The sequence below is a fragment of the Tursiops truncatus genome, chromosome 1 (genome assembly GCF_011762595.2).
Source record: "Tursiops truncatus isolate mTurTru1 chromosome 1, mTurTru1.mat.Y, whole genome shotgun sequence".
In the NCBI taxonomy this organism is placed as follows: Eukaryota; Metazoa; Chordata; class Mammalia; order Artiodactyla; family Delphinidae; genus Tursiops; species Tursiops truncatus.
The window spans coordinates 133,279,063-133,400,958 of NC_047034.1; the positions used below are offsets into that span (position 1 = coordinate 133,279,063).

At 38.1% G+C, this 121,896-nt stretch overlaps 2 protein-coding genes and 1 pseudogene across 7 annotated transcripts; 2 read left to right on the top strand and 1 right to left on the bottom strand.

Annotated features, from left to right (window-relative positions):
• The first annotated feature begins 3,505 nt into the window (after positions 1–3,505).
• CYP2J2 (cytochrome P450 family 2 subfamily J member 2) lies at positions 3,506–34,894 on the top strand. 5 transcript variants are annotated; one of them, XM_033865696.2, is made up of 9 exons: positions 3,507–3,775; positions 14,037–14,199; positions 17,184–17,333; positions 17,933–18,093; positions 20,683–20,859; positions 22,797–22,938; positions 25,902–26,089; positions 29,126–29,264; positions 34,504–34,894. In XM_033865696.2, exons 1-9 carry the CDS (start codon positions 3,566–3,568, stop codon positions 34,524–34,526), a joined length of 1,353 nt encoding a protein of 450 aa, XP_033721587.1. In that variant the 5' UTR covers positions 3,507–3,565; the 3' UTR covers positions 34,527–34,894. The 5 variants fall into 5 exon arrangements, with proteins under 5 accessions (XP_073645239.1, XP_033721584.1, XP_033721587.1 ...); XM_033865690.2 differs by having other exon boundaries at positions 3,508–3,775; positions 34,419–34,894; XM_073789138.1 differs by lacking the exon at positions 29,126–29,264 and having other exon boundaries at positions 3,506–3,775; positions 34,419–34,894.
• Positions 34,895–53,695: 18,801 nt separating this feature from the next.
• HOOK1 (hook microtubule tethering protein 1) lies at positions 53,696–121,229 on the bottom strand. 2 transcript variants are annotated; one of them, XM_019942365.3, is made up of 23 exons: positions 121,005–121,228; positions 114,078–114,124; positions 113,797–113,882; positions 106,832–106,904; positions 103,691–103,741; positions 102,233–102,365; positions 94,706–94,773; positions 93,473–93,535; positions 92,457–92,540; positions 87,088–87,254; positions 80,669–80,809; positions 79,330–79,531; positions 78,407–78,517; positions 72,775–72,862; positions 72,627–72,687; positions 70,838–70,978; positions 68,932–69,025; positions 65,840–65,874; positions 65,208–65,290; positions 64,420–64,520; positions 61,251–61,352; positions 59,235–59,303; positions 53,696–57,440 (listed from the first exon to the last, which is right to left on the bottom strand). In XM_019942365.3, exons 3-23 carry the CDS (start codon positions 113,817–113,819, stop codon positions 57,270–57,272), a joined length of 2,061 nt encoding a protein of 686 aa, XP_019797924.1. In that variant the 5' UTR covers positions 113,820–113,882; positions 114,078–114,124; positions 121,005–121,228; the 3' UTR covers positions 53,696–57,269. The 2 variants fall into 2 exon arrangements, with proteins under 2 accessions (XP_019797924.1, XP_004313737.1); XM_004313689.3 differs by lacking the exon at positions 114,078–114,124 and having other exon boundaries at positions 121,005–121,229.
• On the top strand, positions 78,636–78,953 carry LOC109551061 (large ribosomal subunit protein eL43-like; annotated as a pseudogene).
• Positions 121,230–121,896: the final 667 nt, after the last annotated feature.

Below are 121,896 nucleotides of genomic sequence, written 5' to 3' on the forward strand. Positions count from 1 at the left end.
GATCCCACATGCTGCAGAGCAACTAAGCCTGTGTACCACAACTACTGAGCCCATGTGCCACAACTACTGAAGCCTGTGCACCATGACGAAGAGTAGCTCCTGCTTGCAACAACTAGAGAGAAAGCCTGTGCACAGCAACGAAGACCCAGCGCACCCAAAAATAAATAAAGTTAAATAAATAAAATAAAATAAATACTTAAAAACATTCAGAAAACATTTGTCTTTTAATTGTCAAACAATGTATTTATGTGGTGGAAGAAGATATAAAAGACAACTAATAGAATTTTAAAATTTCAAAATAAGAAATTTTCAAATTAATAATTTATTATTGTCGTTTAGGAAATATGCCTTACTTTTAAACTCAAATTCACTTCAAGTACTTGACATATAATTTAATACCAATTTAATACCAAAAAGTACTTCTTAATATTTATACAGTGTAACTTCTCTGGATAGACAGGTTTCATATAACAGTTTTCAATTAATGCTGAAAAAAATCACTTTATAGTAGTAATCACAATTCACTCATAATGAATTACTAATTCATCTAGGAATTCATGTGGCATAAGAACCAATGAAGGGACTAATCTGATAATTTCCCAGTATACGATTAATATTCCACTTAGTTGCTTTACATGCTTTCATGTGTGTGACTTGATCGACAAAAAATATGTACACAATATTAACATTTTTCTTTTTCTTTCTTTCTTTTTTTAAGAGCAACTCAGTGATTTGGGGGATTAGTTGGTACAAGACAGAGAACATAAAAGGAAAAGTATAAAGTACAAAATAACACTGAACACCAATACCAGTAATCACCTCATTATTGTTATAACTAAGGATATTATTAATTTTGTGTTATTCACTTTTCTTTAGAACATAAAGTCAGTAACTTGAACCTGAGGTATAGACAGAGTACATACACAACCTTATACAAAATACTTTTTAAAGTCATACTACATTTTAAAATATTAGGAACCAAATACCTGTGCTGACTTGTATTTTCACTTAATGGAAAAAGAAGAGAACAATATTCAACCAGGGAAAGTCATACTGATCATGGTAAAAGCTCTTAAGGTGGAAAATGTCTTTTTTTCCCTTTGTACTTACCACAGGCTATACAATGTCCTAAGAGTATTCATTATATGAAAAAATATTAATCACAGCTTTGAGACCTTACTTCAGAAGGAACCAAGGAGAAAGCAAATTAGGTGAAGCTTCATCTTTGTTTTCAAAGAAGTGTTCTTAATTTTTCTTCTTGTAGAAGAAGTTTAAATCAGTTTATTATAAATATATCGAAACCATTACCATTTTAGGTGAAGTCCAGCACTTGATTTATACAAAGTCCATGAAAAGAAGTCAATAGAGATCATCTAATCTTAAATGTTACATCATCCATTCCAGCCCATGGCACAATCTCTCACTTGCAGCATTGTTTAAATGCAAACAAAAGAAAACAAGACAAACAACCCCGCCAAAAAAAAACCCACAGAAGACAAAAACAAACAAACAAAAAAGGGATGGAGGGAGATAACAAACCTAAATGTTCATTGATATGGAAATGGGTAAATAAATTGTGGTGTAAAAATAGAACTAGCATGTGATCCAGGAATTCCACTTCTGGGTATTTATCTGAATAAAATGAAAACACAGAAGTTGATGGCATCCCCATATTGCTTGCAGCATTATTTACAATATCTGAAATATGGAAACAATCTAACACCCATCAATGGTTGAATGAATAAGAAAAATGTGAGATCTATATATATTTTTAAGGAAATCTTACCATTTGCAACAATGTGGTTGGACCTCAAGGGTATTATGCTATGTGAAATGTCAGACAGAGAAAGACAAATATTATATGACCTCACTTGTATGTAGAATCTGAAAACAGAGACAAAAACAGAGCTCATAGATACAGACTGGTGGTTGCCAAAGGCCAGGAGAAGGGGATGGGTGAAATGGATGAAGGGGGTCAAAAGGTACAAACTTCCAGGAATAAAATAATCATCTGTATGTAAAGTACCGCCCGGTGACTGTAGTTAATACCGTATTGCAAATTTGAAAGTCGCTAAGAGAGTATATCTCAAAAGCGCTCATCACAAGAAAAAAATATTGTAACTGTGTATAGTATTGGTTGTTAGCTAGACCTTTTGGGTGATCATTTTGCTCAGATGAATCATTGTGCTGTACACCCAAAACTAATACAATGTTATATGTCAATTATACTCCCCCAAAAAATTGTGGGGTAGTGATAGAACTACATAGCTGTTAAAGTGAATAAAGCCATGTGTATCAACCCAGATAGATCTCAAACACAAAGTACTGAGAAAAAAAATCTATTGTAGAATTATTTTAAAAACAGCATTTCTATAAATATTAGAAACACTGCATGGACGCATAACAACTATAGTGAAACAGGAAGATGTGGACAGGAAGGATAAAAACTTAAAAACTAAGCTCTGACTAGTATCTCCCTATAGACTTTGGAAGATAGAAAAGAGACTTGAATGCTCTTTTCTTTTTAAAGAAAGATTTTAATCAGGTTGTCTATATATATGTTGAGAATCTGAGTGTGTGCTATACTATTCCAGTACTACGCTTCACGTTTTGAGTACCTCACAAATGGTGAGACACAGGTAGGCACACAGGATAGCACAGAAGATTGGAACCTGGGCTCCTACACCATCTTGAGGCTTCAGAGGAAGAATCTCACTAAGCAAACCAAAAAAGACAAGGACTAAGACACCTACCTTCAATGTTCATTAAGCACCTATTAAAGACTAGCCTCAGTGCTAGAGCTTTGATGTAATGCTTCTTAAACTTCGAAACAGTTACAAATACAGGGCCTCCTTTAAATGTGCTGCAGACCGGTGGATTCATTTATTTACCACGTATTTGATATTAACCTCTGTCTCAGTTTCTGCAACTGCAAGATGGAACGAAGTGTATCTGCATAAATTTGTCAGAATTAAGCAATTCATCTAAGGAAGTCTGGCATATAGTAAGCGCCCAGGAAATATCAGGTGCTGCTGTCTTCCTATTTTATTACCAGGCGCGGTTCCAGTCCTTTGGTGAGACGGTGATGATAGAAAAACACAGAGCTCAAGTGTCCGCGGCCCTCTCTGAGATGCGATGACATAAACCCAAGAGCCCCGATGGTCTCACAGAGAGACAGGCTCTCTAACTAGCTAATAAAAACGCTGTAGCCAGGCCTTTTCCGAGACCCTTGCTGTTCTCCCAGGAATCCGGCCACAGGCATCTGGTGGGCGGCAGGCGGGCTGGGAGAAGGCAGAGGGGAGTAGAGGACCGGGTGGAGGCGGGTTGGGGGCGCGGCAGGAGGCGCGGCCTGAGGAAGAGCCCAGACGGGTCAAGCAGACCAGGCTTCGCGGGAGCCTAGCGGGCCAGGGTAGGGGCGCGGCGGAGTGAGGGTTGGAGGGGGGGGCGGGGCGGGGCGGGGCCGGGGGCAGGCGGGGAAGGAGGGCAGTGCTGGCAGCTTAGAGGCTGAGAGCCTCCGGGACCTTCGCTGGATCAGACCGCGGAAGAGCGAGCCGAGGTCGCCGCCATGCTCGCGGCGGTGGGCTCCCTGGCGGCTGCTTTCTGGACCGTTCTCCGTCCCCGCACTGTCCTGTTGGGGGCCGTCGCCTTTCTCTTCTTTGCTGATTTCCTCAAAAGGCGGCGCCCGAAGAACTACCCGCCGGGACCCCCGCGCCTGCCCTTCGTAGGCAACTTCTTCCATCTGGACTTTGAGAAGGGGCACCTGTCGCTTCAGAGGGTAGGAGTGGGCGAAGGTGCCAGGGCCGCGTCCTGACCCTGATCTGCAGGACAAGGGCCATTCCGGGTACCGAGGGCGGGAGGCTGGGGCGGGGGCTGTGGGCTCTGAGGCTAAAGCGGGCACCCGGCTAACTTTGAGCCTCGCTCTCCTCACCAGCAACCAGCATGATTCCACTTCTAGGGATGAAATTTTGTTAACTGTTTACTATTTAAGTGTACCAGACACGATATGTTCTTTAAGTCATTTAACTGTGTGTCTTGTTACATATTATTGGGACATTGTATTTATACTATAATCACTTTGTATTTTTAATATTATTATCCTTGGTGGGGGGGGGAAATCCGGTACTTTTCCTCTCGGAGGCTCCGTTTCCCATGTGTGAAATGGTGATACTTCTACCTAAATCCTCACCACTTTTCAAATGAATTGCTCCCATCCCCACAAGGACTGAGCCCCTCACATTCAGCCTCCTCGCCCTGCAATCCACTCTCACTAAAGTAATCATTTTAAAATGTCATTCCTCTGCTTAGGCTTTCTCAAGGCTTCTTGCTGCTTCCCAGCTTTCAGACTCCTTAGGGAGCCTCTTGGAAATCTTGCTGTAGCCTCTTTCCACTTCTTTATAATCATCTTCCATCAGGGCTGCCTAACTGTGGCCACTCTGAATTCCTTAGAATTCCCTTCAACATCCAGCACTTTCTCAAGCATTTTCAGCTGCTTCCCTGCCTCTCAGCACAGGTACCTTGCTGACAGACAACACTGTGATAGGTGGGTGTGAACATTAAATAAAACAGTGAATGGTCAATGTTAATACAGCTTATTGTAGGTGCCCAACAAATAATAGTTCCCGTTTCCCTAGAAATGCCTGGAGCACTTTAAACACAAGCCTATAATACAAACTCAGATTCAGATGGAGAAGGTTTTTATCACTTTCTGGGAGAAACACACATTTGGTACAGGATTAGTCTACAGAGTTTTAAAATTAGGCTCCTAAATTGTACCCTTCTTTAATGAATGTGTTGTTTAATTTCCAATATTGGGAGATTTTCCTGTTTTCTTTCTGTTAGTGATTTCCAGTTGGAGTCCATTATGGTTAGAGGTCATATTTTGCATAATTTCAATTTTTAAAAAATGTTATGGTTGGTTTTATGACCCAAGATACAGCACCATGCATACTTGAAAAAAATGTGAATTCTGCCGTTGTTGGGTGGAGTGTTCTATATTGTATGTCAATTAGATATAATTAAATGACTGCGTTCTTTAGTTCTTCTGAACCCTTGTTGACTTCTTGTCTACTGATTCTATCAGTTACTAGGAGAGGGTTGTCGAAGTCTTCAACTATAATTACTTGTTTTTCTATGTCTCTAGTCAGTTCCGGTAGTTTTCATTTGTGTATTTTGCAGCTCTTTTAGATGGTGTATGCACATTAAAATTGTTATGTCATCTTGGTGAATTGGCTCTTTATTATGTAATGTCCCTCTTTATCTCTGGTAATTTTCTTTGCCTGAATTTTACTTCATCTGATATGATATAGCCACACCAGTTCTCTTCTGATTAGTATTTGCATAATATATGCTTCTCTATTCTTTTACTTTTTATCTACTTATACCATTTTATTTGAAATGAATTTCTTGTAGACAACATATAGGTGGGTAATTTTTTTCATTCTGCCAATATCAGACATTTGATTGGTGAATTTAGATCATTTATATTTAATGTAATTATTGATTTGTTAAAACAAAAATCTGCCAATTTATTATTTGTTTCCTATTTTTCACTTTGTTTTTTACTCCTCTGTTTCTCCTTTCCTGTCTTCCTGTGGGTCACTTGAACATTTTTTGAGAATTCCATTTTAATTTATAGTGTTTTTGAGTATATCTCTTTGTATTGTTTTTAAGTGCTTGCTGTAAAGATTACATGCTGTGCGTACATAACTTATTGCAATAAGTATCAACAGTTTACCACTTTAGGTGGAATACAGACACCTTAAAACTCTTTAGGTCCTTTTACTTTCCCCTACTTTATAATATATAATTTGTCTTAAATATTACCTCTACAGACATTGAGAACCGCCTCAGACAGTATTATAATTTTTCTTTTAACTGTCAAACATGATTTGTTAAATTCAAGAAGAGAAGATTAGTCTACAGTATTTACCCATTTATTTACCCTTTCTGTTGCTCTTTCTTTCCTAACTGAAGAACTTTCTGTAGCTATTCTTTTAGAACTGGTCTGCTGGCAAAAAAATTCTCTTAGCTTTCCTTCATCTAAGAATGTTTTATTTCACCTTCTTTTCTGAAGTATATTATCACTGGATATAGAATTCTAGGTTGACAGTTTCTTTTATTAAACCCTTGAAAATGTTGTGCTACTTCTTTCTGGCCTTTCTAGTTCCTGCTGAGAAATCTGCTGTAATTTGAATTGTTGTTCCCCATGAGTAATGAGTTGTTTTCCTCTGCATGCTTTCAAGAAGTTGTCTTTGTTTTTATTGGTTTCAGAGATTTGATTGTATGTCTTGGTGTTGAATTCTTTGGATTTATTGGGTTCACTCACAACTTCTTGAATCTGTACGTTTTTCTAGTACCAAATTTGAGAATTTTTCAGCCATTATTTCTTCAAATATTTTTTCAAGTCCATGTTTTTTTCCTTTCCTTCTGGTACTCTTTGGCACTGATTGCACAACTGACAGATCTTTTGTTATTCTAATATCAGTCCCTGAAGCTCAGTTGTTTTATCTTTTCTCAATCTATTTTCTCTGTGTTGTTCAGATTGGATACTTTCTATTGATGTCTTCAATTTCACTGATTATCCTGTCATTACCACTCTGCTACTGAGTTGCTCTATTGAGTTTTTTGTTTACATTATTGTATTTTTCAGTTCTAAAATTTCTTTGGTTCTTATGTATATTTTCTAGTTCTTTGTTAACATTTTCTATTTAAAATTTTTTTTGAGAGTATAATTGTTTATCGAAACATTTTCAATAGCTGTTTTAAAATCTTTATCCTATAATTCCAACATCTTTATCATCTCAGTATCAGTTTCAACTCATTCAATTTGAGATTTCTCTGGTTCTTGGTAACATGAGTAATTTTGGACTATATTCTGGACATTTGGTGTATTTTGTTATGTGACTCTGGACTCTATGTAAATCTTTTATTTTAGCAGATAGTCAATCTGTTGATATTCAGAATGTTCACTTTTGTGGATTGTGGTTCAAATGTCAATTTAGGTTATAAAGTCTTTGCAATACTATACTGGTCTACCCCACTTATGTGTTGTCCACTCCCATAGGACTCCAACCCACATTCTCATCAGTGCAGGCTGGAGAGAATGAGGATGGGGACAAAAGATTGGGGCCCCTCTGAGTAGGGTAGCCTCTTTCTTACTGGGAGTGGGGGGAAGTCAGTAATCTAACCATATCATCTCCATGGGATACAGGTGCCTCCTTATTTTTGTGGAATGGTAGAAATCAGAATTTTGCCCACTGACTACTTCAAGGAGTCTCTTTACTGCAGTTCAGGGGTGATAGTCACAATTCAGCTCATAGAGTCAGCAGGGAAGGGGCACCGCCTTATTGCAAAGGTAGGATGAAGGCAAGTTTCCATGCATCTTCACTGCTGTAGCCCCTCATTAGGATGTGGGAGGGTCACATCTCTTATGGTATTTGTCTCCAGAAAAGGAAGGTAGAAAGGTTGAAATGTTCTGTCCTGGTGGACCACCCTTTATCTGGTCCTTTCACTACAGAGAACAGGGTTTTATTGGTGTTACTTTTTGTATGTGTCAGTATCATGATGATGAGGAGGAGTAAAATGAGATCCTTTTACTCACTCTTGTCTGGAATCAGAAACTTTGTCTGTGCCCTTGTTTTACCATTAAGATAGATATGACTAAAGAGGTTACATGATTTGCCTCATGTCATAAAACTGGCCAGGGATGAAACTGAGGCTAGGGTCTTATCTCTGGCCCAAAGATTTTTCACCAGAAGTGTTAAATTTTATTTTATATAGGTTTGCAATGAAATATTTTTGGCTGTAAAAAAAATGGAGTTAAATGGTATGATTTAGTTGTAATTAAATTTACATTCCAGCAATTTGGAAACATTAAGTACCTATCATTAACTACCTATCATTGCCTATTTATCTATCTTTACTTACGTATCATTACCTATCAGCTATAACATTAAACAAGGACTTGGACGCAGGACTATTTGACTCATAAACCTATTCTCTGACTTATGCTACCTGACTTTTCAAGATGTAGTTAGAGGATAATTGACTTATCCAGGGGTTCATTTATCCAACAGACATTTATGAAGTGCTTATCATATGACAGGCACAGTACAAGACAGTGTATGATGAAATGTGTGTATAAACTTTTGGTAACCAAATGAGATATCATGAGGTGGGATCACTGTGAATGGGAAGCCCTGGGGATAACCTCTGTAGAATGTTGAAATAAATTTGGCTGAACTGGAAAGAAATGTTAGGCAAATGGTTATATGGAGTAAAGTGGACAGGAGATTTTTAAATGGGAGGAAGTGACATGAGCTAAAACAAAGTGAGAGGGCCGTGAAGAAACTGGCCTATTTGTATGGCATGACGGGAACCATGAACCATTCTTGTTTTTCCCCTTTTTTTCTAAACTTCCTCTACCACAGCTATATGTGCATGTATTTAAATAAGAGAAAATCTTATTGGACTAAAGTGGGAGAATGGTAGATAAGGTGGATAAATGTATTATGAGGATATACATTAAGCTGCTTGTAATAAAAAGGCCCCAAAATACAGTGGTGTAAAAAAAGAGTGAAATTTATTTCTGTCTCAGAAGTGAGTTCAGATGTAGGCAGGAAGACCAGGGTAGGAAGGCGGCTTTGTAACACAAGGTCATCCAGAAACCCCAGTTCCTTCTATCATGTTGCTCTCGTCCTACAACATCTTCATGTATGAGTTCCAGTCCATGGAAAGGGGAAAGGAGCAGGTGGTGAGAAGCAACTTTCCTTTAAGGACATGACCCAGAAGATGCAGACATCACCACTACTTACGTCCCATTGGCCACACCTGGAGAAACTGAGAAATGTGGTTTTGATTGGAAAGTCATGTGGCCAGCTAATATTTAGGGAGCTTCATCACTCAGAAGGAGAGAGAGAGAATATCTTCATGCTTTCAGTTAAGGATGAGACATACAGAGAGAGTTAGGAAGAGCCCAAATTTATGACCACCAGCTAGGCACTAAATCTCTGTGCTTCTTTTTCTGAAAACAAAGAATACATTGTAGGGTTATTATAAGAATCAAACAAGTTCATGAATATCAGTTTACTGGCAGGGTGCCTAGCACATAGTTGATGCTTCTTTCTATATCTACCACCCTCCTCCTTTCTTCAAAAATTTATAGTAACAAACTCAAGGAAAAGCCAGTTGAGGTTGCATACCTTGTCTGGCCTGATTGCTGCATTAATGGGCTGCATTAATCCACTCTCTGGCCACTTCCCCTCCATTCCTTTGTCCAGATCTAACCAGAGTCCTTTTGCTAAAATATACTCCCAAATATATCAATAACAATAAATAATTTTATTATTTATTTTAGTATTATGGTTACTTATCACCACCATCCCAACGATGGGAATTAGTAATATCCCCCATTTTATAGATTTGGAAACTGGGACACAGAGAAGTTAAATAACTTGACCAAAAATCACATAGAAAGTGAAAGCAGAAGCTGGATATAAATGGATTTGTATGACTTCAAAAATCCAAGTTCTTAAGCACTCACTGCCCTTACCTCTCCTATTCAGTTTTCTAGTTGCAAACAAAACAAGATCCAAAATATTTCACTTGACATTTGTATATCCTTGGTCTAGCTCACATTACCTTGCCAGGCTTGTTTCCCCTCTCTGTACACAAATGAGAAGGTATTTTTTTCCCAGAAACCTATCCTAGCCTTTGGTGTCCTTATGTGCTTCCTGCTTTCCCCCATTTAATAATTTATTGTACAGAATGGTAATAATAAGAACTGGTTACTTATCTGTATGCTCCGTTAGATTGGGGGCATCTTAAGATTAAGGACCTGTACCTCCAGCACCCAGCCTTGACCAACCACAGGGTTAGTGCTCTCTAATGAACCTGTACTGCCGTCAGAAAAGAGAGCTCACTTGTTCCTGAAAGCCCACATTTTCCTGTCTTTGCATTGGTGTATGCTATTCCCACAGCCTAAAATCTTTGCCTTCACAACACATATCCTTTTGCAGGTACCCACACCTTCATTTACAATCTGGCCCAAATATCAGCTCCTCTTAGAAGCTTTCTCCCGTACCTGGAGTGGAATTCTTCTCTTCTTTCAATAGTGTCATGCCCCTTGCTTCAGCATTATAACATATATCATCTTCCACTGTGCGTTAGTTTTTTTCTGTAGTCAGCCTTCCCCGAGAGGCTTTGACACTTCAGGAAAACACCATAGCATATTGATCTCTGTATTGCCCTCACATATAACATAGCAATGTCAGAAGGTGCCTGACAACTGAATTTGATTTCCACAGGCTGTTCCCAGAAACCTAGCATAACCCCAAGAACTACCAGTGAGAGCAGTATTCTTAGCAGGAGTTCAGAGACCCCAGGGGACTGGTGAACTGCATCTATGCATAAATGTATTCATGTGTACAGGGTTTTGCTTTACCAGATCCATGACATACTAGATTTTTGAAGGATTTTATGACTTAAAAAGTGTAAGAAGTGTTATGAAACTTTATTCCCTATGTCCTTAGGTTTCTTTTTGGTGCTTTATTGGATAGAAACGCTTTGTAACTATAAAAGCAATACAAATGCATTGAGTGACACATTTTAAAATACAGTTTAGCAAGTGAGAGAGAATCTTAGCTCCTTGAGCACAGAGCTCAGTGCTGGTGAGTGTTCAGAGGAACAGACCCTCTCACCTACTGCTAGTGGGAATAAGAATTGATACACTCTTCCTTTTTTCCGTTTTATTTTTTCCTGTCTTTGTTCTGTTGGCTTTTGAGTTTAAGAACTTAAATTAAGTAGAATCTTCCTCAACTTTATATCTCATGGTTCAGTCTCTTGTCTCACTAACTCACCACTTCTAATTTTTTTTATTCTAAACATTTATTTTGCTCTACTTTATTATTTAAGTGCTTCATCTTACATTTGGAATACTTATCGTTCATATGAAATTTCCTGTAACCTATTACTTTTATTTGCCTTTTATAGCTACTGTGCTATTCCTTTTCTCTTGATCTTTCTATTTTCATTTCTGATTTTAAGCCTGTTTTAGCCTCCTGAACCACCTTTTTTTTAATTGAAGCATAGTTGATTTACAATGCTATGTTAATTTCTACTGTACAGCAAAGTGATTCAGTTATACATATATACAGATTCTTTGTTATATTATTTTCCATTATGGTTTATCACAGGATATTGAATATTGTTCCCTGTGCTATACAGTAGGACCTTGTTGTTTATCCATCCTATTCATAATAGTTTGCATCTGCTAACCCCAAACTCCCATACCATCCCTCTCCCACACCCTGCCTTAGCAACATGTCTGTTCTCTATGTCTGTGAGTCTGTTTCTGTTTCGTAGATAAGTTCGTTGTGTCAGTAATGTCATATTTTAGATTCCGCAAGTAATATCATATGGTATTTTTCATTCTCTTTCTGACTTACTTCACTTAGTACGATAATCTCTAGTTCCATCCATGGTGCTACAAATGGCATTATTTCATTCTTTTTGTGGCTGAGTAGCATTCCATCGTACATATGCACCACATCTTCTTTATCCATTCATCTGTCGGTGGACATTTAGGTTGTTTCCATGTCTTGGCAATTGTGAATAGAGCTGCTATGAACATAGGGGTACGTGCATCTTTCTGAATTATAGTTTCGTCCAGGTATTTGCCCAGGAGTGCGATTGTTGGGTCATATGGCAACACTATTTTTAGTTTTTTTGAGGAACCTCCATACTGTTTTCCATAGTGGCTGTACCTTCTTACATCCCCACCAATAGTGTAGGAGGCTGAACAACCTTATTTTTAACCTCTTTTTTTTTCCCTTACACTGTCTTTTTCTTAAGAACTTGTTTGTTTTTGTACATCGAAATGTATTCTCTACCTTACTTCTCAGATGACACTGGGACTTACATTTACCTCCAAGTAAAGCCATTGGCACATGGCACATGACTGGCATGGTTACTTAAGAATTGGTAGATATCACCACTGTTGGTACCAGGGCTGCAGGAGGTCCTTTGATGTATCCATGTTTACGCAGTTGATCATGCCATAAAAACGTTTGATGTAGCTCTGTCGGACTAGAAATATACGTGGGCAGAGAGTTGGTAAGAGGTGAAACTCTGTAGAAGTTCATTTCAGTAAACACTACTGGAGCGCCAAGTCCCCTCCAAGAACAAGCTGAGATTCCAGGTTGCATACATTGTCAGTTAGGAGTCCTTTAGCTTAACCTGAGATTTTCAGCCATTCCAAAAGTATTTTTACTGTATATTCTGAAATAGTCAAGAAATCCTTTCTGTAAAACCTAAGAAGTTCATCCAGGCATTCAGCGTGATGGAATAAAAATTCTTGATTTATATAGACCCATTCCTGCCATTTGTTAGAACAGGACGTGCACTTTTAGAGGCAGACCAGACTAAGATGGAATCTTGGCTCTGCTCTTTCTAGCAAGACAGACTTACTGTGCTAGTGATGAACAAACATGGATGGAAGACTGTAGACCAACAAGACAATGGAAGGATGGAGTTCAGGCTTGGTCTTTCATATGGGAGCAGGGTGGTGGAATGAGACTAAATCAATAGTATTTGCTCTGAAGGGGTGACACAGTCCAGGGAGCTTGAGGCAACATGGGCGAGCATAAGTGCATGGCAGCTGGGGAGGTGGGGCCACAGATACCTGGAGGAAATGAGCACTTCTGTTTGATACCACAGCCTTAGTAAGACACAGCCCTGCAGTCTGCAGGAATGGGCAGGTCTACTTAGATTCCTCTCTTGAGTAAGCATGTCAGGGAAGACTTTGATTTATGACCCTTGACTGCGGTCCAAGCCGTATTTGCACATACCTGAACATTTGTGTACACTCCTGACACACCCACACACTCTTCCATTCTCTCTGTCTCACTCTTCCTCTCCCAGCTCCCTCACCCTCATTCTCACATTCATTCTGTCACAACCACTAAACTCTAAAGTCCAAGCACCATCTCGGGTTCATGGCTTTGTTCTTAAATCTTACATAATGCTTGGCAAATTTCACCAACACCCAATAGCTTTGTCACCTTGGCTAAGTTACTTCTGCTAGGACTCATTTTTCTTACTGAAAGACAAGGGAAATCATTACTACCATAGGGTAGTTGTGAGGTCAATGAAATAAAATGTGAAAGGTGCTTATCATGGCACCCAGTAGACGTGGTTGTCTGTGACCACCAGCTCCTGTCTCTCGCACATCATCCCTGTGCTCTTGTCCTGTCTGTCACATGAGCAAGTGCTTCCATATCCCTTTGCACACAGAGCCCATTCATTCCCCAGAGGCTCGAGTGGCTGTCTGCCAGGTACCAGGGAACAAAGTGCCTTTCACATCACTGCTCTCATTCTTCTTCACAGAACCCTTTGAGGGAAGAATAATTTTCTCCTTTTATAGCTGAGGCTCCAAACAAGTGAGGCGACTTTCCCTGGAGCTCACAGCTAGTCAACCATAGAGTTAAGATTTGCACATGGCTCCAGAACTAGTGTGCTCTTCTCCATACCCGGTCCCAGCCCTATAATGAATTTTCTGTCACCTAGAACATGTTGAGGAAGGGGACATTCTCTCCTGGTTAAACAGATATGATTTACTAAGAAGTCCACGTTCACTAAACATATCCCAGCCTTCTCTGGTGAGCCACATGTATGAATTCTCTCCCTTCACTAGATTTTAAGATGCTTGCAGCTAAAGACCTTGTTTATTTTGTTAAATCTTTAGGCCTTATTCTCAGGACTAAGGGTGGATACTCACTCAATTCGAGGAAGTTGAACATATGAATGAATGTTTATAAGGAATGTCTATGTCCTGTAGTGGATTCAGCCCAAGTCTAATGGAGAGGAGGAGAAATGGAAACAGGTAGAAACATCCCCATCAGACCATCAGACCTAAGTGCACACACAGGTGTGCACACAGGCACCCCCTCCCCCCATCCAAGCTCCCACAGCTACACAAACCCTCTATACCTGGACACACAGACATGTGCATATTCTGTGACTATTTTACTATCTTTCAGTTTGTGAAGAAATATGGGAACCTTTTTAGCCTGGAATTCGGTGACTTGCCTTCAGTTGTTATAACTGGATTGCCCTTAATCAAAGAAGTCCTTGTCCACCAGGAGCAAAAGTTTGTGAACCGCCCTATAACCCCTATTCGAGAACGTGTTTTTAAGAAAAATGGTAAGTTTCTTGACTAAGATGTGTGCGTTTGATATTCTTGTAATCTGTGAAAGGTACCTTTGTGACTGTAATTCTCCAACACTCCCAGGGACCAGGCCCATCATAAAATTCCTGCCCCTAAAGGAAGCTGAGTGGGGCTTCCCTGGTGGCGTAGTGGTTGAGAGTCCGCCTGCCGATGCAGGGGACGCGGGTTCGTGCCCCGGTCCGGGAGGATCCCGCGTGCTGCGGAGCATCTGGGCCCGTGGGCCGTGGCCGCTGGGCCTGCGCGTCCGGAGCCTGTGCTCCGCGGCGGGAGAGGCCACGTCAGTGAGAGGCCCGCGTACCGCAAAAAAAAAAAAAAAAAGTATTTAAAAGAAGCTGAGTGGCCACATTTCCCTGTTACAGACACCTGGCAGGGTTAGCGCTAATGTCAGGGATTTGAGAGAAGCTGCATCACCTGCATGAACCCACTCTAGCAGCTCTAATTAGTAAGTATTCACATCACTCAGTGATGTGATGTGTTTTTTGAGAAAGGCAATGCGTTCTCGCTCTCTTTCTGCTGTCCCATTCAGGTCTCTTCCCTAGGAAAATGGACGTGGATCTGCTTCCTCCTGCTGATGATGTAATCCCTTCTTGCCTCTAGTTCCTTATGCTCTATTATTAAGGCTGTGCCCCACAAGGTATCTTAACCCTTCCATCTATATTAGAAGAGTTTGGCATGAACACTTAAAATGATCATTAAATAAACGAACACATTTAAAAATCTAAATGAAAAACTCAGATTTATTCTTCTACCAAAGCACCATATTTTTCAGGTGCTTCTCAATTCCTCTTTGAAATATTTCATCCATTAACTCTACATCCATTCACTCTATTTATTATCAGCCATGTGAAGCCCAGTGCTAGGCACCAGTGCCAGAGCAGTGAGGAGAATGACAAAATCCTGTTCTTCTGTAACTTACATTCCATTCATGAAAACAATATCAATTACTCTAATAATTTCAGGCCTTAACTGTTATGAAGATAAGAGCAGGGTGCACTTCTTAGGTCTATCTAATCTAATTCAGAGACTCAGGAAAAGCTAATGTAAGTAAATGACAAGTGTGAAGAAGCAATCAGTCAGAGGGAATAGAGTATGAAAAGTCTCTGAGGTGGGAGGAACGACAGTGAACTGAGGAATTGAAAGGTGGCCAGTGTGGGAAGCACAGGGATTAAACGGAGATAATTAAAGGGAGATGAAGGTGCTGAGTTTGGCCAGGAGTAGTTCATGCATCTCCTTGTTAAGGATGTTGCTTTTTATTCCTAATAATAATGAAAGCTCTTGAACGGTTTCAGTAGAGAAAGGAATCATCGTACTTACGTGGTACATTTTAAAGACTTCTTTAGGCTGCAATGTCAAGAATGGAATAAAGGGAGCAAGAGACTGTTGCAGCATTTTAGGTTAGAGAAGGTGGTGGCTTGAACTAGGGAGATGGCAAGAAATGACAGTACAGTAGGTTAGGCCAGGAGAGTGGCCATGAAGATATATGGATTTAAGATATTCAGGAGGCAAATCCAATAAGACATGATGACCTAGACAGAGAGAGAATGAGGTATTGAGGTAGACACCCAAATGGGTAGGTAAAGGAAAGGAGGAATATTTGGAGGAGGGCAAGGTGTTGGCTGGCCTGGGTGGGGTGTTGTATATGGAGCAATCATGAATTCAGTCATAGAAATGCTGAGTTTGAAATGCCTTTAAATCAGCAGAGTCAAACAGACACTTGTATGTATGTCTGGAGCTGAGGGACAGAAAGAGCTAATGAGATCTTCCCAAAAATGGAGCACAGATAAGGGGAGAAGAGGCTTGCAGAACTTGAATGGAGAACTAGATCATTTTGAAATATAATAGAAGATGAATTAACAAAAGATATGGTAAGTTTTCTGCAGTCAGAGAATTAGGAGGAAAATTGGAGAGTGTCACGTCCTGGGAAAAGAGAGAAGAAAAAAGTGTCTCATGCTGCTGACACATCAAGATGACGTTGAAAAGGATCCTGAACTGGACAGCAGGGAAGGGCATGTCCTTGAGGTGGTAGAGGCCAAAGGCAGATATTAGAAGGAGTTGAAGAGTGCTCTGGAAGTGAAGAAATGAAGGAAGTGTGGCCTCACCTGTGTTGTGAAATAAATGATCATCTATTGAACGCACCAAGATGTTTTTTTTTTTCCTTTGCCTGTGTTGTTCTTTCTGCATAGATTTTTCACTCTTCCATGCTCTTGAATGATTCATTTATTTATTTATTTTTGTGGTACGCAGGCCTCTCACTGTTGCAGCCTCTCCCGTTGCGGAGCACAGGCTCCGGACGCGCAGGCTCAGCGGCCATGGCTCACGGGCCTAGCCGCTCCGCGGCATGTGGGATCTTCCCGGACTGGGGCACGAACCCGCGTCCCCTGTATCGGCAGGCGGACTCTCAACCACTGCGCCACCAGGGAAGCCCCTGATTCATTTATTTTTTAAGGTCCAGCTTAGACAGGACGTCTCCTAAAGGCCTTGCCTCCTTATGAGTATGGATTTTTGTCTAATCCCTAAGTGCATTCTTAGTATGTTGCATAACATAAATACTTACAGTTACTTATGTGACAAGTAATCACAACATGGGCTTTGGAGTTAGGCAGAACTGAATTTGAATGCCTGTTCAGCTGCTTACTAACTCTGAGACCTTGCGGAGTTTCCTTTTATCCCTTGTGCTCAGTTTCCTTATCAACAAAATTGTTGGGAGGGTTGGCAGTTATGATAGGACCTACCTCAGAGAGGTTCTGTGAGTGCTAAATTACACAATGCATTAAAAATGTTTAAGTGTCCGGCATTAGAAGCAGTCAGTAAATGCTAGCCACTATATCTATTGCTTTGGGATTATTTCTCTGAATAGTTTTCAAGCGCCTTAATGCCCTTCTCCTTCCTTCCATCTGATGCATTACCCCCATGGCTCTTGTTGGCTTTCTTTTCATAATGTTGGCTTTCTTTTTCCCAGGCTTGATCATGTCCATAGGCCAGGTGTGGAAGGAACAAAGAAGGTTTGCCCTGACAACACTGAAGAGCTTTGGTTTAGGAAGGAAGAGCTTAGAGGAGCGCATTCAGGAAGAGACCCACTTCCTCATCCAGGCAATAGGAGAGGAGGACGGTGAGTGTATCATAGGACAGGTGCAGGGAACTGTGGCTCATGATTAATAAGAGTCTACGTGCCTGTCCTGCACCCAGCACTATGTAGGGCACTGAGGGGATAACAGTGAACAGCTAACCATGACCTGCCCTCATGGAGCTCAAGAATTAAGAATAAGATGGGTATTAAACTTATTATTGTTTTTTTTGTTTGTTTTTTTTTGCGGTACGCGGGCCTCTCACCATTGTGGCCTCTCCTATTGTGGAGCACAGGCTCCAGACGCGCAGGCTCAGCGGCCACGGCTCACGGGCCCAGCCCCTCCGCGGCATGTGGGATCTTCCCGGACCGGGGCACGAACCCGCGTCCCCCGCATCAGCAGGCAGACTCTCAACCACTGCGCCACCAGGGAAGCCCTTATTATTGGATTTAAATCCTGGTCATCAGTTTGACTTCCCAGGCATTGACTGAATGCTTGCTGTATGTTAGACCCTGTGTAGGTTTCTGGGGCCACAGTCTCAGAGGTGGTTCTGTAGTCAGTATGTCATATGTCATGTAGAGTAGACTCTCAGGGAAAGAGAAGGAAACCAATCTGAAGGATCCATCGCTTCTTCTGCCTCTAGGACAGCCTTTCGACCCTCACTTCAAAATCAACAATGCAGTTTCCAATATTATTTGCTCCATCACATTTGGGGAGCGCTTTGACTACGAGGACACTCAGTTCCAGGAGCTGCTGAGGCTGCTGGATGAGGTCACATATCTCGAGACATCAATGTGGTGCCAGGTGAGGCAGTCCTCACTTCCTATCTTGGATAAGGATATTGGGCTGATGTCGGACACAGATGAGCTCTTCCTTTTTTTTTTTTAAGCTAACATATAACCTTTTAAAATTTACTTTAACACAAACATGTTTGTAGTCAATCTGTTGAATTTAGTATTTTACATCATATTGTTAAATATTGACTATAGCCAAAGAACGTTTCTAACATTTGTGTAAGGTGAAAAACTACATGAAGTGCACCTAGGACCTATGTTCTTTTCTTTAAAAAGCACAATATTGCCATCACCTTTGTGTCTCTCCTCTCCATGTCCCTCCCTAGCCCTCCGTGTCCATCCTCCCTCAGAAGTACTGTTCTTTGCCTGACTCTCCCTTGGCACATTGTTTTCAGATTCCTATGTTAGTTGCACTTTTAAAAAAATATCTGCTTACTTTTCTATTTTATGAATATGCCCATTTGTTATTCTGTTCCCTATTAATAAACACTTGGGGGACTTCCAGTTTGGGGATCTGGAATGAACATTCTTGTCAATCCTTCATGTGGACACATCCACTCCTTTCTCTTGCATTCACACCTGTAAACAATACTTAAAGTTTTCCCAGGTGGTTGCACTATTTACATGTCCATCCACACTTGATATTATCAGTCTTTTAACTTTGTAGGGTATAGATTTAGAGGGGTCAAACTCACCCCTTCCTTGGTGGGCCCTGCTCTCCACTTTTGTCCTGCCCGTGCTGTGAGTCTGTCAAAACCTCTACTCAGCTTCTTGGCCTCTCGGCCACATTTCTGGATTTGGAAGACACTTCTAGGGAAAATCAGCCCCAAGGGTTTTATTTATTCTTAACAAGTATCCTTAGCTGGAGACTTGTGGATCCATCACACCAATCCTGATAACGTAGTTAGCGTGATTCCTGGCACATTAAAGGGGCATAATGAATGTGAGCTATTATGATTTATTGTCAGTGTTATTTTTGAATAATGTTCCTTGTTCTCACTTCTAACCGTGGTAGCTGCCCATCCAGTTATTCCAGTTTCTTCCCTCCTGTTAAGACAGAACCTAGGAAGTCATGGGAGTTCAGTGGGTACCCGGCTGACTGTTCCCAGGAAACAGAAATCCTGGGAGGGTAGGATGGGGCAGTAGGGCAGGGGTAAGAAGCATTTCTTAGAGACCCAAAGTAGACCAGGCACTTTGATGGACAACTCTTCATACTTTATCTCAAATAAGGTTTTACAGCAGTCCTTTAAAGATGAAATGGATCATCCTGATGTGTGCAAGCAGATATGGGAATATGTAAGCACATCCCATAGTAGTCTACTGCCTCTGTGTCAAATGCAGTATAGATCTCATGATATTTAGTCATGAAAATAACCATCAGGCCCCACTGGCAGCTACAGTAGCCACAAATCACATCATTACTACTATTATTATTATTATTACTATTATTACCAAAGTATTATAGCTAGAAAGAAACAGAGCTAATTGTCAAACCCATGCCTATTTCACTTAAAATCTAGGCAACTTTCTATTACCTTACGCTATCTATTTTCTACTATGTATTATTAGAGAAAATATATTCAAAGACCACTTTATTTCAGTAAAAAATATCTTAGCCACATGGAGATTACATCATAGTGGGAGCAGACAAATAAATACACGTGCATATTTAACATACATACATACATAAGTATGTAGATATATAGATAAATACATAGATTATACATAGATACATACATAGATAGACATTTTGCACACACACACACACACACACACACACACATACACACCCAAATATATATACATACACATACTAATGATAATTGTCACAGAAAAAAATAAAACAAAATAAAGGAATGGAAAGAGAGTACCAGAAGTGCTACTAACTGTAAGATTATCAGGTAAGACAGGTCCAAGTAGGTGACATTTGAGCAGCACATTAATGAATTAAAGGAACTGGGGTTATACAGATTTCAGAGGAAAACCATTCTAGATGGAAGGAACAGCAAATGCAGTGTCCTAAACAAGAATATTTTTTATGTTTTCACAGAGGCCAATGGGGCTGGACTTGAAAGAGTAAAAGAGAGTAAGATGGCAGGGAGTGATAGCAGAGGAGGTGGCAAGAGGGTGAGGGGCCAGCTCATGTAGAGCTCCAGGCTAGGAGAATGGTGTAGAATTTTGTCTAAATGTCATGGAAAGTCATTGGAAGAGCCAAAAAGTGAAATAATCAACTTAACAGCTAAATGGTCCCTCTGGCAGCTCAGTGGAAAATAGACTGGGAATGGGGTTAAGGATAGAATCAGGAAACCTGTTGGAGGCTTTACAGCATCCAGGTAAGTAATGTTGGTGGTTTGTACAAGGAAGACAAAGCAGATGGAGTGGTGCGAAGTGGCCCGAGACTGGTTATATTTTGGATGGAGAGCTGAAATGCTTTGCCCGAGGGGAAAGAAGAGGGTTGAGAGAGAGAAGAGTCAGGGGTGACTCCAAGCGTTAAATTTAAGTAAATAAAAGAGATGGAAAGAGAATGTGGTTTCATTGTCTTCAAAAGTAGAAAACTGGCACTCCCTTGTCTCCATGACTGTTTTGTTTTCTCCATCAGCTCTACAATGTCTTTCCAAGGATAATGAATTTCCTTCCTGGACCCCACCAAATGCTCTTCAGGAACTGGGAGAAACTGAAAATGTTTGTTGCCCGTGTGATTGAAAACCACAAGAGAGGTTGGAATCCTGCTGAAGCAAGAGACTTCATTGATGCTTACCTCAAGGAAATAGAAAAGGTGAGGAAACCAGAGCTGTTACCTGAGTTTTACTCTTAAAGAGCAAATGAGGGGATTCTGGTTTCTTATTGCTGCTGTACCAAATCACCACAAACATGGGGCTTAAACGGGTTCATGCCCCGGTCTGGGAAGATCCCACATGCCGCGGAGCGGCTGGGCCCGTGAGCCATGGCCGCTGGGCCTGCGCATCCGGAGCCTGTGCTCCGCAACAGGGGAGGCCACAGCAGTGAGAGGCCCGCGTATCGCAAAAAAACAAACAAACAAACAAACACACATTTGTTCCCTTACAGTTCTAGAGGTCAGAAGGCTGAAACCAGTTTCACTGGGCTGAAGTCAAGTTGCGGGAGGGACTGGCTCCTACTTGAGGCTTTAGGACAGAATCCACTGATTGACTTTTCCAGTATCTAGAGGCTGCCTGTACTCCCTGCCGCAGGGCCCCTTCCTCCGACTTCAAAGCCATCAATGTAGCATCTTTTCTGCCACCATCCTCACATCTTCTCTTTATGACTTTCTTGCCTCCCTCTTATAAAGACTCTTGTGATTATATTGGGCCCACTGGGATAATCCAGGATAATCTTCCCATATCAGTATCGTTAATTCACTATATCTACGAAGTCCCTTCTGCCGTGTAACATTCACGGGTTCTAGAGATTAAGACATGGACATCTTTGTGGGTCATTATTCAGCCTACCACAGGGGAGGAAAATAGAGGCAATACTTCATAGAGTGTAGGAATAACATTAACTCAGAATTGATTTATGAGTTAATTGATGAGACAATTAGAAATAAAGATAGAGGTTTAACAGTATTTGGGTTAAGGGCTTTGGAAAGCCCAAATACTGCCTTCTCATGATCTAGTCTCTGTCCTCGGCATATATCTGAGGGAGATACACACAAAAGGAAGAATAAGTGCTGTTTCATCATTAGTCAGACTGGTGCCCAGTTACCTACCCCTTCCCCCAGCTCCCAGTGCAGAGCACAAATGAATCTGTGTCAGTTGCCAGAGATTAGTCTCAAATGGGACGGACATTCGCCTTCCTCCCTCATCGCCATGTCATCCGCTTTTTAATATTACTACAGGAAAAAAGCAAAATGGGATGTATATCCTTTACCATAGTAACACCTCTGGTTAGCACACGTCACTGCGTCTGTGTCATTATCTTTGACTCATCAGATTACTCATTCGTTCTCCTAGAGTTGGCAGAAATGTGGATTTCTTTCCAACTCCACTCTTGTTTCACCTGATTGGCATAACATTAATAGAAGCATTGATTACTCCCCAGAGGGGGAGACATCACTTGGTATATGGTGTGCAGGTGTGGGACCACAGAGGGAGGAATGTTGATGCATTGAAGCTTCTGGAGGAATGTGGCAAAGCTGCTGGAGTGCCATGAGGAATGGCTGTTGGAACCAGAGAAGTTTAACCTAAAAAGGAAAAGATTAACAGGGAGATATGAGAATTATTCTACTTTAGAGAAATTCAGTTATTCTTTCTGGTATCAGTACAAACATTTGTTGAGAATTTGCTATGTGTCCTTTCCATCTCGCGTAATTCAGAATGCCATCTTAAGGGGTGAGTATTGTTATTTCTATTTTGTGAAATAGGATATAAGCACAGAAAGGTTTATTCACTTGCTCAAGTCATACAGATAGTGAATGGTGTGGCTAATATTGGAACCCAAGGCTGTTTTTCCAGTGTAATGCTAGATTCTCCAAAATTATGGGTGTAAAAATAATAAAAATAATAAAAGCTTCCAGCACTTGGGGCAGGAGGACTCTAGTGATGTTGCAGGAATAAGCCTCTGCCTCCTGAGATGACCAAAGGGAAAGTCATTTCTGCTGGGCTCTCTCCTTCCACGTTTTCTCTAGGATGAGGGCCCCTGTGTTGTGGCAACTAAGAACTATCTGAATAATCCAATAATCATTGTGCTTTCTAGCATAAGGGCAGTGCTACTTCAAGTTTCCACGAAGAAAACCTCATCTACAGCACCCTGGACCTCTTCTTTGCTGGAACGGAGACAACTTCGACCACCCTGCGCTGGGGTCTGCTCTACATGGCCCTCTACCCCGAAATCCAAGGTGAGCACGTCAGTGGATGGGCCTGGGCCAGGTCAGAATGGCGCCCCCTGGAACACACTGTCCCAAGGTGGGACCAGAAGGTAGCATGGTAGGATGGAGAGATAGGTAGGACAGTTACCGGGCCAGGTGGACTTGAGAACGGGAACCTTCTTCTGTTTTTCTGTGAGGATTGTGATGGGTCCATGTAACACAACTATAACAGAGAGTCCCAGCCCTCAGGAAACTCCCAGTCCAGTGGGGAAAACAGTGAAGTCCACTGACATTGTGGTGAGTTCCAGGAAAGAGTTCCATTCCACTCACATATGAAATCTGGTCGCAGCCCTCCCTCCTTCGAAGTAGTGTCTTCCATTGCCCTGTTGACAATGCTCATACTCCCCAATTTGGTATATCATGCCCTCTGCTGGGCCTCTTTCTGCCCATCCAGCCTCGACTCTACCCACCCTGCATGGGGGCGTCATTAAGTCATATGTCACTTAATTTCACTGTCCTTATTTGTACCTCTGGGCCGTAACACCTGCTCTTCCCTAGAAGAATAATACCAAAATGTATTTCCCTAATTTCTCTGCACGGTAAACTCCTAGCTATGCTTGAAGAGTTTACTCAACCACAGCCCCTCTAAGATGTTTCCCCACACTTCTGGGAAAATACTAGCATTTCCTTCCTTTAGAGGTTGCCTAACTGCACCTCCATTACTTTGCTTACCACACATTATTTATATACCTTCCCCACAGACTAACCCTTTCGACGACAGTGACTGTTACAATCATTTTTCCTTTTCTAGGCCCCAAAACAGTTTAAGCACATGAAGGATAAAAACTGTTGGGATACAGTTCTGCAAACTGTGGGTAAAAGTTTATTAACAGGACATAAAGTCAATTTAGTGGATCGAGACTAACTTTTTTCCCTAAATTAAAAAAAATAGATTAGGGAAATCAGAGTGCTTTCTGTGTATTAAGGATAACGCTTTTTCGTGAAACTTTCTTTCCTTATACATATGAATAAATGTTTGTTTTATATGTGTGTATATTTATGCTTATGTGTCCTGAGTCATGCACTTAAAAAATGCACTTGTAACTGTGAATTACAGGGTTTTATTTAAATTTATTTATAAATTCTCTGTGTTTTTATTTATCAGATACTTTTATTCATAAATTTTATTTATTTATTTATTTTTGGCTGCATTGGGTCTTCTTTGCTGTGCGCGGGCTTTCTCTAGTTGCGGCGAGCGGGGGCTACTCTTCGTTGCGGTGCTCAGGCTTCTTGTTGCGGTGGCTTCTGTTGTTGCGGAGCACGGGCTCTAGGCACGCGGGGTTCAGTAGTTGTGGTGCGTGGGCTCAATAGTTGTGGCTTGCGGGCTCTAGAGCACAGGCTCAGTAGTTGTGGTGCACAGGCTTAGTTGCTCCGTGGCATGTGGGATCTTCCCGGATCAGGGATTGAACCCGTGTCTCCTGCATTGGCAGGTGGATTCTTAACCACTGCACCACCAAGGAAGTCCTTTTTAAATTTAAAAGCCACCTAGTTAGCGTATTGATACAGTTTCCCTATTAGAGGCTCCAAAATAACAGTGGCTTAAAATGGCATAAAAAAGTAGATGCAACCCAAGTTACTATCGATGGATGAATGGATAAGCAAAATGTGGAATGCAATGGAATATTAATCAGCCTTAAAAAGAAAACATTCTGGGCTGCCCTGGTGGCGCAGTGGTTGAGAGTCCGCCTGCCGATGCAGGGGACGCGGGTTCGTGCCCCAGTCCGGGAGATCCCACATGCTGTGGAGTGGCTGGGCCCGTGAGCCATGGCCACTGAGCCTGCGCGTCTGGAGCCTGTGCTCCGCAACGGGAGAGGCCACAACAGTGAGAGGCCCGCGTACCAAAAAAAAAAAAAAAAAAAAGAAAGAAAAGAAAACATTCTTACACATGCTACGACATGGATGAACCTTAAAGACATTATGCTAAACTAAGTAATCCAGTCAAAAAAGGCATATTCTGTGTGATTCTATTCATATAATGTATCTAGAGTGGTTGAATTCATAGAAAGCAAACGTAAAATGGTGGTTGTCAGAGCCTGGGGAAAGTGCAAAATGGCATCCTCTTCAATGGATGTAGAGTTTCAGTTTTGCAAGATAAAAATTTCTGGAGATTGGTAGCACAATAATGTGAATAAACTGCACACCTAAAATGATTAAGATAGTAAATTATATATTATGTTTATTTTACCACAATTTTTAAAGTTTTTAAATATTCAGTTAAAAAAAAGGAGTTTTATTTTTCTTTCAAATGAGAAACTCTAAGCTGGACTCTGCAGAACACTTTTGGGGTCCAAGCTCTTTCCATTGTGTTGCTCTGCTGTATCTAGAATGGTGCCCTTGTTGGCACTCTCAAAGATGGCTCACCTCTAAGGTTGCCTTTCCACCAGTAGGAAGGGAAGAAGGAGGAGGAAGCACACACCCTTCCTTTAAGGGCCTCTTCCAAGTATTAAACATCCCCTCTACTTACATTCTATTGGTCAGAACTTAGTCACAGGGGAATCTGGGAAATGTAGTCTTTAGCTGTGCAACCAGGTATCCAGCTAAAATATCTATTTTTGTAGAAAAAGAAGAAAACAGATATTGGGCACAATTAATGGGATTTTTTTTCATTTGTTGATTGCTTCCCTAAATCAGTTCGTGTATATCTCAAAACATCCTAAAGCGGAAGTGGATTTATTCTAACGAATAAGAAGAGCAAACTGAGGCTCAAATGATTTCAGTAAAGTGCAGCAGGAATGTTGTAGAGCAAGAGTTTGTCACCAGATTTGTCTCACACCAGGGCCCACTTTCCACTCACATACCTCCCTGAGGAGCTAGTCTAGAGAGCCTACGATAACTTTAGCCATTTTGATCCTGGTTATTCCATTCCTTAACTTAACGAGGCTCAAGGAAAGTTATGGAATAATAGAATAATAGAACCTCCTCTGCTTTTCCAGAAAAAGTCCAAGCTGAGATCGACAGGGTGCTTGGCCAATCACAGCAGCCGAGCACGGCAGCTCGAGAGTCCATGCCCTACACCAATGCTGTCATCCACGAGGTGCAGAGAATGGGAAACATCATCCCCATGAATGTGCCCAGAGAGGTGACAGTGGACACCACCTTGAGTGGATACCACCTGCCCAAGGTAATTAGGGGCTCATTCGCAGCCTGAGATCTCCAAGTTCATATTTGTAAATGGTGGGAATCTCAACTGGAAAAGTAACATGTGTTCTTGTCCTAGAGAATCACTTCAATAGGGAGAGAGATATATTATGCCAGATGAAATACTAGTTTTGTTCCCTGGGTATGATCTTAGAAAATTAGTTCAACTGGTTGTTAATAGGAGTTATGGAGGGGAAGGGGGATTCCTAGGTTAGCTGTGTTTAGGCAAAGCCTGGCTTTTCTTTGCTGTGAGATTTCTTACTACGTGACATGCATTGTGAATATTTCTGGGGATAGAGCAAGAAGCAATTCTCAGTCAGACTTTGCCACGAGGTCCATTTCTTTGCCTTGGGAGAGCTTCTTACAGGATAGGGACCTGCCAGACTTACTTTAGAAAATTCTGCTTCATAATCCTGGGTTATAGAATGTTGAAATATGAAGGGACATTTGAGACCTCCTGGGCCAACATCACATTGATGCTGGTGTTTCTAACATAATATCCCCACTGGTATTTTTCCAGCTTTGACTTACAGCCCCTTAATGGGACTGTCTCACAAGGGAAAGCAATACAATTGTGTGCAGTATTAAATATCAGAAAAGGAGAGAAAGGAACCAATGCTTTTTAAATAGGATTATGTTCCATGGACTATATAGGTTATTTAAAATGTCTTAGTCCTCAGAATAATTCTGTTATCCTCATTTTATGAATTTGGAAGCTGAGGCTCAGAGAGTAATTAATCTTGCATAAGATCTCTCAGCTACAATGACAAGAGTTGGGCTCCAGGAACGGAACTGTTCTGATTCCCAGGCTCATCTTTTTTGTACTACACCATGTTCTCTCCACAGGAGTTGCTTTACTTTGACTTTAAAAGAGTCTCCCTGAAATATTCCTCAGTGGGTCCCTGTTAAATTCCCGGTCCTCACAAAGGAAATTCTGCTCTCACTCTGCACACCACTCTTAGGATCTCAGCAGGCAGCTCTCCTATGCCCCCTAGTGTCCTCTCTGCACACTGCACATTTACAGTTCTTTCCTTTCTCCACCTTGGTGGGCCTCTGTGGATTCATTAGATCCAGTTTGTCTAAGTTGCTCTGTTTGTTGTACCTGGGGATGATCTCAAGGCAAAGACAGAGGAGCTTCCGCATTGGATACCCCTTCGTCACCATCCTTGCAGAGCCAGGAAAAGCAGCTATTCCTGCAGCAATTGCTTTTACTATTTTCTTGCTGATGGATCATCTTGTGGGTGAAGGTTGAGGTAAATTATCTCACAGGTGATCTTTGCATTTTTATAGCAATTCAGTTAGCCCCAGGGAATCATCCCAGCTCAACAGACTTGTTCTAACATTGATCTTTAATATTGACTGGAATTATCATCCTAGGAACTGTGAGATCCCATTGACTATACATTGTAGAGGCTAGGAGCCATAACTCTGATGTCAAACGTCCTAATTCAAATCATTGTTCTACTTCCTCCCACCCTGTGACTTTGGGCATCTTATTCAACCTCTCAGAGCTTCAAATTCTTTATCCATAAAAGTGCATTTAAATCCACCTCACAGGTGAACGTGTCATGAGATCATGCATGTATACTATTTAACCTTGTGCCGACTATAGAAAGTGCTCAAAATAGCAGTTATTATTCTTTATTAATTCATCAGATGTTCATTAAGCACCTAAAACGTTTAGGGCTCAGAAAACAACTCAGAGGAAAATAATCATGCAAGTTTATAAGTACAAACCATGGTAACCGCCCAAAGGAAAAAACTCACTGGCTTTTAGAAAGACACAAGCTAGCTGCAATGAGGAATGGGAGCAAGCGCAGGCAGAGAAGACTTCCCAAAGGAAGTGAGGTTTGAGCTGAGGATTAAAGGATAATTAAGAGGACTTCCCTGGTGGTGCAGTGGTTGAGAGTCCACCTGCCGATGCAGGGGACACGGGTTCGTGCCCCGGTCCGGGAAGATCCCACATGCCGGGGAGCGGCTGGGCCCATGAGCCATGGCCTCTGAGCCTGCGCGTCCGGAGCCTGTTGCTCCGCAACGGGAGAGGCCACAACAGTGAGAGGCCTGCGTACTGCAAAAAAAAAAAAGGATGATTAAGAGTCAACTCGATGACAGAGTGGGGAGGAAGGACATTTCAGGCAATGTGAACAGCATGTAAAAAGGCACAGAAATGAGTGGGAACATGTGGCATGTTTGAGAAACTGAAGGAAGCTTGGTATAGTGGGAGTGCAGGCAGAAGGAGGGTCGCTCAGACAGGGAGCAGGTGATGTGTCCTTAATCTAAGAGTGATGGGAGCTATTGAAGAGTATCTATCAGGTTCCAGGTGTGGTGGGTGGACGGGTGTGGAACGATTAAATCATGTTCAAAGCTAGTGTGGAGCACATTGAAGGGGAAGAGAGGAAATGGACATAGTTAGGGCTATTATAGGAGTATAACCAAGCAAGGTGATAGCCTGGACCAGAGGGCAGTGGTGGACATAAAATGGAGGGGACAGAATCAAGAGAAATTTCAAGTACAGTTGACCAGCCTAGCTTAAGGACTGGATGAGGGCAGAATGAGGGAAAGGGAGGCACTAAGGAGGACTCCTGGGTTTCTTGTTATGTATCTGGAAGGATAGTGGTTCCTTTCACTGGGTGACCTCATTCTATTATGAAACTCTCTGTAGAACGGACTAGACACTGGAGGGAAGAGAGTGGGAGATGTCACATTTTTCTCTTCTTGACGCATACGTGTTCCCTCCCAAATTATACACTGACAAGTCCCTGCAGAGATCCATTCTGCAGTCGAGTAGTCACACTTCCCCAGGTAAAATTCCCAGCAGACAGTTCCAGTCCATCATGGTAAGCTGTCCCATGGCAAAGAGCAGGGTCCTAGGGGTTGGGCTCAGAGGGAGCGGACTGGGGAGGCTGAGGGAGTTCAGGGTGCTATCAGCCTTGCTGTGGGAGCCGGGGGGACTGCCACCCCTCTGCATATGTGTGTTGTGTGGGTCAAGTCTTACCTGAGTCCTTGCTGCCTTCTCCAGGGGACCATGGTCCTGACTAACCTGACTGCACTGCACAGGGACCCCGCAGAGTGGGCCACCCCCGACGTTTTCAATCCGGAGCATTTTCTGGAGAATGGACAGTTTAAGAAAAGGGAAGCCTTTCTGCCTTTCTCAGTAGGTGAGTAGCAAGAAATAAGACTGTGGGAACCCAGACTCTCAGGCCTTCCCTACTTTTCTCCCTGGTGTGCTTTGCTTTAGTTGGAATGTCTCCAGGTCCAACAGGAAGAAATAACTCACAACCTAAAAGTTGAGAATGTTTTATTCGGGGCATTACTGAGGACTCTACCCTGGGAAGGCAGCCTCTCAGATAGCTCTTCGGGACTGTTCCCAAAAGATAAGGAAAGAATGAGGATATATAGGAGTTTTTGATGGAAAAAAACCATGTAGTCAAACATCAAAAGATTACTGCTAGTCACAAAAAAAAAAAAAGACATCTCAAATTTATGATTTTAGTGCCTTTCTTTTTATGGGAAGATGCAAGAGTTTGGGCTCATTGAAATTATTCCTTTATATGCATACTAACACTCTAGGGCCAGTATCCTCTTTTTCTCCAGCCTGAATTCCACTCAGAGCACACCACTGGGGTCAGCTGCAGTGACTGACGGCTCATGGAGGGCAGCCTTCACTGTTTAACCGGAATGGCAAGCAGCAGTGTTCAGTCCACACCAGATAGTCCACTCCAGCATGACTCACTCTTTATTTTTCTTAAAGCATGTTTTTTTTGTTTGTTTGTTTATTTATTTATTTATTTTTGGCTGCACTGGGTCTTTGTTGCTGCACATGGGCTTTCTCTAGTTGCAGAGAGCGGGGGCTACTCTTCCTTGCGGTGCGCGGGCTTCTCATTGCAGTGTCTTCTCTTGCTGCGGAGCACGGGCTCTAGGCACACGGGCTTCAGTAGTTGTGGCATGTGGGCTCAGTACTTGCGGCTCGCAGGCTCTAGAGCACAGGCTCAGCAGTTGTGGCGCACAGGCTTAGTTGCTCTGTGGCATGTGGGATCTTCCCAGACCAGGGCTCGAACCCGAGTCCCCTGCATTGGCAGGCGGATTCTTAACCACTGTGCCACCAGGGAAGGCCCAGCATGACTCACTCTTGCCGTTGGTTGCAACTCAGGATTCCCTGGGTGGAGCATCACCAGGACGCATGCCCTTAATTCCCAAGTCCTGGCTTGGTCTGATGGAGATTTCAGCTTCACGTTGTGCTGTCCCCCAGAACACTGGAACAAGAGCTCAGACCCTGCCTGTCTCCCAGAGAGAAGGTTGAACAGTTGCCTTCTTTACAGAGTTTTAAATGTTCCAAGATCTTTTTAGGGCAACCCATTCACACAGAACTAGAGCCAATTGCTAAGAAGAGGCTGGGGGAGGGGCAAGGAAAAGGACTACTTGCTTCTCATTATGGGCATCACAAGTGACTCTAAGTGCCACAGGCTTAACTAGATGAGATTCTACTCTATAACAGGTCCCTGAAGAGGTCCTTTTGCTGTTTCAAATTCTAATGACCCTTTAAAAACCTAATTAATACATTTACATGGTATACAACTTGAAATGTACAAAAGCAGATGCAGTGAAAACTCTCATGTTTCCAAGCCAGCCAGTTCCCAAAGGGTGTTTTAATTTATAACAATGTAAAATTAGTAAGAAAAAATTTAGTATATTCCATGTATTGAGTTAGGTATGTTGCAGAGATCAATTCAACTAATTTCCCAATTTCTTAATTTTATAAATATTTCCTGAACATCTATCATGTGTCAGGCATTCAGCCCTGAGGATATGACAATGAATGAAGTAGAAAAAAATATCTCTTAAGGAGCATGTGTTCTAGTGTAAACTTACAAGTTTCAAATTCCTATTATCACCACATTGGAGATAAGCCCTGAGGCTTGGCAGGGCCGTTTATAGCATCTAAAAAGCTATAAAGCTCACAAGGCAGAGCTAGAACTCAGTGTTAACCAGGTTTATCAAACACTAAAGCCTGTGCTCTTCCTAGCAGTGTCTCCTAAAAAAGGTAACTATGCTACAGAGTTGACACTCAGAAATTCATGATAGGTTTCTTATCATTAAATTAAATATAGATTGATTTGCTGAGACAGTATCATTTTGTTGATCATGCCACCAAAGTACAGAAAGGGAGGCCCTTGAATTTGAATCCATGTATGCGTGATCCGGAGCCCAGATTTTCCTGCTATACGACACTGTCCTGAGTGTATCTGGACTGATTCTGATTAGATCTTCTGTGTCTTTCTTCCTCTGGTTCTATGCCACTTTTCCTCACGTTGGCCAAGTCACTTCCTAACATGAAAGCAGACATGAGATATGGGAATACCTTCCAGTCTTCCTGTCTACAAGAGCTTCAGATTTCCTATTATAATGCAAAGTTTCACCTGTGTATTTTAAGTATTATAATTATTCTTGACTCACTGTTGTTTTTGCTATTGAGAGTTATAACACACCCTTTTAATTACAGGTTTCATTTGCAAGCAAATTATCTCATTTAATCCTTACAGCAACCCAGTTATTAATAGTTAGACAGGCAATCGATCAGTATGCCGTTTCTTAATGTAAGGAAACTAAGAATAAGAGAGAATTGTTTCTTATTCAAGATCACATGCCCAAAGAATTGGCTGAACAGGGCCTAAGACTCAAGTTCCCTCATTCTCATCTAGTGCTCCTTCCTGCATAATTACAATGTAACTCATTTCCCCACTTAAAGGCCCTTCCATTTTAAGATTCAGCAAGTTCATATCATATGTATCCATTATTACATTGCTGCATAACAAAGGTGGAAAACTCAGTGACTTAAAACCATAAGTGTGTATTATTGCTCAGGAGTCTGTAGTTGAGCTGGGAGCTCAACTGATCTTAGCTGGCCTCTCTGGCCTTTTTGGGAGGTCAGCAGGCTGAAGGCGGATCTAGGATGACCTCAGCTGGGACAATGGGGCTCTTTTCCAAGTTTCATCCTCCAGCAAGCTAGCCGGGCTGGTGTTCATGTGGAAGATAAAGACCCCAAGAGGGAGAACAGGAAGCACACAATGCCTCCTAAGGGCCAGGCTGGGAACTGGCAACCATCACTCCCCCCTGCATTCTGTTGCCAGTACAAGTCATAAGGTGAGACCCGGTGCAAGGGGAAGGGAAAATAGCACAATTGTTATGGGAAGAGCTATGAAATCACATTGCAAATGATGGGGATACAGGGCGAGAGGGGAAATTGGAGCCATTTTTGCAAGCAGTTGGTCTCACTATCTGTCTTTCTGCCTGAGAAGAATGAAATTCTTAGAAGGCAAGCAATTTGGGGATTCCCTCAGCTGTGACAGAATGAGGCCTAGCTAAACAGTTTTCAAGAGATAGAAACCTGAAAGATGCACTGACTTAAGAAGTCAACACCACCGTCTGGCTTTCCCCCGCCACACTCCCGGCTTTCGTGCACAGCTGCTTTGCCTCATTCTTGATCCAGCACTTTCTAAAAACAGCCTCCCTGAAGGGATGGGGTGTGGACAGCTCCTGCCCTTCTCTTGCAAAAGATGATCAGGTGTGGAATTAGGATACGTACACAATCAGGGCAAATGGCAAAGCTATTACTGCAAATTTATATTTTCTTTTCCTCATTTAAGTTTTTCCCACTTGATCCAACAAAGCAGCAGACAGCTTCATGAAAGGCAAGAGGCTGAGTCCTCATTTTTCAAACAAATGTTTAAAAAGTCACTGGATCGTGGGAGATAAGGTTAGGAAGAACTTTTCCCAAAAACCCTGGGTCAGTGTTCTCATTTTACTAATGAGGTAATTGACCTGGTTAGTTAGTGGAAGCGTCAAGGAGAAGGTCCATGTTTCCCGTGGTCAAGGATGAAGCTTTGAAATCAAGTAGCCCTTGTTTTCATAATTTTAAAAGCAAATTCATATCTCCTGTCTTACTGGTATCCTTGCCCATCCACATAATGTAGTTAGGAGAGAGATTATCTCATATGTTTGACAAGTTTGACATTTTTAGGTCTGTAAGAATAAAGGGTTTACTCATAGCTCAGAGCTGGTTACTGGCAGAACCTGTACTTTAACCCTGGTTCCTGACTCCCTAGGTCCAGTTTTGTCACAATATCTGGATTCTTCTAGGAAAATCTTGGGTATTTACAATACATCTGATCTGGTACTATTTTAACAGATTTCCTCATTGTACTATTTGTGATGGGTAAAGAGATAAGGATGAGGGGAACAGAGATAAATAGGCACACGCTGGTGGGAAACAGGCACAAAACAATATAAGTATGATATAATTCTGAAGCATATTTCAATTTACTAAACACTTTTGCAGATACTCTCTAATTTTATTTCCTCAACAGCTCATTACAGGCAAGAACAAAATAGAGGCATGTGTATATAAACTGTTTCCAGGAAAGTTTCATGACATGGGGAAACACAAAGTAGTAAAAGCAGCACACAGAATTAGCTACAGAGAGTAATCCCAGTGATGGTGTGCTGGAGCATCCTTACAAGGACCATGAGGAAATATGTCAAAACGTTAACAAGGGTTCTGTCTGGATTATGAGATCTTCTATTGTGTTTATACTTTTCACAATTTTTTTTCTTTTTGTAGTGAATATATATTACTTAGGGAGAAAGTAAGTTATTAAAACACCCACAAGAGGGCTGGTGGTAGAGACCAGCGTGGGGTGCTGTTACACAAGTCAGGCGAGCAGCGCGTTCATGAGGGGGAGGGCGTGGTGGAAACCCAGAAGACGTGAAGCACAGGTGGGATGAGATGGCGTCTGCCCTGCGCAGGTAGCCATGGCAGAGAGGTTTCCAGTCATTAAGGAGGGAAACGTGATAAAGAGAAAAGATGCCTCATTCTTGAGAAACCTTGCTCTGATGTTTACTTGCTTATACTTTTCAACAATTTTCTTTTAACAATTGAGAAAAATTACCTAGAATTTTGTTCTTTGTCTGCTTTTGTCATTATTGTTTGCTAATGGATTTTTGAAAGGCCTTAGGCTAGACTTCACTTGCTCGATCAACCCAGGCCTCTGACTTCTTTCATCTACACCCTGTGCCTCACCTGTGCCTCATCTGCCTGATTCCTGAAGGCATCGGAGTGTGTGATTGTGGATTTAGCTCGCTGGGCTTTGGTTAACTCAGGTGGCTGCGATCAAATAAGCCGAGTACATAAAGCCCCAGGGCCTAGCAGGCCCTCCGTTTGCTCAGGTTTCACAAGACGTGGTAGAAGGTTTCAGTCCTTGCTGGGCACAGACGCCGCCCGAACAGGTAACTCACCTTATATTTTTGTCTTTCAGGTAAGCGGATGTGCCTTGGAGAACAGTTGGCGAGAACTGAGTTGTTTATTTTCTTTACTTCCCTTGTGCAAAAATTTACCTTCAGGCCTCCAAACAATGAGAAGCTGAGTCTGAACTTCAGAATGAGCCTGACCATCTCTCCAGTCAGCCACCGCCTCTGTGCCGTTCCTCGGGCATGACGTTGTCAGGGAGGGAGAGGGGAAGGAAAGCAGGAAGAATGGCCGTGTCCCCCCAAGGCAGGAGGGAACAGCATGCAGTGCCTCTGAGGACAGGCCATAGGAACTGGACTCAGAGGAAACAGGATCCAAACCCCAGCTTTGCCATCTCCCGTGGAGCCTTGAGCAAATCAGGTATGTTGTGAGTGATTTGCCTCTCCAGCCAGGAAATGAAAAGAGAATAGTGATTCCTTCTCTAAAGGAAGAATTGCTGTAAAAACCAGAGTGATTTGGAAACCATAAAGCACATCATGAAAGTCATAGCTGTGATCTGCCTCCTTCCTGCTTCCTTCCTTAAACGGGGACTTGCTTCTGGCCTGTTGAGATGGCCCGGGTCAGAGTGGTGCGAAATGGTGGATAGGAGAAGTCGGGCCCTGGGGCAGCCACAGAGGTCAGCTAGAAAGGCCCTCACACTTGGTAGCACTGGGCAAGCTCATCCTGTCTCTGCCTCCGAATGGCCCCTGGGAAGTCAGTAGGGCAGGTAGGATTCCTGATTTATAGGCAGGTTTCTATGGAGAAGAAATTTCTCTGATTTACCTAAGGATACACTCCTTGGCCTTGGACCCCAGGACCAAGAAGAATGTGACCACTTTAACCAAACCTGGAAAGCAGGTTTGGGGGGAAAAATGTGGAAATATTTTCTGCTTTCAAGGTGCCTCCTCACCTTAAATCCCTTCTCAGGCATTATTTATTCCCAAGCCATTTCATACTGGATTTGACAATGTGGTGGGTGTGATCATTTCTCACAAATTGATGTTGGCTTTTGGTTGGCAAGTATTCCCTGCCTAAACACAACAGCTGAGCCTTGGTAGACTATTTGGTAGCAGGAACTAGAAATGTCAGAATCCTGCTCAACCCTCCTCCATGTAGTCACTGAGGGGAGAAAATGGCATCAACTGGAAGGCCAGGTACCCCTGATAGTCCATGGGGTTTTGATGCCAACCCCCATGCAGACCAACACAAACAAACCTGGTAAACAGGCCTAACCCATACAGAAGGTCTTTTTTTCCAAGGTGGTTAGACTTAAGTAATTAGGTCAGAACAAAATGGGCCATGAGGATCTGGGGCTTTTCATTCCTGTTGCTTGGGATTCAGAGAAAAGCCAATTCAGTGAAGACCATTAGGAAAGGGAAACAGGGAGGGAGGGAGGAGAGAGAGAATTAGAATGAGGTGGGGTGGGGGAGGGAGGGAGGAGAGAGAGAATTAGAATGAGGTGGGGTGGGGGAGGGAAGAAGCAAGAGAGAGAAAATTGGTGGTCGGAGGGTGGCAGGCAAGAGAGAGACAGAGACTGAGTCTAGCTGGTGCTCGCCTGAGTCTGTCTGAGAGAGCCGAGAATATGTTTGGATGCAGTGGTAACCTTTCCTAATATGTAGGAGTTAGATTTGATCTTTCCTGGCTGCTAGAAGAACAGAAAGGGAGAACCAAAGCCACCCACCAGAGGGAGGGAGGCCATTTCTTTGTAACCTCCTGGAAAGTTGCATCTCTAGAAAACAACCCAAATGCTCTTTCTAGAATAAAACCAATCAAACAGAACACCTGAGATCTTGCCTTCCACTTCTTTTTTTCCCTCAGTCAGATCATCCACGTAGAAGACTGAGAAACTGGCCAAAAGACTTTCCATTATGTGCTCAGTCTCCTCAGCTGTTAAATGAAGGGCTTTGTTGAGTGATCTCTGAATTCCATTCCTGCGCTGCTGTTCATTTTCCATGATTCTAAGTGGGCAGGCGTTTACCTACTCCCTGTGGAGTCAACAGAAAACCCCTGGACACTCATCCTGACCTAATAGATGCATGCAATGGGACCCAGAGCCAAGTAGAGTGTGACCACAATTAACCAGAAAGCTTGGGGACACATGACTGAGAGTCGTTGAATTTTCTGGCCATGTAAAATGTCTCCTTCTTTCCCCAAAGCTCATTGGAGAAACTCTAAAATATGAATTCTCTTCCTGTCCAAGCATGACACAAAGATTTTATTTTCTTCCTTTTGTAACTCTCTTGTTGCTGGTCCATTTTGGAAGCTCCTGCTCCCCTGTCCCTCTTCCTTTGTATCTGTGTCTGACACATAGGAGGCCCCCAGTCCACCAGGGCTCTCCATGTGCGTTGCCCTTGAGGGGGTCATGCTTTTCCTCTACCTAATGTCTCTCTCCCAATCCTGGGCATCTGCAAATTCACCTCCTTTTATCCCATATTACCAGTGCAGGCAGTCCTCTTGCTAGGATCCAAGATGACCCCGAGCTGGCTGTGCAACAGGGTCCACAATATGTCACACTATGACAAAGATGACATTATGTGGAGGTCCCTCCCAAAACAGCCCTCTCAAGAGAGCCACTGCAGTCGCCCTCACTGAGCCTATTGCCTATAGGAAGTTTCAAACCTCCATGTGGCACTCGTTCTTGTACTCCAGGAACTCCACACAGCACAGGTAAATCCCTCCTGGCTTGAAGCCTCCTCCCTGGTGAGGAGTAACTGTGTCCCTCTCTCCTTTGTGGGAGATGGGTTGGGAAGTAGGGAGGACCCTCCTGTTAAAGAAAACCAGAGCTGAACAGTAGTAAAGTGTCAAAACCAGATTTCATTCACGACTATTGCAATAGAAGGAGAGAGTCTTCAGTATAGAACTGGGCTCAATTCTGCATACAGCATGGACAGTGGGGCTTTACAGCCAAGGAGCAGGGTGGGGTCAGTGGATGGAAAAGGACAAGGTTAAACTGACTCCACAGGAGTCTGGCTGAAGGCAGGCCCGGGTGATCAGATATTGAGGGTAAGCGTTGCCCTCTAATCTGGCTGAGCAAGAATCTTGCTGCAACTTGCAAGCCCGACAAGGACAGTCACCAAGGTCAACACCTAGAGAGTTTAGAGGAGGCTGACTAAAGTTTACTCCAGGAGAGTCCTTTCCTCACCTTACCACCTATTATATACCCTCTTTCCAGGCAGGGGGCTACAAGGTTTCAAAGGCTGTTTCTGCGTACCCGTGGCAGGGCCCGTACAGGGAGGGTCCCAGTGCCTTACTTTAGACCTGGGGCCTCACCAGCACTTGGCAGGGCCCACTTGACTGGCAGCAACTGGGACTCCAGCTGAAACTGAGAAAGAAAGAAGCCCTTTTTCACATTCCTTTACAAATGTGCTATCCGGGCCACAATCAGACCGTGAAAAATGCTATTTCTCTTTTTATGTTGAATGAAAGTGCAGATGAATGACACAAGACTCCTCAGGACATTGCTGTCTCCCAAGGTCAGCACCGTGAATGGCAGGAACAGGCCAGGACTATAAATGTAGCAGAAATTGGACCAATGCTGTACAATCCCTTTACAAGGGATTCTTTGCCTAGTTTTAACTTTTACTCTGTCACACGTATTCCCTGGTGTTTCTGCCATTAAGTCTCTGAAAGTAAAGTTCCAAATATATTTGTAATGGAAGATGAGCCTTCATTTTATTCTGATTAGCTTTGGGTGAAAAGTCCACAATAATTCATATATATTTTTTTCCTATTCATTATGAGTCTTTTGTTCTCTGGCTGTTTTGTAGATTTTGTTCTCTTATTGTTACTCCTTAGCAGTTTGGTTATAAAGTGTCTTCGTAGAATTTTCTTTTTGTTTATCCTAATTGCAGTTCGTTGACGTTACTGCATCAATGACTTTAATATTTTGAGAACATTTGGATACATTTTGGTCTTCAAATTATTTTTCAATAAATAAATAAATAATTTCTTAAAATATTATTTATGAACTCACACCTTGCCCCCATATACATAGGATTCAATTGCACATATGTTAGACCCCTTGATATTGACTTACTGGATCCTGAAGTTATGTTAATTTTTTTCAGCCTCTTTTCCTTCTGTACTTCAGTTTGGATAAATTCCATTGCCCTATCTTTTTTTTTTAATTGAAGTATAGCTGATTTACAATGTTGTGTTAATTTCTGCTGCACAACAAAGTGATTCAGTTATATCTCTCTATATATATTCTTTTTCACATTCTCTTCCATTATGATTTATTACAGGACATTGAATATAGTTTCCCTGTGCTATACAGTAGGACCTTGTTGTTTATCCATTCTATATATAATAGATTGCACCTGCTAATCCCAAATTCCCAATCCATCCCTTCCCCACCCGCCCTCCCCCTTGGCAACCACAAGTCTGTTCTCTCTATCTGTGAGTCTGCCTCTGTTTTGTAGATAATTTCATTTGTGTCATATTTTAGATTCCATGTATAAGTGATATCCTATTTGTCTTTCTCTGACTTAAGTCACTTAATATGATAATCTCTAGGCCCATCCATGTAGCTGCAAATGGCATTATTTCACTCTTTTTTGTGGCTGGGTAGGATTCCATTGTACTTATATACACCACATCTTTTTTATCCTTCCAGCTGTTGATGAACATTTAGGTTGCTTCCATGTCTCAACTATTGTAAATAGTGCTGCTATGAACATAGGGGTGCATGTATCTTTTTGAATTATAGTTTTGCCAGGATATGTGCCCAGAAGTGGGATTGCTGGATCATTTACTTTTAGTTTTTGAGGAACCTCCATGTTGTTTTGCATAGTGGCTGCATCAATTTACTGTCCCACCGCACTGTAGGAGTGTTCCTTTTTTTCCACATCCTCTCTAGCATTTATTTGTAGACTTTTTGATGATGGCCATTCTGATGGGTGTGAGGTGACACCTCATTGTACTTTTGATTTGCATTTCTCTAATAACTAGTGGTGTTGAGCATTTTTTCATGTGCCTAGTGACCATCTGTATGTCTACTTTGGAGAAATGTCTATTTAGGTCTTCTGCACATTTTTTGATTGACTTGTTTGTTTTTTTGTTGTTGAATTGTAAGAGCTGTTTGTATATTTTGGAAATTAAGTGCTTGTTGGTGGCATCATTTGCAAATATTTTCTCCCATTCAGTACGTTGTTTGTTTTGTTTATGGTTTCCTTTGCTGTGCAAAAGCTTGTAAGTTTGATTAGGTCCTATTTGTTTAGTTTTGGTTTTATTTCTATTGCCTTGGGAGACTGGGCTAAGAAAACATTGGTGCAATTTATGTCAGAGAATGTTTTGCCTATGATCTCTTGTAGGAGTTTTTTTTGTTTGTTTTGTTTTTTGCAGTATGCGGGCCTCTCACTGTTGTGGCCTCTCCCGCTGCGGAGCACAGGCTCCGGATGCGCAGACTCAGTGGCCATGGCTCATGGGCCCAGCCGCTCCGTGGCATATGAGATCTTCCCGGACCGGGGCATGAACCCATATCCCCTGCATTGGCAGGTGGACTCTCAACCACTGCGCCACCAGGGAAGCCCTCTTGTAGGAGTTTTATGGTGTCATATCTTATATTAAAGTCTTTAAGCCATTTTGAGGTTATTTTTGTGTATGGTGTGAGGGTGTATTCTAACTTCATTGATTTACATACAGCTGTCCAACTTTCCCAGCAATAATTGCTGAAGAGACTGTCTTTTTCCCATTTTATATTCTTGCCTCCTTTGCCAAAGATTAATTGACTGTAACTGTGTGGTTTTTTTTCTGGGCTCTCTATTTTGTTCCATTGATCCATATGTCTGTTTTTGTGCCAAGACCACACTGTTTTCATCACTGTAGGTTTGTAGTATTGTCTGAAGTCTGAGAGGATTATGCCTCCTGCTTTGTTCATTTTCCTCAATATTTCTTTGGCAATACTGGGTCTTTCATGGTTCCATATAAATTTTAGGATTATTTGTTCTGGTTCTGTGAAAACATGGGTAATTTGATGGGGATCTCATTGAATCTGTAGATTGCTTTGGGTAGTATGGCCATTTTAACAATGTTAATTCTTCCAATCCAAGAGCATGGGATTTCTTTCCATTTCTTTGAATCATCTTCAATTTCCTTTATTAATGTTTTGTAGTTCTCAGCATATAAGTCTTTCACCTCCTTGGTGAGGCTTATTCCTAAGTCTTTCTTTTTTTGGATGCAATTTTAAAAGGGATTGTTTGTTTACATCCCCTTTCTGGATGCAATTTTAAAAGAGATTGTTTGTTTACATCCTCTTTCTGATACTGCCTTGTTAGTGTAAAGAAATGCCACCAATTTCTGTATGTTAATCTTTTATCCTGCTACCTTGCTGAATTCGTTTATTAGATCTAGAAGTTTTTGTGTGGAGTATTTAGGGTTTCAACATATAGTATCAATATCATGTTATCTGCATGTAATAACAGTTTTACCTCTTCCTTCTACTTTGGATACCTTTTATTTCTTTTTCTTGCCTGATTGCTGTAGCTAGGATTTCCAATACCATGTTGAATAAAAAGGGTGAGAGTGGATATCCTTGTCTTGTTCCAGATTTTAGCAGGAAGGTTTTCATCTTTTCACTGTTGAGTACTATATTGGCTCTGGGTTTGTCGTTAAATAACTTTCATTATGTTGTGATATGTTCCTTTTAATCCCACTTTGGTAAGCATTTTTATCATGAATGGATGTTGAATTTTATCAAATGCTTTTTCTGCATCTATGGAGATGATCATGTGGTTCTTGGCTTTTCTTTTGTTGACGTGCTCCATCCCATTGATTGATTTGCAAATGTTAAACCATCCTTGTGACCCTGGAATGAATCCGGCTTGGTCATGGTGCAAGATCTTCTTTATGTGTTGTTGGATTTGGTTTGCTGATATTTTGCTGAGAATTTTTGCAGCTATATTCATCAAAGATATTGGCCTGTAATTTTATTTTTTGGTAGTGTCTTTTTCTGGTTTTAGTATCAGGGTGTTGGGGGCTTCATAGAATGTCTTTGGGACTATTTCCTCCTCCTCAATCTTTTGGAAGGGTTGGAGAAGGATCAGTATAAGTTCTTCCTTTTATGTTTGGTAGAATTTACCTGTGAAGCCATCTGGTCCTGGACTTTTGTTTGTAGGGAGTTGGGTTTTTTTTTTTCTTACAGATTCTGTTTCACTTCTAGTGATTGATCTCTTCAAATAATCTATAACTTCTTGATTCAGTTTTGGTGGGCTGTGTGTTTCTAGAAAGTTGTCCATTTCTTTAAGGTTGTCCTATTTGTTGACATATAATTATTCATAGTATTCTCTTATGGTTTTTGTATTTCTGCAATATTGGTTGTAATTTCTCCTCTCTCATTTCTTATTTTGTTTATTTGGGTCCTCTCTCTTTTCTTGGTGAGCCTGGCCAGAGGTTTGTCAATTTTGTTTAACCTCTTAAAGAACCAGCTCTTGGGACTTCCCTGGTGGCACAGTGGTTAAGAATCTGCTGCCAATACAGGGGACATGGGTTCGAGCCCTGTTCCAGGAAGATCCCACATGCCGCGGAGCAACTAAGCCCGTGCGCCACAACTACTGAGCCTGCACTCTAGAGTCCGCGAGCCATAACTGCTGAAGCCTGCGCACCTAGAGCTCATGCTCCGCAACAAGAGAAGCCACCACAATGAGAAGCCCATGCACCGCAATGAAGAGCAGTGCCCGCTCGCTGCAACTAGAGGAAGCCCATGCTCAGCAACGAAGACCAAACGCAGCCAAAAATAAATAAATTTTTTTTTTTGAAAAAAGGGCTTCCCTGGTGGTACAGTGGTTGAGAGTCCGCCTGCCGATGCAGGGGACACGGGTTCGTGCCCCAGTCTGGGAAGATCCCACATGCCGCAGAGCGGCTGGACCCGTGAGCCATGGCCGCTAAGCCTGCGCGTCTGGAGCCTGTGCTCCGCAATGGGAGAGGCCACAACAGTGAGACACCCACGGACCACAAACAAAACAAACAAACAACAACAAAAAAAGAACTAGCTCTTGGTTTTACTGCTTTTTTATATTAATTTTTTAATCTCTTTTTTTATTTCCTCTCCGAATTTTATTATTTCCTTCCTTCTGCTGACTTTAGTTTTTGTTCTTTTTTTCTAATTCTCTTAGGTGGTGGGTTAGGTGGTTTAATTGAGATTTTACTTGTTTCTTAAAGAAGGCTTGTATCTCTATGAACTTCCCTCTAAGAACTGCTTTTGCTGAATCCTATAGATTATGTATGGTTGTGGTATCATTGTCATTTGTCTCAAGATTTTTTTTTTCCTCTTTGATTTCATCATTGACCCATTGGTTTTTTAGTGGCATGTTATTTAGTCTCCATGTGATTGTTTTTTTCTTGTTTCTTTTTCTGTGGTTGATTTCTAGTTTCACACAATTTTGGTCAAAAAAGATACTTGAAATAATTTCTATACTCTTAAATTTGTTGAGGCTTGTTTTGTGCCCTAGTATGTAGTTAGTCCTAGAGAATGTTCCATGTGCTCTTGAAAAGAAACGTGTATTCTGTTTTGGGGTTTTTTTTTTTTTTGGACGTAATGTCCTGAAAATGTCAATTAAGTCTAACTGTTCTATTGTATCATTTAGGATCTCTTTTGCCTTATTGATTTTCTGTCTAGAAGATCTGTTTATTGATGTAAGTGGGGTGTTAAAGTCTCCTACTATTATTGTATTCCTGTCAATTTCTCCTTTTATGTCTGTATTTGTTTTACGTATTTAGGTGCTCCTATATTGGGTGCATAATGTTGATGAGTGTAATATCCTCTTCTTGTATTGATCCTTTTATCATTATATAGTGTCCTTCTTTATCTTTCTTTAGAGCTTTTGTTTTAAACTCTATTTTGTCTGCATGAGTAATGCTACAAGTGCTTTCTTGTCACTTCTCTTTGCATGAAATATCTTTTTCCATCCCCTCACTTTCAATCTATGTGTGTCCTTTGCCCTCAAGTAGATCTCTTTTGGGCATGATATTGTAGCTTCTTTTTTTGTTTTGTTTTGTTTTTTTAATCCAATCTGCCAGTTTGTCTTTCGATTGGGGCATTTAGTCCATTGACCATTAAGGTAATTTTTGATAGGTATATATTTATTTCTGTTTTAAACCTTGTTTTCCTGTTGCTTTTCTATTTCTTATATGATCCTTTTTCTTTTTGTTTTTCCTTTTGTAGTTTGAAGATTTTCTTTTGTGTTGTGCTTGTGTTCTCTTCTTTTTGGTTTTTGTGAATCTAATGTATGTTTTTGATTTGTGGTTACCCTGTTTTTCAAGTATGTTAACCCCTTCCTATATCTACTTGCTTTAGACTAGTAGTCATATAGGCTCAAACACATTCTGAAAAAAAAAAAGTATGTTTTCTTACTCTCCTCCCCCGCATTTTATTATTTTGTTGTCCTTTTTTACATCTTCATGTTTTACCTTTTGCTGTTCATTGTGGTTATCATCACTTTCACAGAATTTTTTTAATTTTTATTTTTCTTAAATTGATGTACTGGCTTATTTAAGTGATTTACTTTCCATTTGTGATTTTTCTCTTTCCTGTAGATTCTTGCTTCTTTTCTATTTAGAGAAGACCTTTCAATATTCCTTTAGGACAGATTTAGTAGTGCTGTATTCTTTTAGTTTTTGCTTGTCTGAGAATTCTTTATCTCTCCTTCTATTCTAAATGATAATCTTGCTGGGTAGACTATCCTAGGTTGCAGATTTTTCCTTTTCAGAATTTTGAATATATCTAGGCACTCCCTTCTGGCCTGCAACATTTCTGTGTAGAAATCAACTGATAGTCTTATGGGGGTTCCCTTGTAATCAACTCTTTTCTTGCTGCCTTTAGAATCTTCTCTTTATCTTTAATTTTTGCCATTGTAATTATGATATGTCTTGGTGTAGTTCTGTTTGGGTTCATCTTGTTTGGGGCCCTCTGTGCTTCTTGTACCTGGATATCTGTTTCCTTCTTTAGGTTTGAGAAGTTTTCAACCATAATTTCTTCAAATATATTTTTGATCTCCTTTTCTCTTTCTTCTCCTTCTGGAATCCCTATTATGCAAGGGTTCCTATTATCCCATGGGTCCCTTTTATTGCTTTGATTTTTTTTCTATTTGGCTTTTTTTCTTCTGTTCTGATTTCGATTAACCTATCTTCCAGATCACTTATTCATTCTTCTGCATTATTCAATCTGCTATTTATTCCCTTAAGCTCAGCCCCAGCTACCCCCTGCCTCCGCAGAAGATCCTCCAATACTAGCAGGTAAGTCTGGCCTAGTCTTTTATGGAATCACCACTTTTTTCCCTGGGTCCTAGTGTGAACAAGACCCTGTGTGTTATAATAATTATTATTATTAAATTTAATTTTATTTATTTTTGGCTGTGTTGTGTCTTCGTTGCTGTGTGCAGGCTTTCTCTAGTTGCAGTAAGCAGGGGCTACTCTTCATTGCAGTGTGTTGGCTGCTCACTGCAGTGGCGTCTCTTGCTGTGGAGCACGGGCTCTAGGCAGGCAGCCTTCAGTAGTTGTGGCAGGTGGGCTCAGTACCTGTGGATTGTGGGCTCTAGAGCACAGGCTCAGTAGTTGTGGCGCATGGGCTTAGTTGCTCCGCGGCACATGGTATCTTCCTGGACCAGGGATTGAACCTGTGTCCCTTGCATTGGCAGATGGATTCTCAACCACTGTGCCACCAGGGAATTCCCTATAATAATTATTATAATATAATTATTATATATAATTATTCTTCAGTTTGTAGGTTGCCCACCTGGGGGTATGATATTTGATTATATCATGAGTCCACCCCTCCTACCCATCTCATTGTGGTTGCTTCTTTATGTCTTTAGTTGTAGAAGATCTTTTCTAGTAGGTTCCAGTCTTTTTCATCAGTGGTTGTTCTGCAGTTAGATTTTGGTGTGTCTGTGAGAGGAGTTGAGCTCAGGGTCCTTCTACTCTGCCATCATGGCTGCTCTCCCTGAGATCTTTTTTTTTTTTAATGTAGGCATTTATTCTGATAAATTTCCCTCTTAGTACTGCTTTGCTGAATCCCATAGTTTCATTGTGTTTTCATTTTAATTTATCTTGAGATATTTTTAAAATTCTCTTTTTATTTCCCATTTGATCCAATGGTTGTTCAATAGTATGTTGTTTAATTTCTACATATTTGTAAATTTTCCCATTTTCTTTTTTTTTTTTTTTAATAAGAAAAGAGTTTATTTGGGGTATAAATAATTGCAATTCAGAAGGCACAGATTCAGGTAACCCTGAAAGAGTGTTCTGGGGAAGAGAAATAATCAGGGGCTTATAAAAACAAAAAGCCATGAGGTTGTTAAAAGTTGCCTGGTGAGAATTGTGTTTGTCTCCCATGTGAGTCAGGAAATATTTGTCCTTAAGAATCACAAGTTATTTTAGGGTAGGGGTCTGATAAGTATTTAGGCTGTTCCAAGGTATTTTAGAGTAAGGGTCCAAAAAGTATCTTGAGTTTCTGGCAGATATTTTGGATGACATCATCAGGACAGTAAGTGGTCAAAAGGTCAGATCCATCCAGGCTGAGACATATATAAGTCACACATTATTAATGGCCTCCTGGCTCCATTTTAGAGATCCTTTTAGCAACACCAATTCCATTTTTATTTTCCTTCCACAGTCCTTTTTTATCTCTGCCCCATTTTTTATTGTCCCAGCCTAGCCTTCATGGTAAGTCGTTTCAGAGATGTCCAAAAATCAACGTAGAATCCTTTGTTCCCCTGGCATTTTGTTATACCAGCAATGATAATCCCCTGTTTTGGGTTAATCCTATGGTTTCCATCGTTCTCATACCCATGATGGTTGATTGTACTCATTTAAAATCATGCTAACTAAATTCAACCAGGCTTAAATTAGTTAGCAGTCTTTTCTTCATTATTTTCCCTAGAGCCTATTGTAAATAATTTTCACATTCCCCAAATTCCTAGTATGTCTTCTACATCAAAACCCAGAGGCTATTTCACTGAAAAGGTTTAAGTCATTAATAAGCTTGATTGACTTCCTCTCTTTTCTAATCTGAAAAGTTTACCTTATTTCCTCCTATACACTTCTTCAATTTTGTCACAAAGAAATACCCTGCTCCCATTTTCAAAACTAATCCCTTCACCTGTCCTAACAACCCCATTTTCACCTGCCTCTTCTCCCTCCTTATTTATAAGGTATCTCTTGAATCTCAAGTAAATTCTTCCCTAATGGCTTGATTCCAAGCTACGTCACTGCCCTAGTTTTACTCTGCCTGAATGGTATTCCTAGGTCTCCCTCACAGGCTTTACTCAATCATTTTGATTCTTAAATGAGGGATTTCTTAGGAGATTTCTTTTGTGTTATCATCTCTCCAAATTCCCCACCTTGGTGTCTTCACATCTAGACGCTCTATTTTATGTCCTTCTGCGTAAACTGCCATGGCATTTACATTGAGCTTTGTTAAGGAAAGCAACTCTGCTACTGTCACCAAACCAGCCTGAACTAGGAGAAATGGAGAGCCTGAAGTACCATCAACATGAGGTAGCTTCATATCTCTCAAACTGTAGGCTGGCCGCACTTTCTGCATAGCTTCAGAAAGCCTGGTTTCAGACCAATACTTTTACAACCAGAGCATAATACTTGATAAAAATCCTCAAATTCTTACTGGTTTATGGTTAACCACAGGGAAAGTCCCATCATGCAGTTAGTTGGAAAAATATTTTACAATAATTATCTAGAGAAGTTCGTTTGAAATGATAATGGCCTAGGTTAGACAATCTTGGAGTATTTTATTAAAAATTCTTGAGGCTAAGATGGTCCTTTAGCTATTCTTGCTTGAAGTTTGTTCCCAGGTGAAAATGCCTTGGGTCACTTCCCAAGAGACCTTGATTGTCCACTTGAACTGACCAACAATGAGAAGACATCTCATTCTAAAGCTAGTTCCTCAGGAGTCTTCTCTTTCTGTGGAACAAGCCAGGTTTCTGTCCTTCCCCAGTCATCCCTGAGGTCCACTCAACTTCTCATCTTCCAGGAAGCCATTCAGAACCAAGTAAGGTTTTCTCTTTGGAGAAAATTTCTTAAAAATGGAAGAGTGTGAAGTAAAGGAATAGGGCTCTAAAAGTCAAATGAAAGAACCACAGGCCTCTCTTATGGAATAAAGAATGAATATTCCATAAAAACACTAAATTATATTACAAAAAAAGTGCCATGGCTCTAAGGAAAGAATAGAACTGCCTTCTACCTCTTACTTTCAGCAAGCCTGTTTTGTGCCTTTAAGTTTTTCTTCCTTGTAATATTGTAGATGCAGTTAAACAACATGGTTTCTCAGATTTCCTCTAGAGCTAATATAATACATAAATTTACTCAGTAGTAAAATATTCTAATATTATAATGCAATATATATTTTTAAAATCTATTTATTTATTTATTTATTATTTTTGGCTGCATTGGGTCTTCATTGCTCTGCACAGGCTTTCTCTAGTTGCAGCAAGTGGGGCCTACTCTTTGTTGCGGTGCGCGGGCTTCTCATTGTGGTGGCTTCTCTTGTTGTGGAGCACGGTCTCTATGCAAGTGAGCTTCAGTAGTTCTGACAGGCGGACTCAGTAGTTGTGGCTCATGGGCTCTATAGCACAGTCTCAGTAGTTGTGGCGCACAGGCTTAGCTGTTCCACGGCATGTGGGATCTTCCCATATCAGGGCTCAAACTCATGTCCCCTGCATTGGCAGGCAGATTCGTAACCACTGATCTACCAGGGAAGTCCTGCAGCTTTGATTCCATCTGTCAGGCTCTCTTCAATTCTCTGAACCCCTTGCATTATTCCAGAAAGTCCCAGTTTCGCCATAACATGGAGATTTGATTTCTCTTATAAGCAAAAACCCTGTAGGTAGGAAAATAAGCACCAAATTCCAGCAGAGTCAACTTCACAGAGAGCAAAGGGGTTCAGAAAGCACCTTTCGCAGAAAGGAGCTCCAGAGCCCGAACCGGCCGCCGTCTCTAGAAAGTTCTCCCCCCACATCCCTCGCCACCGGCCGGCCAATTTTCCCATTTTCTTGATGTTATTGATTTCTAGTTTCATTCTGTTGTGGTAAAAAAAAAAATAGCTGGTATGACTTAGATCTTAAATTTACTAAGACTTGTTTTGTTAACTAACATGTGATCTATCTTGGAGAATGTTCCATGTGTGCTTGCTGTTGGGTGGAAAGTTCTGTGTGTATCAGTTAGGTCCATTTTGTCTATAGTATTGTTCAAGTCAGCTGTTTCTTTATTGATTTTCTTTCTGGATGTTCTATGCATTATTGAAAGTGAGACTTATTAAAGTCTCCTATTATTATTGTATTTTTATCAATTTCCCCTTTCATATCTGTCAGTATTTCCTTTATGTACTTAGGTGCCCTGTTGTGTGCATATATATATATTGCACCCAATAATTGTTCTACCTTCTTGTTGAATTGACTCTTTATCATTACATGATGACATTCTTTGTCTCTAGAGACACTTTTTGAGTTAAAGTCCATTTTGTTTGATATGTTTATAGCCACTTCTGCTTTCTTTGAATTGCTGTAAGAAAGGGATATATTACATTTCTAACATCCCTTCATTTTCCAGCCTGTCCGCTTCTTTCTTGTAGATAGCACATAGTCTTGGTTTTTCATCCATTCATCCACTCTATATCTTTTGACTGGGAAGCTTAATCAACTTACATTTAAAATAATTATTTATAGAAAAGGACTTCCTATTACCATTTTGTTAACTGATTTATTTGTCTTATTGTTCTCTTGTCCTTTTTTTTCTCTCCAACTGTCTTTGTGTTTTGTTGTTGTTGCTATTATTTGTATTGATTCCTTTCTCCTTTTCTTTTGTGTAACTTCTCTAAGTATTCTCTGTGTGGATAACTTGGGGCTTATATAAAATATAGTTGTAACAGTCTATTTAAGGTGATAACAACTCCACTTACAAACAAATCTACACTTTCATCTCTCCTTCCCCATTATATGGTCATGTCACAATATACTTCTATTTATATTGTGTATCCAATAACATGATTTAGTTTTAGTTATTTTTAATACTTTCGTCCTTCAACTTTTTACTAGAATGAAAAATGATTTATCCACCACTGAAATAGTAATATGGAATTCTGTTTTTGTCTGTATATTTACCTTTACTAATGAGTTTCATAATTTCTTAAGCTCTTATGTGGCTGTTTAATATCCTTCAACTTTTGTTTAGCTGAGAAAGTATTTTTCTCCCCTTCATTTTTGAAGGATAGGTTTATCAGGTATAGTATTCATGGTTAGCAGGGTTTGTTTGTTTGTGTTTCAGCATTTGGAATATATCATGCAACTCCCTTCTAGACAGCAAGATTTCTGATGAAAAATCTGCTTATAGTCTTACAGGGCTTCCCTTGTATGTAACAAGTCACCTTTCTCTTGCTGTTTCAAAATTCTGTCTTTAACTTTTGACAATTTGATTATAATGTGTCTTTTTCATTTTATTTGGTGTCTTTTGTGCTTCAGGGACCTTGGTGGCTATTTCTTTCCCTAGGTTTGGGAAGTTTTCAGCTATTATTTCTTTGTATAAACTTTCTTCCCCTTTCTCTCCTCTCCTCCTGGGACTCTCGTAATGAATATTCTATAAGTCCTTTAAGCTATGTTCTTTCTTTCTTTTTTTTTTTTTTTCCCCCTCTGATTGCCAATGGCCTTTTAGTTTGTCAGTGCTTTCTTCTGCTTGATCTATTCTGTTCTGAAGCCCATTTAAATTTTTTTCAGTTCAGTTATTGTATTCTTCAGCTCTGTGATTTCTGCTTGGTACTTCAAAAAATTTCCTCTTTGTTGACATTCTCACTTTGTTCATGCTTTGCTCTCCTGACCTAGGTGAGGATCTTTATGACCATTATTCTGAATTCCCTGTCAGGAAAATCACAGATCTCCATTTTATTAGGGTCAGTTTCTGGAGACTTATCTTGTTCTTTTATTCGAACGTATTTCCTTCTTTCTTCATTTCCCTTGACTCTCTATGTTGGTGACTGCACATTAGATAAAACACCCATCTCTCTCTGTCTTCCTGGACTGGCCTCATAGTATAGGAAATAAACCTCACCAATCATCCTGGCCAGAGATTCTGGGTGCCTCTGAAACCTCTGTGCTTGTCCAAACTGCCATCTTTGTTCTTAGTGTCCCCCAGGAGAATAAAGTATGCCAAGTCCTCAGTGCCTCAAGAAGGCAAGAAAGAAGCCAGTAGCTCAAATAACAGCTAGAAAAGTTGGGGCACTAGATGAGTAAACCAATTCCTTCTCTCCTTAGTGAGAAGTTGGAAGCTGGAGTTTCTCACTCACTTGCTCTGCAATGAACTTGGGAGAGGAACTGTGGCAAATTTCTACACCCTCATTCAGACCAACCACCCTTTCGAATGGCCTGCTTTGCTCTCTGTTGCCCCCAGGGTCTTAGCAAATGTTGGGTCATGTTAGGTCTCATAGACATGTGGGTTAGAAGCCAGTCGCTTGGGTAGCAGCTGGAAAGTGGGTGGCTTGATGTGAAGCCCACCTCCTTCTAGAGAGAAGCTGAGGACTTGATTTTATCACTGTAGCAGGCTGAGGGTAGGAGCTGCAGGAAGTGTCTGCACACCTGTTCAGACTCCCAAGAGACTAGTCATTGCCTGTCCTGTCAGCTCCCAGAGACAGGCAAGTTAGATGCCAGACCCTCAGGCAGCAGCTGGAAAAGTCAGAGCACTAGTTTGCAGTCTAACCTTTTCTAAAGAGATGCTGAGAGCTGGGTTTTATTGGAGTGAGCTAAGAGGAGGGGGAGGAGTCATGGGGAGAGCATGCAGGGACATTAAAAATTGTTGCTTTCTCTGTAGACCCAGGGGGAGAAGTACAGGCTGGGCCCCATCACCTCCCAGAGACAGGCAGGTTAGACCCTCCGATAGCAGCTGGAAAAATCACGACACGTGTAGTTCAACTCCTTCCAGGGAGAAGCTGGAAGCTTGTTTTTTTCACTGGAGTGAGCTAAGGGGAAAAGCCACAGGAAATGCCCACATGTCCACTTAAGCTCTGAGAGGACTAATAATTGCCTACCCCATTATCTACAAGATGCAGGCTAGTTAGAAGGCAAATCCTCAGGCAGCAGCTGGAAAAGTCACTGCCAGATGTGCAGTCAAACCCTTTCCAGGGAGCAGCTGGGGGCTGAACTTTATTGCCTGCTCACTCAGCTCCTAGCTAAGGGGAACAAGCTGGGCAAGTGCTTGTACAAGTTCAAAACTGCCTCATAGTTCCTTGAGGTCCCAGGGAACTAGCAAATGCCAGGACCTATCAGCTTCCAGAGATGGGTGAGTTAGAAGCTAGTCCTTCAGGTAGCAGCCATAAAAATTGTGATGCTAGATGTTTGTTTGGCCCAAAGCCTTCACTCCTCAGGTTGAAGGTAGTTGAGGGTTTCCTCCCATTTGCCAATTGCATGGCACATTGCTGGGGTGGGGTTTATGGTGAGAGGGTATCAGCGTTTCCTACCTTTTTCAATGTGGGTATTTTCTTAGTCACCCAGTGTGTAGGAGTCTTTCTAGTTTCTGGATTTTTCTCAGAAGTACTGATACATGTGAAGCAGTTTATTGAGTCTATGGGTGGAAGATCTTTTGCCTATTCAGATATTCCTTCCAATGCACCCCCTGATCTCTTCAGAGCATCTTGAGACTGGATTTCTAAAGAAAACATTGTGTCCATCAGCAATTCTAATGCAGCTAGTTCATATTTACTAACTGTGTAGAAGGTACTGTGCTGAGTGTTGTGAGGGAAGCAGAGATGAACCAAATAAGGCCGGTGACCTCAAGAAACAGTGTAGCAAGACAGACACATTAAAAAAAAAAAACAAAGGTAGATCACATTAAGGTTGCTAAGACAAAGACTTTGAAAGTTTTAGAAAAATGTATCTCATCTTTTTTGAGAAATCCCGGAAGAATTTATGGAAGAGGGGAATGTTTGAGTTGAAGCAAGAGGCAAGAGGTCTAACTTGCAACTTTTAACCACTTTACTGATAGCAAGTTGCTGCAGCCCAGGTGGGCAAGGGAATGGAGCACATCACCATCAAAACCATAGCCAGATTAAGGATCCAACTGTAGCTCTATCCCTCAGCATGTCCCTGTGTGCAGGGTGATGCCTGAAAGTTTCACTTCACTACATTTGTTATCCCCTATAATATGGAACTTCAGAGAGCTGTAGAATGTGTACATTTAATTTAGACATCTAGAGTAGAGCTGTCCAATAGAATTTTCTGTGATGATAGAGATGTTCTTAATCTGCACTGTCCAATAACAGAGCCACTAGCTATATGTGGCTAGAAGGAGGAAATAAAATCTAAATTTGTTTTAATAACCAGTGTGGCTAACAGCCATCACATTGGTCAGTACAGGGCTAGAACTCTGGGTTGTTCTTAGTGAACTAGTCACAAAATAATGTATGGCCAGCATTTATTGTATAGTTCAGAAAGTCAAATTAGTAGAATCATGGTCTTTTGGGATCATGTTGATCTACCTAGAGTGAGATAGGACTTCACTTCTGTCTCCATCATCTTTCCATAACTGACACATTAACTAACTTCATGTGATTAAACAAATATTTATTGAGCATCCATTAACATGAACAGAATTAAACCTTTCCAAGACACGTTCCAAGAACATGAAACACCTGCACTTTTCTAAAAACTTCACAACTCATTTTGAAAAACCTGTGTAAGATTCGGAAATGGGGTACTGGAAGAAAGAAACCTCCAAATAAAGCAGCTTTAAAAACTGCTTAACTAAGAGAAATCTGGGTTGGAAGTCCACAGCTGATATGACTAAATGGTGATTTCAGGATACAAGTGCCTTCTTCCTTATTGTTCCACTAGGGTTGCCCTCAGGCACATGGCATTCCAGATGGGGAGGGAGAAGAGCTAGGGAAAGCAGCCCATTCTTTTAACAGGCACACATCACTATTATTCACATCTCTTTGGCCAGAACTTGGTTAAATGGCCCCACCTAGTTACAAGGGAATCTGGCAAGTAGTTAATCTAACTCCCCCACCCCATGGTAAATATAACAAGCTGAAGTATGGGGTTCTATTGCTAAAGGAAGAAGGGGAGAAAGAATGGATATAGTCGTAGTCTTTGCCAAAAAAACACAAAAAAACCCCAGAAATATTCTGGATTCCATGATAATGCAAATTGGAGATATAAAAGAGCACACCAAAAATATCATTTTTACACATCATTCACCACACACACACACAAAAACAAATGAAAAAATTAGAATTATTTTTTCTTTACCAATCTAAATATTTAAGTCCTTTATTTAAAGCAACAAATGTGCACTTGTACCCACTAAAAATTCATCATATCAGACACAGAATCGGAAAGTTTATTTACTTTAAAACATTTGACAAGTATTGTTATTGGACAATCATTTATTTAAAATAATATACTAAATACAAAAATAAATCAAGTATTGCTTCTATTTTTCAAGTGTCAAAGTCTTTGCCATAGAAAATAGAAAGAACCTTTTATAAACTAAAAATTACATTTAAGCTCCATCAAGTTTAATAACTGCACACGATTTCCTTTTATGTTTGTGCTTTACAAATTTCCAAACTACTTCTTTGCAAGGTACAGGTTCACAACAAGAATGTATGCATACAACCATATACACACATTTTTACATAGGAATGTTTCTCATTAAATATACATATAGAGAACCTAAAACAGATAGTACTGTGGCCTAAAAGCCAACCCACTGGGCCACATGTGCCACTATACAGCAACAGGTGTAGATGCAGAAGCATTATTTGACATTCAAATGAGCGCTCCAGTTATCAAAGACGATGACATCTGAGTAAGGGCTACTCAGTTTAATGTTTCTAGACAAGACATTAGTTCTTAATCTATATTAAATCATTAGTTCAACAGCCTTATTCATTAAAAAAAATAGAGTGAACTTCAAATATTTCACAATACATTAAGTTAAGCTGAGGATAAACATCATTGTCATATGTATACACACTTTTATTTTAAAAAGGTAAAGGAATACTTATTAATCTTAGAGCAAATACTCAAAATTAAAGATCATTCCCAAATTGGTCTGTGGTTTTACTTTATAATCACTGGGACATTCAATTCCTTATCAATCAATCAGAGAGATAAATGCTGAATTTCTCTTCCTTGGTATATGCACTCAAGCCTCACAGCACAGACATGTATAATCATGGTTCAAGATGAATATTTATAATGCTTTACCACCCACAGGGTGTCAATCTCACTACACTAACCAGATGTGGAAAAGACTCTCACTTCTGATCAGTTCCTGAATTTCCATATGATTAATCACAATAATACAGAACTTTAAATTACATTAGTAATTTATTAGTATAAATACATATTGAGCATTTTAAATTCTACCAACTAGAAAAGTGCTAAATCACAAAATTTGCTTTTTCTCTATTTAGGAAAAAGAATCTAGCCTTACATCCTTATTCAGAAATTGCATGAATTTTTCAGAAATTCCAAATATAATGATTGAAAATTTATAAGCAATTGAACTGTGAAAATACTAATTTATTGAAATTGATGTTTTACAATAAATTTCATTAAAAGGGAGCTTGAAGAGCTTGTGAAATCTCAATTATAAGCAAGTAGTAAACACCAAAGGAGCAGATATCTTACATTGACCAAAATGTACCAAAATGCTATAATATTTAGAAAATTTTAATTAGCATGCTAAAATATTTTCAAAAGCTTATTTCATTTCACTAAAAGTCACAGGCAAGCAGAGACTACAATAATACAGGAAAATGAAATCCAACAATATAATTGTACAAGTAAAGAACACCAAAATCTAAGAGGTAGTCAAAAGAAGTAACCCTGATAAAATATCCTGACAGATGCTCCCTAATCTCAGAGACCCAAATATAGTATGAAATTCTTATATTTTCAGTGATTAGAAAACATTTACTGGTATAGAATATAAAAACCAAGTATCTAAATGAATAATACTGTAAATGGAACAATACTCATATTTGCAAAAAAAAAAAAAGCTAAGAATAAAATCTAGAACAGATGTCTACAGCCTGCAGGCCAAATCTGGCCTACTGCCAGTTTCTGCAAACAAAGTTTTACCGAAATATAACTACACCCATTTAATTTACATATTGTATATGGCTCCTGATTTTATACTTACCGCTGAGTCGAGTACTTGCGATAGATCATATGGCCCACAAAACCTAAAATACTTACTAAAACATTGACCATCTGTCCCTTTACAGAAAGTTTGCTGACCCGTGGTCTAGACATATGCTGATAGGTATGTAGTTCTGAATAGCACTGGAAAGATTATGTCACAACATAAGGTATTCAACCATAAGGAATGTAAGATACTAGTTACATCATAATTCAATTATTTTTCATATCTGAAATCGTCCTAACGTTTTTCTTTTTTTCATTTTTGTGGTCTAACATCAATGAGTGTTTCCAAGTTATTATAAAAAGATTTAGTACTACACTGTCCAAGAAGTTTCTGCAATGATGAAAGTATTTTATATCTGCACTGTCCAGTACTGTAGGCACTAGCCACATACAGCTATTGAGCATCTGAAATGTGGCTAGTGCAACCAAAGAACTGAATTTTTAATTTTAATTAAATTGCCAATGTGACTTTTGGCTACATTATTGGACAGCAGAGATTTAACTCAACTAAATTAAAATTCCAAAGTGTGACTCTTAAAAATGACCAAAAATAGCAGAGTAATGCCTTTGAAAAAAGGAGCTTTGGGCAGAAATGAACTGAATACCATAAACTCAACCCAAGACAAATTCCTTAATTAGTAAGCAAGATAAAAGTGATTCCAGGGCTTCCCTGGTGGCGCAATGGTTGAGAGTCCGCCTGCCGATGCAGGGGACACGGGTTCATGCACCCCGGTCCGGGAAGATCCCACATGCCGCAGAGCGGCTGGGCCCATGAGCCTGTGCTTCCGGAGCCTGTGCTCCGCAATGGGAAAGGCCACAACAGTGAGAGGCCCGCGTACCGCTAAAAAAAAAAAAAAAAGTGATTCCAAATTGTTCCTCTACTTCACTATCTCTTTTCAGTGAAGAGGCAAAACTACTAATGCATCTTTTTTTTTTTTAGCAGAAACCCTGATAATTTTATGCTTAAAAGTAATAATAATTGTAATCTTCATTAATTATATTAAAATAGTGTGGGCATTTCACACGAAGTATATTTTTTAGCTTGCTTCCCATCAGAAAGTCATCTCTTAAAGTCAGTTCATTTCTATACCCTTAACATTTCAACCATGCTGCACAGAAGCCTTAGTTTATAGTAGGTACATAAGAGAACTGTGACCTCTTCTAAATCTGCAAAATTGCCAAGTAGTCACTTTATGGAGAAGTCATTTTAATAGTCCAATCTTCCAAATGCTATATCTTCCATTACATGATAAAATATACCCATTCAGCGACAGAATTAGAGGACAGAGGTAACGCCTTGTGTAGGTCAAGTCAAAAAATATAACTCTTGTATAGTTCTCCACGTGCCTACCTCACAACTATTTTTTTTCACAACTATTTTTATACCAAAACACTAAAATAGATGTATTTTTAGATTATATATTACCGATTACACATTGCAAATTAGTTACTGGTCCAACCGAAAACATTAAACTAAAATATACAAAGTCAATTTGAGATAATATAATACTCTCAAAAGACAAATGTTTGAGATTTTTGCCTTATTATATCTTCCATTTATTCACACATGCTAATTTCACATTCTGTTTTCAAAATCAGCTGGCAAGACTAATTTTATGAATTTTGATTTTAAAATAGCTGATGTCCAGAATCATACACTTCTTTTCCGACCTGGTAGTTAGTTGAAAGATACAAAATATTTTAAGGGCACTTCTGTTTATGTGTTCTTTTGCAGTTTAATCAGATGTCGTAGCAGGAACTTTAACAGAGAGATTTCTTCTGGTGCTGGTGATGTGCCGCTGCTGTGCTAGGAAAGACCGGGCAGGAGCACAAGCCCCCGTGTCTCTGTAAGCACCACTGCCGCTCACGAGTCTAGATTCCATCCCTAATTTCTGGAATGCTAGACTCTGAACAAAAATAAACAAATAACATGACTATGTAGAGTTTGCAAAGTGCTTTCCACATATACAAAGTCATTTAATCCTCAAAACAATTCTATATAGCTGGTATCTTCCTCATTGTTATAGAAAAATTAAGGGTTCAGGAGCTACACTCCACGTGATAATGCCAGTAAGAAAGGGGAAAACAAAGGCATAAATCCCTGTTTCTCTATTTTGACCCATTAAATTTGAAATTGTTAAAAACAGTAGCTTAAAATAATGCTCCAGAATTAAGCTTAATTCTAACAATAGAAAAAAGTCCCAAGGCAAATTTTTGTGTTGGGGCCATTACTCCAGCCATTATGAGCAGACACAGCACAAGAGAAAAGCTTAGGATCAATGGTTCTTGAAGTGTGGTCCCTGGATTAACGTTTGCACAACTGGGAATTTAAAAGTGCAAATTATACCTGTGGATTCTACCCAGACCTACTGAATAAAAAGCTCTGCAGGTAAGTCCAATAGTTTGTGTTTTAACAAGTCTTCTGTTGAATGCTAAAGTTTGAGAATCACAGAATAGTTCAAATTTACTATGGTCTAGCTATATATCAGTACATGACAAATTACTGTAGTTGTGGCTATTGGGTTTCTTACTAAGGGAAGAAGTCACTACTCCTCTCTCACTAGATCACATAAAGCGATTTTACTGAACTTAGCTTCACTGGTAACTAGTACAATAGACAACAATATTGTAAATGCTCAAAAAATATGGGTTGAAAAATGATTAAATAATGCATTATTTGGCTCTAATATCTTTGATGATTTATGTATCAAGAGGCCACAGAACAACAAGGAAAATAATACATTGTCCCTAATCTTAACCAGGATGGCTAACCCATGAAGGAAGGTTCTGGGGACACCTCACACAATCTCCTTCAAGGTCTTGCTAAATTAAGCCAGATTTCACCAAATAGAGAAGGGAGGGAGAAAACGCAGACAAAAAGTATGATGACATGAAAGAAAAAGGCATGTTCGAGGATGGAGAACCAGTTCTTCATGGTGAAGCACAGGCTTCACATGTGGAGAGTCTATAAACTGATATTCCCTCATACTAAATAAATGGCAGCTAAGGTAGATAATGGCTGTGTTATTATCTATGCTAGCTGATTAGGATACTCAAAAGAACCATATACATCAGGAAATGCTACTCTTGAAAACATCCCACCATACTAAGGATGACAAAATAAAATATACCAAATTATTTTATACTATTTTCTCTGTTAGGACAGATAGACAATTCTTAAAGAGCAGTCTCTGGATTAAAAAAAAGAAAATACAACAAAGGATACACTGAGAGGCTTTAGGGATGTTAAAATACATGCTGAGTACTAGAAGCAATTAATTTTGCATTATACAGATATTCGTATTTCTACAGAAACACTTTATGAAGCACAAATTAAATGTTTTAGTTCAAATAAGGCGATTCTAAAAATGTTTAAGAACTGTATGAGTGCTTCATGTGCATTAACTTAAAGGTTGGTGAGTCCTGAAATCAATTTAGTGGTTTTCAAAGTCAAAATCAACTAAAAATATTAAAATATAAAGTAAATTTGGATTATGATCAACATTTAAAAAAAAACGAGAGAATATAATAGAAAACACCTGGGTGCAACACACACAGTCAAGGTAACTTTGTTCAGTTATACATAAACATGAACACATACTAATTTGTAGTATAAAGTATATTTCCTTCTGTGGTTCATGGTCAAAATGTTTGATAAACACTGTTCTAAACATCGATTCACTGGCTAAATTTCAACTCACCTTATTATACCAGGCAGAAACAATGAGTTTTTCTTCATAATCACGGAATTTTGCTACTTTACATTCACTCTGGAAAAAGATATGAGGACTATTAAAATTCCAGAAACAAACCCAAATTACTGAAAATGGAATATTTTTTTCACTATGCCCATGATCAAGAGAATGGGAAGAATGCATTGTGAGGCACAGAAAGTATACACATTGTAAAGCTGAATCATGGGAAATGCATGCCCAGCACCTTTAGGAAAGAGTAAGATTGTGACTAATAAATCTTTATTTTAGGAACTGTACTGGTAGAACAGATATTAAACAATAACAAACGAGAAACGAGTGATTCTTATGCTACTGTCTCCTATATCTAGAGAAAAAAGTAACAACTGGCTTAGGTGACAAAACAAAGCTGCACCTGCAGAGAGTCGAAACTAAGGAGAAAAAGGATGTAGGGAAAAATACCCCAGAAAATCCTTTAAAATTTCCTGTAAAGCTTAACAAGAATTGTTCTGTCTCAGTCCTTGGTGACTGTATGCTACACTGCCCAGGGCCCTATCTGCGTGCCACCCTAGAGACTGACGTTCATTTCTTAGTTACTCTAATACAGCTGATTTTGTACATGTTGTGGAGCACGCCAGATATAGCTGGCATCTAAAACATATGAATGTTCCTACAGCAAGATGCTCATGGTACGAAAAGCATACAGGAAACAAAGGAGGTAAGATGCCCATCTTCTCGCTCACATCCACTCCAGACAGACTGCCCGAGAAGGATGCAGACAGAATAACCTCTGCTATAAACATTAGTTTTCTCCTTTTTAGTGTTTGCAGTGTGTGTACAGATAACTACACATAAATTAAAGGCCCATATGCTGTGACTTAACTGAAGATTTTCCTCACAGCCCTATATTAGAGGCACCATTTTGTCATCACACTTGTAAAGGAGCTACATTTCAAGTATCAACACTGGTGCACATTCTCATTGGCTTTCACTGGGAAGTGACTATTCAAAGCAACTTAGAGTTCATAGATTATTCAGTTCAAGTCCCATTATTTTACAGATGAGGAGACTGAGGACCAGAAAGGAGTGACAACTTTAAGACAAGTTAACAGTAAAGCTGTAACCTTGGCTTCTGATTGATGTGATATTTAATGCCGTGGGGGTACAGAGATATGATACAGCCTCTGCCCTCACGACACGCTGACACATGCCATAAAGAAAAATGCTATTGTGGGATGAATTCATGAGTTCAAAGTACATGGAGTCACTATAAAGAGACAACTAACTTTGCCTAAGATATACAAGGAGAGCTTTATAAATGGGAGATACTGGAGCTGGATCCTGAAGAATGAATAGTATTTCTTCAGAGAGACACTTCTATCCAGTGATTTTTTACAACACTTGACATGGCCTGGACAAGCACTTGCAGCAAGTGCACCATAAGGCTGGTGTGTACTCTGTACATTAAAGTCTTTAAAGCTTTAAATAAATTATTTCCACCACAGTCTCTATCTACTGGCTCAGAAATAATATGAGTAAATGAATATAGTGTATTTCCCTGAAATAATATGAAGAAAATGGTAAATGAATATAGTGTATTTCCCTGAAACATAACCTTCCTAGTTGATTTACTGGGAGAAGAAAAGTAAAAGAAGAATCTGGTTAACTGAGTGTAGTACATTTTTAAAAAGGTGAGCTTTGTGTTTTGTTTTTTTTTTAAATGAACTCTCATCCACATAATATTAAAAGGAGCATGATGGCAGGACTCTACTAGAAAGAAGGGCTGTCTATATGATTGGCTGATACAGAGGGAGAGACATACAATGGAGCAAGACACATGAGCTTGTAGAGGTCCATCTTGTGGGCTTGTGAGATGCTTTGTAATAAGCATACTGAGTGCTAAAACATGACACTCCTAACTTCTAAATTCTTGTGAAATTTGATCATTAATGGCAAATACTGACAGCAGTTAATTATACATTGACAGAATAATTAAGAGGAGATATATGAATATGGAAGTTTTACCTCCAGAATCTCAATTCTTCTCTCTTTCTCTGCCAACTGCTTTCTAAGTAGCATTATTTCAGCTGATGCTGGATTTAATTTGGGGTCTAAAGTTTTTATTACCTGTTTAAAGGAAAAAAACAAATCTCTTACATTCACTTTATCTTGTCAAATACTGAAATAAGAACACAGTGTGTAAAATCTGTGTAAAGTGGAACATTATCCAGAAAGTGATCCAGGAGCTAACTATAACTTGTTTCACATTCTAATTTGAGTAACAAAAATAACATTCTACAGACTAGAAATGGTGTAAAAATTCAGTACAAAAATGGGAAGATACCCATCCCCAAATCAAATATCCTTCTCCAGGCTCAGTACTCAGAAATAGTTACTTAGCCTTATCAAGCTTTGAGCACTGAGGTCTTGAAATAACCCTTTTCTACCTTTAACTTGAATCAGATAAATTAAAACATTTTTTAATTAATTAAAATGAATTCAATAGTTATATGGGAACTTGCTAACTGTACAAAGTAGGAGTAACTAACACACAAAAAAATTCTTAGCAACAATCTTTTACTACCATTATCTAGTTAGATGTAATTCAATATATAAGATAAATGTAATAGACATTGATGATTTTGTCTGCAAATTCTAGAGTATTCAATCATATCCATGTAAATTACCAAATGTGAGCAAAAACAAAGTTTGATCAGAATGTTGTTCAGAGACTGAACTAAACTATGTAGTCAGCAGTATGGTAGCAAATCAACTCAGAAATATTAGGTATAAATACAAGCAAAACAAGTTTCCAATAATAAGGTCATCTGTATCACCTAATTACAAATCTATTTTAAAAGATTTAAAATTTAATGACAAGAAAATTTCATCTATGTTTATAGAGGTAAAGAAAAAAGAGTAGAAAGTAATATCCCTAAACATTACTGTGGTTCATTCAAAACGATTCACTGCTAAACGTGGCAGGCACTGTGGCAGATGGGGCTGCAGCAGTTTGCCAGAGTCAGGGCAACTGACTCTTACGAAGTACCTCCCCTTATGAAGTACACATTGTAAAAGCAGACACATTAGTTTTTAAATCATAATTACAAAGAACACATAAAAATTGGTTGCCTCTAAGTGATAGAAAGTATGGTTGTGACTTTTCTATATTTTCTGAGCTTTCTATCATGTACATATGTTACTATTTTAACCTCTCCCCTGAAATAGTGTAAGGGTAAAAAATGAAATCATGTTTACCAAGAAAGCAACTATTTTTTAAATGATAATATTTGATGATGGCAAGAATACAGTATTCATTGTCATTGCTTTGTCCAATTAGTTATAATACTTTTAGAATATCATGTAGAAATACATGTTAAGCATCTTAAAAATGTTCTTATCCTTTGACCCAATAACTTTGATGCATTAACCTAGGAACAAGGTTAACATAATAAACCAAAATAAGGGGAAACTTTCTGTATAAATATGTTTCCCGTAGCCTTATTTCTAGGAGCAAAAAAGACATGGAAACAAACTATTTCCAACAATAGGATGTTGACTAAGTAAACAATGATATATCTACTCAACTGAAAGAATATTATGTAGCTAACTCTTTAATTTTGCAGTCTGCTCCATACACGAGTGTATTGTTTGCTGCTGTATTCCCAGTGCTTACCATGACAGGTGCTTGATAAATATGAAGCTATATTTATATAACATGAGGACATTAAGTTTAAAAATACAAATCACACGATCAAAATCATACGTGATACGATCATACAAATTGGGTGTGTGGGTGTGTTATGGTAAACAATCACAGAGATAATAGGCACTGAAAAAAATGCACTGTTAACAGCAGTTGTCTCTGGGAACCTTTCAATAAATTTTCTACTGAAAGCATTTACACATTTGTAACAGAGACACTGAACTGTGGCAGACTGCCCGGATGTTTAGTAAGTCGGCCTCCTGAAGTTGGGTGCAGCCACCTGCCTGAGTTCTGCCCAATGAAATGCAAGGGAAGAGATTTACGCCTGATCCATTACATATGTCCCATACGATCTTGGCTTGTCTTCCCTCCTCTGTAGCTGGACAATGTCGAGTGAATCTGAGAACCCCTTAGTGAAGAAGGCTGACCCTTCGTCAGCTGGGGGCTCTGAATGACTGCATAGAGTACGGCCCCTCCCACACTGACGACTGAACTTCATGTGATCAAGAAGGGAACTTCTGGGCTTCCCTGGTGGCGCAGTGGTTGAAAGTCCACCTGACGATGCAGGGGATACGGGTTCATGCCCCGGTCCGGGAAGATCCCACATGCTGCGGAGTGGCTGGGCCCATGAGCCATTGCCGCTAGCCTGCGGGTCCACAGCCTGTGCTCCGTCCGCAACGGGAGAGGCCACAGCAGTGAGAGGCCCGCGTGCCGCAAAAAAATAAATAAATAAATAAAAAGAAAAGAAGGGAACTTCTATCTTGCTAAGCCTTGAGATCTTGGGGCGTACCTGTTGCTGCAGGTACTATTTAAACTTTAATAAATAAAAAACTTAAACATAAGGGAAGACATGTTAGTATTTTAAGGCTCTGTCATAAAATTCTCTTCTTTTATTCAGTAACTAAAAAAGGGCACATTAACATTCTTTGAGAATACTTACAGTTAATTAGGAAAATATATTCATGGAAATGAAAGATTTTATGAGAACAGTACTTACAGATATTTAAGAAAAAGTATGAAATAAGGAAAAGAATAATTAGTCTGGTGAACATTTAGACATTAACTGTCTAATACAGACTTAATGCTAAAACAATTTAAACAAGTTTGGTGAACATTTAGAACATTAACTGTCTAATACAGACTTAATGCTAAAACAATTTAAACAAGTTTGCAAAGCTCAATTTTCACAAAGGCAAATGTTCACTGTAAGAGCTAAAGATTACATACCTTACAGTAGTCATTTTCTCTATATGAGGTCACTACAATCAATATTTAACTGTCCCTATGAAGCCATGCGTAGTATTTTCTGATGCTGATGAGTGAGAGGGAAAGAACATGAGGACTGAGGTGGAGACGCACCAGGAACCTGACTGGCAAGGCAGGGTAGTGGGGAGCAAAGCGATGTGACATAGATCCAAGAGGAGGTGGGATAGGCCCAATTAGAACCCAACTCACAAAGACTAAAACCCTGAAAGGTAAGCCACTCACATTTCTTGCTTTCTCTAAGTACATTTTGTATCTTTCCTCCATTGCTTTCATATCTTCATCTTTCTTCTGAAGAGCAGCTTCAAGTTCGTTGATCTTTTGTACTGTTATTGAAAAGAAAATGAAACGAGCAATTTAAAGTACTCCCTCCTCACATAAAAAAAAATATATTTTCTAAAGACTGATAATGAGAACTTAGAAGAGAAACATTTCATTTCTTCTTTGTAGTCAATTCTTATCTAAAACTTTTGAACTACACCCAATACATCCCTGATCATTTTGTATTATTTTTTCTTAAAAAATATCTCTAATCTGCTTTACTGAGTTATTTTTCTCCCTTCTATCAAGTATTTCATTGAGCAAATACACCTTACAATGTAAGCACAACCATCACAAAATAAAGCATTCTTTCTACATGTTTGAAGTTCATTTTAATCTGATTATAAATTATTTTATTTACACTTCCATAGTATTATATTATATTTTACTATATTTTACAATTTTATTATATTTTATTTTATTTTACAATGTTTGTAAAATAAATTTTATTTTATTATATTTTACAATGTTTGATACTCCTATATATCAGGTCATTTTATTAGATTTACCTTTTTTTGCTTTAGGATATGATCATTTATTAATTACTTAAATCACTAAAAATTATTATGATTCTTATTTGCAATGTACGTATCTGCATTGCCTGAAGACTTATATACACAGTTCTTGCATCCTTCAACTAAAAAAGTCAAGTCTTTACATAAAGTCTGGTCCAGATTTTTACAAATACCTACCATTCTGGTTTACATCTGGCTGGAGGTCTTCAATGAGCTCTTGTTTCTTCTGTAATTCTTCATGGACCTCCGTTAGTTTTTCCCTAAGTAGTGGAAAGAGCATGGAGCTTTGGAGCCAAACAGACCTAAGAATGAAAACTGGTTTCTGCCACATAACATTTGTGGACTGTGGGAAAGTCACTTTCTGATCCTCAGTTTCTTCATCTGTGAAATGGGAATAATACCCGCCAAATATTCTAGGGGTTGGTTATGAGGATGTAAACTGCCTGACACATGGTGGGTGCCAAAAATTTTACAGTTTTCCCCTGGCCACCCTTGCTTCCTAAGAAAGTTAAATATTTTATAGGTTAAACATCCCACACTTCCACATAATCTAGTTCTGACAGTTGTCTGCTTTATAAACTCTTCAAACGACATTAGCGATAAAAAAATGTAGGAGTTTGGGATCATGAGCAGGTAGGCTGACCCTTTTACCATGTTCTTCTTTTCACTTTTGATAGCAGTGGTGAACACTGAATTGGCATCAGCGTTTTTACTTTTAATAAACAAAATCAGAAAAGGATATTAATAACTTCAGAAGCTTTTAAAACCCTTCCCCTCTCATATTTGAAATGAAAATCAGTTTTACTTACATATGAGCTTCCAACTTCTGCTTTAGTTTGCTGGACTATAAAAATTAGAAAAAGTTGCTGTAAGATAACTATTGTGACAAAGGTAAGTTTTCCAGACATTGAAATCTCTTTACCTCCTTTTGAAGGGATACTATATAAAATTATAAATGTTTTAAAAATTTGTATTTCTAATAACATACTTTTAAAAACAGGAAATTTTAGGTATATTCTTACTTCAAAGAAGAAAGAGAAAGAGAATAGGAAATTAAATTAGGAAGAGTAAGTATAATAGCAGAAAGAAAAATACTTCATATTTTTGAATACAATGAAAATAAAATTTGAACTCAAAGGAAAATAGCAAATGCAAGCTGAATGTGATATATTGAGGAGTATCAAACATTTAAACTCCTAAAGAATCATCCATCTAAAACACAAATTTTAGGATTTTAGACCTTCACTAAAGAATAGACTTAATGAACAAAAATTATCTCTATAATAAAACTTTATCATTATAAATGCAAGCACTTTCAATATTAACATCAAAATGAAGCAATTGGATTTTGTTAAAAAATAAAATTTAAAACACAAAATTTCCTCTTTAAAAGAACTTAGGAATTTAGGAATTAGATTGCAAAAAGGAATTTAGATTGCAATACTAGTTCTGTATCATCTACCAAATAGTTTGAAGAGTTTAAAATATATAATCTAAAATGTAATTTGGACACCAATAAATTTTTTTAAAAAGATAAATTTAAGATCCTTAAAACGCTGCAATCCAAAATGTACTACCCCAAAATGATCCCATTTAAAAATATTTTTTAATGTGGCTTAAAAAAATTTGTATTAGAGAGGTTACAATACTGTATATATGCACATATGAGATGCTGCCATGCATGAGATGATTTCTATTTTCCAAGCCCCCAGGGAAAAAAGAGAAAATCATATAAAGCGTATAAAAGACAGAAAGAAAACTCAACCCTTTCAATCTTCCTTTTCATCTCTTTATTTACTCTCCCTCATCAATACAAGTATAGTTACCTAACATTCTATCCAATCAATATCTAACACACATCTAGCCCTATCTTTTTTTTTTGGAACAGAAAAAGTTTTATGGAAGGGCCAAGCAAGGAGAATGGGCAGCCTATGCTCAAAAAGCCTGAACTCCCTGATGGTTTTCAGGGAAGAGTTTTTATAGGCAAAATTTTGAGGGAGGGCTACAGGGTGCATGACCTTTCTCTGATTGGTTGGTGGTGAGGTAACAGGGCAGTGCTCTAGAAATCATGTGCTCAGCCTGAAGTTACCATCCTCCACCTGGGTGGGGATCTTACTTCCTGTAGAAGAACTCAGAGATATATTGTTATGTATATCCTTTGAGGAGGAACCAGGACCATGCTTCATCTGCACTGTTGTTTCTTGACCGCTCCTCCTCTGTTTCTGCATTCCCTCCCTTCCCTAATTAGTAACTGTTTGAATCTGCCCTTTAGAACTCAGGTAAGGTCTAGGAGGCCAAAGCCTTTTTCCTTAAAACATGAAATGGGAGACAGAGAAAGACTTTTGTACCTGGGAGGGCTCTACAGCGTCCCACTCAGTTTCAAGCATGCTTATTGGGATCATTGTTTCTAAGCCTCTTCCATGAGCAGAGCTAGGAAATATGCACACACACACATACACAATGCACATACACAACATACTTTTTTGTATGTATGTTATAGTCAACAAAAAGGGCTTTTTGTTGAAATGAACATTTTGTCCTTCATTTTGCTTCCTAGACTCCCAATAGCATAGCCCACTGAGGAGCTATTGGCACAAAGCCCATTTAGTATTTTGAAGTCTTTGTGAAGAAAGCAGTTCTTCAATTTGAGTTTATGGATCCAATTCCCATTTCAATGTTGTTCATTTTCTCTCTCATCTATTAGTTCAAAAAAATCTCTGCTCATCCATACTATTTTACAAAGTCTATTTATATTTTCCAAATGCCAAACTTTCATCAAATAATTCTCTTGGGGGACTGTTTGAGATGCAAGCTGTGGCAGAAAAGAAGAGGAAAGAATGGTCTGTGGGCCAGCCCACCTGTGCTTTGCTCTCGTGCTGTAAGTTTGCTAGTTGCAAGTCCAGACTGAGAATGAGCTACACAGGTTGCTAACACAACAGAAACACACCTTCTTACAAGGGATATTAACAAGAATATGGCCCTGAGTCCTAATTTTAGCTTAAATGCTAGGCTATAAAAGAAGTACAAGGGACACTAGATTAAGGAAGGATTTAGTCTATACTGAAAAGCATGAAGATAGGATGGCAAGTGCAAAAGAATCAAGGGCAGATATTCGGTTTCTGTCACACTTCCCAATGGAAACAAAGGAAAATATTTGCTGTAATACTTGTGTGATCTTGAAGACAGGTCCAATGTGTCAAGTATGACATCAGCCCTATCTTTTTGTTGTTGTTTTAGTTAAATACATTCCTCCCTCAATTATTACTTCTTCTCCTCTCAGTATATAGAGATTGAACTATATAAACATCGCCAGTTCTATTCAGACTTAGGCTGTTTGATCTTTTTTAAGTCCTCTTACCGCTGCCCTCACAATTGTTTGCCATCAAAAACCATGAGAAATGGCAAGGCCATGAGTCTGTATGAAAGGAGGGAAGAAATAAGGGGTGATGTACTTCAAGACTGCTTTAAGATTTCTGTCCTTTGGAGGTTGATGTGACCTACTTCTTGAATGTTCTTTTGGTAGAAATCATTTTCTCATTCTCTCTTTTCCTCTATTCTGACTGCAGATTACTCTCACTAGGGTTTTCTCAGGCCAGTCCTGTTGGGATCCCAGCAAAACTGTGAAGGCCTCAATTGTAGCATGCTCCCAATCAGGAATTACCATGAACTTAAGGGTAGCTGTTGAAGTAGGACAGATAGAAATCACCTTCCAATCCATATGATCAATTTATAGGCTTCAAGTTGGCAAAATCACTGCATCTGTTATGCATATATATACGGTATTTAAGGGCACCCCCAATGATAAGGGTAGCACTTGCAAGTACAAGATTAATTTGGACATCAGGACCTATTACAGAGAGTCCATACACAACAGAATTATCATAACTTTTAAGTTACTTACACTTTCTCCTTCAGACTTGGAGCCTTGTTCTTGCAGAGACTTCTGGAGGTCCTCAATCTGCTGCTGCAATTCTCGAATTTGTTCTTTGCTCAGCCTATTATAAGATGAATCACACGTGTTTATTTGTACTGAAAGTCAAAGTAGTTAAGGATCTATAAAGGTGCATTTATGCAATTTAACTCATAATGTATACATTTAATAGCAATAACCAAAGCTGAACAATTATCTGTGGCTAGGTATAATATATGGTATAGTAGCCTACTTTCAAGGAAATATTCTTTAAAAAAAGACATTTTTATCCTGAAAGCATACATGCCCACATTTAAAAATTTAAGGTTCTTAATGAGTCAGCGGCAAATCATAACGTTTCTGCACTGTACTCACTGGTATAAAAATCAGAAAACTAGCTCAGTTTTCCTTCAGTTGTATTTTTAATGAATGGAAATTAGGTTTCCATTTCTTGTTTCAGATTTCACAGGGTGTTGGGAGAAGAGGAAGGCCACCATTTTCCAACCATTTCTTCATGACTTTTATTTCAACTAAAGAGATTGGCACTAGCAACTACTGCAGCTTTTTAACTTGGCAAAATCTCATTAAAGATGGATGGGATGGGGGTGGGGTGGAAGGGAGGTCTAAGAGGGAGGGGATGTATGTATACGTATAGCTGATTCACTTTGTTGTACAGCAGAAACTAACACAACACTGTAAAGCAGTTATACTCCAGTCAAAAAAACAAAAAAACAAAAAACCCTGCTTAATCATTACTGCCATTGAAGTTACCAGCAAGAGAGAGAGAGTTACTATCTGTCTGACTTTCTCTCTTCATATATATATGACACAACACACCTGCCCATCATGACACTCCATTTTTCCAATATTACAGTTATCACATAATAATTATCTATTCACATGTCTATCTTCCTATATTAACAGCTGAAACTTAGGATCTCCAGTGCTGATATTGAACCATATAAAACAGCAATATTTAATGGTCTCTTCAGAAAGCTAAAACGTTATTTTTCTTTTAACTGCAGTTGATGTAATAGTATACATACAAGTTGAGAGACAAGGTTCAAGTGTCTTTAAAATTCCTGGTGGTCTCTAAGATCCAATAAAGGTAGGTCAGATAAATCCAAATACCTTCATTGTCAGTATGCTATTATAAGAGGCAGGTTAGCAAAGTGGTTAAAGAGCACAGACTCTGAAGTCAGGTTGACAGAGGGTTCAAACGCAGGATCCAGAACTTACTAGCTGTGTAACTTTGGGCAAGTTACACCTGGCACCTCAGCTTCCTTGTCCATAAAAAAAGAGATAATTATAGTTACTACTTCATAGACTTATTGTGAGAATTTACTGAGTTAATATTAAAAAGTGCTTAGAAAAGTGCCTGGCACTAGTAAGCACCATATAAATGTTATTTTTTTTAAACATTATAATTTTTGAACACCTCATTGATATCAGATAAGTACACCACTTGCTTTAAACACATTATCTGTAATCTTCATAAGAACCTGCAAATAGGTGTCATCTCCAATTTATAGCTGAGGACACTAAGTGTGAATTTAAATAACTTGCCCAGTTTAAGTAGAGGTGGAATTCAAATTTGACTCCACAATCTACATACCATCTATGCACAAGACTCCAGCTGAAAACCAGATTGTCATTTATTCATCTGTTAATTTTTTGTCATTTGTGAAGACATCTAAATGAAATTCAAGAATAAGCAACTTGCTTTAACAAAGTCTGCTAAAAATAGTGGGTAGTGAGAGATGAAAAAACAAAAATCGAAACTTGTGCAAATCCTAATTATTGGAACTACAATATCTTCCACTTCTGCGAATCAAGATTCTGTGGTTAGGTAATTAAATCGCTATGACTATCAATTATGAAGGAGTGTGTCAGTCACCTCTGCTCAGTTTCCAATTCATTCATCTTGCGGTGCTTCTGTTCCAGCTGTTCCTGAAGTTCTTCAATACGTTCATTCTCAGTACCTTCCTGCTGTAATCGAAGCATCTTATTTTCATGTTGCAGTCGAATAAACACCTCCCTGATGTTAAAAAGCAATTAAAAACAATTTTTTAAGTATAAGAGTTTTTTAAATTCTTTGCTTTGTAAAAAAGAAAATTCCTGTCCACTCGCTAGCTGTCATTTTGAAACGTTACCAAAGCTTCTGAAAGTTCTTAAGAAAGAACTGTGCATTGTAGTACTATGTCTCAAAAAAACAAATGGTAAGTTTTTAAAGGTACAGGTATAAGATTATATGTCAATAAATGTTTATTATGTAAATCCCTAAGACATGATATGAATTATTTTACTTTGATAATTTAGAAACTATTCACACTAAAGGTAATATATAGCACATCCTTAGAAAACATATAAATAAAAAGCAGATTTAAGAAACTACAGTTTGCTTTAAATTTTTAAGTATACTTTTATGATAATGACAGTCATATGAGTGTCTCTAGACTTTTTGTTTTTAGAAAAAATTTTTATTAAAGGTTTACATACATGTTTTTAAAAATGCAAATGATAGGAATGGTATTAAATTAAAAAGTAATGCTTCCTACCTGCTGCCCTCCTAAATTCCATTCCCCAAAAGCAACTAATTTTAATTAATCACAATATTTGTTCTTCTGAATGCCAGCACCATCACTTTAAAAAATGGCTATTTTTAAATGATTACTATCACTGGATATTACTAACTAAAAAGTGCAAGTTAGTTTCCAGCCCAGCATGTAAGGAGCTCTATCTTAACAGCAAAAAGCTGAACAAATTGAAAATCAACAACTTTATAAACATTATGCAAAGTGAAAGAATTCACTCACAAAAGGACGCATATTGTATGATTCCATGTATATGAAATGTCCACAACAAGCAAATCCATAGAGACAGAGTAGATTACTGGTTGCCTGGAGCTGGCGATGGAGGGGAGGCAGGAATGGGGAATGGCTGCTAAGAGGTACCGGGTATCTTTTGTGGAGGATGAAAATGTTCTAAAACTAGATAGTGATGATGGTTATACAACTCTGTGATTACACTAAAAACCACTGAACTGTATATTTGTAAACGGGTGAATTATATCTCAATAAAGCTGTTTAAATAAAGAGTAGAATTAGAAGTAATTAACAAATAAAACTGTTGCCACAAAAAAGGAAAAGAAAATTTTATACCAGATTAGTCAAATACCTAGAAGTAAACATAGCAGTAAAATACCAAAATTAAAGTTAGGTCAAGAGGAACCTCTAAAATTTGTATTTTGTTTAACTCCAGCTTAATCCTCCTGCAATTGACAGCTCCTCTCCTATTTTTTTCACCAGTGTGGATCTGAATGCCAAGTATTAAAAAGGTTTTCCTTAGTGTTTAAAAGAGGAAATTCCTGTCCACTCAATAGCTGTCATTTTGAAGTATTATCAAAGAGATTAAGGATAAAAAAATAAGTTAAACACAATAAAGGCTGTATTATATAAACTAGAATATGTTATTCAGCTAGTGAAATTTTATTTCTGGTAAATTTTTAAGCTTCCATAGTAGCAATAACAATCTGATTTAGAAAGCATAAGCATGAGACAAAGTAATTTTCAAGCCCTATGACTCGTAAAATGGAAAATGTTAAAGGCTTAGAAATTTACAAAAGGAAGAAGAAATCACGTTTCTAATATTAAGTATGGGTTATCAATTAATAAAAACAAGTTTACCTATATTCCACTGGCATAATCTCAGCAGCAAGATTCTCATAGCTTTTTGTAGCAGATGCATCTAAACAACATCAGCAACAAAAAAATAGATTAACATTTCAGTATATCTACCATTAACAAAACCTTTTCTAAATGCAACAAAATTCACCTGTTTGGTTTAGGTGATCCTGTTGTACTTGTGAGCATCGAAGCTCTTCATTTGTTTCTTTCAGAGTATCAAGCTGTTCTATTAGTCTCTAAAAAAGAATTGTTTATATAAGCAAAATATTTACTTCTGCCCACAGGCAATTTAATTTATGCTTAGAATAATTTATCTTAATTTAATTTGATAACTGTTCCTTAATTAAAAATGACAATGTTTTAGTTTTAGTGCTAAGGGGTAATTTCTCTTGTATAAATCACATAAATAATAGACTTTATACAACACAAAGCTTGTGATTTTCCCCATTAGATAGTTTATCTTTGAACCAAATGAATGTAATTATGCAACAGAGCACAAATATGCAACTGTAGAGTAATAAAAGTACATGGACTTTGGAGGCAAATAGATCGTGCCCCGAATTCAGTTTCACTATTTCCAGCTATACTATCTAAGGCAAGTTATTGATTCTTTGGCTTTAGATCTTTATCATCAAAATGAGAATACTGATTCATAAGCCCCTGCAAAGGTGTTCTGAGTAGCGAATGAGATAAAGTTTGTCTAATATCTAGACTATAGTCTGGTGTGTAAGAGATGCTGGAGACTTGTTATTTCCTTCTATTACTCTAAGTAGCATACTGGAAGTATGAATTTGTGGAAAAACATTATTTCCTAGGGATAGCATGCTAGGACTTCATATCATTGGCTATTTTATTTTACCGCTGACAGCCAATGACAAATTTCTACACTCTGTACAAAAGGCTCATGTTTAAATGATTTTCCCGGAACTTGAAAAGTACTTTAACATAAAATCATATTTTAAATGTTATATTTCAAATCAGTAAACAAAACTCTACTTAGTCCATTATGTGGTTCAAATCAACCTAACAGTAAATTGGTTAGGGTCCAAGGGTCCTGACTCCAAGGGTCCTTAGGCCAGAGTGCACAGATGCCGTAGGAATCTCTGAACATGAACACTATAAACTATAACTACAGTCAGGCATGAGGACCCCTATAAATCTGTTCCTTCATAAATGCAATTCAAACACTAGCTAATTTGTCAAAATCAACTTTTCCAGAACTCTGAAAATTAACCAAGGGTCGGCCATGATCTGAGGAGCACTTGTTAAAGAAACTCTGCTAAATCTCAGAACAGGGAGCTTTTTGTTCTTTTAACTATTCTTACTACTATCACCCTCTCCCCAACTCTGGAGTAGCCTTGAAAACCAGCAGACTTTCAATCTTTGTAGCTTTGTTCCTGTTTTTTGTTTTGGCCGCACCACACGGCTTAGTTCCCCGACGAGGGACTGAACTCAGGCCCACGGCAGTGAAAGTACTGAGTCTTAACCACTGTACCACCAGAGAATTCCCTCTCAATTTCTATGGCTTTGAAAAACAGCAGCTTAGCCACCACCAGAATGGTCAGACTGGATATGAAACTCCTCCTAAAAAAGCCCCATGCTTAGAGAACTGTCACTATCTGGTCTGTCTAGAAGCACTCTGGAGAAGCCCCAGTCATACTTTTCATTGACTGATTTGTCAAAAACAATCATCAGCAATTGTTTTCACTATAGCTGCTGGAGGCTGTGATGCCAGTTAGGGCAAACAAGAGCCTTGCCAAAATCTTACAAGGAAGAGCTGAGAAACAAGAAATCCATAGAGGACTTAGAAAAGTTCTGACATATCCCTGGAGATCCAGGAGGCCAGCTATATATAGAGTTGTGTGCATGCCCAGAAAAGACCTGAGAGGGCCCCAATGTCTCAGCTCTGGATAAACTTAAGGCCCTGTGCAAATAGGAAATAAAGGCAAAGGCAGAGTTTGAAATTGCCTAAGAATTGAAGACGTTTTCCAAAATACACACTGAGTCCTTTGGCAAAGGTTGGGAGAGTTATTGGCTCAAGGCATCTATGGAAATATCTGACTAATCATTAACTGATCTCAATGGTAACTGAGCAGAGAATTCAGTGGTTGAACATTACAAAGAAAGAAGATTTTATAGAATTAGTCCAAAAGAGTCACTAAAAAAAACAGCAATAATAACAAACTCTGAGGTTGAAGGAAAATCTGGATTTCCAGAGTTGAAATATTATATTATTTTAAAGGTCATATTTTCAAAAAAAGTATGAAACATGCAAAGAAACAGGACAGTCCCAATGCAGGAAAAAAAAAGACAAACAGTTAACAGAAAAAGTCAATAAGATGACCCTAGTGGGTGGACACACTAGATAAAAGACTTCAAGTGAGCTAAAACCTAAAAAGCAGGAAAAAATTTTCAATTCATTCTGTGTGGTATCATCTTGATACCAAAACCAGGCAATGACATCAAAAGAGAACTACCAACCAATATCTCTTATAATATAGATGGGAAAACACTCAACAAAATACTAGCAAATTGAATCTAGCAATATATAAAAAGGATTATACCCTATGACCAAGTGGAATTTACCTCAAGAATGCAAACTGATTTAATATCAAAAATCAGTGTAATATACCACATTAATACAATAAAAGACAAAAACCACACATCATCTCACTGACCCAGAAAAAGCAGATGACAAAATCCAAAAACCTTTCAGGATAAAAACATGCAACAAACTAGGAATAAAATGAAACTTCTTCAACCTGATAGAGGGCATCTACAAACAAAACCCACAGCTAGTAACATACATAATGATGAAAGAGTGAATGCTTTCTCCCTAATATCAGAAACAAGAGAAGGATATCCACCCTTGCCATTTCTATTCAACAAAGTACTGGAGGTTCTAGCCAGAACAATTCGACAAGAAAAGGAAATAAAAGGCATCCAGATTGCGAAGGAAGAAGTAAAACTACTTGTATTTGCAGATGTCCTGATCTTCTATATAGAAAATCCTAAAGAATCTACTAAAAACTATTAGAAATACTAAGTTAATCCAACAAGGATGCAAAATACAAGATCAGTGTTCAAAAATCAATTGTATTTCTATACATTAGCATTGAAAAATCCAAACATGAAACTGAAAAAATAATTTCATTTATAATGGTAACAAAAAGAATAAAACACTCATGAATAAAGCTTTAAAAGGTGCAGTCTTGTACAAGGAAAACTACAAAACATTGTTGAAAGAAGCTAAAGACCTAAATAAATGGAATGTTATCCTACAGTCATGCATCAGAAAGTTAATGCTATTAAGGTGGCCAGATTTCCAAACTGATCAACAAATTCAGGCAATCCCTATCAATATCTCAATCTGGCTATTCTTCAGGAATTGCTAATCTGATCCTAAGATTCATATGAAATGCTAGGGACCCAGAATAACCAAAACAATAGCTTTAAAAAGAAGAACAAAGTTGGAGAACTCATACTTTCCAATTTCAAAACTTACTACAAAGCGCCAGTAATCATGACAGTGTGGTACTAGCATAATGCTAGACATACACATCAATGACAAAGAAAAGCCGAGAAATAAAGTCATATATTTATGGCCAAATGATTTTTTTTTACTTAAAAAAATTAATACACTTTTTTGCAGAAAAACTGAACAGATAGTACAAAGTTCCCATATATTCCCTCATCTCCCCCCATTCCCCAATTTTCCCTATTATTAACATCTTTCATTATTGTGGTTACCTGTAAGAAATGATGAGCCAATATAATAATAATATTATTATTAACTAAAGGACATAGGTTACATTAGGGTTCATTCTTTCTGTTTCACTTTTATAAGTTTTGACAAAGGTATATCCATCATTACAGTATCATGGTCAATTGATTTTTAACAAGGGTACCAAGACAATTCAATGGGGCAAGTCTTGTCAACAAATGGTGCTGGGACAACTGAATATACACACACAAAAGAATAGAGTTAGAAACCTATCTCACACCACATAAAAAATTAATTCAAAATTGATCACAGAGTAAATATAAGAGCTAAAACTATAAAACTCTTAAAAGAAAACATAGGAATAAATCTTTATAACCTTAAGGGGTTATTCAATGGTTTCATAGAAACACCACCATAAAACTAACAAAAGAAAAAATAGATAACCTTGACTTCATCAAATAAAAAAACTACTCTGCTGCAAAAAAAATACCATCAAAAAAAAAAGTGAGAAGACAACCCACAAAATGGGAGGAAATATTTGCAAATCATGTATCTGACAAGGGACTTATATCCAGAATATATAAAGAACTCTTAGAACTTGAAATTAAAAAGGCAAATGACAAAACATGGGCAAATAATTTGAAGAGATATTTCTCAAAGATAATTAGAAATGGCCAATAAGTACATACAAAGATGTTCAATATCATTAGTCATTAGGGAAATCAAAATCATAATGTTATACTACTTCATACCCACTGGGATAGCCAAAATTAAAATTTAATATACTTAGTCAAGGATGTGGAGAACTTAGAATCTACAAATTGCTGGTGATAATGAAAAATGGTTCATCCACTTTAGAAAAGTCTGGTAGTTCTTAAAAAAGTTAAACATAGTTATCATATGATCCAGCAATACCATTCCTAGGTATATACTCAAGAAATGAAGGGACTTCCCTGGTGGTCCAGTGCTTGAAAATCTGTCTTGCAATGTAGGAGACGCCAGTTCGATCCCTGGTCGGGGAACTAAGATCCCACATGCCGCACAACAACTAAGCCCGCGTGCCACAACAAGAGAGCCTGTGTGCTTTGGAGCCTGCGCACCACAACTAGAGAGAAGCCCACACACTGCAACTAGAGAGAAGCCCACGCGCTACAATGAAGATCCCGCGTGCTGCAAGGAAAGATCCCACGTGCTGCAACTAAGACCCAACGCAGCCAAAAAATAAATATTAAAAAAAAAAAGAAAACATACGTCCACATAAAGACTTGTACATAAATGTTTATAACCACATTATTCATTTAATAGGCAAAAAGTGGAAACAACCCAATGTCCATAAACTGATGAACAGATAAATAAAATGTGGTATATCCATACAATGGATTATTATTCAGCAATAAAAATGAAGTACTGACACACACTACAACATGGTTGAACCTTGAAAGCATTATGCTAAATGAAGGAATCCAGTTACAAAAACCACAAAGTGTATGATTATATATTCAGATATATAATATTCGTATATTATATATATATTATATTCATATAATCTATAGAGACAGCAAGTAGATTAATGATTGCTAAGGCTGAGGGAAGGGAGGCCAGAATGCAGGGTAACTGCTAATGGGCACACGGTCTCTTTTTGCAGTGATGACAGTATTCTAAAATTTGATTGTGATAATGGTTTCACAACCCTGTGAATACACTAAACACCATTAAACTATACCTTTTAAATGGCTGAAATTTATGGTATATAAATTATATCCTAATAAAGCTGTTAAAAAATTGCATCTATGGTCCTTGCTCTCAAGGAGCTGACAGTCTAGAGCTGGAAAACATGCACTGAGACATGACCTAGGCTCTGTGACTTCATCTTCCCATATGAAAGAAACTTACAAAACCCCATAAAAAATGTCTACAAGACTTTCTTTTATATCACCAATTTCAATTTGGAGAAAGACAGAACGGATTACATCACTTCCATTCTTAAAACAGCAAGGACAGTATTAAAAACTAAAACAAGACATACATATTACATATCAATTATATTTACGTTTACCTCTTTTTCCTTAAGTAAAGCTTCGTGTTTTTCTTCAAGCCGCTTCATTTCAAATGCTAGTGTGTCCGCCCTTTTGGTTTCAGAGGAAAGTTTAACGTGAAGATCCTGAACCTTTTATCGGAAACAAAAGTACAAAATGAGAGTATATAATATTGATAGCTTTTCAGAGTTCAATAAATGAGAAACTGGAAATAAAATTTATACTAAGATTATAGTCTAATTCTAAATATTTGTGGACTCTCTGGGCTTGGTCCTAGGTTGCAGCAACGTGGCTAAATGCATCAAGAAGGTTGGAATTGTGGGTAAATACGGGACCCATTATGGTGCCTCCCTCAGGAAAATGGTGAAGAAAACTGAAATCAGCCAGCATGCCAAATACACTTGCTCCTTCTGTGGCAAAACCAAGATGAAGAGATGAGCTGTGGGCATTTGGCACTGTGGTTCCTGCATGAAAACGGTAGCTGGTGGTGCCTGGACCTACAATACCACTTCTGCTGTCACAGTAAAGTCTGCCATCAGAGGACTGAAGGAACTGAAGGCCCAGTAAAGCACCACCATTTGAAATGTTGCTAGCCTATAAAAATTGGTTAATTTATATAACAAAAAAAAAATTTGTGGAAATGGCATGTAGATAAGAATAAATATAAGTTTTAAAATACACAAATAATAACTTAGCAAAAAAAAAATATCAGCCTTCTACCCTGTTTATCTAGGTTGTTTGATAAACAGCAGAAGAGAATATTTTAGGCTATAACTCCATTCTCTAGGCATTTATCACTGGTTACCAGAAATACTAACAAAACAATAAAAATGTCCAAAAAATATACAAGCTCAGAAGCCAACAAAAATGTAAAAGACTTAGACAACTCAAAGTTAAACTCTTTTCAATTTTACTGATTTAAAAAATCAAGGTATTTTCTTACCTGTCTCTTGTATGTTTCTAATTGTGTACGTGCTGCATTTGCCTTCTTTAATTCTTCTTCTAGGCTGACTGTATTATGCATATACATCATGTTTGTTTCCTGTAAAGTTTTCACCTGCTTGCGAAGGTCATTCAGATCTTGGAGCTTCTGACGATATATCTCAACTGTTGACTCCAGTTTATTTGCTTTATCAGAGGTAGCCCTATAATAACAAAGACTAAACATTACTGTGTAAAAACTAGTAAGTACACATAACAATGTTATTCTGGCTGTAAAATGAGTCTTCCCAATGAACTATCAATTGGTTAAAAAAAAATGAGAGGGACAGAGAAAAGAAATCATAAACTTTGCGAGAACTTTGGAGACAGACTCAGGCCTAAAACTGTCTAAAGTTCAACCCTTCCGTTATAAAGTCATCAAAATAAAAATGCTTCAAATTTGACAAACTGAATTATCAAACTATTTTATATATCAGAAAAATGTATAAAAAAAGAATGGTTTTCTAAATATAATTGAACAATTCTGAGCTGCTCTGTAGCTTACAGGCCAATTGTGCTTTGTGCATAATATTTAATGTAGTTCTGCTCTAAGTATTTGATATACTAAGGAAGTTGACTCAACTTATAATTTGTTTAGCAAAGCACTTCCCTTTGGAGTTGTGCTTATCTGACAACTGGGCTAGAGCAAAAATAAATAAATAAACCAAACCACTTCAATATCACATGCAAGTTCAAATTAATGGTTATAAAGATTTCGTTTAAAATAAGGACATTAAAAACTGTGCAAGAAAATGGCTGATTAAAAAAATTTAACAGAAAATATAAAAGTCATGTGGATAGACTACTTGCTTCAGTAACATTTTACAGGCAAAAACTAAATATAAATTTTATATTGTCAAAGACTATAAGACAAACCTGAGATAACCTTGAAATAAATGCTAGGATTCTTATCTATATTTTATCAAATGTCAAAATGTGGTTTGTGACTGCATTTCCTTACACAAAAATTTCACAAGATATACTAGTAAGCACAAGAAAGTCAAGCCAAATGTATCTAAAAGTAACTCAGCTTACAAATTTTTAAGAAAAAGGTATCATTTTCTTAAATGAGAAATAAGAAAAAGGTTTATGAAACTGTCCTAACAAGAATCAAATGTTATCCTTAAACAGTCCATAACTATCAACAAGCATAAAAGAAGTAAAGACTAGGAGGCTGGATAAAAACTGATCAATACTTGATACATAGGGAAAACTCTAAGAATCCCTGATTAAAATATGGAATACTGAAATGACTAAGTAATAACTTAGAAGTGACATAATTATATTTAGACATGCCATACCTAAGAACATCTATTTCATCTTTCAGGGCTCTTGTTTCCTCAGCAAGACTAGTCAACTCATCATTCCTATGTTGAAATTCAATTAATTGCTTTTCAAGTTCTTCACAGTGAACACGGTAATCATCTTTTGCAGCCTCGAGCCTTGCATAAAGAAAACAAGTATTTATAATGTAATTTCCATTATTTGTTTTCTTACTGAGATATGAGCTTAGCAAAACTTACTTCTAAAATGTTTTTTTGGATTCTGCATTCAAAAGAAGAAAAACTAAAGTTTTCAGCTGTTGGTTTTAAAACAGACCTGAGAAGCAACAGATGTTCAGAATTTTCATTTTTACTTCTAAAACACTGAGCTTGGTTTTCTAGTTCAAACAGGAATTTTAATTTCAAAAGATGAAGAGAAAATGTATATATTAAAGTTATCCAAAAATATACATAGCGTGTAAAGTAGTAAAGTATTAACTCTAAGTATAGACTATGATAAAGAATAAATACTTCAAAGCCTAGAACAACAAAAACTAAAATGACAATACAGTAATTAAAATATTAAAAAATTATTTGATCAACTGAAAATAATGCAAAAAAGGAAGAAAAATAAACCCAAGACTAGATATAACAAATGAAAAATAGAAAATCGATAGACCTAAATACAGCCATGTCAAAAATTACATAAAAGTCAAATGGACTGAACATACCAATTAAAAAGGCAGAGACTATCAGACTGGATAAAAAAAAGCAAGGCTCAAATATATTTTAGTTACAAGAAATATTTTAAATATAAAGACACAATATATTAAAAGTAAAAAGATGAAAAAAAGTACCATGCAAACAGTAAGCAAAGAAAGCTGGGGTGGTTATATTAACATCAAAAAAATTTTAAAGACAAAAAGTATTACCAAAGATAAAGAGAGACAGTTCATAATAATAAAAGGGTCAATTTATCAGAAAGACATATCATAAAGGTATATATAAGTAAAAACAAAATTTTAAAATAGATAAAGCAAAAACTGACAGAATCAGAGATCCACAAATCGATAATTACTGTCGAAAATTTTAACATCAGTCTCCCAATAAATGATAGAACTAAACAAAAATGTCAGTAAAAATACAGAAAAGATCTGAATAACACTATTAACCAGTTTGATATAATTAATATTTATGATACAAGTCAGTCAAAAAAACAGAACACACATTCTTTGCAAGTACACATGGAACACTCACCACAATACAACATATGATGAGCAATAAAATAAGTATTATAAATATTAAAAGATTGAAGTCTCATGGAATATGTTCTCTAACCACAAGGAAATTAAATTAGAAATCAGTCACAATACGAAGTCTGTAGAAAAGCCTTAAATATTTAGAAATTAAAGAACACATTTCTAAATAATCCCCAAGTCAAAGAAGAAATCACGAGGGAAATTAGAAAATATTTCAAACTGAATAATAATAGAAACACAATCAATCAAATTTTGGGGACCCAGCTAAATCAGTGCTTAGAGGAAAATTTACAGCTTTAAAGGCTAATTTTAGAAATGAAGAAAGCCTTAAAATCAATCATCTAACTTGAAGAGGCTAAAAAAAGAAGGGCAAATTAAATCCAAAGGAAGTAAAATAAATAAAGAACAGAGCTCTAAAACTTACAATATGGAAAGTAAATAAAGGATGTTTGAAAAGATTAATAAAATTGATGAACCTCTAGCAAGAGTGACTAAGAAAAATGAGAGAAAACACAAATTACCAATATCAGGAATGAAAAAGGAAATACCACTACAGCTCCTACAGTCACTAAAGGGACAATAAATAGAATATTATGAACAACTTTATGCCAATAAATTCAACAACTTAAATAAACATATACCTTGAAAAAAACAATTTAGCAAACTGACATAAGATGAAACAGAAAATCTGAAAAGCCCTATGACCATTACTGAGATTACATGTGCCATTAAAAGCCCTTTCACAAAGAAAACCACAGATCCCATTGCTTTACTGATAAATTCTATCAAATACTGAAGGAAAAAAATAGTATCATTCTTACATAAACTCTTTCAGAAAATAGAGGAGGAGAGAATACTTCCTAATTATTCTATGAGACTAGCAAAACTCTGATAACAAAACCTGAAAGACATTACAAGAGAAAAAAGTTACAGACCAATATCTATTATAAAGACAGACACAAAAACACTTTCAACATATTAGCAAACCAAATCCAGTCATATGTATATAAGACAATAAAATATGACCAATTGGTTTTCCCTAGAATACAAGATTTTTTAACATTCAAAAATTAATCATATTAAAAGAGTGAAAAAGAAAAACCAAACCATCTTCTCAAGACGCAGAAAAGTCATTTGACAAAAAATCAACACCAATTAATGATAAAACTTGTAGCAAGGCAGAAATAAAGGGGGAACTCCTTCAATCTGATAAAAAGCAAATTTAAAAACTCTACAGCTAGCTTCATAATTGACAGTACTTAATTGAACATTTTCTCCAAAGACCCAGAACAAACCAAGATGGTTGCTCTTGCTCAAAACAAAGAAGATAAATACAAGGCAGAAATAATACAAGGAAGAGGTAAAGCTCTATTAATAGACAAGGTGAGTGTAGATTCCTTAGGATTTTCTACTTCAATAAACAACTAGAAGAATCAGTAAGGAAATTAAGAAACTTTGCAAGACAGAAAGGTTTCAAAATACAAGACACAAGTTTCAAGATACAAGATAAAAGTTTCAATATACAAAGATCAATTGTGTATCTATATATTAGCAGTAACTTTTCAGAATAATGTTTTGTGTTTGTAACAGCAAAAAAATTAAATATTTGGGAATAAAATTAACAGAAGACACACATAAAACTATGATGGAAACAACAGAAAATTGCTAGAGAAATTAGACTTAAATAGACGAAGATACTACATTCATAGACAGAAATTCTCAATATGGTCAAGGTATCAATCACATACAATCCAAATCGTAATCACAAAAGGTTGTTTTTTTAACAGAAACTGACTAAAAAAGCAAAGGATAGAAGAGGTAAAACAAATTTTGAGGAGAAAGAACAAAGTTGGAATACTCACACTACCTGATTTTAAATGACTTACTCTAGAGCCATAGTGATCAAAATCGTGTCTTATAGGCATAAAGATAGAAAAATTGATCAATGGGAAAGAACTGAGTCCAGAAAATGACCCAAATTTTATGGTTGTATCATTTTTCACTAAGGTGCCAAAGCAATTTGACAGAATAAAATAAATTTCTTTTCAGCTGATGATACTGGAACAACTAAATACTCATAAGGAAAATAAAAATAAAGCTTCACATCCACACCTCACACTAGTTTCAAAAAATCAGTTCAAGATGGATCACAGACCTAAATGTGAAAGTTAAAACTATAAAGATTCTAGAAGAAAACCGTAGAGTGTATTTTCATGACAAGGGAGCAGACAAAGATTTCTCGGACAGTGCACGAAAAGCACTGATCTTAAAAATACTGATAAATCAGACTTCACCTAAGTTAAGAACTTTAACTCTTTCAGATACCATTTGAAAAATGAAAAGGCAAGCCAAGAATGGATGAAATATTACTACCTGTATATCTGACAAAGATTTTGTATCCAGAATATATATTTTTAAAACTCCTACAACTCAGTAATAAAGACAAACAACCCAATTTAAAAATAGGCTAACAGTGTGAAGAGACGATTCACAATGTAAGATATATTGCCAATAAGCACAAGAAAAGGGGCTTACCATATCATTAGTTATCAGGAAAATACAAATTAAAGCCACAATTCAACACCCTTAACACATCCCCTGGGATAACTAAAATTAAAAAGCTTGATAAAGCCAAGTTATGTTATACAGGCAGAGTAACTAGAGCAACCAGCAGCAAACACTGCTGGTGGGAATGTAAAACAATATGAACACTTTGGGAAATGGTTTGCCAGTATCTTTTAACACTAAACACAGACATAATGTGTAACTCAGCAATACCAGTTCATTCATGTATTTGCCAACGAGAAATGAAAAAATATGTTCACAGAAAGTCTTATACTCCAATGTTCATACCAGCTTTATTTATATTAGCCAAAATCTGGAAACCCAAATGCCCATCTAAAGGAAAATGAATAAGCAAAATGTGTCATAATGAGAAATAATTCCATATAATAGAATACTACTCAGCAATAAAAAAGAATGAACTACTGATATATTCAGCAACATCTGTAAATTTCACAAATATGCTGAGCATAAGAAGCCAGTTACCAAAGAATTCATATTGCAGTTCAATTTATAAGAACTTCTAGATGAGAGAAAACATATCTATGGTGGAAAATAATCAGAAGAGTAATTACTCTCTGGGAGATAGGGGTTGACTGGGAAGGGCATAGGGGGACTTTCTGTAGTGACAGAAATGATCTGTCAAACAATAAAAGTGTGAGTTACAAAAATGTACGCATTTGTTAAAACAGGCCAAATTGTACTCAGTATTTATTCATTTCACAATATGCAAATGTCATCATAAAAAAAACAGAACTGTAAATGTACTGAAGTCTAGTATGAGTTTGCTTTTTACAGAGGTATGGGTTAGCAATTCTTACTTCCTATGTGTTTTGGGATTGAGTAAATGAGAAAATGTATTGAGGAAAGTGGAAGCCAGGTTTCTCACTGTTGGAGAAGGGAGTTACAATATGGAAATGGAGAAAATCAGAATGAACCCTGAAGTCACTGGACTAAAATGGAAGATGATAAGATGAACTCATTGTTCATAATTGTAGGTATGAAAATAAATGCAGATATGTGCATATACGCACGTGTGCAAACATGGACTGGTATGAACCTGTGCAAGAGTATTTCCTAGCTCTGTACACCAAGGTGGCTCAGAAGTAATGACAGAAAGTTTCATCTGGAGCATAGTTCTTTGTTTCTAAATAACATTCTCCACTAAAAGCAATAAGGGCTTCTTGGAGAAATGGCTGATTCTAGAGTTGAGGAAGAATAAGAAGAGTCTGGAACATTTTGTTGTGCCAGTAAGTAAGAAAATACTCAAAGAAGGATAGCAACATGTTGAAATTGAAAGGTTTCTCAGTGGTCAAATCTGGGACAATTTAAACATCAAGACAAATGATGACAGTAATGGAACTATTGTCCATTGAATATCCATTACTATCAATAATTGGATCCATTTCCTAAATGCAATGCATGACCCCGGATTAGATTCTGAACCAAGAAAAAAATTACCTATAAAGGACACTGAAATAGCTGCTGGAATTTGAATATGATCTGTGGATTAGATAATGATATTGTATCAATGACCAATTCACTATTTTGATCACTATGCTGTGATTTATAAGAGAATATCTTTGTTCTTAGGAAATACATACTGAAGTATATAGGGGTAAAGGGGCATGTCTCCAATTTACTCTCAAATGGTTCCAAAAACTAACACGTGTGTGTGTGTGTATATATATATATATATATATATATATATATATATATATATGATTATGTAAAGAGACTGCTAAAGCAAATGAAGAAAACTGTAAAACAACTGTCAAATCTGAATGAAAGGTATAAAGGAGCTCCTTATACTATTCTTGCAACTTTTTCGTAAGTTTGAAATCATATCAAAATAAAGTAACAACGGGGCTTCCCTGGTGGCGCAGTGGTTGAGAGTCCGCCTGCCGATGCAGGGGATGTGGGTTCGTGCCCCGGTCTGGGAGGATCCCACATGCCACGGAGCGGCTGAGACCGTGAGCCATGGTCGCTGAGTCTGCACGTCTGGAGCCTGCACTCCACAACGGGAGAGGCCACACCAGTGAGAGGCCCGTGTACCGCAAAAAAAAAAAAAACTAATAATAATAAAAAAAATAATAAAGTAACAACAACAAAAATACATACAGTACAACTGGAGCACCTACCCTCAAGGCCTTATAGTGCAAGGCTCAGTGGTAAGCACATAAGAGACAATACATTTTTATTAAAGGTTAGATGTACACTTTTTTTTTAAAAGAAGAAATATAAAAGTTTATATGAAAAGCATCTTTAGCTTAAGATTTACATTTTTTCCATTTATTATCAAGTTCCTTCTCCTATGTAAGAAACTCCCACTTCTCTCCAGGCTTCAGCAATCACTCCTTTAAACTACACCTGGACTTGCCTATGGCCTTCATTTGGCCCTTATCACACATTATTTTGAATTGTTTTGTTTTTTACATATGTATCCTACTTGCCAAACTGAACTGTTAGCCCTATGAGGGCAGGAACCACTTACACCATTCAGTATTTTCAACAGTATTTTTAGGATTCTAATCCTAAACATGCTTTGTAATGCTTAAAAATTAGTTGTTGATATTATGATTTTTTAGCTACTATTTTAATAAAACTGTATAAAATGATTTCCACTACAAATGTTACCTGAAGTTTTCTTCCTGTAATTGTTCTAGTTGCAACTGTGCATGAAAATACTTTTTTGCAACCATTGTATTTGGATCATCAAAAGAACCATCCAACTGGTCAAGTTTTTCATTCATCATCTCATTCTCAGAAACTAGTGAATTCTTTTCATCTTGAAGTGCTGTCACCTAAAAAACAAATACACAAACATAAGCATCAATAGCAAAAAAGCTTAGAATAAATCTGACCAAGCCATTAAATAGCTTGGTCAAGCAGACTAGATAATTTCTAAGGATCCTTAGAGCTCTGGAGTTCTGGGTCTGGGAGATTTGGGTCAGAAGAAATCAACTTTCTTAATACAGAGAAAACAGAGTTAATACATATAAGAATATCTTTCAAATGTTATGTTTGCTTTAGTTCTGAAAAGAAAATGTTTCTAAGTCTCTAAAATCTCTAAATACCAATGAACTTCAAAAAATTAATTTGTTTCCCTTTTAGGTATAATTTTTTAGGATGCTGTTACCTAGTAAGCCAAAATATACACACATATATACAAAGTTACCATTTTAGGTTCCTGGTAGAAAATTATCAGTTACACATCACGTCTTCAGGCAATAGGCACATTATTTGGTTAATGAATCAGTAACAAAAACCTGAATTGAATGCAACTGCACACTGAAACTATTTAAAATGGATACAAACATGTAACTTCAGAATCACATCAACATCAGCACTTGATACATTTTTAATTTTACTTACATATTTATGTTAAGCATGATTTGCTCTCTCAGTTTTATTTCTTTTTCATTTAAAAACATCTTTAAAAATTTACAGCTAAGGCTGTGACCTTTTATAAGACTAGAAGTTTACGTGTGATTTTATTAAGATTAGTTTGAAAAAAGGTTGACCTCCCATAACTTACAATATAATATTGCACAAGTTTGCTATTTATATTTTCAAAAGGTATAATCAATTCAGTCCAGTTATGGGAATGGGACTACATATTTACACACCAAGCTAATAAGAGGAAATTAAAATCAAATTATAGTCTTAAATACAGTGTAGGCATGTTACAAACACTGTCCTCCAAATGAGGAACACAAACAAAGGCTGGGAAACTGTTCCCAGACAGACTAGGAGGAAACAGTTTCTCTTCCTAAATTCAGTGCATGCGTCCATTTTTGTCATGCAAGCAGTCTAGTGACCTGTCTAGGAGGAAACAGTTTCTCTTCCTAAATTCAGTACATGCATCCATTCTTGTCATGCAAGCAGTCTAATGACCTGTCATGTACAATCCTAAGTGTTTGGGATACAAAAAAGAATGAGAGGTTGTGCCCTTTTAAGATCGCTACAGCAGAAATGTAAACAATTACAGGACAGAAAATGTGGTGCTTGGGTGGAACTATACTATGGGGGGTTGGGGGCCCACAAAGAAAACAAGATCTCGTTCTAGCTTGAAGGTAGGGGCTGTTGTAAAAAGACTGGTAGAGGAGAAACAATACCCTGTCTTCAAACTGGCTAAGAATCCCCTGAAGAAGGGAGAGGAGCACGGGCAAACTTAGTTTTCAATACCTAGTGGGTAACCAACCTTGTTCCTATCCATGCAATTTACATTGTGGTTCTAGAGCCACCTTTATCACAGATATGAAGGAGGTGGGTATTAAACATGAGAATTCCTCGGACCCATCCCAGATGGGTGACTTAAGAGTGTCCAGTGGTGGTTCTAGGCATCTCTTTTAACAAGATGCCATGGTGATATTTTGTTTAGGTTCACTCTGTACCTGCCTCTGTCCCTTTCTGTTTCTCTCTGTCTCTGTTTCTCTCTGAGCTATTTAAAAGAGACAGAAAGTTCAAAAAGCTAAAAAAGAAAAAAAAAAAAAGCTCAAAATAATACTCATATTCTCACATCACTCAGACTTAATATTTTTTATAATTGTTTATTTTAAAAATTAAAATATAAAGTAAACTGCTATAGCTGGAGTCCTCTTTATCACATTGTGCCCAGTCACACATACTCTGTAGACACCTTAAGTTTGAAAATAACTGCCTCATTGAATCTTATACAATTCTGGGTAAAAGTATGCTTTTCTCTAACATACTAGAAGCAAGAATAACCAGCCTCTGTTACTGCAGTAAGTGAAGCAGTGTTACCTACTGCTGCCAGGTGGTATGAATAATGACTGGGAAAGGCAGGTAAAGAGTGGTTGATAAACCTGTCCTAACTTGCCCCAAGGCCCCATAATCATCTTGGACCAAAACTTTGTGAAAGTTTCTCAAAACTTTACATCAAATTCTCATGTGGATTTTTTTTCTTTCTTTTTTTAAAGTACGTATAATCAGACCTTACTCCTGACTTAGTGAGTCATAATTTCATTTGTCCCAGTATCTATAACCATAATTTACACAGAACTCACACAGATCTTTATTTAAATGGATTGAGCTTCATCACCAGATCTTTCACTACAGAATCTCCTCTGTTCTTGCATTCTTTATTCTGATTAAAACATGTTCGCTAACTGGATTGTGTCAATGAGTAGTTTTTTTTCAAGAAAGGGAGTTTGCACCTGCACTCCTCAGTTAATGCTGTTTCCCTGCCTCAGCATTTTGTGGATATTGCTCCTCTATATTCCGGCATGGAAGTTGTAGGGGAGCCTGATTTTCTTATCTTTGTGGGTGACTTACCTTTTCTGCTTGACTGACTGAGTTGTTTTTCCTGTATTCTTGAAGTCTGATAGCTTAACTAGGGTAAGGGTTGGTGTTAAACATTATTCACTGATTTGTTTCTATCTAGGTGCGATTTCCTTTTAAATCTTCACTTTGTTGTCCTACCACCTAGTCTATTCTATTGATGTGTTCTTACGAAATTGTAATACTAAATGAAGTGAAAGTTATTTTCTAAGCTTGGCTATTGTCTTTTACATGCTCTTGTCTGTTTTTGGTTTTAGTCTGTAATGTTCACAGAGATGTCATGCTCTGATTCTTTTCATCTAGTTCATGTTTTGTGGGCAGTTAAGATACCCCGTTTGTTCTGGCATAGTGTTGAAGACTTCTTGGACACCCTTTCCACTGTAACCCATGGCCCAGTATGTTCTCCCCTCTGGGTAATAGTTGGGACTGTTTTCTCTCCACCTCTCTATATAGCCTTGTGAATGGTCAGGGAAGATAGTGGAGGGGGCGGGCAGCATGGGGGCAGCTGAGACAACGGGCAATCTTTTTATAACACCTGGGCTAGGCTCTCACTTCTGAGGTTTAAGTACTTCATACCAGGGTGGTGAGAAGTATATTCCATTCCCATGGAGAAATTCCTTTGGGCATCAGACTGTTTCCCCAATTCAGTGTGTGGCCCTACAGCCTTTGTTCCTATCAGAAAGAGTCCTTAGTTTCTTCTTAGCCATCATTTCCACTCTTCCCCAGTCCAAAGAAAATGAAGGACTCATAGTGTGAACTTCCTTCTGATTGGGTGGATTACTGTGGGAAGTCTCAAGATTTTTGTTGATTCCCCTGCATGGGCTGGGGATGAAGGAAGAACAGCAGGTTCCTGCCACGCAGCACCTCTGTCAACATCATATGCCTGCTTCTTTCCTTGATTACCAGCTTTTAATTTAACTTCATTAGGTTATGCCCTTTTGTTTATTCACCTGCCCTTGGTGAATTTCTTTGCAGCTTATTTTTCTTTTTTTGTTTATTTGGTTGAGTATTAAAAAAGAATTCCCCCCAAATTTTAGAATCACTCTCAAGTGACATATGATTAAAAGTAAACATTTTTCAAAAATAATTTTCCTTATAAAATTGGGGTATCATATACACCTGTGTGAAATTCATATTGTTAAATTAATTATTTTTGTTTTGATTATATGCAGTTTTGATTATATTCATTTCACATGTGTAGCAGATAGTTGAGGGTTGACTCTATTTTGATACTGGAATTAAAAATGCCAAAACTTGGGATGTCTACACTTTTCAACTAAAATCAGATCATCACATACTCTCCATCATGTGTTACAAACACTGAAATGTTTTAACACAGAATTTTGTGTTCTTTTTTGAATAAGAATTTCTCAGAAAACTGTACAGAGATCCTACATGAGACTGGTAATACGTGAATGATTCAATCCTCTATTCTTTATATGAGGTATTCTGGAGAGAGGATATAATCTTACTTGAAAATAAAACATCTCTGATGCTGTGCAGGTCTGTGCATATATGTGATGATATACATGCAAGGTGAGTGTGGTTAGGAAAGGAAAAAGGAGAAAAGGTAGACGTTCTCATAATTTTGAGACACTAGCTTCGTACAAATATAAACACTGGCTTTGTTCAAACATAGAGGAGTGATGTTTAAAGATGACGTTAGAAGATCTGGATTCTAGTGCTGTCACTGCCCTACGTAGCTGAGTCACCCTGACCAAGTCACTTCTCGTCTTCTTATTTGCAGACCCTTGAATGTTAGAAATATTACCCAGCCCTATCACTTTAGATATTTATCTCATCAAGCAAGGATAATGCTACCACAACCTTTGTTCCTTGTCCTCACACTTTTCAGAGTCAATTATTTATGTAGCTCATTATTTGAATGAAAAGTGCAATTTACATACAGCATAATATGATGGTACATTTAAATCTTTGTATAATTTTTCGAGACTTATTGCATAATTTTCACATAACAATAATAACAATACATGCAAACATATACACAGTCCTATGCACCAGGCCCTGCTTTAAGTGCTTTATGTATATTAATTCATTTAAATGTAATTATCACTCTGGGAGATATATACTATTAACACATCATTTCTCAAAAGAGAAATATGAAGTATAGAGAAATTAAGCAATTTGCCTGAGCATATACAACCAGCTAGTAACATAACCAGGTTCTGAATATAGGCAGCCTGGTTTGACAATCTACTCCTTTAACTGTTAACTACTGTCTCTCATGTCAAGTTTATTTTGCTAACACGTATGTGCATAGGAACCCAAGAATCACATACATGTGTTCATATAAACCTACATGTTAGCAAAACAAACTTGGATCTCAAATTTATTGGGGGTCAAGCCCTTCTAAATATTTCCATAAAGGACCCCACTTAATATTCATACCCTATAAAGTAGATACTTTAGTTTCCCCTTTTTACAAAACAACAAACCAAGGCATCATCTAAGCAGTTGAAATTCTGCAATTAGAATGACCCTCTCAATGAAGTAGTTAAGCAAGCAATTTTCAACTCTAAAAGAAGAATTATAAAGTTCATGTTTGAAGAGTCAAGCCTATAACAGACTCTTTCAATGGTCCCTCCATGAAATGAAACCCAACCTCCAAAACACTTTACTAATTAATTAATTAAAATAAGACTCTTGTAAATTTAAAGAGGAAATTATTCTTCGATCCATACCTGCATATCTAGTTCTTGGCATCTTTGCCTCAGTTCTTCTTTTTCTGCTAGTGCTTCCTGAAGTTCTTCCAGGGCCCTTTTAAGCTGAAATAGAAAATGTCCTAACTCTTAGTAAATCACATTTTGAAACAAATTGAAAAATATACTTTTATCAAAACACATATATACACTGATGTTGGAAATGCTTTTAAAATTTACCTATTAACAAATAAGTAGTAATATGTTGTTTTTCTGTAAATAATATCAACAGAGTCTCATTAACATTTAAGGCTAAGGTCCCACAGAAATAAAATTTTATGTAAATCTTTGTGAAATATTTAAAACAGAGTATTAGAGGATGAGCTGTTTATTTTATCACAGAAAAAAATTTAGAGCACAGCATGTTTATATTTAAATAAAATTTTTATAGAAAAAAATTTTTTTAATTTGAAATACTTCTTGAGATGGCTGGTGACACTCAGGAAAGTCAGATGTCCAAACATATAACAGGAAAAGTATTTGATGCATTTACCTCTCCTCTTACCCTTCCCCTTATAACCCAGATTGGTTATACAGAAGAGGAGTGTGCCTTTTCCTCCATGTAAAACAACTGTGTAAAACAACCAGGGAAAGAAGCCCTGAGTACAGGACCTTTGAGTTAATTCTTCAATATTAGAGGAAAGCAACCGTGACAAAAATCATATTTCCTTATTAGGTAAATTAGAATTCAGCAGAATTTTTAAGTACTATTTAATTATGTAACTATACAGAATGGGCCACATATGTATTAACAAATGTCAGGAAAGTTTAATGCCACTCATCTCTTCAAACATGATCATTAAAAACTCTGAAGATGAACACTACTTGCATTCATGAAGGAATGCATAATAGTCAATTAAGATCTTATAGGAGAATAAACTAAATTTCATGGAAGAAAATAATCTTGTATGTGGTCTCCTATGTAAGCCTTTAAGATAGTAATTGACAAAGGAACTCTATCACTGTGCAACATTTTCCTCACATACTAAAATACTCACCTGTTGCTCTAATTCTCCAACAGCATCATTTGTAGGAGAGCTCACTATTTCTTTACTCATCAACTAGAATTAAAATAGTAAAATTAAGTACAATAAAGTAAGATTTACACAGTAAAAAATATGTTTACTTGAAAGGAAAGTAAAATGCTTTATGTTTAACTTTTCCTTGCCTTAATTTGATGATCCTTATATTATTCAAATAAAAAATGAATAGAGGTTTAAGCTAAATAACACAGTGTTCAAGCATTACATTAGTGAGGACATAAGTAAAATGTGCTTGAAATATTTAGATATATTTAAAATACTAATGTACTGAAAAATTATAATTCAAGTTCTAAACAATGAATTACTAAATAAAACTGAACACATCACATAATAAAAAAATTTATTTTTCCATAACATGAATTGGCACTTTAAAAATAGAGCTTTAAATGAGTGATGTGGCAAAATTCCTAATTTGAGAAGTCATTTTAAAAGTAGGAGTTACAATTATATGAAAAAAAAAGGATACTGTAAAATAACTTTTCTGCATATGAAAGGCAGATTTATGCATAGTGATGTTTTGAATTCAAACCAGCAATGCAAACTCAGAGTATACACACTTCTAAAGTCCTAGATGCTGGCTCCCTCTAAGTCATGCCTCTTCCAAACTATGTCTTCCTCACGAACCCTTCACTCAACTTTCCCTCAGGCCTCCTCTTCACTTGACTTCATCTCAGCCTTTTGTTCTGATTTTAAGAATGAACATGCACCGAATGAATTCTGAATCTCTATGGTACAACTTAGATAACTAGACTGGCTTGAATTCAGGTTACCTGGCTCCGAAACCTAATTTTCACTCTATTTGCTCACAGTTCTAACATTCTGAAAATGCATATGAGATACATACACACACACACTTTAAAATTTCAGAAAAGATTACTCTACCTGGCAGAAACAAAGAGAAGTTATAAAAACTCCTAACTGGCAAGAGGCTGTTTATCTTGCTTAGTTGAAGTTATTTAAAGGAAACTGACAATGTTAATTTAACTTTTAAAATGCAGAGGTACTACAATTGGGCTTCAAGTCCTTATAAGAAATTTTTGGGGAAGACACAACAGCCAAAGATAAGTAAACCTACTACAAAGGGCTCGTTTATACAGGGGTGAAATATACATCCATAAAATCTATGTGAACAGTTTTATATAATTTGGTTTAGGATTTTCATACATATGTGATCATGATATAGCTTACCTCTTGAATGGCAGTCATGACCACATGTTGAACAGACTCTTCCAGTGTCATTATATTTTGAATATGTTCTATGATTAAAAAAAAAAAATCAGATCTGAAAAAACCCTACTCTTCACCCATAGAAATTTAGTCGTTCAATTAACAACATAAAAATTCATTCACTACACATAATTCTTTATGCAAGTATATTATTTTACCACAAAAAATATGTCCATTGTAAACAAATAAGCAGAACTGAAAATATTCTTAAAAATATCTATAAATGTTTTAAAGAAAATCTCTAATTTTCTGACAAGGAAGAAAAAGAGAAGAAATTGCAATTAATGTTAAAACAATTATGACAATTTCTTTCCTCTTGTTAAATATTCAGTATTATGAGATGAATTCACATGTACAGGTATACCACAGAGATAGTACCAGTTCAGTTCCAAAACACCCCAATAAAGCAATTATCGCAATAAAGTGAGTCACACGAATTTTTTAGTTTCCCAGTACATATAAAAGTTATATTTACACAATACTGTAGTGTATTAAGTGACAATAGCACTATGTCTAAAAAAACAACGTACAAACCTTAATTAAAAAGTACTTTATTGCTAACAAAATGCTAACCATCATCTGAGACTTTAGCATGTGGTAATCCTTTTTACTGGTGGAGGATCTTATCTTGATGTTGATGGCTGCTGACTGAATAGGGTGGTGGTGAAAGCTGGGGTGTCTGTGGCAATTTCTTAAAATAAGACAACAGTGAAGTCTGCCATGTCAATTGACCTTTCCTTTCACAAACAATTTCTCTGTAGCATGCAGTGCTGTTTGATAGCATTTACCCACAGTAGAACTTCTTTCAGAATTGGAGTCCATCCTCTCCAATTCTGCTGCTGCTTCATCAACTAAGTTTATGTAATTTCTAAATTCTTTATTGTCATTTCAACAGTCTTCATAGCATGTTCACCAGGAGTAGATTCCATCGCAAGAAACCACTTTCTTTGCTCATCCATAAGAAGCGACTCGTCTGTTAACATTTTGTCATGAGATGGCAATAATTCAGTCATACCTTTAAGCTCCACTTCTAATTCTCTTGCTATTTCTACCACATATCCAGTTACTTCCTCCACTTAAGTCTTGAACCACTTAAAGTCATGTATGAGAGTTGGAATCAGTTTTTTCCAAACTCCTGTTAATGTTGATATTTTGACCTCTTCCCATCAATCACTTATGTTCTTTTTTTCCCCTCAAGGGAAACATTCCTTTATTTTTAAAAAGTTTTTATTTTACACTGGAGTATAGTTGAGTTACAATGTTGTGTTCATTTCAGGTGTACAGCAAAGTGATTCAGTTATACATACACATATATATCCATTATTTTTCATATTCTTTTCTGATATAGGTTATTACAGAGAACTGAGTAGAGTTCCCTGTGCTATAGAGTAGGTCTCTGTTGATTATCCATTTCATATATGGTAGTGTGCATATGTTAATCCCAACCTCCTAATTTATCCCTCCCCACTACCCTTCCCCTTTGGTAAACATAGGTTTGTTTCCTAAGTCTGTGAGTCTGTTTCTGTTCTGTAAATAAGTTCATTTGTATCATTTTTTAGATTCCACATATAAGTGATATCATATGGTATTTGTCTTTCTCTGATTTACTTCACTCAGTATGATAATCTCTAGGTCTATCCATGTTGCTGTAAATGGCATTCTTTCATTCTTTTTTATGGCTGAGTAATATCCCATTGTATATATGTACCACATCTTCTTTATCCATTCATTTGTCGATGGACATTTAGGTTGCTTCCATGTCTTGGCTATTGTAAATAGTGCTGCAGTGAACACTGGGGTGCATGTACCTTTTCAAATTATGGTTTTCTCTGGATATATGCCCAGGAGTGGGATTGCTGGATCAAATCAATTTTTAGTCTTTAAAGGAACCTCCATACTGTTCTTCATAGTGGCTGTACCAATTTACGTTCCCACCAACAGTGTAGGATGACACAAACAGATGGAAAGATATACCATGTTCTCAGATTAGAAGAATCGATATTGTCAAAATGACTATACTACCCAAGGTAATCTACAGATTCAATGCTATCCCTATCAAAATACTAATGGCATTTTTTGCAAATCTATAACAAAAAATCTTAAAATTTGTATGGAAACACAAAGACCCTGAATAGCCAAAGCAATCTTGAGAAAGAAGAACACGGCTGGAGGAATCAGGGTCCCTGACTTCAGACTATACTACAAAGCTACAGTAATCAAAATAGTTTGGTATTGGCACAAAAACAGAAATATAGAACAATGGAACAGGATAGAAAGCCCAGAGATAAACCCACACACCTATGGTATATTAGTCTATGACAAAGGAGACAAGAATATACAATGAAGAAAAGACAGTCTCTTCAATAAGTGGTGCTGGGAAAACTGGACAAGAATGAAATTAGAACATTCCCTAACATCATACACACAAAAAAAACTCAAAATGGATTAAAGACCTAAATGTATGACTGGATACTATAAAAACTCTTAGAGGAAAACACAGGCAGGACAATCTTTGACATAAATCACAGCAAGATCTTTTTGGATTCACCTCCTAGAGTAATGAAAATAAAACCAAAAATAAACAAATGGGACCTAATTAAACTTAAAAGCTTTTACACATCAAAGGAAACCATAAACAAAATGAAAAGACAACCCACAGAATGGGAGAAAATATTTGCAAACAATGCAACCGACAAGGGATTAATCTCCAAAATATACATACAGCTCATGCATCTCAATATCAAAAAAACCCCAAACAAGCCAATCAAAAAATGGGCAGAAAATCTAAATAGACATTTCTCCAAAAAAAGACATACAGATGGCCAGAAAGCACAGGAAAAGATGCTCAACATCACTAATCATTAGAGAAATGCAAATCAAAACCACAATGAGTATCACCTCCCACTAGCCAGAATGGCCATCATCAAAAAGTCTACAAGCAATAAATGCTGGAGAGGGTGTGGAGAAAAGGGAACCCCCTTATCACCTATATTCTTAATGGTATCTACAATAGTAAATCTTTTCCATAAAGTTTTCAATGTACTTTGAAAACCAGACCCATCAGAGGAATCACTATTTATGGCAGTTATAGCCTTACAAAATGTATTTCTTAAATAGCAAGACTTAAAAGTCAAAATTACTTCTTGATCCATGGGTTGCAGAATAGGTGTTTTGTTAGCAGGTATGAAAACAACATTAATTTTGTTGAACATCTCCATCAAAGCTCTTGAGTGACCAGGTGCTTTGTCAATGAGCAGTAATGTTTGAAAGGAATGCTTTTTTGTGTGAGAAGTAGGTCTCAACAGTGGGCTTAAAATAGTCAGTAAACCATGTTGTAAACAGATGTGCTGTCACCCAGCCTTTGTTGTTCCATTTATAACACAGGCAGATTAGATTTAGCATAGTTCTTAAGGTCCTAGGATTTCCAGAATGATAAATGAGCACGGGCTTCAACTCTGTCACCATCTACATTAGCAAGAGAGTCAGCATGTCCTTCAAAGCCAGGCATTGACTTTTCCTAGCTACCTATGAAAGTCCTAGATGGCATCTTCTTCCAATAAAAGGCTGTTTTGTCTATACTGAAAATATGTTTAATATAGTGGCCTTCATTAATTATCTTAGCTACATCTTCTAGATAACTTGCTGTAGCTTCTACATCAGTACCTGCTGCTTCACCTTGTACTTTTATGTTCTGGAGATGGCTTTCCTTAAACCTCATGAACCAACCTCTGCTAGCTTCAAACTTTTCTTCTGCAGTGTTCTCATCTCTCTCAGGCTTCACAAGATTGAAGTTAGAGCCTTGCTCTAGATTAGGCTTTGGCTGAAGGGAACGTTGTGGCTGGTTTGATCTTCCATCCAGACCACTAAAATGTTCTGCCTATAAACAATAAGACTTTCGCTTTCGTATCATCGGTGTGTTCACTGAAGCAGCACTTTTAATCTCCTTCAAGAACTTTTTCTTCATACTCACAATTTGGTTGTTTAGTGGAAGAGGCCTAGATCTTGGCCCCTCTTGTCTTTCAGCATACCTTCCTCACTAAGCTTAATCATTTCTAGCTTTTGATTTAAAGTAAGAGATGTGGGACCCTTCCTTTCACTTGAACACGAAGAGGCCACTGCAGGGTTATTAACTGGCCTAATTTCAATATTGCTGTGTATCAGGGAGTAGGGAGGCCAGAGGAAGGGAGAGAGATGGGGAAATGGCTGGTTGGTGGAGCGGTCAGAACACATACAACATTTATAACATTTACTGATTAAGTTTACCACGTTACTATGGGTGCAGTTCATGGTGCCTCAAAACAATTACAATAGGACTTTCTTGGTGGCGCAGTTGTTGAGAATCTGCCTGCCAATGCAGGGGACACGGGTACGAGCCCTGGTCCAGGGAGATCCCACATGCCGCGGAGCAAATGGGCCCGTGAGCCACAACTACTGAGCCTGCGCGTCTGGAGCCTGTGCTCCGCAACAAGAGAGGCCACAACAGTGAGAGGCCCGCGCATCACAACGAAGAGTGGCCCCTGTTTGCCGCAACTAGAGAAAGCCCTCGCACAGAAACGAAGACCCAACACAGCCAAAAATAAATAAATTAATTAATTAAAAAAAACAATTACAATAGTAACACCAAAAAGCACTGATCACAGATCACCATAACAAATATAATAATAATGAAAAAGTTTGAAATACTGAGAATTACAAAAATGTGACACAGAGACATGAAGTGAGCAAATGCTGTTGGAAAAGTGGTGCTAATAGATTTGTTGGACATAGGGTTACCACAAACCTTCAATTTGTGAAAAACACAATAAAGCAGAGCTCAATAAAACAAGGTATGCCTGTATTCAGTGAACTCTTAAGATCTAAGCTCAGAAAGTTTCATTTATCACCTACTTAGTTCATTTCAGGAAGGTTTTCAATGAAGAGACTTATACAGCTTCCTGCAAACACCTGCTCGACATTCACCAAGTTTCACCTTAAGGAGATCCTTATACCTTAACACACACACACACACACACACACACACACACACACACACGTGGGAGCGCAATAAGTTGATTCTGTCACAATTAGAAGTGATGAATCATGAGAGTTTTTCCTGTATTTGCAGGTTTAGATCGACAGCAACTGTATGTTCTCCACCTAAAACAATTTTCCAAAAGTTTTAAGGATTTATTATTTTCTAATGCTTTTATTGTTTTAATGATACTCTGGAAGACTTCTAAAAGTTCTCTAAATCTCTCTTTTATTTGTGAAGCCAAGTACTGGAAAAAAATTCTGATAGATTCTGGTATGCACCCGACCACTAAACTCTATGGTGTGTGTGTGTGTTGGAGGGGGAAGAATTAACTAGATGAGGCACAAGCAATGGAATGATTTCTTTTAACTGGATTTGTTGGATAATGGAGTGTTTCAAGTCTACTGAAACCTTCATAAAATTTTTCTCTTTCCACACCAAGATAAACAGGGTACTGTTAACCAAATTAGTTAATTCTTTCAAGATTAAGACTGCTGCAATACCTTTGAATCATTTTGAAAATCAATTCTCAATGAAAAGTACAAATATGTGGAAGGTGGTTTATATTATGGATGTGTTTTGGTTTTACATTTTAATTAAATTACTACAAGTTTTTTTTCCATTTATCTGCTCACTCCTAAAAATTGAGACCCCAGACACATACCTCCAAAAATAGACCCAATCAGATAATCCTGACTTTCAAAATAATGAAAATTAAACTATTTCTTTATATTTATTACTTGCTAAACTTTTATTTATATACCCAGGAATTGAGCCTCCTTTTAAAAATCTGAGGTCAAAATTGCTAAGTAATGCTTAGAACTAAATTATGAAAATACTACATATTATATCAATATTTATAGGAGGCAACAAAACTTAAGAGAAAATTATAGCTTAAAACATCAATTACAGCTTAGAATAGAAAGAACTGATTAATTCACAATAGAAGCAATGAGATAACAGAATAGATATTAAATAGTACAAACAAAATGAATCAAAGCCCAAAGTTGGTTCTCTGAAAAAGACTATTAAAATCAACAAACATGCTAAAGTTAAGCCAAAAGATGTTATAAATAACCAGTAACTGAAATAGAAACAAAGCATTAAATAGAAAAATAAAAAGGATCACGGTAATAGAAAATTGGTAATTCATAAAAGAATTACTATTTGTCAATTTGTAGTTAAAAATATATAGAAGTTTTAACTTTCCATAAGAAAACGTTTCTTACTTTCATTTAAAAAAACAAAACAAAACAACAGAAACATAGAGACCTTTGACATTATCTATGAGAAATAAAAGCCTATGGAGAAGTACTGACTTGCCCTAGAAAAAAACCAGCCAGTTAATAATAGAGATGGACTAATATGAAAGTTTTCTGATACCAAAACCCTTTTTTATGATAAACTATAGCTGATTTCATGTGTTTCATTTTTCTCCTTCCTGAATTGATTCTTACTGAATTTATCTTGTCTCATATGTTCTCTTCATTAGTTAGATAACACTGAATGTGTTTCCTAAGGTTCTGACTTAAAATGTTTTACAAACTTCAGCACCCAACATTCTTTTATGAAGGTGATGTCCTAAGGCCAATTTTGGATGAGCATGCAAAGAACATCAGCATCAAAAATGTCATCACCCAGGGCTTCCCTGGTGGCGCAGTGGTTGAGAGTCCGCCTGCCAATGCAGGGGACACGGGTTCATGTCCCGGTCCAGGAAGATCCCACATGCCGCGAAGCGGCTGGGCCCGTGAGCCATGGCCGCTGAGCCTGCCCGTCTGGAGCCTGTGCTCCACAACAGGAGAGGCCACAGCAGTGAGAGGCCCGCGTACCGCAAAAAAAAAAAAAAAAAAAAAAATGTCATCACCCAGACTGATGCAAGCCCCTCAAGGAAGTAGACCTTGGTCTGTTCAGTTCACATTTTATTCATTACATTCAACCAAAAATGTTCTTTTTGTACTCAGCAGGATATGGATCACTGTGTTCATATATACCAACATAGCACACCAATTCCATTTATATCATCAGACTGCTTATCTTTATCTGGAGGATACTTTGGAAGCATTCTTCTAAAAAGAGCAGAATATCATCTGAAGAAGCCTGGAAGTAGTTGCATAATCATTTATGAAAATCTGAATCAACCTAAGGTTCTGTCTCTCACATGTTAAAGAGATAATGTATCAAATAAATAAGTACAATTTTTATTGAATATCCACTAAGTCCTAAGCATTGATTAAATTAACCTAATTAAAGTACATTTTATTTAGCCACTGAATACGAATCTCAGAATCTAGGTACAGTTAGGATACTGAAGATTTATAGCTTTTTAATTGCAGAGCTGTGCTCGAATTCAGATCTTCTGGCTTACATTTCAGTGTGCTTTCCACCAGTCTACAATAGTACATTTTTATGCAATTTCCTATAGCAATGTAGGTTGTCTCTGGAAAGTAGATATCCTCAAATGACTGAAATTCACTTACCTTGCTTCTTTTCACAGTTGACAGCACAACCTAAAATAAGCTGGAGCAACCTCCCAAGCTCCACAGAATCGGAACATTCAGTTATTTGGTTTAAATCAGGGATAAGTTCTTCAGAAATCTGTTGTCCCAAAAACTGCAGTGTTGAAAATAAATTAGATCACTCATTTATGTAGGCTACAGAGAATTGACTACACTGAATTATTGCAAGGAAAATAAATTATAAATAGGTTCACGAAAAGACTCAGATAAATTAACAAATGATAAACCCACAATTACTGACTAAAACCAGTTAGTAAAGTTCAAGCCACCTCCCAAAATTTTGAGAACCAACCAAAAGCAACTAAAATGGTTTTATAACAAATATCCTTTACCCCACTGTCAGAGAGAGGAATTGTTTAAGAAGCCCCTGGCCTGATCTATTATGATAAAACTTATGCCTTTCCATAAAAAAATAAACAGACTTAAGTCAAAGAAATTTCATAATATTTTGATACATGTTCAATGAATAGAGAAACATAAAATAAACCAAATGAACAAAAAATCTAATGGATTAATCTTTCCTGGCTCTATCTTTTTTTTTTAAGATTGCTTTTTTCTTTTTTCTTTGGCTGTGCCATGCAGCTTGCAGGATCTTAATTCCCCGACCAGAGACTGAACTCAGGCCCTGGGAGAGAAAGTGCCACGTCCTAACCACTGGACTGCCAGGGAATTCCCAAGATTGTTTTTTGCAAGAAATTAAAAAGTATTCTTGCCATTAAAAAAACACCAAAAAACTTCAAAATGAGTTTTAGGCATTAATGAATTGAAAAATTTTAGTTCTAGAATTATTTGGAAGAAACTGCAAGTTCAATTGTATGAAAACTTTAAAAAGTAAAAACAAAATTCTTTAATGGCAAAACCAAACCAAAAACTTTTACACATTAAGCAATAAACTTTCTAATATCAAATAATCCTGCTAGAGAACTTCTTAAGATGCTGAATAAGAAAAACAAATCACTTGAATAATGCATTATCTAATGTGACTTTAATACTACTTTTATTTTGCATTTTTTCCCAATTCACTTGCACAAGCATAATTTCATAGTATGTCTTTGCTGTTATTTACATTGGAAAGAAATATAAAAACAACGCTTTAAATAGAAAAGTACTTTAATTTAGTTATAAGGTCTACTTTATAGCACTGCATAAAATCAAATTATATAAAGATGAAAGTGATTTTATTTGAGAAAAAATCAACTTGAAGAGTATCAATATAGAAACATTATTTTACAAATCAATATATTACTTTTTAGCCCCTTTACGCTAACAAAATTTGAGTGTTCTAAAAATCATAATATATTTCAATTATGAATTATATACCAGTAAAATGTTATAAACAAAAAGCCAAGTCATTTTTCAGTGTCAATATAATTATCACAGAGTATTTTATATTTAAACAAAGTCAAATGATTTTCATACCTCATTGTAATAACCCATAATTCCTTGAAGTACCTTCTTTAAATTACTAGCCTAATGGAGGAAAAAAAATAAATTATTTAATATTAACAATGAAATAAAATATATGCCAAGGTGAAATACAATAAAAACTTCCTGATAAAAATGACAACAAAAACATATATTAGAGTTCTATAAATACAAATACATGATTTTTAAACATCAAAGCTTTATTCAGAGTTTGATTATAGAAAAAATGTCTTCTTCCTTAGATAGTTGAACCAGAGTGATTGTATTTAAAGTGAGCCACAACAAACTCAAGTACCAACTTAAAAGATTTAGCTATGAGCATGTCCACCTTCAGTCATGAGTGAGTAACTGGATCTAGACTTACTCTCCACCACAAACAACTAGAAAACAGGACAAAATACAAGGAATATTGTTTTCAAGCTTTAGCCAAAAGACAATATAGAACTCTAATTTCTAAGAGAAGGAAAACAAAAACGATGAGCCCTACACTAGTCTAAGATTTCTCTCTAGAGGCAATTTTCATACCATGGCACAGGGAGGTGGAAACAAAACAAAGCCTGATGTTTTCGTGGAGTTGAGAAGATAGACATCAGAAGTTCAGGAAGGTCGAGGTAGCTGGGATTTGCAGGGCAGATAAATGAAGAGGTGAGAGCTTTGGAAAGAAATCTCCATAGTAGTCCCTTTGACTCTTTGGCTGAATACTAATTTGCATGTGCATGGGTGAAACTCAATGAGATTAAACAAAAATGATTTCCGAGGAAACAACAATCTAGGAAACAACAAACTATAAGCTGAACAATTCCTTGAAGATTGCACAGGGCCAGAAACTGCTGAAATTCCCACCAGTCAGAGTGAAGAGATCATGACTATGCTAATACAGACAAGCATTCACTAAAAACTCCCAAAAGGTAACAGCTTAGTAGTGAGTCTAACCTAGCCCTAGAGGAGAAAATAACTCTAGATCTGCCTTCCATCCCCCCAAACCCTGAAAAGATCAAACTGATTCACAAGTATCTTAACTGCCTGTAAGAACAAAGTCCAACACTCTTTAAAGGAATACAAAAAACCCAGCACTCAATAATAAAATTCACACTGTCTAGCGTCCAATAAAAAATTACTACACATGTGAAGAAGCAGGAGTATGTGAACTATAATTAGGAGAAAACTCAGTCAATAGAAACAAGCCTAAAATGAGAGATGAAAGAATCAGAAGATAAAAAAGTTAAAACTGTTAGTTTAAAAATGTTCAAGGGGGGCTTCCCTGGTGGCACAGTGGTTAAGAATCCGCCCACCAATGCAAGGGACACAGGTTCAAGCCCTGGTCCGGGAAGATCCTACATGCCGTGGAGCAACTAAGCCCGTGCGCCACAACTACTGAGCCTGCGCTCTAGAGCCCGCAAGCCACAACTACTGAGCCCGCGTGCCACAACTACCGAAGCCCGCGTGCCTAGAGCCTGTGCTCCGCAACAAGAAGCCACCGCAATGAGAAGTCCGCACACCGCAACGAAGAGTAGCCCCCGCCTGCTGCAACTAGAGAAAGCCCATGCGCAGCAATGAAGACCCAGCGCAGCCAAAAATTAAAAAAAAAAAAAAAATGTTCAAGGATTTAAATAAGAGGAATATAAGAAAACAAGTATTTTGTTTTTAAAAAAAGAACGAAATAAAGAGATTGTCAATGGATAAAAAAGCAAGACCTAACTATTAGGTGACTACATCACTTTCAATATAAATACACAGAGAGACTAAAGAAGAGAAAAAGATATAATAGGCAAAAATAATCTTTAAAAAACAGGAGTGGTACATCAGTATCAGACAAAGTAGACTTCCAAAAAAGAAATATTACCAGGGATAAAAATAAGTCATTTTATAATGATAAGTAGATTCATTCAACAAGAAGACATAAAAAATTAATGTATATAAACCAAATAACACAGATTCAAATTACATGATTAAAAAATTAGAATTGAAAGGAGAAATTGACAAATCTACAATCATCATTAGAGATCTGAGGACTCCTCCCCCCTTAACTGATAGAATAATCAGGCAGAAAATCAATAAAGATATAAAAGTAAACAGTACTATCAACAAAGCTGTAATAATCCGTATTTGTAGGACTGCAAAATACATGTTGTTTTCAAGTGCACATGGAATATTCACCAAGACAGACCATATATTAGGTCATAAAATAAGTCTTAGTAAATGTAAAAGAATTCAGAGTATGTTCTCAAAACAAAATGGAATTAAATTAGAAATTAATAAATAAAAGAAAGATATGTAGAAAATCCTCAAATATTTAGAATTTGAAATACCTACTTCTAATCTACCCAGGGGTCAAAAGAAAAATCACAAGGGAAATTACCAAATATTTTGATCTAAATGAAAATAAGAACACAGTATGTTAAGATGTGTGGGATGTGGCTAAGGCAATGCTAGCTACTAGGGAAAAGTGCTTAAAGCTGATGACTTAAGCTTTCACCTTAAGAAGCAAGAAAAAGAGCAGATGTCAAGAAAGGAAATAACAAAGAAGAGAAAGGAAATCAATAAAAGAGAAAACAAAAGCTAGTTCTTTTCAAAAAAAATTTTTTTAATTGAAAAACATCAAGCCAGATTTATCAACGAAGAAATAAAAAAGACATAAATTACCAATATTAGAGAAGAAAGAACAGAAACAATTCAACATCCATCAACAGGTGAATGGCTAAGCAAATTGTGGTAAATCAGTGTAATGAAATACTACTCAGCAAAAAAAAGAAATAACTACTAATACAGGCAATATGGATGAGTCTCAAAAACAATACATGAGTAAAAGAATACCAAAGAGTTCATAATATCTGATTCCATTTATATGGAACTCCAGAAATTAAACCAATACTGACTGAAAGCAGACCTGTGGCCACCCAGGGCCAAGTCAAGAGTGAGGATTAACTGGGAAGGGGCATATGTGCCTGTTTTTGCTTAATGGAAACGTTCTATATCTAACTATGATGGTATAAGAACATACACAAGTGTCAAAACTCAAACTATACACAATAAAATGTACCCTTCAGTTAATTTAAAAAATAAGATTTAGTTGAGCTTAGTGCTAATTTCAGACCACTGTTTGGATCAAGTATTTCTAGCATTCATTCTACATACCTTTATTCGCCAGTTGTCACCGATATCCTCTTTAATTCGGCTTAACCAAGATTCATTGAACCAAGCTACATCACTACAACAAAAATACAAATGTTGAACATTAAAATGATTTTATTTCATGAAAAATACCAAATTTAATCAACAGATTCAAAGTTATTTTCCATCTTAAAGCCTGTCCTTAATAAGAATAGTAAATATTATTTAAAATGAACCCACTGAACTTTTTGTTATTCCTAAGGGTTTCTTTTGGAATTTCTCATAGTAAATTAATTAAGTCATTAACATCTTCAATTTAACAAACATTTACTAAATATCTCATACTAGGCACCCTGGTAGGTAGATGTAAAAGTCCCAATCCTAAAGGGAAAAAAAAGGAAAACATTTTAACATGTCTACTATGTATCAAGCACTGTGCTTGATGTTTTTTCATATTACTTCATTTAAATATCATAGTAACTTGGCAAGGCAACCATTATCCCCAATCTTACTCCTCAGTGAACTGAGAATAAGACAATAATTTTCCCCAAGTGACACTACTACATGGCAAAGTTTAGTATTAAGTCCGATATTGACATTGAAGGCCAAGACAAAGAACTGCTATACCAAATTTTTATGTAATCAATAAGGCCTTGAAGAATAACACCCGATTATAAATAGTGAACTACAATAATAGATTACATTCTTTTTTTTTTTTTTTGCGGTACGCTGGCCTCTCACTGTTGTGGCCTCTCCCGTTGCGGAGCACAGGCTCTGGACGCGCAGGCTCAGCGGCCATGGCTCACGGGCCCAGCCGCTCCGCGGCATGGGGGATCTTCCCGGACCGGGGCACGAACCCGTGTCCCCTGCATTGGCAGGCGGACTCTCAACCACTGCGCCACCAGGGAAGCCCAATAGATTATATTCTAAACAAATACTTGGATGCTTGCTGTGAGTAAGAGTAAAATGAAGATGAATAATTTATTAGCCTGACTCTTAGAGAAATATCTAATAAAGGGTGAAAGTAAAGAGCACAAATAACTATACTCAAAGGAGAATGTGATAAATGCTTTAAGGAGTAAACAAACACCAAGAAATTACAGAATGTTAGTACTAGAAGAGGTCTTACCTAAATTTTTACTTTACAGATAAGCCAACTAAAGTGAGGGTAGAAATTAAAGAGGTTATTTCCAAGGTGGTATCCTGAATTTAAAGATGCAAAGCTGAAAACAGTGCCTAGTTTTTCAGCAATCATTCTGCCTCAGATGTGCTAAAACAGAAGATGTCACTTCTGACTACAGTAACCAGAAATGGCTTCACCATTTTCAATTCGTTCTTTGGAATTTGTAACCATTTTCTTTTGAGCAAATTAATGTTAATTATTTTCGACTTTTCTCAGATGCTAAGGCTATAATTACCAAAATAACTTGGCTAAGTGTATAAATGGTATATTTCTAACCAGGTATTTACCTGAAAAGACTAAATTTATTTAGTTAATGAGTCAAAACTCTCAAAGTAAATTTACTTTCTTTTGACATCAGTTTAAGTTGAAGAGGTATGCCAGTTGCAATGGTTAATTTTATGTGTCAATTTGGCAGGGCCCCAGTACCCATATATTTGGTGAAACATGCTTGGATGTTGTAGTGAAGATGTATTTTAGATGAGATTAACATGTAAATCAGTAGACTCTGAGTAAAGCTAATTACCCTCCATAATGTGGTTGGGCCTCATCCAATCAGCTAAAGGCCTTAAGAAAATGACTCACCTCCCCTGAGAAAGAGTAAATTCTGCCAGTAGACTGCCTGTGGACTCTAGCTGCAACATCAACTCCTCCCTAGATCTCCAGCCTGCTGGTCTACCTACTCTGTGGGTTTTGGAGTTGCCAGCCTGCAAAATCACGTGAGCCAATTCTTAAATTTCTGTCTCATCCTGTGTGTGTGTGTGTGTGTGTGTGTGTGTGTGTGTGTGTGTGTGTGTGTGTGTGTGTGTGTGTGTGTGTGTGTGTACATATACACATGCGTATATATACATATCTTATTGGTTCTATTTCTTTGGAGAACCCTGACTACCTACTACACTTGTCTTCTGACCCTAAAAAAAATCTTCATATATGATTCTATAATTCTATAATTCCATTGTAATTACCTTTAGAAAATGGATCTAGAGATAACCTCTTCTAGTGTTTCCTCCTTTTGTCTTGCATTCCTACTTGTCTTCCTTCCCATCTCAAATCAGCTTTAGCCCTATGTCTTAGAGTGTGCTCAGGCTGCTACAGCAAAATACCACTGGATGGCTTAACAGAAATGTATTCCTCACAGTTCTGGAGGCCGGAAGTCCAAAATCAAGATGCTAGCAAGGTAGGTTTCATTCTGAGATCTCTAGTTGCTATCATCTTGCTGTGTGCTCACATGACCTCTTTTTTGTATGTTTATAGACAGAGAGTGAGCTCTCTGAATTCTCTTCTTATAAGGAGTTCAATCCTACTGGATGATGTCTCCCCACTTTTATGACCTCATTTAACTTTAATTACTTCTGTATAGACCCCATCTCCAATATAGTTAAACTGGGGGTTTGGGCTTCAACAGGAATTTTAAAGGGACACAAACATTTAGTCCATAATACCCTAACTGAGAAATACTTTCTAACTTCTCCATAGAAATCTAACTCCTGTTCTCTTATAAACAAATCCATCCTTCTCAAACAATTATAATTGCAGCCAATCTTTCCCACTATTAAACTTTATATCCAATCTCAGAACATTCAGGACATATCCTTCTTTCACGTTTTTGCACTGCCACATCTACATGCTTTAACTAGACTCTTGGCCCCAACAATTAGCTCCTTTTTTCTAGTATTTCCCAGAACTTCAATGAAACTTAAGAGACACCAAATAAGAAGGGAACACAAGACTAAGGAAGTGAAATGTGGTCTTAATTGTTTTCTAATAAAACTAAGTAAGAAACACTACAGGATTATTTTTTAACTCCACCCACGGTATTTGTCTTCACAATTCTACCAACTAAATAGAGGTAGTAATTAACACCTACTGGTTACTAGACACAACATAGCTGTGTTGCTTCAGTGGACACCCTGACACCATTCTTCGTAAATAATCAAAAGGCCTTGTGTGCTTAGCACATCAAATTGTGATCTGTACTTTGGACATGCACATCTGGCCTCTCATTTATTAAGACTCCAAAGTAAAAGTCTATCAGGAGGGGTTCAACATACTAGGCTGAAATGATTACAGTTGACTGAAGGCACTGGCTTGAGTCAGGCCAAAGTGATAAAAATATGGGCTTTGCAATTTTACTCATTATTTGACTTACTGAAGTCATTTCACCTTTATAAACCTCTGTTTCCTCACCTATAAACTGAGGATAAAAATAATGCCTACCTCACAAAACAGTAATAAAAATTAAATGAAATACCATATGTATAGGGTATAGAACAATGTCTTACATTTAGTAAATACTCATATGTTGGCTTTCATGATTTATTATTTTAAATGCTCAAATATCTGCTGAATGAATGAATGAACAAGTAAGTGCATGATACTTGAGGTCTCTGGATATTCTACATTCTGTCTCATTCCTCTCCCTCTCATAAAAATGTCTAGTCAAAGACAATAGAAAAAAACAGAGAAATTATCTGGTGCTTAAAGTGACAAAGCTAAAAAGTAGCATGCACTATTTATAGCTGTTATGGGTTGAATTATGTCCCCAAAAAAAGATGTGTTCAAGGCTTAACCCCCACTACCTGTGAATGTAACCTTATTCGGAAATAGGGTCTTTGCAGATGTAATCAAGTTAAGATGAGGTCACACTAAATTAGGGTGGACCCTAATCCATTATGACTGGTGTCCTTCTAAGAGGAGAAGAGACACAGAGGGAAGACAGCCGTGTGAAGACGGAAACAAAGATTGAAGTTATGATGCCTCAAACTAAGGGATGCCTGGGGCTACCAAGGACTAGAAACAGCAAGGCAGGATCCTGACCTAGAGGTTTTGAAGGGAGCATGGTCCAGCCAATACCTTGATATAGGACTTCTAACCTCCTGAACTCGTAAAGAACAAATTTTTGTTGTTTTAAGCCACCTAATCTGTGGCACTGTTATGGAAACCATGGAGTATGAATACAGTTGTAGTTATAATTTTCCCCCCATGTGTCTTTAAAATAACAACAGTTTCTGCATTTAAAAAAGAGATACATATTATGTATTAAGACTTAAGAAAACAATTAAAGAATTGTAGAATCCTAGCAACAATTCCATGGCTCACCATGTCTAAGTCATATACTTTGGGAATTGATTCTTTTTTTTTTTTTTTTTTTGCGGTACGCGGGCCTCTCACTGTTGTGGCCTCTCCCGTTGCGGAGCACAGGCTCCGGACGCACAGGCTCAGCGGCCATGGCTCACGGGCCCAGCCGCTCCGCGGCATGTGGGATCTTCCCAGACCGGGGCACGAACCTGTGTCCCCTGCATCGGCAGGCAGACTCTCAACCACTGCGCCACCAGGGAAGCCCTGGGAATTGATTTTTAAGATTTTATTATTTAGAAGCATACCTGCCTCAGGTAACTAATGAAAGAATTATTCATTAGATTTTGCTACTTCCTTAAAAAGCAAATTTTTCCTTCTCATTTTCAGTAACAACTTTGATGTGAGTCACAACAGCCATCAACGCAATACATAATAAATTGGAACATATATAAAGTGCTTTGAAGTGTTCAAAGAAATAAGGTAAAATTTGCTTTTTTTAGCAGGAATATTATAAACTGACCCAACTAGGGGAAAATGTATGCTATAAGTTTCACTGTCTGGATCCAGACTTCTGAAAAGCTTACAGAAGAGGAAGGGGGTTCAAAAAGAAAAATAAATTTAAATTGGCTCTTATACTATAAGGAGGTGTAGACATCTAAGTACATGCAAAAACAGACAAATGGAACAAAAAAGAGGTTTAGGCCCAATTTTAGGTCACTGTCATTTGTTTTATGAAGAATGAGAGCTTTCTGATTGGTTGGCTATTTTATTATTCCTGCAGAAAAGCTATTAGAAGACAGTAAGAGACAAAAGAGAGAATAAAAAAAGAAAAATCAGAGAGACAGAGGATCAGCAGTAACAACAGAATCCAACACATTATGTAAGAATGAGTTGGTGATAAAGGATACGGTTTAACTAAAATTGACCTGACCCTACTCTAAACATCAGGTACAGTGCTAGCATACAGGAGGTCAAAGAGCCATATGTATCACCATATAATAGTAAAAACAGGTCTCATCTACTGTGTTGTGCTGTAAAGCTATTAAAGACACTTCAATACATATAAATGACATCTTTGGATGGCACTGTTGAAGTGAGTGAATGCTCACCGGCCTTACACCTATACCAAAACAACGTAGCTGCGTCTACACCAACACGCACAAGAATGAGAAAAGGCCAGGTCGTATGTTCTAATGACAAAAAACAATGATGACTTTCCCAAATCATCAAGAAAGGACCATATTCAGAATTCTTAGTTCTGACCAATTAAATCACTTTGAAACCAATTAGGGTATAAATAAATAATTAAGAAACATTTTTAAGAAAGCAGGGGAGTTAGGCATATTTTAGAATGACTGCCAAAAAAAATGTTAACATGCTAAATTTATCTTTTAAAGTGTTAATCTTGAGTTAACCATAAAATCTGTCTATTCAAATTAGATCATTTTGAAGATTCCAAGTAACTAAGATTACATTGTTTGAAGTTGTTTTTCTAAGAGTGGTAAAGAATTTTTTCTAATCCATCTACAGAGTTTTTCAATGTCAATCATAAAAAACGTTTACAAAATGATGGCAATAATTAAATAATTTCTGATATATAAAAGCATGTAGCAGAAATAGGAGTCTGGTCTCACTGAAGATATATTACCATGAAAGTAAGCTAATACAAAATCAGTATGACTATTAACTAATAAATTATGACCACAGGGCTTCCTAGGTGGCACAGTGGTTAAGAATCCACCTGCCAATGCAGGGGACACAGGTTCGAGCCCTGGCCGGGGAAGATCCCACATGCCGTGGAGTAACTAAGCCCATGCACCACAACTACTGAGCCCATGTGCCACAACTATTGAAGCCCGTGTGCCTAGAGCCCATGTTCTGCAACAAGAGAAGCCATGACAATGAGAAGCCCGCACACCGCAACAAACAGTAGCCCCTGCTTGCCGCAACTAGAGAACGCCCGTGCACAGCAACGAAGACCCAACACAGCCCCCAAAAATTAATTAATTAATTTTTAAAAAATTATGACTATAGAATAGGCCCTGTACAGAAGAGTACAACTCATATTGTAGATATTATAACCCTAATCCTTATACAATGTTTGGCAAAAATTATGAAATAATGGATTTAGGAACTTTTGATATTGTATAATTATATAAAAGGGGCCCAACCCAAACAGAATCACTTTATTGGTTAAGGTACCCAGCATTTGTGACTTAAAATGTCATTTACACAACATTTCATTATTGGTGGATTCATACAATTATGATTATTAATTCAATATAGATTTTAAATTAATATTTTTTCCAAATCCAGTATTTCCTGCTTCAATTATCTCAAAAATAATAATCTCCATGTATTGATATCTTAAGATGACAACAGAATAACTGAAGGAAACATTACAGTATAAGAAGTTATATCACTCATTTAACCTATTTCTTTCTCAGTAACTATAACTTGTGAACATGACCAGAACAAGTTTAAAATTAACATCTCTTGAATAGATAAGAACCCTGATTGCTCATTTAATTAAGATGTATCTCTATGAACAAGCAAGAAATAATCAGGTGGTAAAATTTTTTGTTCCTTACATGCAAGAATGCCTTGGCAAAATACACCTGTCATCACTGGAAAGGATAAAGTTTCAATAACCTTTAGAACACAAGTCTAAATTTTCTTCCTTGAAATTGGGTTTACAATTATTTCAGGAAGAGTGTGGAACACTACTTACATTTGATGAAGAACTTGTGCCATGGCAACTCCATTAGTCAGCTGTTTCACATCCTGACAAGGTGCAGCAGTATTGAATGTCTGCAGCTAAAATGACATAAAGCAAGTTACTTAACTGCTTTACTCCCCTCCCCCCTCAATTTATATACATGAATGAACACTAGAGAGAAAACTGTTTTGTTTAAATAGACCCTGCCAAACAAATGAAATTATACTAATATGTTTCTATGACTGTTATATTTTTATAAGAATACTTAACATTTCATAAAATCATTACCATACCTAATAGTCAAACGTATTGATGTCATGCATGAAGTACTTCAGAATTTCTGAAAAACACGTGTAGAACTCTTAAGATAGTAATAGTCTGTGTTTTGTCAATTTTTAGGAGAATAACATCAGGAAAAGAATTTTAAGATAACCTAACATCTGCAAGTTAAAATTTCACTCATATCATTTGGTAGGAAAACAAAAGCTAGAAATGTCAAGTCTAAAACTACCTAGTTAATCAATAAGCTCTAAATAAGGCAGGACTTCTGCCTGTTATCAACAGTTACCCTTAGAGCATGAACAGTCCAGGGCCCACCAATCACGTCAAGTTGTATCTATCTAGTTTGGCTTTAGATGCTACTAACTTTTCAAATCTCTGTGTGTTAAACATTCATGTACATTTTAAAAACAGAAGTGAAACAGTGGCAACTCTTCCTAATAAGCAAATACAAGATAGAGGAATTTTTTTAAAGCAAATTGCAACAGAGCTCAATGGATTATATACTTTCTCGAAATCTAATCTCAATCCATAAATATCTTAAATTAAATATACTATGATTCTTTATTCCCTCACATATTCATCTCCTTTACTATTCAATTATAATTCCTTAGTTTACCACCATAATACACCTTTAGTGGTTGTTGTATTTTGAGATTCTACAAATCTGTCTCCATTATCCTTATACAAAGTGGAAGAATGACACAAACTACGTAAATCTAGCCACAGTTACTTTCAAAGCACAAAGATAAAGATACTTTACTGAGCTTCTACTCTACGTAGGGCACTGTAGTATAGGAAGGAGTTACAAGGGAAAAACACCAGGTTTCCACTCTCAAGTCGCTTCAATCCAGAGTTAAGGAGAGGAGAAAAAGACACAAATCATTTGCAGAAGATGTCACTTCTAGTCTCATGACTGCAGTATGCACAAAATGTTCCAAAATATACAAGAGTCAACTAACCTAATTAGGGCTTGTATTTATTAAAGACTTCTTAAAGACTTATTTATTAAAGACTTCTTAGAGATGATTCCAATGGATGACCCTGAGTAAAGAAAGGGCCAGGGGAAGGAAACTTCAGGAAATAGCAACATGATAAAAGCACAAGTACAAGAAAAGATATGGTATTTTTAGGTAACATGCAGTTCAGTATTGCTGGATTTCTCTGCATGTTCAGTTGTTAAGGGAGACAACCAAGGGGATAAAAAACAGGCATGCGTCAGAACTCGGGGTCATGGCAAGAAACTTGGAATTATCCTTAATGGTATTATCTATATCATAGGGAAACAGTAGAATGGTTTCTACCTCACAAGTTGGTTGTGAGAATTAAATAAATTAGCAAACACAGTGTACTCAGATCAGTGCCTGGCACGTGGTACAAACTCAACAGCTGTTAGCACATTAGCTATGAGTCAGGGTTTCTCAAAGTGTGGCATCTAAGAACAATATGTAACAGAATCTCCAGACAAACTAAATCAGAAAATCCCCAAGTGATTCTTATGTACATCAGTTCTTTAGAACCATTGCTCTGGGTGATGAAGAATCACTAAAGAGTAACAAGGAAGAGACATCTTTAGTATGTTTTGGATAGTAGCAAGAGTGACACAGAGAATGGGAGAGAGTAGCTTTACGCTTGCTCAGTTAGAAGGCTCCTGCAATGGTCTTTTTGACAACATGGAATGCTAAGATTAGTTAGGGTAATGCTGACTAACAGGACAGCGTGAATTCATGGAATGTTTAAATTATAAAATAAGAAGGATTTTGCAGTTGGGTGGATGTACAAGGAAGAAGAACCCCAGGGTTTAGGGCATCTTTAAAAGGAAGATAATCATATACGTTCGGGTAAAATGTGGCTCCCACTTCTCAACCCTTCCTACTTACACATTACATCATTAAGTTTCTACAAAATGGATATGATTAGTGATTTTAAGAAGGCAATTTCATGAGACACAGAATATTAGGCAAAATAGTAAAGAAATATGTAAAAGGAGTAAATACACTGAGTGCCTCATGGTCCACCACGCCCAGATTAAGATCAATTTCTTCTTTTTACAGCCATGAAAAGTATTTCTTGGAAGCTCTTAAACTAGTTGCAAAATAAATTAGGTAACAGAGAACGTCACTTCATTTGGCTAAATTGAAAGACTTTATAACCAAGAAGTGTGAATGAATTATAAAGCTCAGTGAGGGGAGTGAAGCCAAAGCAGTGGGACAAAAGAAAATGTACCTTTCAGACTACTCTTCATAGAGGTGAAGATGCAAAAGTCTTTTGGTGAGTGACCCAGAAAGGACAAACAGGGCTTCCATCACTAAACACAGTGCTCTGGCAAATAGCATCTTACTTTCTTCTTTATTTTTAAATAAAGCAAACAATCAGAAATGTGGAAATGCTGTTCCTGAACTGCTTCAATATAAACGTCAAAGAAATCAAGGAAGAAAAGGGGTTTTCACCACTGATACCCAACAAAAACTCAACTTTGGGTCAACTTTATTCTCAAATTATTCTCAAATTCTCTTCCGTCAGCTGCTCATTTCAGAAAGAGAATCACTGCTCTGAGTTTTAAGATCTTCATAAAAATGATTCAGCCTTTTTTTTTTTTTTTTGTAACTTGGGCATACATTCGGTATTAGTTTTTCCTTCACCGGCATGTTGAAGGCAAAGAATGAAAGAACCAAGTAAACCATTAAGGAAAGCCTGGTCCAGCACTCTAACTTTATTGAAGAAATTAAAGTCCAAAGATTTAAAATTTTCAAATCACAGAGCCAAAATGCAGAATTAAATTTATCTTCACACACATACTTCAAACTCTCTCTACCATGTAAATGATGCCCAAATTTATCCTTCAGCCCTGAATGTTTTGCTAAGTAGCAGTATAACATTTCTAAGAACTAACTATTTTAAGGTGAGCTCCAAATCATAAAATATAACTTTTAAAGAACTGCCAAAACAGGCATCTCTTCACCTAACCGACTTTTCTTGATGACCTCTCTGTTAAGGATGGTTCTATTGTCCTAGAACAATGTCCAGTACTGAAAGAACACAGTTTACTACCAGCTGTCTTCTCACTTCCATTATAACGTTTTTTGTGTTTTTTTTGCGGTACGCGGGCATCTCACTGTTGTGGCCTCTCCCGTTGCGGAGCACAGGCTCCAGACGCGCAGGCTCAGCGGCCATGGCTCACGGGCCCAGCCGCTCCCCGGCATGTGGGATCTTCCCGGACCGGGGCACGAACCCGCGTCCCCTGCATCAGCAGGCGGACTCTCAACCACTGCGCCACCAGGGAAGTCCCATCATAACGGTTTTTTAATCTTATATCTCCTACAACTTCCCCTCAACACGCAACATTACTTAGCTTGGCAGGGAGCACATTCATTAAGAGTCCAGGGATATCATGACAAAGGTGTCTTCCATTACCTTCTTTCAATCTATCCTCAAAGAAGACTATTACGTTACTGCTAGAAGTTCTTCCCTGTGTCTGGAAAACTCATTTCTCTTGATTTCTACTTGTTGAAATTCATCAATCCTCTATGAAATAGTTAAAAATTTATCCTAGGTATCTACAAAAACCTATATACTTAGTGGTGAATAATGTATGGTGAAATACTAGTCTCTGATGTCAGGACCAAGACAAGGATATTTACTATCATCACTTTGATTCAATGTTGTACTGCAGATCCTAGTCAGTTTTTGTTTCTGGGAATAAAGCAGAAAACAGGTCAGACAAGAGCTCTGACCCCAAAGTGCAAACGAGATGACTTCAGAAAATGTTAAGTGTTACAGACACAACAAAAAGGGGTTAACAGGTTACAATGGGATAGGAGTAGGAGACAGGTAGGTCACTCACTGTCACAGACTGTCTCTGAAAGATGACAAGAGACCCAAGAACTGAATGGTGAGAAGCCAGCCAGCCATTGGAAGAACCAGAAGGAGGATATTTTAGGAAGAGGGAAGAGAAGTTAAAAAGCCCTGATGCATCAAAAAAAAAAAAAAAGGAGCTTGACTTCAAGAAACAGAAAGTCAACACAGCATGGTGGGCACGGAGGAGTGTGGCATGAGACCAGTTTGCAGAAAGTTGGGGAGGTGAGGTAAGACCAACTATGCAGTAGCTGACGAACAGCAAAGTTCACTGGGAATCATCCAGAGAGGTAAAGAAAAGCCTAGAGGCAGGAACTTAAGAAACTAAGGCAGAAGATAATTTCACAAAGGAGCCATCAATCAAGATAAGGATAATATAATAGTTCCCAGTCTGCCAATCCCAGTACGTGAAGGCCTTAGAGAAAAGAGCTCAAGTGCAATGGGCTGAGGAGTAAATTAAAGCTCAAAAAGTATAAAGGATGAGTACTTAAAAATGCAAGAAATATGACTGTGAAGGAAGAGGGGGAATACAGTGTAGCTTTAATAGGGAGTGATGGCTCTTTTTCTTTTTAAGAGAGGGAAGATTCGAGCAAGTTTACATGTAGAGAGGAAAGAGCTAATGGAAAGGAAAAAAATAAATACCAAAAGGGGATAAATGACAGAGCAAAGTTTTACAAGAGGTGAAAGAGGTGGACCTAGAGCCAGAGCCAAAGATAAGGAGGAGGTCGTTTTCCTGATGGGGAGAAGGTTTGGGGCTCAAACAGGGTACTGATAAAGGTTTGCAAGGAGAAGTAAGAGAGGAACTGTGTGGTTATTCTTAATCATAAAGCTGGGCAGTATACAGAACAAGAGAATTTGGCTGTAGCAGCATTTGAGAGGCAACAGTCTGCACGTTAATTCCATTTTCTCCATAGTGTTTCAGCAGCCTGAGAGAGAACTGGAGAAGCGAACAACCAGTTATACTCTGTCACCTATGATTCCTTATCTTTCCTTATATTATAAATAATATTTTTACATGGGACTTCCCTGGCGGTCCAGTGCTTAAGACTGTGCTCCCAATGCAGGGGGCACGGGTTCGATCCCTTGTGCGGGGGAACTAAGATTCAACATGCCACATGGCGCAGCCAGAAAAATAAAAGTAAATATAAATAAATAATATTTTTACAGTTTTTAAGGAATTTTGCCTTCCATTATAAAAAATACACAGCTCTGCCTACCACATCAATTAAAATTGAAAATTCTTTGATTATGCTTGATATCTTTCTTCCTCAGTGTCTTACACAAAGTAGGAACTTCACTATTTATTAATACTGATTAAAACAATGGATACAGTCACAAAATATTTTAAATTTTGAAATACAATTCAAGAAAATCCTATACTTCACCACCAACTCTCATGTAAGTCAATGACATCATAAAGACTAAGTTTACTAGGTAAGTCATGTTTAGAGCAACAATGCAACAGATTAGGATACACCCTTTAATTAGTCACTTGTTTAATAAAACACATCATTAGAAGTAATGTTGCCTTGTTTCATGACAGCCTTAAACATGGCATCTAAATCCCAATACTTCTTTTTTTTTTTTTTTTTTTTGCGGTACGCGGGCCTCTCGCTGTTGCGGCCTCTCCCGTTGCGGAGCAACAGGCTCCGGACGCGCAGGCTCAGCGGCCATGGCTCACGGGCCCAGCCTTTCCGCGGCATGTGGGATGTTCCCGGACCAGGACACGAACCCCTGTCCCCTGCATCGGCAGGCGGACTCTCATCCACTGCGCCACCAGGGAAGCACTCCCAATACTTCTTTTAAGTGAAAATACAGATGAACACTTTGCTGATTGCTTTTAACTCAGAAACTCCAGATGCTTGCATTCTACTTAAAGCAAAAGCTATTTACCTCCAAAGTGTAACGGTTGCTTTACATTATGGTTATTTCCAATAAACTTCACACATTGTCAGAAACCTTCCCTAATTTCTCATTCTTTTGAATTACATGCATTGTGAGATAGACAGGGAATCTCATCAACCAATTACCGCCTCCTAATCCAGTCTGTTTACATTCCATTCTGCACACAGTCCCCTACACAAAACTAAACAACTGGTTTAGGGATGGGCATCATTGACAGCACCTTGTGGACCATCGAGCATCAACCTTGCCCAATGTGGGTTAGAAGCCACACCTGAATGTCAGCTCTCTCTGATCGCTGAGCACCTCCAAAAGGTGACAGAGACATTGTTTTGCTGGTGGGAATAGTGGGGACAGATCCTGCCCGTCCAAACCCAACAAATTAACAGAAATACTAAACGCGGATAAAGTGCAAACGAAAATGCCACGTTCTTTTCTTTAAGGAAAATGCTTGTCCATTGGAAGGGGAGGGGAACAAGTGAGAAAAAGGGAATACATGCCCCCACCCCTAACATATCTTCTGATCCATGCAGGAAATACGTGGAAACATCTCTTCTAAGAGGCTTCTACAAAAATGGATGTCCTGGGGTCAGGGAGAAGCAATGATCCACTAACTAAAACCACCTCTTGGTCACCCCACCCGTGTCCAAGTAGAGGAAGGTGCTTGCAGTGGGAGGGAGGTTTCAGCGGGGGTCTTCACTCCCAAGTGACACAAAGGTCACTGTGGGAAGACTGTTCAGCAGACGGAAGGCAAGGGTGTCAGTGGCCCAGAAAGTCTAGGGCTTGGGCGCAGGGCAGGGGCAGAAAATGGGAGAGCAGGGAGTAAAGGGATGGGCGCTTGGCTCCCGCCACAGCTGTTCGGAGCACGATCAGGGCGGTAAGACGAGCCTCCTCCGTCCCGCCCCCCAGAGCTCCCTTTACCCTCCCCCCGCCCTCGAAGACATAAACACACGCACACTCACTCACGGACGCACACCTGCCCCGCGACCCGCAGGTGGCACTCTCGCGGTCAAGGGCGACGCGAGGCGCGGAGGGCAATGCGCGGAGTCCGGGGCGCAGGTGGCCCCCGCTACGGCGCAGGTGGTCCCCGCTGCTCCGCAGGCTCACCTGAGAGGTGCCAGTGACCAGGCACCCCCCAGGACCTCTCCGCGGTCTCCCGGCCCCCCTCGCCCCCTGGTACTCACCCAGATGATGAGGCTGTCGCACAGTGGCAGCTCGGACTGCGGAAGCGGCTGCGTCTCTTCCATGGCCGGGACTGCCGTCAACTACACCGCTGACACCAAAACCTCCCTCCTCCCCGCGCTCCGCCAGGCGCCGGTGTCGAGGACCTGCTCGCCCGTCAGGAAAGCTCGGTAGCCAGGCCCAGCGACCGCGCCGCTCACGCGCGAAGCCTCGCGCTGCCGACGTCGCCGGCGTAACCCCCTCCTCGCCGCTGCCCCTGCCCCGCCCCGCAGTTCGCCCCCTCCCCCGTCTGGCCCGGGCCGCGCAGCTCAGCACCTGAGCCCCGCCCCCTCCCCTCCCTTCCCCTCCCCGCCGTCCTCCCACCCCTCCTTTCCACTCCGGCACTCCTTTCCACTCCGGCACACCTCTCCCCTCCGCACTGAGTGACCTGGGCGCGCACCAGTCACAAAGAAGATAGGTGCCGGAGGGGGACGGGTGGGGCGGGGAGGGGGCGGGAAGAGCGGGAATAGGTTGAGCAGGAGGGATTGCTGATTGGACACGCCCTCTTGGGCTTCGACCAATCAACGTGAGACAAGACTGTGCCTCCTAGAGAGCGAGCGAGACGGTTGGAAGGGGTTTATGACCTGGCAGGTGCAGCTAGGGTGGGGGGCAGCGAGTGCGCGTGCGCGTGCGCGGTTGGGGGTTGCTGAGGCGCAGCCCCAAGGGCAGAAGCGGCCACGGGGGCCTAAGGGTACGCAGGGCCGGCTTGGGCATCTTCCGGCCTCCTTCCTCGCCGGTAGGACAAGCTCCTGGCTACAGCTATGGAGACCCACACTGCTTCCACAATGTCTGCAGAAATAGATCCTACCCGTGAATAAAAACCACTCCAGATAGGGAGAGTTGATTTTCTTCTAG

Excerpts from the sequence above, each read along its gene's own strand:
- CYP2J2 (XM_033865690.2), top strand. The coding sequence starts at position 3,566 with ATGCTCGCGGCGGTGGGCTCCCTGGCGGCTGCTTTCTGGACCGTTCTC. Across the intron at positions 14,200-17,183 it reads ACGTGTTTTTAAGAAAAATG|GCTTGATCATGTCCATAGGC; the intron begins GTAAGTTTCTTG and ends TCTTTTTCCCAG. Across the intron at positions 26,090-29,125 it reads GTGGATACCACCTGCCCAAG|GGGACCATGGTCCTGACTAA; the intron begins GTAATTAGGGGC and ends TGCCTTCTCCAG.
- HOOK1 (XM_004313689.3), bottom strand. The coding sequence starts at position 121,067 with ATGGAAGAGACGCAGCCGCTTCCGCAGTCCGAGCTGCCACTGTGCGAC. Across the intron at positions 69,026-70,837 it reads GAATTGGAAACTGAGCAGAG|GCTGAGCAAAGAACAAATTC; the intron begins GTGACTGACACA and ends ATCTTATAATAG. Across the intron at positions 57,441-59,234 it reads TTTCTGCCTGGTATAATAAG|AGTCTAGCATTCCAGAAATT; the intron begins GTGAGTTGAAAT and ends ATTTTTGTTCAG.